Genomic DNA, 144179 nt, shown 5'->3' with positions numbered 1-144179 from the left:
CGTTGGATTTCCAGGCTGACATTGTTATTGCTGTTAATGCTGGTTCCCAGGTAGACGAAATTATCTACAACTTCAAAGTTATGACTGTCAACAGTGACGTGGGGAGTATTTCGTATTGTCGTCGTTCACCACCAGACCCATACGCTTCAGACATCGCGGCATAAAGGCAGTTCCTTTTCGTGCTGTCGACAGCAGCTTTAAAGTCGTCAAAGAGATGGTGTGTGTCGATCCTATTTTCACGGGTCTTCTAGAAAAATTTGGCGCATGGTGAATCTCTGGTCTGTTGTTGATTTTCCAGGTCTAAAGCCACTGGAGGATGGAGTCATATGTAGAAGTTGACGTAAGTGAGGAAAGTTTCTGACTGTCATTCACTTGGGAGTGTCCAGAAACGATTTTTTTACATGTGGCTCAAGCAGCTCACGACTTCTGCTCTTAGACCAAGTATCCTCTGGGTAGCCAACAGACATCCGTTTGGAGGCGAGCTAAAGTGAGAAGGCGAAACCCGCTTATGCGGTTGTGTGTAGGGTTTGTGACCCACCACATAAAAACACCCCCCAATGAAAAGAACAAAACAGCCTCGGATGAGAGACCCCAATTTTGATGACGACCACTGCAAAGGTTTAAAGGACTACGATTTCAGGGCATGCACCTGGAATGTCCGGACCCTTAATTGGGAAGGTGCCTCTGCCCAGCTGGTTAATGTCGTAAGAGTAAAGGCTGACATCACCGCAATCCAAGAAATGCGATGGACGGGACAAGGACGGAAGAAGGTGGGTCCTTGTGACATCTATTACAGCGGCCATATAAAGGAGCGCAAATTCGGTGTGGGATTCGTGGTGGGAGAGAGACTCCGTCGTCGAGTCCTGGCATTCACTCCGGTGGATGACCGTCTAGCCACAATCCGCATCAAAGCGAGGTTCTTCAACATATCGCTGATTTGCGCCCACGCCCCGACGGAAGAGAAAGACGAAGTGATGAAGGATACCTTCTACTAGCGCCTAGAACGTACCTATGAGCGCTGCCCCCGCCACGATGTCAAAATCGTGCTTGGCGATTTCAACGCTAGGGTGGGTAAAGAAGGTGTCTTTGGCACAACAGTCGGAAAATTCAGCCTCCATGACGAAACATCACCAAACGGTCTGAGGCTGATCGACTTCGCCGGGGCCCGAAATATGGTCGCCTGTAGTACTAGATTCCAGCATAAGAAAATCCATCAAGCTACTTGGCTGTTCCCGGATCGAATCACTCGCAACCAGATCGATCATGTTGTGATAGATGGACGACATGTCTCCAGTGTTTTTGAAGTGCGTACGCTTCGTGGTCCCAACATCGACTCGGACCACTATCTTGTAGCAGCTAAGATACGCACCCGCCTCTGTGTAGAAAAGCGCATACGTCAACAAACACAAGGAAGGTTCGACATCGAGAAGCTGCAATCACAACCGACAGCCGAACGATTTTCTACTCGACTTGCACTCCTGCTCTCTGAGAGCACTCATCAGCATCTCGGTATAAGGGAGCTGTGGGACGGCATATCAAACTCCTTACGTACAGCTGCAACCGAAACCATTGGTTTTCGGAAAAGTCAAAAAACAGCTGGTATGATGAGAATTGTCGTCTCGCAGTGGAGAGAAAACAGACTGCCTACCTCGCAATGTTGCGATCGACCGCAACACGAGCGGGATGGGAAAGATACCGTGAGCTGAAGAGGGAAGCGAAACGCATTTGCAGACAAAAAAAGAAAGAGGCCGGAAATCCAACGCAGAATCACTCTTGCCAACAGGTGCTACTATGGACTAAGTAGGCAATTGAAAAGTAAAGTCCTCTCTCGACGAACCAAAACCAAACTCTACAGATCCTACTTTACGGTGCAGAAGCCTGGACGATGTCAACATGCGATGAGACGGCACTAAGAGTTTTCGAGAGAAAGGTTTTGCGGAAGATTTATGGTCCCTTAAACATTGGCAACGGCGAATACCGCAGACGATGGAACGATGAGCTGTATGTGTTATTCGACGACATAGACATCAAAATTCCTTTTCTATTGGCCAGATTTTTTACACATTTTACAGATTTTACACACTTTTTCATGATATACGTGTGGACACTATTATACCGGAAAGTTTGCCGGTAATTTTCCAAGTATTTTTAATTGCCAGCAGCAAATGTTACTGGTTATTTTTTATCTCACCAGCATGTTGCACGCTGGTTGCGTTGCGTTTTATTTCTTTTTACCAATAATGAAATTCACCATTTAAATGTAATCGCTTGCGATGATAGAAACACAGTTTATCGCTTGCCATTGAAAGCAAATGAACATTTTAATTCTTCTCGTTTACAAGTTAATCACCATTTCATTTGGAAGATTAATTTCAGAATTCCGACGAAATTTAACAATTTGTAGTGCAGCGAGAAGTTCTGAGAATTTTTATAGTGGATTTTTGTTAATCAGCAAGTTCTGGTGCAGTATGCGAGAAAAAACAACAAAATCATAGTTATAAAATTTTGACAGGTTGATTTTTTTTCCAACTTGTGATATTTCGAGCGCCATTTCATTTCTAAGTATTGAAATTTTGTTGTAGTTAACAGTACTATTTGCATTTGCAAATAATTCTATATAAAAAATGCAAGCAATTCCATTTGAATTTCGCTGCCTATTTGATAATTACGCAGTCGTTGTTGCATAATTTTGGTTGCGTGCTTTTTTTGTTTCATATAATATTCATTTTGGCTAAAGTTCCATCGACATCTGCTGGAATTTCATGCTGGTTAACTATGTTAGAGAGTTGCATATTTGCTTTGAAATTATTAAATATCTATTTTTGTTGTTGTTTAATATTTAGTTCTGTGAATGCATGCTGCCAGCATATAATTAGACAAGATTATAATTCAGTTGTTAAAAGAAATAATCACAGAAGTATTATCACGATTGTATATCTACCTATTTACCTCTACGAGTTTCTATGTTTTCGTGCTTTATAGTTCACCACTGTGCTTTTATCAGAAATTCGTTTTTAACACAAAAGAGCTTTGCAAATTTTCGTTCATAATCGCAAATACTGGATTACCACCAAAGTGCTTGCCTACACAAGCACAAAATTAATTTGGGGTTAATGCAACCAAAAGCCAGGCTGCATTTGAATTTGAAGTCTGCGACTATAGCACATACATACACACATACATATTGTACTTACCGGCGTTATTATTCAACATAATAAGCTTTGGATTTTCCAGCATCGGTTTTGTGTTCAATCTATGGGATTTTAATTAAGTTGATTTGCTAACAAAGCGCTACATTTGTAGGTGTGTATGCACCATATATACATAATAAGACATATTTAAAACATGAACCAATAATGCAGCGTATACATATAAAAGCATATCACATACGCACACTTAAGCGTTTTAGTGAATTCGCCGGTGATTTGGTTCATTTCGCTGATATTGCTACATACTCTGAGATAATGATTAGTGGTGAGTATGAAACGAGTTGTTGTCAAAATGATATCCGGCCGGTGTTTGCTTGAGTGACCTTGAAAGCCGACTAATTAATTTAGTTGAGGGTGTGAAGTTTTCGGATAGGTTGTGCAAACATTCGCGACATGCGCCTAATTAGTCTGAATTGCACTAAGAATGCGAGCAATGTGATAACGTAATTGATAGAAGACATAAAACATATTCATAAATATATTGCCTCGTTGCACATTTCGCGGGTTGACAAATCAAAAATGCATAGGTTCTGTCGTCCACTCACATGTTTTTTTTTTGCATAATTTACTTATTTTTTATACATATTCACAACTTGCACTCCACCATAATTTTTAAATTCGGTATAAATTAAAAAAACTGATACTTATTTTAAAGTAAAAATTAAAAATTCCACGAACGTATATATTAGAAAGCAACGCACATCGTGAGTTTAATTTAACCCATTAAGGACAGAACGCTTAAAATTTACGTAAAATATTAAAATTTGTAGGACATACTAATTTTGAGCTGCTAAATTAAAATCCGAAAAGAAAAAAACTAAATGTTCACAGCGGGCGTGCCAGGAGGCTGTGACGTATACGTCACGTTGCTCCTCATACATGTAGGCAAGGAACATAGAAGCGGACAGAAATACTGATACTAACTATTACAACCCTGACAGACTGACCGAACTTGACGAGACGCCGATACGGACACTAACACGGACGACAAAAGAAGAACTGAAAAAGAAAACGAATTCAGTCTCAGTATAACCATAGCGTAAGATAGACCTCGTTAAAAAACTAAAGATTATTTTACAACCTACTGTAACCAAAAACTTAAATTAAAATTATTAAAACTAATTTAATCTACAATTAAAAGTGTAAAATGTAATATAATAAGAAAACATTAATAAAAAACTGAATTGTTCCTACAAAATTGGTGTCAAAAGTGGATGCGAATCTATTCCTCGCGAACAGTGTATCATAAAATAATCAGTTGTTGAAATTACAAAGAAAATGTGAAACTCAAAAAACAAAAAAATAAAATAAAAATTATAATAATAATAAATAAAATACATTAACGACAATTAATTTTATTGCAAAAACTTGTGATGATGCAGCTCTACATAGTTGTGTGAAAAAACAAAAAAAAATCCAAAAATTTTTTTTTCTCCCTCGTTGATTGTGCGTTTGCGCTGCGGTGACTGAACAGTGCTCATAATATCATTGTACATACATATGTACATATTACATACGTATTCAATTTTGAAAAAACGTACAGCGTCGTTCAAAAGTTGTGACGTTGTTGTCGGTGGCGAAATAACGCTACGTACATATGTACAAATGTACATATGTGAAGACAATTTTGAAAAATTGTACAGCGTCGTTCAAAAGTTGTGAAGTTGTTGTTGTTGCTAACCAAACGTTGTTGTCGGTGGCGAAGTAATGCTACGTACATATGTACAAACGTACATATATGAAGACATTTTTGAAAAAACGGCGTCTATGCTAAGTAAGGTACAAACGCACAACGTCGGCAGATTTATGTACCTTTGAACATTGGCAGCGGCGAATACCCCAGACGATTGAGCTTCGAGCTGTACGAGATATATGCCAACATTGACATAATCCAGAGAATAAAAAGACAGCGGATACCCTGGCTAGGTAATGTTGTTCGAATGGATGAAAGTGCTCCAGCTCTGAAAGTATTCGATGCAGTACCCGCTGGTGGAAGCCGAGGAAGAGGGAGACCTTCACTCCGATGGAAGGACCAGGTGGAGAGGGACCTGGCTTCGCTTGGTATAACCAATTGGCGCCAAACTGCCAGAAGGAGGGACACTTGGCGCGCTGTATTGGACTCGGCTATAACCGCGTAAGCGGTGTCTACGCCAGTCAAGAAGAAGAAAACCACACTGATAACGTCCAATCAGTTTGTTGACCGTGGGCTTTAGTCTTTCACACAATACGCTCGACAGAACCTTATACGCGATGTTGAGGAGGCTTAATTGGCGCAAATTGTGCGGTCTCCCCTTTTGTGTATTGGGCAGAGTGCACTGGGATTCCATTCGTCAGACATGCTTTCTTCCGACCATATTCTGCTGATGCAAGCACATTATCAGCTCTTCGGAGCCGTATTTGAATAGCTCGGCCGGTAATCCATCGGCGCCCGCCGCCTTATTGTTCTTCAAGCGGGTAATTGCTATTCGAATTTCTTCACGGTCGGGCAATGGAACATCTGCTTCATCGTCGTCGATTGGGGAATCGGGTTCGCCATCTCTTGGTGTAGTACTTTCACTGCCATTCAGCAGGCTGGAGAAGTGTTCCCTCCACAAACTCAGTATACTCTGGTCATCAATAACTAGATCACCTCTGGGGGTCCTACAGGAGTGTGCTCCGGTCTTGAAACCTTTAGTTAGTCGCCGGATCTTTGCGTAAAATTTTCGAGCATTACCCCTGTCGGCCAGCTTGTCAAGCTCTTCATACTCACGCATTTCATCATACAAGCTGTTTTTTTGTCTTTTCCGAAAACCAATGGTTTCGGTTGCAGCTGTACGTAAGGAGTTTGATATGCCGTCCCACAGCTCCCTTATACCGAGATGCTGATGAGTGCTCTCAGAGAGTAGGAGTGCAAGTCGAGTAGAAAATTGATAACCTTTACTATACTTTAAAATGCCTTAATATTATTATCCCCAGCAGCTCCACAGCTATGAAATTTTAATCACTATTATTTCTGCCAGAAGTTTTTAAATATGTTTCCAATTGTAACATAATATTAAATTATGTTTTATAAATAAATATACAGGTGTTAAAAGTATGTACGTCGTACGTAACTGTAAATTAAAATAACCAGGGTAGTCCGAAGGAAGTTGCGGGTAGAATACTCAATTTAATCATCGTTCAATTCGTTTCAATCCAACTCAATAATAACTACGAACTGCGAACTATCTGAGTTTAATATTCAAAACAATAGGTTTCAAACTCGAAGCCAAGACAATATAAACCTTCTTCTTCTTGACTGGTGTAGACACCGCTTATATATATAGTAGACAATATAATCCACTCAATTGAAAATAATTAGATTTAATATATAATTTATCAAAACAGGATTACAAAGGACTTGGTACCGTCTCCTCATTACCAAAAAGAATGGGTCAAAAACTTTGGCAGTTGTAGCATAAGTAAGTGAGGAATCACTAAAGGTATTTCGATTCCGAAAGGTTTTAATAGAATACCAGTATCTTGTAGCGTTTTACACTGCCAAATTAATTGATCAATTAAAATTTTTATTGAGAAACTGTATTGCTCTTCACACTGCCGGCTACTCGATAACCAATCATTTTTGTTTTCGCTTTTCATAAGAAGTTGGAAAGTTTCATCAGCTGATTGCTATTTTAGCAGCGGCATATACCGTGGTGTAGCGTGAAGACCTACTCGCAGACAAAGAACGTATATATACAGTCGAACTTCTCTAACTCGAATCACCATAATCTACAAAAAAAACTTCGAGTTATAGAATTTTCATTAAAACATGCAATTTTTCAAAAAAGCTGTAAAATATAGATATATATACAGCTTTATTAAAAAAAAGTTTTATGTACTTACGTTAAAATTTAATTCTTTAATTTTGTTTGTAGCACTTTGCAATTGTTTGGCTCTTGACGTCTGTATCCCATACCTTTGTTTCAAGATTTATGCAATCCATAAGTACGAGTATAATATCATATTTTTGGTTAGCCTTCATACGATATAGAGATACTCTTTTAAAATTCTGCTTCGATAGTATAATTTTAAATTTTGAATTATCCACTGGACGAAAAGTTCGATTTATGGAATGAATTTGGTATGAAATTTTAATTCTATTGCCATTTAAAGAGTTCGAGTTATGGAGAATTTCGAGTTATCGAAGGAAATTTGTATGAAATTTGATTTCTAAACGCTATTGCCAATTCAAAAGTTCGAGTTATGGCGATCTTCGACTTATAGAAGATCGAGTAATGGAAGTTCCACTGTAATTACAAAGTGTTGCATTTCATTTACAAGTCGATTAAAATTCAATCAAAAATTAATGTATATTTTTATTTTGTATGTATGTATGTGATTGGCGTTGCAACCGTTTAGCCGGTTATAGCCGAATCGACGATAGTGCGCCACCTGTCTCTCTCCTTCGCAGTTCGGCGCCAGTTGGAGATCCCAAGTGTAACCAGGTCGCTCTCCACCTGGTCCCTCCAACGGAGTGGAGGCCTTCCCCTTCCTCGGCTTCCTCCGGCGGGTACTGCATCGAACACTTTCAGGGCTGGAGTGTTTTCGTCCATTCGGACAACATGACCTAGCCAGCGTAGCCGCTGTCTTTTTATTCGCTGAACTATGTCAATGTCGTCGTATAACTCGTACAGCTCATCGTTCCATCGTCTGCGGTATTCGCCGTTGCCAATCTTCTGAGGACCATAAATCTTGCGCAAAATTTTCCTCTCGAAAACTCCTAGTGTCGTCTCATCTGATGTTGACATCGTCCAAGCTTCTGCACCGTAAAGCAGGACGGGAATGATAAGCGACTTGTAGAGCTTGATTTTGGTTCGTCGAGAGAGGACTTTACTGTTCAATTGCCTACTCAGTCCAAAGTAGCACCTGTTGGCAAGAGTTATTCTGCGCTGGATTTCGAGGCTGACATTGTTCGTGTTGTTGATGCTGGTTCCCAGGTATACGAAATTATCTACGACCTCGAAGTTATGACTGTCAACAGTGACGTGGGAGCCAAGACGCGAATTTGCCGACTGTTTGTTTGATGACAGGAGATATTTCGTCTTGTCCTCATTCACCTCCAGACCCATTCGCTTCGCCTCCTTATCCATGCGGGAAAAAGCAGAACAAACGGCGCGGTTGTTGCTTCCGATGATATCAATATCATCGGCGTATGCCAGGAGCTGTACACTCTTGTAGAAGATTGTACCTTCTCGGTTTAGCTCTGCAGCTCTTATAATTTTTTCCAGCATCAGGTTAAAGAAGTCGCACGATAGTGAGTCACCTTGTCTGAAACCTCGTTTGGTATCGAACGGCTCGGAGAGGTCCTTCCCAATCATGATGGAGCTTTTGGTGTTGCTCAACGTCAATTTACACAGCCGTATTAGTTTTGCGGGGATACCAAATTCAGACATCGCGGCGTAAAGGCAGCTCCTTTTCGTGCTGTCGAAAGCAGCTTTAAAATCGACAAAAAGGTGGTGTGTGTCGATCCTCTTTTCTCGGGTCTTTTCCAAGATTTGGCGCATGGTGAATATCTGGTCAGTTGTCGATTTTCCAGGTCTAAAGCCACACTGATAAGGTCCAATCAGTTTGTTGACGGTGGGCTTTAGTCTTTCACACAATACGCTCGATAGAACCTTGTATGCGATATTTAGGAGGCTGATCCCACGGTAATTGGCGCAGATTGTGGGATCTCCCTTTTTGTGGATTGGGCAGAGCACACTGAGATTCCAATCGTCAGGCATGCTTTCTTCCGACCATATTCCGCAAAGAAGCTGATGCATGCACCTTATCAGTTCTTCGCCGCCGTATTTGAATAGTTCTGCCGGTAATCTATCGGCCCCCGCTGCTTTGTTGTTCTTCAAGCGGGTAATTGCTATTCGAATTTCTTCATGGTCGGGTAATGGAACATCTGTTCCATCGTCATCGATTGGGGGATCGGGTTCGCCATCTCCTGGTGTTGTACTCTCACTACCATTCAGCAGGTCGGAGAAGTGTTCCCTCCATAATCCCAGTATGCCCTGGACATCGGTTACCAGATTACCACCTTGGTCTCTACATGAGGATGCTCCGGTCTTGAAACCTTCGTTAAGTCGCTTCATTTTTTTATAAAATTTTCGAGCATTCCCTCTGTCTGCCAGCTTCTCAAGCTCTTCGTACTCACGCATTTCGGCCTCTTTCTTTTTTTGTCTGCAAATGCGTCTCGCTTCCCTCTTCAGCTCTCGGTATCTATCCCATCCCGCACGTGTTGTGGTCGTTTGCAATGTTGCGAGGTAGGCAGTCTGTTTTCTCTCCGCTGCGAGACGGCACTCCTCATCGTACCAGCTTGTTTTTTGTCGTTGCCGAAAACCAATTGTTTCGGCTGCAGCGGTACGCAGTGATTGCGATTGCAGCTTTTCGACGTCGAACCTTCCTTGTGTTTGTTGACGGGCATTCTTTGCTGCACAGAGGCGGGTGCGTATCTTCGCTGCGACCAGATAATGGTCCGAGTCTATATTTGGTCCTCGGAGCGTACGCACGTCTAAAACACAGGAGACATGTCTTCCGTCTATCACAACGTGATCGATTTGGTTCCGCGTGTTTCGATCAGGAGACAGCCAAGTAGCTTGATGTATTTTCTTATGCTGGAATCTGGTACTACAGACGACCATATTTCGGGCCCCAGCGAAGTCGATCAGCCTCAGGCCGTTTGGCGATGTTTCGTCATGGAGGCTGAATTTTCCGACTGTTGTGCCAAAGACACCTTCTTTACCCACCCTGGCGTTAAAATCACCAAGCACGACTTTTACATCGTGGCGGGGGCAGCGTTCATAGGTGCGTTCTAGGCGCTCATAGAAAGCATCTTTGGTCACATCGTCCTTCTCTTCCGTTGGGGCGTGGGCGCAAATCAGCGATATGTTGAAGAACCTCGCTTTGATGCGGATTTTGGCTAGACGTTCATCCACCGGGGTGAATGCCAGGACTCTGCGACGGAGTCTCTCTCCCACCACAAATCCAACACCAAATTTGCGCTCCTTTATATGGCCGCTGTAGTAGATGTCACAAGGACCCACCTTCTTCCGTCCTTGTCCCGTCCATCGCACTTCTTGGATGGCGGTGATGTCAGCCTTAAGTCGTATGAGGACATCAACCAGCTTGGCAAAGGCACCTTCCCAATTAAGGGTCCGGACATTCCAGGTGCATGCCCTTATTTCGTAGTCCTTTAAACGTTTGCAGTGGTCGTCATCAAAATTGGGGTCTCTCATCCGAGGCTGTTTTGTTCTTTTCATTGGGGGGTGTTTTTATGTGGTGGGTCCCAAACCCTACGCACAACCGCATAAGCGGGCTTCGCCTTCTCACTTTAGCTCGCCTTCAAACGGATGTCTGTTGGCTACCCAGAGGATACTTGGTCTAAAACCGGAAGTCGTGAGCTGCTTGAACCATGTGGAAAAGAATCGTTTCTGGCCACTCCCAAGTGAGTGACAATCAAAAACTTTCCTCACTTGCGTGAACTTCTACACATGATCCCATCCTCCTTTTTTGTATGGTAGATCGATATTAATCAGCGTTTTAATCGAACAGAGGCCGGTTTATTGAAGGTCTGTGTAAAAAGGTTATTAGAATCATTAAATTAAATTAAACCCTCATTAGATAAATTGTCAAACGTTTGAGAGTACCCATTATCGGGCGAGAAAATATTTGTTTAGCAAAACTCGTATGTTTCAAATGGTACTGCTAAAATAAAAAACAACCTTTTACAATTTTAAACGTATTTAAGTCCACTAGAATACATTTTAACTATTAAATACTACAACATTTTTATTTAATTTTTATTTATTTTCACGATGAGCCTCACCCACACTTTTCTTGGAATTAAAAAAGAAAAGCAAAAGTTCCCGTAAATGTCAAGAATTCGGCTCAAAAACTGACATTTTCAGTTGAAAATAAGTTTGGGATGCAAACAGATCTCTTAAAATATTTTGTTGGGTTAATGTTGACACAACTATCCAAGATCGATATAAAACAAAAATTCGATTTAATCGACCAGTGTTTGACCTCAGAGACATCTATTGGAAAACGGCGGAAGCAAAGCTGTAGACCAATACACCAAAAGAATCTAGTTTTCTGACTACCTGTTACATGGCAACTTAAAAATTCCTGCATTCATTCCATAAATGTATTTGTCCACGATTAGATTTATTCATATGTAAGTATGCGCAAACATATGTAAGTTTGTTTGTATTATTGTGAACAAGTACAAATATTTGCGAAATGTTGTTGTCCTTTCGTTGTTCGGCATTGTTTTTTGTAATCCTGTAACCACCCAACTCGGTGCTAAAGTCTACAAATACTATGTATGTTGACAATTTTTTTCATTTTCTTTCATTGTAGACATCCATACTCGTACTTTTGTGTGTTTGTTAGTATAATTCTGACATACTTACATATATATTTACACATTTCATTTTTGCTTATACAAAGTGTCTTCAATCTTTAGCTACCCAATGCTATCGTTATTGTTTTACTAATACATAGCCACCATTATTATTAAATTTATTTCCACAGCTTAAGCATTCCGTTACAAATTGTCATAAAGAGTACGAGTATGTGTGTATTACTGTGTGGCCTGCTGTTATTGTCTTTGAGTTGGTTGTCATATTTTGCTCGTAAATAATGCGTGATATCCACTCAGGCGACTGGCTGCAGCGACAACCAAACATTTCAGAAGATTTGAAGAAGAAGAGGCATAGTTGAAGGCAGAAAATTTAGATATTTGTTTGGATATTTCCCCACCCAACAAATTTGCGAATGACACTTCGAAAGCTGACGTACTGAGGCATATGTGTGTTTATACATAGATGTGTAAATACTTACTTATATATAACACACTTAAATACTCTCTTAGTGTAAGCTTCCTCTTACTGCTGTCTCGCTTTTGTTTGCTTTCAGCCTATTAGATATATTGAACTATCTATTTTCACTTCCTTCATTCCTGTATTTCTCATCTCAGTTTGTTTATCTGTTTACCAAAATACTTTCTTTAAGGAATAACAAATGTTTTGGTTAAGAAAAGTATGAGTAACAGTGCAAGAAGGTACTGGGTAAGTAGGAAAAAGTACAATATCGGGGCTTTCAAAATATTTTGTTAGAATATAAATTCAGGTGTAGAGATATACATATATATATAAGTTTAGAAAATTAATTTATAAATTAATTATTTTGAGAGTAGTGAGTCAAATAAACAAACAACTAGCATAAATCCGTTGAATTGGTATAACCAAATATATTTCCTCTTTGACTCATGACTTTACTGCTCGTTATGTTTCAGCTGTGCTCAGTTATAAATTATTGTATAAGTAATAATGAAGTTATACCATCAAAACTCTTAGGGTATATGAGTACAATAGTAATATTGCTTGGTATGTTCCCTCAAACTTTTGTGATTTATACCAATCAGTTTTTCGATTCGCCTTTGTCTAAGGTCTGTTAAATTGCAGAAGGTTACATTAATGTTAAAGAATGAATATAAATAATTAAATATATTCTTTTAAAATTAAGTATAATGGCGTTTTTAGACAGCAAAATTAATTGATCAATCAAACTTTTTATTGGGAAACCTTTTTTGCCTTTACACTACCGGGTACTAGATATCCAATCATTTTTGTTTTTGCTTTTCATAAGAAGTTGATAGGTTTCATCAGATGATTGATATTTTTAGCATAGTAGATGTCTATCTTTTTTTATCAAAAAATTTAGCGAATCGTAGGCAAAGAATGTATACCGAACGTCTTTCTCGCAGAGTAGCATTTCATTTTCAAGTCGATGAAAATTCAATTAAAAATTAATGTAGATTTTTATTTTGTATGGTAAATCCATCTTGATAAGCGTTTTAATCGAGCAGACGCCGGTTAATTGTTCAATTATCTCCTGTGTAAAAAGGCTATATCCCGAATAAATTTCTTGATGTGATTAAATATATATTTTTTTTTTCAGTATTTACAAGATTAAGCGAGTTTGAAAGCAATTTACGTTTATTGATTTTTTGCACTTTAAAGCTTTTCATCAGGAGAATTCATGAAGTGAGGTTATTTGACAGAAGTTTTCTTCTTTGTTTTTGCAGTTGGTAACAGTTAGTTCATTAAATTTAATGCATACCCTTTTAAAACATTTACCCTCCATAATTTCCAAGTAAAGCTTTAAACTTTACATTTAGGTTTTAACAGTAATACCACCAATAAATTTTATTGATATAAACAAACTATACCTTTTCTGTATGACAGCACTAACTTACGAGAGCTCTCCCATATAACTACGTATTTATTATACACATCAATGTATGTACATATGTATATACAATCTCATATATTTCAGATAACGAACGTTAAAATGTAGCCAGTCCACCTAAGTGCTACTAATTTTCATTTGTTTATCCCTGTGATTATCCTTTTTTCCTAGAATAACGGTCTTACTCTTATTATTGTTGTTGCTAGCATTGCCCCTGCTGTTTACTAACTTGCAAGCCAAAACACACCAGTTTGCCGAAAACTAAAAACAATGTGAAACTTAACAAGATATGTTTTGGTTAAGCACAACAGTGGCGAGCTGAATATGGACGTAACACAGACATATAGTACTGCATACACATCAGTATGCCATATATCTATATACTTAAGCGGTTGGGGTGTGCAAAGATTGCGGTGGCCTGCTGACAACCTTAAATTTGCTTCAATTACGATGGCGATTTCAGGCGTAAGACAGCTGCAGCAAAGATCTTCACAGCTACTGTTGCAGATTCTTTATTCTATAGTTTATTTGTTATGCTTACTTACCCACTTTCGCTTGTAGCTTTCTGATTTGCAATCACTTTCCTGTGTTGTTTGCAACATTTTGGCTGCTTGACCTCTTCGGATAATGAATGAAGTATTATGTGTTAAATGAATATACATATCTACAAATATGTTATATGAATGTGCTACGTAGCGCCACCTATCCTACATAAATACCGTAATGTGCACGTGTTTGCGCATTTCATTCATAATTGAGCACGCCTATTGCATTTTAATGAAGTTTCACGTACTATCAACAAGCTGCACGTAATCACGTAACGGCTTTGCATTAGTGAAAGTGCCTAAACATTTGGAATATTTAAGTACTAAGTGCAAACAAGCTTTTTGTTTTGAAAAAAACTTATTTTTTTAAGAAAATAAAAATTAAATTTTGTTTACAAATTTTTACTAATATGAGCTGATAATATAATAAACAACTAAAAATTGGCTTAGTTCGAAAGGAAATGGAATATTATATTAGCTGCGAAATTATTGGCATACGATTATTCATAGTACATAGTGCGCGTTTTTTAGAGTTTTGCTCACCACTATTACCATCACCGATTAAGTCTTAATTTATATAAAATTATCTCAACAAACGAAAGTTTATATTTAAATTAAAAATACAATAAAAAATACACGGTGTACACAGTCTAATAATTAATTTGCTGATGCTACGGGACGTATAAGTAACTTTTAATGGACACAAACTAAAATGAAAACTTATATACCGATTATTTCATAACTTTGCAGTTGTAGATAATTTCGTATGCCTAGGTACCGTTGATGCTGGTACGATGCTGGTCGATAGTAATGTCAGCCTTGAAATCCAACGCAGAATCACTCTTACCAACATGGGCTACTATGGACTGAGTAGGCAATTGAAAAGTAAACTCCTCTCTCTACTCTACTCTCCACTCTATCGTGCAGAAGTGTGGACGATGTCAACACCCGATGAGACGGCACTAGGAATTTTCGAGAGAAAGGTTTTGCAGAAGCATTATGGTCCCTTAAACATTGGCAACCGCGAATACCCCAGACGATGAAATGATGAGCTGTATGTGTTATTCGACGACATTAACATAGTTCTGGCAAGCTCATGTTGTTCGAATGGACGATAATGTTCCAGATCTGAAAGTATTCGATGAAGTACCCGCTGGTGGAAGCCGAGGATGAGGGAGGCCCCCACTCCGATGAAAGGACCAGGTGGAGAAGGACCTGTCTTCACTTGGTATTACCAATTGGCGCCAAACTGCCAAAAGGTGAGATGAGTGGCGCGCTGTTGTGGACCCGGCTATAACCGCGTAAGCGGTGTCTATGCCAGTCAAGAAGAATAAAGTTTATCATTATTAAGGAAATTAAATGTTATTACCCCAAATAAATTGGTTCCATAACCAGTTATTCAAAGAGAGTTGAAAACGACCCAAAAAGTATTTATCTTATCTCTATCTTCAGAGTGACATAAACAAAATATATTTAAATAGGAAATTCTATAATAATAAAGACATGTATAACAAGTAAGGAAAGGCTAAGTTCGAGTGCAACCGAACATTCTATACTCTCGCAATTTATTAACTTAATTTTATAATAATAATAATTTTCGTTTAGTTTATGACTTACAAACAACCGTTATGCGAACAAAACTATAATACTCTCTCAGCAACTTTTGTTGCGAGAGTATAATTATCAGGATGACGAGTGGAGTTGAAATCCGGATGTCTGTCCGTCCGTCCGTGCAACAGATAACTTAAGTAAAAAGTGAGATATCTTGATGAAACTTGGAACACACGTTCCTTGGCCGTGAGAGGGTTGCTTTCGAAAATGGACAAAATCGGACCACTGTCACGTTTACAAAATGGTGAAAACCGAAAACACATAAAGTGTCATAACTAAGCCATAAATAAGGTTATAAAAGTAAAATTTCGAACAAAGGATCGCACTAGGAAGGGGCATATGTGAATGTAATTTTTTTGGGAAAGTGGGCGTGGCCCCGCCCCCAAATCGGTTATTTGTATTTAACTCGCAAACTAATAATGCTATATAAACCAAACTTTCTGCGGTCAGTTCTCTTACGTACCCCACCACACACCATGAAATTAATTGAAATCGGATAATACTATATATAATAAAAATATACACCTATACATACATATAAACAAAGCAAACAAAGTAAGTTCGATGTGAGTACGTATTGTTTACTCTTTAGCTGTCAGCAGCAGTGGCGTTATACCTTCATATATGCTAAACTTTCTTGAGTGCTTCCACAGTTACGATTCCTTAACAACACTCATCGCTACTTAGTTGCATGTGATCACAGATAAATTCAACAAATAAGCCAGTGTAGATTTAGGAGCAGCAAATACGAAACTTTCCCTTTCTACCGTCAAGTTGATACTTCCAGATAAACATCTCCGTTAGGCAGCTCACACACAGATTGCCACGGTGATAAATACCGAAGGTAAACGCATAGCAACGTCAAATGGGCAGCATTTAGAAAGAATGCTCCCACGCAGCTGTTGTCTCAAGACAATATTGGCAAGGAATTGGCGACAATTTTCTGTAGTTTTTTTTGTGTTTCTTTAATTGCTTCTTAAATCTTGACTGCTTTGGTGTTAAGCGCCATTTGAAAAGTGTATTATATGGGTGTTGGCTTAGAGATGAGATATAGTTGTAGAAGAAAAATAAATAAAATTGTTTTCAAGTTGGTGTCACGTGTTGTCCTTTACTAGATATTTTTATACAACACAATAACGCGTTTACAAATTTGGCAAAGAAATTAGAAAAGTGGAAATGAAATACCGGTTTGTAGGTATCTAAAATTATATTTGCCCTTGCAACGTTCTTCCTTCAACTTCCTACCTTTTAAAGAATACATTTTTGTAATGGAACTTGGATCGTAATAACATTATATCCTCTCAAACATATACATATAAATACATATATATATAAATACATATAAACATAAACATTTAAACGATGTGTGTTTTATATTTTTAGGTAACAATGTTATACATTTTTTTATGTTATAAGACATATTTTTAAGACTTACATATATCAATCGATTTACATATAAAGAAACTATATAAGATTACAGACACTCTTAAGAAATAGAGGATTGTGATCCAAAATATGGTAAACTATTGTTCATTATTTTATAATTTCATTTTTGTAGAGAATAAATTCTGCTCTAGGAGCAAAATTATCTCATCAAAGCGTAAGGAATCACAACCTAAAAAATAGAAATAGTCGACTTCACTTCTACTGGGTTGCCAGGCCACAAGGGCGTAGAGGGTAACGAGGTAGTGGATGAGATTGTTAAAAGAGGCAAAAAATTGTCAATTGAAAGCATGATTAAGTTGTAAACGTATGCACTGCCCATATGATATATGATGATCTAGACAGAAACTTGGTAAAAATGTTCAAAGCGCGCTGGAAGAATCTACCGGGTAGCAAAACTGCTTTATGACAAATTGTCACCAACTCATCAAACGAATTTTTATCAAATATTTTGGAACTTGGATGTTTGTTATTCAACCGTGGATTACGACCTGTGCAATCACCATTAACATAATACAGAGGTTATTCCTATAGGGATTCCTATAGTGAAAAATGACGTAGAGGACAGTAGAATGAAATATAGGTGATTCTACGATAAGAGGTAACTTGAGCGGCAATCAGCTTAAAATATTATATATATCAAAACACTGTGATCATCCAAACCCTTTGGCCAATGCCTTGGTAAATTCAAGTAATGAAAACAGCTTGAAAAGAGAAGATCTACCAGCCTATTAGACAGCTACCAAAACAGATTAACAACTAATAACTTTTTTGGCGCCAAACGGGCAGATTCGATAAATAAAAATAAATATATGTTAATAAAAAAAAATTTGAAAATTATTTTGAAAGTATGGTTAGAATGTCAAAATCTAATATCTGGTTTCAAACCAATATGTTTAATCATCCCAATCTGACAGGTCATAAAAGGTTTGACTGTTTAGAAATAGACGTTTTATCTACAGCAAAGACTAAAGTTTAGATAGTGAAAGGAATGCATAAAAATGCATTTTGTGGTGAAGTATTTGTATAACCATTTTTTCTGGACTTACTGACTCTGAACCAGGAACACTTTAGTAGCCTTAGAGGTTTACATTATAGAAATTCTAACACTCAACAATGCCCAGGTTTCTAAATAATGCAGAAACACAATGCATTATGCGCCCATGAATCCCAATTACATAATCCTTAAACAAATAATGGAATTTAACAAACATTTCCGTCAGCTTACTTTGACAGCTGACAAATCAAATGAACCGCTGGAAAAGCAAAATAGCACAAATCATCAAGAGAAGAGTGGAGCTCAAATCCGATTGTCTGTCTGTCCGTCCGTACGTCCGTCCGTCCGCCTGTGCAAGCTGTAACTTGAGTATAAATTAAGATATCTTGATGAAACTTGACACACTTATTTCTTGGCACAATAGGAAGGTTGCTTTCGAAAATGGGTTAACTCACTAACGAAAAACGTCAGAAACACTAAATTTCACATAATAGCTAATAATAGCAGAAGGAAGCTGCACTCAGATTTTTTTACAAAATGGAAAACGGGCGTGGCATCTTCCACTTATGGGTCAAAAACAATATCTCAGGAACTACTCGACAGAATATTTTCCTGACACCCTGATGACACGTGTGGAATATGGATCGGTTCACAACTACGACAACTTTCCATATAACTCAATTTTGAATTCCATCTGATTCCTTCACTTTATAAGATATACATTAGGAACCAATGAAGATAGCGGAATAAAAGTTTACATAAATATTCTATTTGAGCTGTGACAACACTTGTGGAATAGTTGTTGAAATCGGACTATAACTTTTCAATTCCCCGGATATCGAATATGAAGAACTCAGTGCCTTATGATAATTTTTCACCGAAAATATCGGTAAGTCTCTCAGATATCTTAATTTAATTCAGAGGAAATCTTTTTCTTCTAATAGTGTGTCTAATCTTAGGTATAATGTATGTTGGTGTTTTGATGTAAAAGAATAATTACAAGAGTGTTCGCAATGCACAAAAAGTTTAGATATTCTATTTATCCGTTTTATCGCCTCAAACACGCACACAAACCTAACACGTTTCTTCTTAATTAGGGTCTTTTTGTCTGTGCGCTTTAGTGTATGCTTTATTAATTCCATTATTACTTGATATTTGGCATTTGCATGAATTACCCATTTTGGTCAGTCTACCGACGAAGCCACTTTGCACAATATCTTCATACTGTCACCATGTTCCTGTCCGGTTTGCCACCACAGCTTGTCAGACTGTCTGTTCGGTTGACGACCCGACTGGCCGCTGTTATTGCACAGCAGCACCAATATGTAGTTAGCTTTGGTAATTGAATTATTTAAAGTAACCGAGTTGAGCAACCGCAAGAGCGCCACTACAATATTTGCATTGGCATTGGTGGCATGAAAGCTATTTAGTTTATGTCACACAAACTCACACACATACATATATGTATATGGTATAACTGTATATGTGTTGCGCATGTATTTGTGTTGAAAGACCAAAGTACGCAATTGCATACCGTTAGATTTTAGTTCTAATAAACTTGCTTTTAATTTTATTTTGTCATACTTTTTTTCGCTGTTAAGCCCAACAAATTTTTCGTGTAGTCAACATTAATTCAATTAATTTGGAGTTTGTTAAAAGCACTCTGACCGATATGGATATAAAAATTTATTACAAATGTTAAATGTACCAATGTGATCAGGGTGACGATTGGAGTTCAAATCCGGATGTCCGTCTGTTCATCCATCCGTGCAACACATCCATCTTCTGTATCATCTTCATAATGAAATTTAAAGTTTCTGGTGTTTTACCTTACTGAATTAAAGTGTTTTTAGTAGCTTTCAACATAACCTTTGTATGGAAAGTGGGTGTGGTTATAATCCGATTTTCTTCATTTTTAAACTGTATAAGGTAGTACCTAAAAGAAACGACTCTAGAAAGTTTCCTTACTATAGAGTTTACGAGATATGTACGAAAAGCTTAGAAAGGGCGGGGCTACGCCCACTTCCCCAAAAACATTACATCCACATATGCTCCTTCATAGTGCGATCCTTCATACCAAACTTTATGTGTTTTCGGTTATCGCTATTTAGTGGGCGTGGCAGTGGTGCCAAGAAACACGTATACCAAGTTTCATCAAGATATCTCAATTTTTACTCAAGTTACAGCTTGCACGGACGGACAGACGGACGGACAGACAAGCATCCGGATTTGAATTTTATTCGTCACCCTGATCACTTTAGTATATATAACCCTATATAATATATAACTCTCTTAGCAACTTTGTTGTGAGAGTATAAAAAGTCTTTAAACTGAGCGGTTTTTAGAAAGTCTCTTAAAGAGTTCTTGGTTGAAGAATTCTTAGTATATCAAATAACTAACTTGGAGGCTCACATATACCAACAAACACATTAAAATCTCTGCGTAAATAATTTAAAATATATGTAAGAATATATATAATTCATATTAATAAAAAATATCTTAAAAATAACATCTATACAATTTTACTTAATTTACTTTCTCTTATTTTAATTATTAATAATTTTTAAACGAATTACCTACTTTTCTGCTCAAGCACAGTAATATATTACTATCCATTATGTTAATATCCCTTATTTAACAATACGCTTTAATCCACAATTGCCTGGGTATTAAACACACATTGAAATCATTCTATTGTAATTCGCCCCCATTTTCTCCGTCAAATGTGAAATATTTTTTTTATTTTGCTACTATACTATTCCGCTTAACCAAGGCGACGCGTTAACACGAATCAATCAGCATGTTCGCACACTACTTTGACAGCAGCTGCGACTACAACGCACAATGTTGCGGATACGCCCCGTAGTACACACGGCGCTCTAGTACAAATACACCGCCAGCAGGTTTCGCTTTTTTCCTACGCCGATAAGCGCTTTCAATAATACACACACCCACAAAAGAGGAGGAATAGTGATTCGTAAGCAAACTGCGTTGCTGCTCTCCTTATTTATTTTATTTTACTTTACACAAATACCACCAAATTCAAATTCACTATGGAACCGCCGCGTAAGCACTTCGACACTATAGACTTTTATTGAGCCCACTTACATAGGGTGTGTGTGTATGGATGGTGCATAAAAGCAAACAACAAAATTCAAATATACAAATTGCCAGCTTGCTGAAAGCAAAAATTTCTCTAGACTCGCGTTGTCACCTCCGTGTAGGCAACCAAACGCTTTGGAATTAACTAGAGAACTGAATTGAAAACGCACAAATGTTGTCCATCCACTTCATTCATATTGAGGAGCAAAGATACATAAGTTCCACAAACATTTTGGCACCTCCTTAGCTTTTGAGCGCGTAGATATTAAAAAGCTTTCACTACTTTCACTGAAGCGAAGCGAAGCGCAAAAGTGAGAGTTCTTTACAGTGTTGTTGTTGTAATTGTGGTATGTGTTGTAAATTATACACTCTTGTATTGTCCACAACAACATATTCATATATGCGTTTGTATGTTGTTGTGTTTAGCAACGTGATTTTGTTATTGTTTGCCAAATAAATACAAAAAGCCCACAGTGTTACGTTCCATTGTAATCAGCTGATTTTTGTTTTCATCCTTGATTTGCGAGGCGCACGAGGAAGTGAACGAAGCGCTGAACAATTTAATGGTGAAGCAGCATAACAACAACAATTGCAAAGAGCGTATATAAAGCCGAATACAGTTAGTGCTAAGGCAGGTTGTGCGTACTGCTGGCTGTGTCATTTAGGCTTTTTTTTTGTTATTTTTGTTGTTGCTTTTTGCTTTAATTTTGTGCGCATTAGTGCTGCCATTGTTGCGATTGTAATATTGTCAAGCCAAATATACATACATATTTTTCTGTGTACTGGTATGTATATGTAATTGCTTCTGCTTATCAACTGTAGTAATTTCCTAAATGGTGATTGCTAATCATATTTTCAAGCCAGCAAGCATTTGTCGATTATTTGCTACTTAAATGAGACAGTTTTTGTTATTGTTGGGAATTGTGCGATACATTTTTTGAAATTAAGGAAAAATATACATTTTTAACTAATAAGCAAGTACATTTTGTGTCTTCGATTGTCATCTTCTACATAATAAAGGCATAAAGAATTGTAATATATAAATGCTATATCAAATAATATTTATATGCAATTCTATAGTGACAAAGTGGAAGCTTACTTTGAAGCAAAGTAGTAGATTTCTACTTTATCAAAAAGTTGAGAACTTGCTGGGTTCAAAGTACCACCATGATTACTTTATCGTTTGTCTAAAAAATTGAAGCTGAGTTTTTTTGCTAAACGAAAATTACAAATCTATTAATCTTAATCTTACAAACTGAAAATTTACAAAATTCAGTAAGTTATTTCTCTCCTTCTTCTATCAAACCGTATGCTTGTAAAGTTTGATTCGCTGCATTACAAAAAATATTTAATTAAAGTAGATATTATATATATTTTTTGATATTTGCCATTTAAAGAAAAGTGAATTACTACTCGACCTTCAACATTTGTTTATTTTTTAACAAAAAAAAAAAAAATATCACTAAAATTGACTACCTGTTGTTGGGTTGATAATTCCATCTTATTTTCAAATAATATAATATACGTTTGGGAAGCCAAACATATATTATGAACCGAATTTCATTGAAATTGGTCGAGTATGGTTTTTGACCAATAAATTGGCGATGCCACGTCCATTTTCCATTTTGTAAAAAGACATTGAGTGCAGCTTCCTTCTGCTATTTCTTTAAAAATTTAGTGTTTCTGACGTTTTTCGTTAGTGAGTTAACTCACTTTTAGTAGTTTTCAACATAACCTTTGTATGGGAGGTGGGCGTGGTTATTATCCGATTTCCTCCATTTTTGAACTGTATAAGGTAGTAAAATGAAATGTTTCTAGAAAGTTTGGTTGATATAGCTCAAGTAGTTTACGAGGTATGTACAAATAACCGATTTGGGGGCGCGGCCATGCCCACTTCTTCGCAATAGGAAGGGGCATATTTGGATGTAATTTATTGGGGAAATGGGCGCGGCACCGCCTCCAAATCGGTTACTTGTATATACCTTGCAAACCAGTAGAGCTATAGAAACCAAACTTTCTGCTGTCGGTTCCCTTACGTATCCCACCACACTCCATGAAAATAGTTGAAATCGGATAATAACCACACCCACCTGCCATACAAAGGTTAGGTTGAAAATTACTAAAAGTGAGTTAACTCATTAACTAAAAACGTCAGAAACACTAAATTTTTAAAGAGATAGCAGAAGGAAGCTGTACTCAGATTTTTTCGGATGGGCGTGGCATCGCCCACTTATTGGTCAAAAACCATATCTCAGAAACTACTCGACCGATTCGAATGAAATTCGGTATATAATATTTTCTTGACACCCTGATAACGCAGATAAAAAAGGAAATGAAATGAAAATCAAAAATACGGTGGGCTTTATTCCGCATATATCGGTTAATATGTGAGAAATGTGTGTAGCGTGACAAAGAACATATACATATATAATGACAAATACGATCTTTGTAGCAGAGTTGCATTTCATTTTTAAGTCGATTAAAATTCAATTAAAAATTCATGTAGATTTTTATTTTGCATGGTAAATCGATCTTAATCAGCGTTTTAATCGAGGCCTGTTTATTGATAAACTATAAAATTTTAATTTGCATTTGTGATATGTTATGAAATTATATTTTATTTAACACCTTTTTGTGTTATGATTATAATAACCAAACAATAGAACCAACATGTTTGTGATGTCAGAAACAGTTGTGTTTAAGTATATCAATAAAGCTTGGTGAACAATTACAGACACCTCGGCGTATATGTAACACTGATTGCTGATTGGTTCACGTCAACCACATGCAGAAATAGATTTTGGTGTAAATTCCTATTTAATTTTTTAAATATTTTTTTCTAGCAAAAACATATGTATTTTAAACAAATGTTTAAACAAATTTGTATAAATTTTGAGTAATTTATTTCAATATTTTAATATAAAGTACTACTTATTCATCAAACAATTAAAAGCAAATAAATAAATAAAAAAATCTAAACATGTGAATGAAAACAGTATTTTTTCGAACTGCCTTTCGAAATCTTAAAAAAGCACCGTTTTCAATATGTTTTCGCTTGATTCTGTTTCGGTTAACTTCTCAACTAATTTCCGTAAGCTTTTCACCAAACGTTTTTGTATAAGAGACAAAGTGCTATGAATTTACCATAATAATAAAGTTGCTATCAGAGCTAAAAGCTTTCAAGGTGTATGCATTCAATATATCTCTTAGCATATCCTGAAACACATTATAAATTTAGGGAAAATTCCAAGCTTTAACATTTTTAACTAAAAAGCTCTTGGTATCAAATTTGAAAGCTGCAGTTGCCATTTGCTTAACGTCTGTTTGTATATATATACATATAATTATACTCTTGCAACAAATGTTGCTAAGAGAGTATCATAGTTTTGTTCACATAACGGTTGTTTGTAACACCCAAAATTAAACGAGTATATACAGGGTTATATACAAAAGAGTAAAAATTAAGATATCTTGATAAAACTTGGCACCATAGGAAGGTTGAAGATGAGCAAAATCGAACCACCCCCACGCCCACAAAATGACGTAAACCGAAAATACATAAAGTGCCATAACTAAGCCATAAATATAGCTATGGAAATAAAATTTGATACAAAGGATTGTTCTAGGATGGGGCATATGTGGATGTAATTTTTTTTGAAAAGTGGGCATGGCCTTGCCCCTAATAAGTTTTTTGTACATATCTCGAAAACTACTAAAGCTATATCAACGAAATTCTCAGGAGCCGTTTTTCAGGCATTTCCTTACATAATCCAAAAATGGAGGATGTCGGGTTATAACCACGCCCACCTCCCATATGTTGAAAACGTAACGGAACACACCAGAAACCTTAAATTTCATTATAAATAAGGAACAGAAGGGCTACACCCAAATTGGTATACAAAATTTTAATTGGGTGTGGCTCGGCCCACTAATGGGTCAAAAACCATATCTCCGAAACTCGACCAATATCAATGAAATTTGGTTTGTAATATTTTCCTTGTATCCCAATGACATTTTGTGAAAATAGGCCAAATCGCTTCTCAACCACGAATACTTCCTATATACCAGAACTTTGAAGACGATCTGAATATTTTACTTTACAATATGTAAAGTAAGCACTAGTGAAGGTATCCTAACAGAACTTTGCATAAATTCTGCATTTATAGTTTGGTAGCCCCTTTCTAAAAATCGCCGAAATCGGACTATAGGTTTTCAAGGCCCCATATATCGGACCTCGGTGCTTCTAACCTAATATTATGGTTTCCATCTTTCAATGGACTTTATACTATATATATGACGAATATGTGGGTCAAATTGTTTATTATATAGTATTAAATAAATAAATTGGTAGAGTATAAAATGTTCGGTCACAACCGAACTTAGCCCTAACTTACTTGTTTAATATACACTTATTTACATAGTTTAAGCAAGACAAGTAAACAATAATATTGAACTCGTATTACAAATTAATTAAGAATTGTTTGATGTAACCATTTAGCAATATTATGCCGGGTATTATCTGGTTCCTACAGATATAAATTTGATTTTTTATGTTGATGGACAGAACGTGATTTAAAAGTTCTAAAATATACCATTTCAAATAAATTCTAGAATATTAATAAATAAAAACTGTCTGGAACAAATAAAGATTTGCTGAATTTCATAATTCATTTTCTCAAAGAATAACATAATATATATAATAATATATACCAATAACGTCAGAACACAATGCAGATATTCGTGAATTTGAGAGGCGAGCTTGTGAAGCGATCGATAAATGCGAACCTGTTCCCTTAACCGCCATATTCAACAACTCATCTGATGATTTCTCTACTAGTTTCTTTCAGCTTGCAAAGTCATCTCTCAGCCTTTTAATAAATAATGAGATAATTACGCCATGCTTTTAAAAGGTAAATTTAACCCTTTTTCAAATTCAATAAAAGCAGCATGTATTAAAATTAATATATTTTATCTGTAGCATTTATCGATGCAGGCATTCCCAACCCGATTACTCATTCCTCTGCAAATCTGCTACGGTTATCACGTACAAAATCGAAAGGTGCATGATAAATAAGTTGTTTTTGTGTGTGCTAATACATAATAAGTAAGTGCATTTGACTTAATTTAGCACTAAAAGTTTTATAAAGTGATTTTTAAGCGTGCAAACATTTGAATTTGATGAACAATATAAATGCAAATTAAGCAAAATTAAGTAACAAAATTTTGATTTTTATACTCTCGCAACGAAAGTTGCTAAAGAGAGTATTATAGTTTTGTTCACATAACGGTTGTTTGTAAGTCATAAAACTAAACGAGTTAGATATAGGGTTATATATATCAAAATGATCAGGGTGACGAGACGAGTCAAAATCCGAATGTCCGTCCGTCCGTCCGTGCAACGGATAACTTAAGTAAAAATTGAGATATCTTGATAAAACTTGGACAAACGTTCCTTGGGACCGTGAGAGGGTTGCTTTCGAAAATGGGCAAAATCGGACCGCTGCCACGCCCACAAAATGGCGAAAACCGAAAACACATAAAGTGTCATAACTAAGCCACAAATAAAGTTATAAAAGTAAAATTTGGAATAGAGGATCGTACTAGGAAGGAGCATATTTGGATGTAAATTTTTTGGGAAAGTGGGCGTGTCCCCGCCCCCAAATCGGTTATTTTTATATAACTCGCAAACCAATAAAGCTATATAAACCAAACTTTCTGCATTCAGTTCTCTTACGTACCCCACCACACACCATGAAAATAGTTTAAATCGGATAATAATCACGCCCACCTCCCATACAATGGTTAGGTTGAAACTTACTAAAAGTGAGTTAACTCAGTAAGGAAAAACGCTAGAAACACTACATTTCACATAAGAAATAACAGATAGAATCTGCACTCAGATTTTTTTACAAAATGGAAAATGGGCGTGGCATCGCCCACTTATGGGTCAAAAACCATACCTCAGGAACTACTCGACCGATTTCAATGAAACTTGGTTTGTAATAGTTTTCTTACATCCCAATGTTATGTTGTGAAAATACGCCAAATCGCTTCACAACCACGCATACTTCCTATATACCAGAACTTTGAAGACGATCTGAATCGTTAACTTTACAATATATAAAGGTAGCACTAGTGAAGATATCGATGCAGAACTTTGCACAAATACTACCTTTATAGTGTGGAAGACCCATTCTAAAATTCTTCGCCGAAATCGGACCATAGGTTTTCAAGGCCCCATGTATCGAACATGAGGACCAACTTTCAATGGACTTTATACAATATATATGATGAATATGTGGGTCAAATTGTGTATTATATAATATAAATAAAGTTAGATAAATAAATTGCGAGAGTATAAAATGTTCGGTTACACCCGAACTTAGCCTTTTCTTACTTGTTTTTTGTTGAACAATTTTAACATATTTTTTTTTATATACAAAAAATATTTTATTTTATTTTGCTTTTCATATAAGTGAGCCACTCTAATTTTTATACTCTCGCAACAAAAGTTGCTAAGAGAGTATTATAGTTTTGTTCACATAACGGTTGTTTGTAACACCTAAAACTAAACGAGTTAGATATAGGGTTATTTATATCAAAATGATCAGGGTAACGAGACGAGTCAAAATCCGAATGTCTGTCTGTCCGTCCGTCCGTGCAACGGATAACTTGAGTAAAAATTGAGATATCTTGATGAAACTTTGAACACATGTTCCTTGAGACCGTGAAATGGGCAAAATCGAACCACTGCCACGCCCACAAAATGGCAAAAACCAAAAACACATAAAGTGTCATAACTAAGCTATAAATAACGCTATAAAAGTAAAATTTGGAATAAAGGATCGCACTAAGAAGAGGCATATTTGGATGTAAAAATCAGTTATTTGTATATATCTTGCAAACCAACAAAGTTTTATAAACCAAACTTCCTGCAGTCTTTTCTTTTAGCCATTTCCTTATACAGTCCAAAAATGAAAGAAATCGGATAATAACCACGCCTACCTCCCATACAAAGGTTAGGTTGAGAATTACTAAAAAAGCGTTAACGCACTAGCGAAACATGTCAGAAACACTGAATTTTACATAAGAAGTGACAGATGGAAGCTGCACTCAGACTTTTTTACGAAATGGAAAATGGGCGTGGCATCGCCCACTTATGGGTCAAAAACCACATCTCAGGAACTACTCGACAGATTTCAATGAAATTCGGTATATAATATTTTCTTGACACCCTGATGACACGTGTGGAAAATGGATGAAATCGGTTCACAACCACGACAACTTCCCATGTAACTCAATTCTGAACTCCATCTTATTCCTTCACTTTATAATATATATGTATATAAGGAACCAATGAAGATAACGGAAAAAACTTTGCATAAATACTGTATATGATCTGTGGCACTACTTGTGAAAATATTGCCGAAATCGGTCCATAATTTTTCAATGCCATGGATATCGAATATGAAGAATTCATTGCCCCATGGTGACTTTTCACAGAAAATTTCGGTAAATCTCTCAGGTATCTTAATTTAATTTAGAGGAAATATTTTTCTTCTAATAGTGTATCTTACCCTAGCTCTCACATTCCTAATTATAGGATTTTCAAATTGGGTCAAATTGTGTGTTATCTTAATAAAAATATATTAATAAATTCCGAGAGCATAAAATGTTCGGTTGCACCCGAACTTAGCTTTTCCTTACTTGTTATTTCAAAAACTGTGCTTGTTGTAACCTCTGCACGTGTGAGTAGCAGGTTTGTAGTAACATCTCCATTAAATTGAAATTTCGACTTCAGTAGTTGGGTCGAAAATAAAATCAAATAATTTTCCAACCAACAACCCTTCGTTGCACGTATTTCTAACCCTTTGCTCCTCTCCAAATGTGCGGTTTGAAAGCCTTGAAAGACACGATTATTATCTTAACTGAACAAAAGGCAGCCAACAACCCAACTGGTGGCAACACCTATAAGCTTACATTTGTCAATGTACTCGTATATGCAAATTATCAAAGAACAGTAGCAAACCGCTAACGAGGAGTTGACGTCGCTTCCAAGTGATACCTGTATTGGTGTTATAGCTGAATGTTGGCTGTTGTTGTTCACACTGATAATATTGTCTCATTGTTCAACAAAGGCAGCCTACGGTACCATACATCTGCGCAGGCAAAGCACACCTTTGATGGAGCGGCGGATTTCAAAGCAGCGCCAGCAGCTGTGGAGCTAAAGGCATTTTTCGTTGCTGGCGGCTGATAACGTTCGGAATTTGTTTCAAAAAATTGTTTATGTATATGTGTTTATACATATATATGTACATACATGTGGATATATACATGGAAATTACATCAACACATACAGAAGCCCAAAAAGAAACGCTTGTTGCGCAAATAACTTTCAATTTTCATGGCATTGTTCGGCTTTCGGATTCTTTGTTGCTTTGTATGTGTTAAAAAATTCATGTAATGAAAGTGTTGCCGCTTTATATTAATTGTTTTCAATTAATTCATTGTTGACTTTTTTACACTGTTATTTTCTGAATTATGTAATTTTTAGTTTCTGCAGGTGCTTTATAAAAGGGTTGTTAATTGATTTTATAATATTTATGTACATAAATAGGAAAGGATATAAGCAGATATCCTTTTAAGGGATGAAGAAAACATATTTTTTTGCAAAAGCTTTGCAACTAGTAATTGAATTTGATTTTATTCAAACTAAATACACTTTATTATTCGAATTTCCGAAAGCTTGTCGTTGCTTTTGGTTTTAACTTTAATAATCCTTATATTTGCTTTGGGGGTCAAGATTTTACAAGAAGCCACAGAGTATAGATAAACAAGGTTCACTGGCAGTTGAGAGATTATTTAATAGCGTTTTTAGACAGCCAAAATAATTGATAAATTAAATTTTTTATTGAGAAGTCCTTTTTTGCCTTATATACTGTCGGCTACTCGATAACCGATCAGCTGTTATACATTATTGTTTTTGCTTTTCATAAGAAGCTGGTAAGTTTCATCAGCTGATTAATATTTTTTTAACAGTGACATCTACCGTAGTTTTTATTATCAAAAAATTCAGCCAATCGCAGAGAAAGAGTATATATCGTACGTCTTTGTCGCAGTGTTGCATTTGATTTTCAGGTCGATTAAAATTCAATTAAAAATAAATGTAGATTTCGTTTTGTATGGCAAATCGATCTTAATAAGCGTTTTAATAGAGCAGAGGCCGGTTAATTAATCAATTAGCTCCTGTCTAAAAACGCTATAACGTACTCTATTAACCAGAAGTTCGATAATTTCACTCAAACTATTTTTTTCTGGGAAACGACTAGTAACTATTAATAATTAGCTGTACTACGATTCCCTTTCTCATTAGAAGTGTAAAATCAAATATAGTACTCAAAATTAAGTTCACGCTCTCAATACGTACAATAATAAGTCTTGCTTTACAACGTTGTTTAACAAGTGCATTACTACGTTTCAGTCTCTCTACTTGCCAACTTAATAAACATTGAGATAAGTCTTTGTATTCAGTTTGTTGAATTTCACTAATTTGTGTAAGCGGCAAATTGTTGTTGCTAATTAATTTGGATTTCTTATTGATGGTCACTGAGTTGTGCACTTATTGACCATTTATATGCGTACGCAACAATTATTATTGATAACTGGAAAAGTTTTTAATGTGACTGACCAGATTTGGACGCACTTTTGTTTGCCTTTGACTTTTGCAGCTTCATTCTGTCGGTTCATTGAATCTTTGGTAACATTTTAGTTCAAGTAAAACGCGCAGTTTATGCGAAATATAATTCGGTGATTAACAAAGCTCAACATATGAACAATTTTATATATGGGTGATTCTACGATAAGATGTAACTTGTGCGGCAATCACATTAAAATATTATTTTTGTCCTCTATGTTGCTATTTTTTAAATGAGTCACATCATATTAATGTAGTGTATTAAATAACATTACAATTTACTGCATAATTAAAACAATTTTTTCTGAAATGCCTTACAAAGTCTAAAAAGTATCTCCCCTGGCTTGTCCCCTTGCTACTTTTTATTTAACTTTCGGACAAAACATATATTTATACTCTTGCAACAAAAGTTGCTAAGAGAGTATTATAGTTTTGTTCACATAACGGTTGTTTGTAAGTCATAAAACTAAACGAGTTAGATATAAGGTTATACAAAATGATCAGGGTGACGAGATAAGTCAAAATCCGAATGTCTGTCTATCCGTCCGTCCGTCCGCCTGTCCGTGTAATGGATAACTTGAGTAAAAATTGAGATATCTTAATGAAACTTGGAACACATGTTCCTTGGGACCGAAAATGATCGGACCACTGCCACTCCTACAAAATGGCGAAAACCGAAAACAGATAAAGTGTCATAACTTAGCCATAAATAAAGTTATAAAATTTGGAACAAAGGATCGCACTAGGAAGAGGTATATTTGGATGTAATTTTTCTGGGGAAGTGGGAGTGGCCCCGCCCTCAAATCGGTTATTTGTATATATCTCGCAAATCATTGAAGCTATATAAACCAAACTTTCTCCAGTCGGTTCTCTTTCGTGCCCTACCACACACTATGAATATAGTTGAAATCGGATAATAACCACGCCCACGTCCCATACAAAGCTTAGGTTGAAAATTACTAAAAGTGAGTTAACTCACTAACGAAAAACGTCAGAATCAATAAATAAATCTTATCGTAGAATCACCCATATACCAAATATATAGCAGGAATACGTAATCTTGTAATAAAAAAGAAAAGAAATAAATGTTTAATTTAGTTAATAGTTTTTTCTTGAATCAAAACGTAAACAAAGAAAATGTAATTTATCATGATAGATATGTATTTACTAGATTCACATAAAATTTTAATTATTTTCATCTTCAGCTTCAAGCGAAATTTCAAACAAAGATCACACCTAACATATCAACCAATTCGAATTACTAGAATTGCAATATATCAAATTATATTTTATATTTAAAAATTAGTAACTATTTCCTTATTTTCAATTTTCTACAAAAAGTGTTACGCCAATCATACTAAAATGTAATGACTTCTTAAAATCATGTCAAAGCTTACATTACAGAATTCAATTGAACTGAAATCGATCCAACACACGCGCATATGTGTCAATTAATTCAGTATGAAACTAATAATTTGAAACTCATTGAGTTGTAGGGAAATAATTGGCGCATAATACAAATATCTTAATCAATTGAAATCCCTTTAACCTAATATTGCAATCATGATCGATATATTAAATTTAGAAATACAATTGCTTTAAACACAACTATATACAACCAAAACTATATTCTGATAAAAGTATATGTGTACTTATATAATATGTACATACATACATATATTTGATTTTGTAACCAAAACTTGTATCAATTAACCCGCATACAAATACATCTAGTGCCAAGGTGAAGATATGCAAATCTGCGAAATGCAAATATCAAATGTTGCACATAATTGGATTTTGTACTAATATCATACGCTTATTCAGTTACAATATGAGTATCCAATTATTATTAATCTGGTTACCACTGTTATAACCCTAGAGCGGAATGAGTACCTGGAAACAATTGTAATAAACAAGAGTGGGAATAGGAATAATGGCTGATAGTGTTTTTGCCGTAAATATTAGCTGATATATGTGTATTTACTCTAAATATATGAATACTGCTATTATATGACAACGAATGCATATCAAAGCTGTTACATGAAGTCGTACTCCGACTTTAAGGATGTACACGTATAGCTAATTACTTTTTTTGCTCCGTAAGTATGGATGAAGTATGGATCGATTAAAAATATGAAAGACAAGTAAGGAAAGGCTAATTTCGAGTGCAACCGAACATTTTATACTCGCGCAATTTGTTGAAGACACTTTATTAAGATAACATAATTTTACCCATTTATTCAGCCAATAGAATAACGAAAATCATCATCAATAGTATATAAAGTTAATCCAGAACCGATTTCACTCATTTTCACCATCAAGTTAAATTATATGCAAGGCTATATGCTCTCTTAATTTGTCTAAGGTATTTTACATATTAAACGATATATGTGGTATAAAGTTTGATAATCCGAATATAAGGTATATGGGAGCTAGGGGAAGCTATGACCCGATTTTAATAATTATTGGTACAGACACACTATTAGAAGAAAAAGATTCTCTCTGAATACAATTAAAATATCTGAGAGATTTACCGATATTATAGGTGAGAAATTGCCCTAGGCATTGAGTTCTTCATGTTCGATATTCGGGGCTTGAAAAGTTATACTCCGATTTCGACAATTTTTCTACAAGTGATGCCACAGCTCTAATACAGTATTTTTGTAAAGATTTATTCCACTATCATCATTGGTTCCTAATGTATATATTATAAAGTGATCATAATTGAGTTATATGGGAAGTAGGCGTGGTTGTGAACCGACTCCAATTTTTCATCCATGTTTTCAGGGTGTCAAGCAAATATTATATACTTCCTGAGATATGGTTTTTAAACGATAAGTGGGTGACGCCACGCCCATTTGCATTTTTTTAATAAGAACAAACGCATCTTGAGTCTTTTACAAACTATTGACACAGTTAATATCTTCAGGGAGGACCATGTCGTAGTAGTATTTTGTACGAAGTTATAATTAATTCAGAGTCAGTTAAATTTGGAGTTACACTGCCAACCGATATCAGGTTCTAAATTGCCAAAGAAGAAATAGATAGCTATGCTATATGTACTTAAATATGTACATTGCGAATGATATATTGTGTTTCTTTATATTGATTGTGGTTGTAAAGTGGATTTGTCGACCATATGTACATTACCTTCCTCATAGATACTATACACAATAGCACCTTTTAAGTGTACATTCTGCACAATAAAGTTTTATTGCTGTGCACGTGCCCTTGTAATCCTTAAACCATAATAGAAGCAGCTGAATAGCGAAGTATACAATGGGAGTGGGAGCAGCTATTTGATTAATTGAAAAAAAATTAGAAAATAATTTCCAATAACAATGTAAAGACCGCCGTTCGATTTAAGCCAATGACTTTTGCTTTATATCAAGTTTATACCATTGACTTTTAGGCTTCTACACAGCCATTGATAGTTAAAATGGGCACGACAAAATTGTTAGCGCAAAGTATAAGTGAAGCGGAGAGTTAACTGAACCTTTAAAAGCTCATCTAAATTTTTTTTATTTACTTTAAGTCTAGTTCACAGCAGTTTTTTGCTGATTAACCTGCATCTATGCTAAGGTAGTTCCACATTTTGTTCGTTGATCCCGTAATGTGCGCATATTAATTATGTGCTTCAAGCAACTCACTTGCCACACGCTCAGCAAATTTCATCTCCAATTAACGCAAAGCAAATAAAGGCGACAATTTTCACTTTCATCATGCAGGTGTGTCACATAATATTGGCCCGCATACACATGTATGTATTATGTGCACACATAAAAGTTGTTGAAAATCTGCACATGTCAGCAGAGCCACGCATTTTCCATAATAAATATTGACATTTGTACGTGTTAATCTTTTGAATTGCTTAGCTCTAGAAGCGGACGCACTTACTCATACACACATTTAACACCTATGCATGTGTTATCTACTTTCGAAGGTGCTTTACTTAGATGCACACCTGCAAATTGCGGCTGACATTGACAGCAGATAATGGACAAGAATTTAGTCAGCAGAATTAAAATTAGGCGTTACTTTAAGTGACGGGGTCTAGAATAGAAAATGTATACTAACTGCACTTACCAGAATGTGTTTACATATGTGTAGAAACTGTTTAACGTTGATATCGAATGAATCGTTTACTTTACAATATGTATGTAAGTTAAGCGCTAGTGAAGATATCGGAACAGAATTTTGCACAAATACTGAATTTAAAGAGTGGGATAGCATTTCTAAAAATCGTCGAAATTAGATAATAAAATGTCAAAACCCCATATAGCGACCATGAGGACCTCAGAGCTTTTAATAATTTTTTTGGTAAGTCTCTCAGATATTTTAAAGAAATTCAGAGCGAATATTTATATATATCGGGTCATAACTTCCCCTAGATCCCATATACCTAAGGTTAGAGTTTCAAACTTTAAATGAACTTTATATCATATATACTAATACAATTAAATAAAAAATTGTGAGGGTATAAAATGTTCGATTACACCCGAACTTAGCTGCGAGAAATTGTGCTCTAAGCAATTAAGCAATAAAATGAGAAAAATCTGTTTGCCTTGAATATTATAAAGCAGCCAAAATAAATGTGAAAAAAAACTTAAAGAATAAAAAATTATAAGTGGAAGCTAGCAAAACCAAAAACAAAAATCTCTTCAATGGAGTGATCAACAGTTGGTTACCATATCTCCATATATTAGTTTGGATTATGTTAAGTAAATATTGTACACATGTTTGTCTATAAATAAAGGGTGATTTTTTAAGAGCTTGATAACTTTAAAAAAAAAAAAACGCATAAAATTTGCAAAATCTCATCGGTTCTTTATTTGAAACGTTAGATTGGTTCATGACATTTACTTTTTGAAGATAATTTCATTTAAATGTTGACCGCGGCTGCGTCTTAGGTGGTCCATTCGGAAAGTCCAATTTTGGGCAACTTTTTCGAGCATTTCGGCCGGAATAGCCCGAATTTCTTCGGAAATGTTGTCTTCCAAAGCTGGAATAGTTGCTGGCTTATTTCTGTAGACTTTAGACTTGACGTAGCCCCACAAAAAATAGTCTAAAGGCGTTAAATCGCATGATCTTGGTGGCCAACTTACGGGTCCATTTCTTGAGATGAATTGTTCTCCGAAGTTTTCCCTCAAAATGGCCATAGAATCGCGAGCTGTGTGGCATGTAGCGCCATCTTGTTGAAACCACATGTCAACCAAGTTCAGTTCTTCCATTTTTGGCAACAAAAAGTTTGTTAGCATCGAACGATAGCGATCGCCATTCACCGTAACGTTGCGTCCAACAGCATCTTTGAAAAAATACGGTCCAATGATTCCACCAGCGTACAAACCACACCAAACAGTGCATTTTTCGGGATGCATGGGCAGTTCTTGAACGGCTTCTGGTTGCTCTTCACCCCAAATGCGGCAATTTTGCTTATTTACGTAGCCATTCAACCAGAAATGAGCCTCATCGCTGAACAAAATTTGTCGATAAAAAAGCGGATTTTCTGCCAACTTTTCTAGGGCCCATTCACTGAAAATTCGACGTTGTGGCAGATCGTTCGGCTTCAGTTCTTGCACGAGCTGTATTTTATACGGTTTTACACCAAGATCTTTGCGTAAAATCTTCCATGTGGTCGAATAACACAAACCCAATTGCTGCGAACGGCGACGAATCGACATTTCACGGTCTTCAGCCACACTCTCAGAAACAGACGCAATATTCTCTTCTGTACGCACTGTACGCATTCGTGTGGTTGGTTTAATGTCCAATAAAGTAAACTGAGTGCGAAACTTGGTCACAATCGCATTAATTGTTTGCTCACTTGGTCGATTATGTAGACCATAAATCGGACGTAAAGCGCGAAACACATTTCGAACCGAACACTGATTTTGGTAATAAAATTCAATGATTTGCAAGCGTTGCTCGTTAGTAAGTCTATTCATGATGAAATGTCAAAGCATACTGAGCATCTTTCTCTTTGACACCATGTCTGAAATCCCACGTGATCTGTCAAATACTAATGCATGAAAATCCTAACCTCAAAAAAATCACCCGTTATATATAAATACTACTGTATATATTAAGTTGGCATACTCTTTAATTTTCCAGCTGCGTATAATAACAATACAAAAATGCAAATGTGAGGTCTCTACTCACGCTTAAAACTAAATCTAAATAAATCATATTCAACAAAAATATGCTCTCAAATTAAAATAGCTATGAATATACACATAGTGAATTGCATTACCTTTTAATTGGTGGGCAATAATTTAAATTGTGCAGAAATGATGTCAGTGTGCATTTATAGAACAAAATCATATACATATTTACAATAAACAAATGGGTATATGCGATGAAAAAAACAAAAAAAAAAATGTTTACCAACTGTGTTGGCTATTTACTCTAAAACTCATCATTTACTGTTGTTAACTTGTGTATCCGTTTCCTTTTCAGCTTTTCATAGGCATATGCTTACTTAATATGCTTAGCATTCGAAATACCAAAAGTTCGTTAACAGAAGAGTTTATATACGGAAACACTGCCGGATAAGCAAGTCTATACTTGACATCTGTTGATTGCAGTAGCACATGATAATAGAAAGAAATACTCTTCCGTCTCTAATTGCCACCGTATAATCGAAAATTCATTTGCAATAAAAGATTTGTTGAGCATATTTATGTATTTTCCATTTGCTTATTTACTTTGGTTTATAGTTTTCACATACCAATAATGGGAAAACATCACCGTAAAAACGCAAAAAAAAAAATATAAAAAGAAATACGATTATATTTTAACCAAAACAATGGGTTTCATGAATGAATAGCAATGTGCTTGCAGCTTGTTGGCTATCAACAGAACTTTCAAGTATACAAAAAACAATCAACACATGATTGATATACACATCTTCACAAATAAAACTGGTAAAACATAAACAATTGAATGAAAATATATTAAAAAATAAGCAAACGGAGAAAAAAAATAAATTTTCGAACTAGAAAATTGGTTTGATTTGTTGAATATCGAAGATTTATTTCACTCACTTTACACTTGATTCTTTTTTTGTGTTAGAAAATGTTGCCACCTGGATTAGAATAATATTCATTTTGTATATTATATAAAATTAAAGGCGTATATTAATTAATAGCAACAGTTTAGCAGAAATTATAAGAAAAACACGACAATAACAAACCGCAAGCTAACATGTCTACCCATCTTCAGTTTCAAACAACAAACTGTAATTCCATGGAAACCAGTATGAAATATAATTGAACGAATGCTTGTGGTTTCGCACATGCCAACAGATAAACAAACATGCACACACTGGCACACGAACTCACCGCCCCAATTGGGGTTGATGGATTGACATGGCGTATACGCGATTTATTTTCTTAATTTAGTTTAATACCGCGAAATAATTATTCTTGGCTAATATGAACTAATTAAAGCTACTTGTGGTAAACATTGACAACTTCTTAAGAAAACCCACAAGCAAAGCTGTGAAAATTCAATTAGTTTTCACACATTCACACCGATATACACACACATACTTATGTATGCATTTGTATATAACAGAATATTTTGAGAGAGAGTAACTGTCGAATGCTTTAGGCTATAACAGTGGTCTTTCAAAAGGCGGCGAACTGGTAGAATTTATCTTCTAATACTTCTAACGGTTGTTTGCCATAAAACTAAACGAGTATAATGTGAGGTTATATATATCCAAATGATCAGGATGACGAGTTAAAATCCGCATATCTGTCTGTCCGTTCGTGCAGCGGGTAAATGGGCGAAATCGGACGGCCACAAAATGGCGAAAACTGAAAAAACTAAACATATGGTCGTAAAAGTAAAATTGGGCATTGGGTGTAATTTTTTTCTTTTTGGGAAGTGGGCGTGCCCCTTCCCAGTGCGATCCTTTATTCCAATTTTTACTTTTATAACTTTATTTATAGCTTAGTTATGACACTTTATAAGTTTTAGATTTTCGCCATTTTGTGGGCGTGACAATGTTCTGATTTTGCCCATTTTCGAAAGCATTCCTCTCACAAGGTCCCAAGGAACATGTGTTCCAGGTTTCATCAAGATATCTCAATTTTTACTCATGTTATCGCTTGCACGGGCGGACGGACGGACCGACATCCGGATTTCAACTCCACTCGTCATCCTGATCATTTATATATATATATAACCCCATATCTAACTCTCTTATTTCTTGGTGACACAAATAACCGTTATGTGAACAAAACTATAATACTCTGTGCAACATATTGAGAGAGTATAAAAATTCGTGCTTTACAACATAAATCAGCTTAATTTTGTAACGGTACATATTTCTATTGTAATACACTGCGGTGAATTATGTTATTTTATAATGACAATTTTTTCGCTATCTCATTTCATATAAATGAATGTATGTATGGGTTAATATGATGAAAAGAATTAGTTACATTTGGTTAACAACGGGCACAACGCCTAAAGCTGACAGACAAGCTGAAGAAAAGCATGCCCCTAATGTGCCACATATATTTATATACGTATATTTAGTATATAATTTTTTCTTTGCATTCATGACATTATCTTTGACTACAAGCAGGTATGTATTATAAGTGCCTGTGTGTGGGGTTGTAAAGTAGTCGCATTATGCTGTTAATGTAAATTACAATAAAATGTGATATTTATTATGATGCCAGATTACTTTTTTTTAATAATGTGCGCAGACACAATACAATTATATACCGGGGACAGGTGTAATCTGTTTAGAATCAGATTACTTTTATATGAAGTAAATTGAATATGCATTAAATGCATATAAATTTAATTTACAAACAGCTGCATGAATAAATGAAAATAATGGTGTTTTTATGACTTTTTTTAGTTTGAAGTATTTAATATGGACACACGTACGTACATACAGCCATGGTAATAGCACAAAGAATGCGACAACTGAATTTAAAATTTATTAATTTTATTTAATTATTGCTTTTTTATTGAATTGTTCGCGGAGAATGGATTATAATCCCCTTAATATTATAAACATCGACGAGTTCTATTTGAATAAATTTGAATAAAAACATAAAAAAACACAATAACCGCGAAAAACAATAATTTCTGAAAAGCTAAGGTCGATCCATTTAAGTCTGGAGAACAAAAGTCTGGAGAACAAAAAATTAATGAAATTAATTAATAATATGGGCTAAATATAATATATAGCCCATAACGTTTTAGAAGAGTGAGTAGAAAAATGCTACGCCTGCCCAAAATGCACATCCAATATCGTGTACACTTCACGAGGGGACATAAGGATCAGGACCTAATTTTTTGGAAAAAAAAGTGCTATGAATTGTGATAGATAATGTATTGTTCATCATCCTAAAGGTCAATTATTGATTCCTATATACTATACACAAAAACGACAGTAAAAAATTCAGACAGAAATGTTATGTAATTGGGTGCTCTTTCCAGGCACAGAGTTAGTCCAATTTTACGAATAAATGAGAGAATCGATTGGTTTTAATATTTAGACATATAAAGAAACGAAATGGAATCATTTGTTTTTAATTGATTGCCACTCCGATGGACTTCTCTGCATGATGACGACCTTAAGCACACAATAAAGGACACAAAGTATTGGTTTGTGACAAAATAAATAATTGTTTTGGATTGATCCGTGCATAGCTCTGACCTTAATCCCATAGAAAACTTATGGAGCGATGTGCTGGAATGACAAGAATTTTGAGGATTTATGATGATGTGTTAAGTGGATGCCAATCAAGGACGTTTGTAGAAAATATAATATAATATAATATTTGAAAATTGAGGGTCAAGTATCAAGTACTCAAAACGTATTTTTATTGTGACACCAAATAATTACATATTTCTTAGATCTACATTTTTTTCGAATTCTTGTAAATTGTGCTGTATGTATGTCGCATGCGTTCGAGGAAGTTTAAGCTTTTTAACTAATATAAAAAAATAGTAATTTTCTTATATTTTTCTACTTAAATAGATGAACTAATAACTAAGTAATAACTATTTAAGTAATAACAATGGCGTTCAACAAGTTAAGTGATATAACTGATTTAAAAGGTGTCTGACTAGGAACTGAGGACAAAAAGTTGTATGCACTCCAAACAACTACAAATAGAGAAGTTGGGTACACGACAGCTAAAACAGTTTGTGTGCATCCCTCCAAAGCTGCCCTTTTAAGAAAAAAATGTTCAAAGCACCTCGTGTTTAAATAAAGTGGCGCTCAACAATTCAACATCATCAGCTGAATTGCCGAGCAATCACATTCTCCACCTGTTGATGAATATAAAGCTCCTCTTCAAAGAAAAAGAAATGCGAAGGGTTCAACAAAAGCAGCAGTGACAATGGTAACAACAGCACCAAAAATGCCGCTAAAATATGCAATGAATTGTCCAAAGAAGGAATAAATATAGCAACACCAACACAAGCAGGTATTCACAAAGCGAAGATTAAAGCAGCTCTGAACTTGGAAAAAAATTATAAGAATTCCTTAAGAGATGACATTTAGTGCATTCATTTCGACGGCAAGAAATTTGGGAAGAGAGAAGTGCAGGCCGTGGTGTTAACAAATGAAGATAAGGAAGTAAGAGTAGCGGCAATGGTTCTTGAAAACGGGAAAAGTTTGTCAATTTTGGAAGGTTTATATTTAATAATATATTTTTAGAGCATTAATTAACTTTCTATAACTTTTTTAAGGAATAAGGAATGTATTGGATAAATTTAACCTTTGGAATTCCATTAAAATGATTGTTAGTGACACAACAAACATTAATACAGGGGTTAAAAGTGGAGTTGTTCGTTTACTGCAGAATTGTTTTCAGGAAAAACATTTGTCTCCACCGCAGTATATTGGATGCCAACATCATGTATTAGATTTAATTTTGAAGCATGTAATGAATGAAGTACTAGGTGGAAAATCGACATCGCCAAACATCAGTTAATACATATTTACCGAATTGATTATGAACTACGAAAACCTAAAACAAAACTACAAACAAAACGAAGAAAAGTTGATCTTAAGATCTATTAAATGGCGTGATGACATGCAATTTTTATATGAACTAGGGCAATATTTTAAATATTATGAAGTAAACAACAAGTTCACATACATAAAATTTGGAGTTTTACCAGCGCACAGCAACGTTCGATGGAATTCTAGAGCTATATTAGCGATTTTAACGTGCATACTAATACCGAAACACAGAATACAACTTTTGCCAATTTGCCAATTCATATGCAGCGCATGGTATGATGCTTGGTTCTCGGATCACCGTTTTCATAACAATGATTTTGAAATATTGGAAAAATCCGTCAAGCAATTCGAAACTGCACATAAGTGTTTTCTTAAACACTGGGTAAAGGAAGATTCTGCCATTCTGAATTTAAAAAGATCTAATATTTGCGCTGAAAGAGCCATCAAAGTTATTCAGGAAATTTACTCTTTTTGTAAACCTGAATATAGTTTAAATCTTAAGCTTATCTCAAATAATATCAAAATGAATTAAATAATGAAGTAAAACGTATATTTACTATAAAAATGTATTTGTCTTGTACTTAAATTAGTCTTATTGCTTCTAAATCAAAATTTGTCTTCTTCTTCTTCGCGTTAAACATATGAATTTTTTCAATTCAAATTCTGCGTGAAGTTTTGAAATAAATCGAAAAACTAAAACCGCAGTTATCATTTTTTTACTATTCCTCATCGCGTTATGGCATGTAAAGTAGACGTTACAAAAATAGACTACACCAATAAATATAATAATAAATTGACTTTTTAATCACTTAGGGTTTAAAACTAATCCGGATTCAGGTATTTTGCACTGTAACAAAAATTACCATAGAATTCTTATCTCTATAATAAACAAGTAAGGGAAGGCTAAGTTCGGGTGTAACCGAACATTTTATACTCTCGCAATTTATTGAAGAAATTTTATTAAAATAACGCACAAATTTACCCATAAATTCGGCATAAAGTTTAATAGAATAAAGAAATTCGTCATATATGAATATGAGGTCTGAGGTAATTCCCGAACCGATTTCATTAAATTTCACCAGCAAGGTACACTTTATCCAATACTATACGATCACTTAATTTTGCTAAGATATATCACATATTAACCAATACATATATGCGGAATAAAGCCCCACGAATTTTTGAAAAACCTATAATTAGGTATATGGGAGCTAGGAGATGTTATGACCCGATTTTAATAATTTTTGGAACAGAGACACACTATTGGAAGAAAACAATTTCCTCTGAATTACATTAAATTATCTGAGAGATTTACCCATATTTTCGGTTAAAATTTACCCTTAGATCCTAAGTTCACAAGTTCGATATCTGGGGCCTTCAAAAGTTATAGTCCGTTTTCGACAATTCTTTCACAAGTGATGCCACAGATCATATACTGTATTTGTGTAAAGTTTTATGTCTTCATTGGTTCCTAATGAATATATTATAAAGTGAAGGATACAGATGGAATTCAAGATTGAGTTATAAGGAAAGTAGTCGTGGTTGTGAACCGATTTCGCTCATTTTTATACTCTCGCAACAAATGTTGCTAAAGAGAGTATTATAGTTACTATTAAGTGGGCGTGGCCCCGCCCCCTACTAAGTTTTTTATACATATCTCGCAAACCAATGGAGCTATTTAAACCAAACTTTCTGCAGTCGTTTTTTTAGCCACTTCCTAATACAGCCCAAAAATTACAGAAATCGGATAATAACCACGCCCCCCTCCCATATAAACGTTAGGTTGAAAATTACTAAAAGTGGGTTAACTCAGTAACCAAAAACGTCAGAAACACTAAATTTCCCATAGGAAATGGCAGATGGAAGCTACACTCAGATTTTTTTACAAAATGGAAAATGGACGTGGCGTCGCCCACTTATGGGTCAAAAACCATATCTCAGGAACTACTCGACCGATTTCAATGAATAGTTTCCTTACATCCCAATGATATGTTGTAAAAATAGGCCAAATCGCTTCACAACCATGCCTACTTCCTATATACCAGAACTTTGAAGACAATCTGAATCGTTTACTTTACAATATATAAAGGTAGCACTAGTGAAGATATCGATGCAGAACTTTGCACAAATACTACCTTTATAGTGTGGAAGCCCCATTCTAAAAATCGCCGAAATCGGACCATAGGTTTTTAAGGCCCCATCGAACACGAGGACCAAAACCTAATATTATGGTTTCCAACTTTCAATGGACTTTATACCATATATATGAAGAATATGTGGGTCAAATTGTGTATTATATAATATAAATAAAGTTAAATAAATAAATTGCGAGAGTATAAAATGTTCGGTTACACCCGAACTTAGCCCTTCCTTACTTGTTTAACCGTGTTGTCAGGGTGTCAAGAAAATATTATACCGATTTTCATTGAAATCTGTCGAGTAGTTCTTGAGATATGCTTTTTGAACCATAAGTGGATGATGCCACGCCCATTTTTCATTTTGTTAAAAAATCTGAGTTAAGCTTCCTTCTGCTATTTCTTCTGTAAAATTTGGTGTATCTGACGTTTTTCGTTAGTGAGTTAACCCACTTTAAGTAATTTTCGACCTAACTTTCGTATGGGAGGTGGGCGTGGTTATTATCCGATTTCATTCACTTTTGGACAGTATAAGACAGTGCAGAAAGTTTGGTTTATATAGCTTTATTGGTTTGCAAGTTATATACAAAAAACCTATTTGGGGCGGGGTCACGCCCTCTTTTCAAAAACAATTACATCAAAATGTGCCCCTTTCTAATGCGATCCTATGTTCCAAATTTTATTTTTATAACTTTATTTATGACTTAGTTATGAAACTGTATAGGTTTTCGGTTTTCGCCATTTTGTGGGCGTGGCAGTGGACCGATTTTGCCCATCTTCGAAAGCAACCTCCTCAGGTTTCATTAAGATATCTTAATTTTTACTCAAGTTATGGCTTGCACGGACAGACGGACGGACAGACATCCGGATTTCAAATCCATTCGTCTTCCTGATCATTTATATATATATAACCCCATATCTAGCTCTTTTATTTCTTGGTGACACAAACAACCGTTATGTGAACAAAACTATTATTCTCTGTGCAACATGTTGCGAGAGTATAAAAATCGTATATCAACTTGAAGAATTTGGTTTTTATTAAATTTCTTTTTCTATTTTCCTCCGAACCGACTTTGCCTTTTATGTTTATACCAGTAAAAGTGAAGAATTTTAATTTTTCTCATTTTTTTTTACTAATTTAGGCTTATTTAAATGTAAATATATCTTTAATATTTCAACATTCGCGTTCAATTTAACAAATCCGAGAAACTTTCTCAACTCGCTAACAGCTGGTGTTATTTATTATTCGTGTTGTTAGTATGCTTGTGTTATAAAATCGCTTAAAAGTGGGTGCACCCTTGCGTATACGCAACATTTAATCTGACAATTTCAATAATAAGCAAATGCAAAAATTTCAAAAAGTTTCTAGCTGCCGCATTTCAATATTGCACACACATATGTATACACTGGCAATTCACTAGAGATATTTTAGTGCCCAACCAGCAAGATTTTATGTAAGTCTGTAAGTGCGTATACTTAGAACGGACATGGAAATGAGATACACCTCAGGATGTAGGATATTAATATATATACAGAGAATGGTGTTAGCTTGGAATGATGTTTATATACGCCCGCCGGCATAGTCATCTTCAGTTACCCATCATAACCATATGCATATCTAGCAACGCTTCAAGTTTTTACTGTGTGCTATTTACCTGCGAGCTGTTCGTGCTTCACAGCTAAAGTTACGCTTACTGCATACCGTTAATTTTATTTATCTCAAGTTAATAAGGCAGCGGTTGTTTGTAAGTAAGAAGTGTTTTTGTTAGCAAGTTAATTTTATGAAAATACGATAGATGTTTGCACAGATTTAAGTATTTGTTGTAAATTTACAAGTGTGAACTTACTTTTACTCGGCAATTTTAAGAAGTCAGGCGTCAATGCAAATACTACTGAGCGAATAAAAAGAATATTAAATTGCATAATAACGTTCTCAAATTTAACACAAGCTGGTATTTGCACATTTCTAGCGAAATCTCAGCCGCTATTTTACCTAAACTGTGTAAATATTTTGCAAAAACTTTTGTACTTTTTCTAGCAATCGACCGCAGACCCTCGCATTGTTTTACCGCAATGCATGTACTGTTTGCCAGCAAATTTTATTAAAATTTCTCTTTGGTTTGCTGCGAAGCCTAATATATTTTTTTGGACTATAGATTAAAATTTATTTGGGGCGTCAGCCGACAGCAAAAATATTTACCTGCCTTATATAAATGGAGTTCACTATCGCCGATATTCGCTCTATTTTTAAGTTTTACTTCGTTATAGGCAAATCCGCTAGAAAAACGTTCCGTGAGATTAACGGTGTTTTGGGGGATGGTACTCTATCACTTTGAACTGCGGAGGAATGGTTTAGACGATTCAGAGCGGGTGAAAACGATACCATGGATAAGACAGCCGGCGGAAGACCTATAAGCAAACGCCTGCCGATATGCTGCTAAAACAAACGAATTCGACCCATTTTTGAAACGGATGGTGACTGCTGACGAAAAATGGATCACTTACGACAATATCAAGCGAAAATGGTAGTGGTCGAAGGGCGATGAAACGTACCTAACAGTGGTCAAGCCGGGATTGACGGAGGGGATGGTTTTACTGTGTGTTTGATGGGATTGGAAGAGAATCATCCCTATGAGCTGCTCCCATATGGCAAGACGCTTAATTCTACCAATTCAAGAATCTAGAACAGCTTATCGGTTATCGAATAGCCGGCAGTGTGAAGGGAAAAATTGGTTTCTCAATCAAGTATTTAACTGATCAATTAATTTGGCTGTGTGAAAATACTATTAGGCGAAAGGAATGATCATCAGCTAAGTTGCTTAAGATCTAGGCTGTTATTAGGTTTAAGTTCTGGTCGCAGAACAAAAACATGGACATGGATGTCGGGAGAGAAACTGAATAAATATGATTTTCATAAATATGATTTTGATTGAAAATAGGGGAAAAACTAATGGGTGAAATTGTGAACTGAAGAGAGATAAATGAAAGGCAACACTGAGGTCTGCAATGACGAAGCTTTTTGGTAAGAATTAGCGGAATAAATAAATAAAAAAATTTAATAAATCATGCATTGCAACATAAACTCCCACTGAAATAAACCTATAAATTCGACAATTTCACGATACCAAATTTAAACTGATTTTCATTTTCCGCGAAATAAGCATTCTTAATTAGAATTTCATTAGTATAAAATCAACATTGTATTGTTCACTTACCGCTCGCAATTGCATTTTAGTAGCCGTATGAAAGCCGCACGAAATATTCGATTGAAAATTGTATAGATAATGGGATTAATGGTTGATGAAACATAACCAAGCCAGAGGCATGTGTCCACAACATGTTCGGGCACTTGACAGGTGGGGCAAGCGGCGAAAATTATGTTCAAAATGAAAAACGGCGACCAGCAAAGAACGAATGTGAAGAAGACTAGACCGAGCACTTTGGTCGCTTTCTGTTCGGTGGCTACTGCATTAGCGGATAAGCTATTGCGTTTGTTGCGATTATTCAGGAAGCTACACAACGGCAAAGAGAGAGGAAATTATAAATTGAATTAAGGTCGTGCAATACAATTAGAGGCGCGACGCAAAAGCGCCTGCCTATGCGACTAACGCGTAGGCGTATGCATGTATGCATGGTACTCACCGCAAATTCAACGCTGGCGTCGTAACATTATTCAGTGAGAATTTAAATGCTTTTAGCTTGTGGCGTCCTGTCTCACGCATTATGGACTCGGGTGTTTGGGTGCTCTGCTCACAGGTGCCGCCGTGCTGCTTCGCTAGCATTGCACTGCCACTGCCATTGTTGTTGGCCGTACTGCCGCTGATGCTGCTAATGACATCCTTTCGTAGACTACTCTTGTTTCCGCCACCGCTGTTGATCAGCGCACCTCCCGCACTGCCACCGTTGCTAGAATAGCCCAATTGCGGTTGTGAAGCGCTCACACGCACCGGGCCACGTCGATTGGGATGACTGTAAAGGCAATAAAATTCAATATATAAAGAGGATATAAATTAGATTAGGGAATGAAAAAGGCTTGTAAATGTATTTATTAAAATTCGTTGAATTGCAAGGCCACTGATTGACGCGATGTTGGTTAGGTGCTTAGTTGGTTGCAAGGCATTTTCTTGTGGCGTAGTTATGCAGTGATCATATTACCGTTATAATGTTCCCTTTTATCACTTTAAAAATCTTTAATCTACTACCAAGAATTTGCATTTAGAGACTCTTAAAAATAACTCAACTCGGAATCTTGAGTCATTGGATCAGTTGTTGTTATACAGGCGAAATATTTGGGGCAATTATTTGAGAAATGCATATTAGGTTGGCAAATATCTCCCTTCGACTTTTTTGTCTTTTGAATTTCGCGGTTATGTATATAGCGCTGCAGAGCTATCAAATAAATAATGCTAATACAAAAACCACAGCTACAGAGCTCGTATCTGTCTATACTATACACCTTTGAAAGCTTTTGACATAACCTACAAAACGACGCTATCTTTGATAAGTTTGGATATTGCGTTCAACAGTTATAGACGTGTATATATTCACTAACGCCGAAATTCGCGCTATTTTAAAGTTTTCCTTTGTTAAAGGCAAATCCGCTAGAGAAACGTTCCATGAGATTAACGGTGGTTTGCGGGATGGTATTCTATCACTTCGAACTGCGGAGGAATGGTTTCAACGATTCAGAGCGGGTGAAAACGACGCCATGGATAAGCCAGCCGGCGGAATACCTGTGACGACTAATACCGATCAAATCATGGAAAACATCGAGTTAGACCGGCATGTGGCATCTCATGGCATCGCTCAGGATGGAAGTTAGTCACCAAACCATTTTAAACCATCTACAGAAGGCTGGATACGCAAAAAAGCTTGATTTTTAGGTGCCGCAAAAAAAACCTTCTAGACCGAATCAATATGCTGCTGAAACGGAACGAACTCGACCCATTTTTGAAGTGGATGGTGACAGGCGACGAAAAATGAATATCAAGTTAAAACGGTCGTGATCGAAGGTCGGTGAATTGTCCCAAACAGTGGCCAAGCGGGGATTTACGGCCAGAAAGGGTTTGCTGTGTGTTTGGTGGGATTGGAAGCGAATCATCCACTATGAGCTGCTCCCATATGGCCAGGCGCTTAGTTTCACCATACCATCTACTGCGAAAAACTGAACCGCTTGAAGCAGGCGATCGACCAGAAGCGTCCAGAATTGGCCAACAAGAAGGTTGTAGTGTTCCACCAGGACAACGATGACTCGACAGAAGCTACGAGAGCTCGGATGGAAGGTTTTATCGCGGACACCATATAGCCCGGACATAGCGCCAAGTGATTACCACTTGTCCCTGTCCCTGTCCATGGTGGTGTAAAGTTGAACTCAAAAGAGGCTTGTGAAAAGTGGCTGTCCGAGTTCTTCGCAAATAAGGATAGGGGTTTCTGCGAGGTGGGTATTATGAAGTTGTCGTCTAGATGGAACCAGATTATCGAACGAAACGGAGCATATTTGAACTCAATCCGATCTCTGTAAAACTTTTTTTATAAAGCATTGAATAAAGAGCAAAAATGCGGAAGGGAGATATTTGCCAACATAATTTTTGTAATTAAATTTCAATCGCTGGAAATCTATACACGACCCTCAATAAATATGCATATCCAATTCAATAAAACATGCAAAATGATTTTCTGAATCGAGATAAGCAGTAAAATGATAGAAGCGAGTTTTTTTATACTCTCGCAACAACAAAGTTGCTAGAGAGAATTATAGTTTTGTTCCCCTAACGGTTGTTTGTAACACCTAAAACTAAATGAGTTAGATATAGAGTCATATATACCAAAGTGATCAGGGTGACGAGTGGATTTGAAATCCGGATGTCTGTCCGTCTGTCCGTCTGTGCAAGCTGTAACTTGAGGAAAAATTAAGATATCTTGACGAAACTTGGCACAAATATTCCTTGGCACCATAAGAAGATCAAGTTCGAAAACGGGCGGAATCGGACCATTGCCACGCCCACAAAATGGCGAAAACCAAAAACACATAAAGTGTCATAACTAAGCCATAAATGAAGATATAAAAGTAAAATTTGGAATAAAGCACTATCGCACTAGGAGGGGGCATATTTAGATGTAATTTTTTTTGGGGAAGTGGGCGTGGCCCCGCCCACAAATCGGTTATTTGTATTCAACTCGCAAACTAATAAAGCTATATAAACCAAACTTTCTGCAGTCGGTTCTCTTACATACCCCACCACACACCATGAAAATAGTTGAAATCGGATAATAACCACGCCCACCTCCCATACAAAGGTTAGGTTGAAAATTACTAAAAGTGGGTTAACTCATTAACGAAAAACGTCAGAAACACTAAATTTTGCAGAAGAAATAGCAGAAGGGAGCTGTACTCAGATTTTTTTACAAAATGGAAAATGGGCGTGGCATCGCCCACTTATGGGTCAAAACCCATATCTCAGGAACTACTCGACCGATTGGAATGAAATTCGGTATATAATATTTTCTTGACACCCTGATGACACGTGTGGAAAATAGATGAATTCGGTTCACAACCACGACAACTTCCCATGTAACTCAATTTTGAAATCCATCTTATACCTTCATTTTATAATGTAAACATAAGGAACCAATGAAGATAACGGAATAAAACTTTACACAATTAGTGCATATCATCTCTGGCTTCACTTGTGAAAAAATTGTCGAAAACGGACCATAACTTTTCAAGGCCCCAGATATCGAACATGTTGAACTCAGCGCCTAAGAATAAATTTTAATCGAAAATATGGGTAAATCTCTCAGATATCTCAATTTAATTCAGAGGAAATTGTTTTCTTCTAATAGTGTGTCCCTGTTCCAAAAATTATTAAAATCGGTTTATAACATTTCCATATACCTAATTATAGGTTTTTCAAAAATACGGTGAGCTTTATTTCGCATATTGGTTAAATTTCTTCAATAAATTGCGAGAGTATAAAATGTTCGGTTGCACCCGAACTTAGCCTTTCCTTACTTGTTCTGAATATTTTAAGCAATTGGCAATACTCTTCTAAATTGAATCCGAAACATGTACAACTGAAGACATTCACTATAGTCCCAACTAATAGCTGCAGCGAAACTAAAATACCTTCTCTGTGTTGGAAAGAAGTTGACGCCAACGAAGAATCGCTAACGCTCTAATGTGAACTAAGTGAAACTCGCATAGGTGTTTACAAAACCCAATGAGTAAGAAGACAATAGCCAATATTCAAACATAAATGATAACGCTAATTTACATTAAAATCTATTTTGGGAAGGCATTGCTAAGGAGACCCCATATACAACGTTAGCCTTCTTTAATCTACACCAAATTATTTTCACGAACTTTGTAATTAAATCTAAATCAAAAGCTATTAATTTCTGCTTAACAACTTTTGTAGTAGCTACGCCAAAGTTCATTTCATTGATTTAAAGATATTTTAAAGATATTTATATCTATATACATATATCTCTTTATATTTATAAACAGATCAAGCGAACATCAATAGTATAAATACATAAATATGATTAAATTATCGCACATCAATTATGCTCACTTAAGATAAATTTAATATGCCACGTGGCAGACTTATACGCTTACAAACATTGCACACAGCTTTAGACGCACACACAAACACACCCACACAGATATTAGAAGAATTTGCTATTTTGTACATCGGTTAAAATATTCTAATTTAATCGCTTGTAAGCATAAATTCCTCAAGTTGATTTTGATGAAATAATAGTTGCAATTTCACACTGAGTAATTTGGTAATTATTTAGCCAAATGGCTAAAATAAATGAACACACACACAACAATAACTACGAAAATGGGAGTGGTATTTAAAACTAGAGATGAAAGGGGAGAATGCTCACAATTTACTTGCCACAAATTTATTTGAGTTTTAAATGCTGAAAAACATATGCAAATTTTATGCAGAATTTTACTGGTTCGTTTGCTTATTTAATACATGCTGTTATTTTTAGGATTACGTATTAGTATGCTGATGAACACAATGGTTCGTTGAATTGTTGGTAAGAGTAGTTTAGAAAAGACCAAACCGGAATACCGGAAATACAAAAGTCCTTTATAAAGCTTTTCATATTCTTGTGGAGCTATTGAAGCATGAGGTTAACAAAATATTTCCCCAAATTTTTACTCGGCAGTATTTTTTGTAGATATCTTTTCTGTGAGAGTTATATCAATCTTTAACTACACTGACTGTTTTGAGATCTCTAACAAAATTGGCAAATACCTAAGGGTCTATTGTAACGCATTGAATGTTTTTTTGTAATTTTAGAACTTTACTTTGTTTATACTTTGAATAGCCGATGAAATTCAAATACACTCTGTCAAATAAGTACCCGGAAATTTGAAATAAAACACAAATAACTTATCAATCATCTAAATTTATTATATCCCCTTCAAAATATGCCCCTTTTGAGACAATACACTCATTCCAACGATCATCCAATCCAATCATAGAAACACTTTTTAAAGCTATATTCCGGAATGACCTTCAGTTCTCGTTGCGAATTAGTTTTGATGTCTTCAATGCTGTCAAAACGGGTCCCACGAAGTGGTAATTTGAGTTTTGGAAACATGAAAAAGTCGCAAGGGGCCATTTCGATGATATTTGTTGAATTTTTGTTCAAAAACTCGTCCACAATGATCGCTTTGTGCGCTGGTGCATTATCGTGAAGCAAAATCCAACTTTTGTTCCGCCACAAATCGGATTTTGGTCAATCAAAATATGACGAGCGTTCTCATGAGACATGTCCATTATTTGGGCTATCTCTCGCAATTTTATCGTTTAAGTTGTCGACGTTTTCTTCAGTTGAAGAGGTCGAAGGCCGTCCTGAACGTGGCAAATCGTTCACTTTTTCTCGCCCCTCTTTGAACGATTTATATCAATTGTAAACTTGAGTTTTCGACATGGTTGAATCACCAAATGTTTTTTCAACATTTCCAACGTTTTGATAGAAGAAATTTCGTTTGAAATACAAAATTTCACACAAACTCTTTGTTTAACATTTTTATCTCTAGTAAAAATCGCAACGCACACAAAAGGTTGATCTAAATGACATATAGCAACAAAAATTGAATTTTTGAAATATTCTCAGCGGGAAAATTTAAAATGAGTATTTCCGGATAATTATTTGACAGAATGTAAATACCATTAACATTACTAATAGATTGGTATTTGAAAATTCACAAATACATTACCTGACTGCTTACAATTATGTTGGAGCGGAGCACATAGTATTAAAATTTTATAAGGAGTGGATAGTAAGAGAGTAATAAATACATTATACGCAGTTAAAGGAATTAATATTAATATAAACAAGTAAGGAAGGGCTAGGTTCCGAACATTTTGCAATTTATTGAAGAAATTTTATTTACATAACACGCAAATTTACCCATAAATTCGGCATAAAGTCCAATAGAATAATAAAAATATATATATGAGGGCTGATGTAATTCCTAAACCGTTTTCATTCATTTTCACCAGCAAGGTGCACTATATCCAAGACTATAAGCTCACTTAATTTTGCTAAGATATCTCACATATTAACCAATACATATATGCGGAATAAAGCCCACCGTATTTTTGAAAAACCTATAAAACCTATAATTAGGTATATGGGAGCTAGGAGAAGTTATGACCCGATTTTAATAATTTTTGGAACAGAACACTATTAGAAGAAAACAATTTCCTATGAATTATATTAAATTATCTAAGAGCTTTTCCCATATTTTCGGTTAAAATTTACCCTTACGCGCTGAGTTCAACATATTCGACATCCGGGACTTTGAAAAGTTATAGTCCGATTTCGACAACTTTTTCACAAGATCATATACAGCATTTGTGTAAAGTTTTATTTCGCTGTCTTCATTGGTCCCTTATGTATATATTATAAAGTGAAGGAATCAGATGAAATTCAAAATTGAGTTATGTGGGAAGTTGCTGTGGTTGTGAACCGATTTTATCCATTTTCCATACGTGTCATCAGGGTGACAAGAAAATATTATATACCGAGTTTCATTGAAATCTGTCGAGTACTTCCTGAGATATGGGTTTTGACCCATAAGTGGGCGATGCCACGCCCATGATGATTGCAGCTTCCTTCTGCTATTTCTTCTGTAAACTTTAGTGTTTCTGACGTTTTTCGTTAAAGAGTTAACCCACTTTTAGTAATTTTCAACCTAACCTTTGTATGGGAGATGGGAGTGGTTATTATCCGATTTCAAATATTTTCTAGTGTGTGGTGGGTTACGTAAGAGACTCGACTGCAGAAAGTTTGATATATATTGTTGATATATATAAGTTTGATATTCATTCGTTTACGAGATATATACAAATAACCGATACAAATAACCACGCCCACTTTTCGAAAAAAATTACATCCAAATATGCCCCTTTCTAATGCGATCCTTTATTCCAAATTTTACTTTTATAACTTAATTTATGGCTTAGTTATGACACTTTATGTGTTTTTGCTTTTCGCCATTTCGTAGGCGTGGCAATGTTCCGATTTCGCCCATGTTCGAAAGCAACCCTCTCACTGCCCCAAGGAACATGTGTTCCAGGTTTCATTAAGATATTTTAATTTTTACTCAAATTACAGCTTGCACAGACGGACTTCAACTCCACTCATCATCCTGATCATTTATATACATATATATAACCCCATATCTAACTCTTTTATTTCTTGGTGACACAAACAACCGTTATGTGAACAAAACTATAATATTATCTTAGCAACTTTTGTTGCGAGAGTATTAATATAGTTCAAAATATATACCTTTTCGTCGAACAATTTTTATTGAGCAGGATCCAAAACGATCTTTGTTTCAACCACTTCGTGTTTGAGTGTTTTAATTTAAAAGTTAAATAACATCAAAACAGAAAAGTAAACTCCGAATGCGTTTCAAATTCGTGAATATAAAACTAACTTAAATTAGTTCCCCACCATATAGTTGACCACTGGGTAACTGTTTATACTCGCATACTCTAATGCATGTACACATATTGCTAATGAAGTTAATTACAAAGAAAATATTCTATGTTTAACATTAAACTTTTGTGTACTAACAAGAACATATTATTCTGCATAATTTGACACATCTATTTAAGAACATAACAAACAATTAATTTTACAATAAATACCCATGCCAAAAGATCTCTAAACAGAGGGTGAAATTTCTTTAAAAAAGAAATCAGAACGGAAGTATTCTTTTATAATTGTTGATTATATATGTATATATATTAAGTTGGCAAATAGATCCCTTACGCTTTTTTGCTCTTTATTCAATGCTTTATAAAAAGTGTTACAGTGATCGGATTTAGTTAAAATATGCGCCGTTTCGTTCGATAATATGTTTCCATCTAGACGACAACTTCATTATACCCGCTCGTAGAAGCCTCCCTCCTTATTTGCGAGGAACTCGGACAGCCACTTTTCACAAGCCTCTTTTGAGTTCAACACCACCAAGGACGTTTGCCATGGACAGGGACAAGTGGTAATCACTTGGCGCTATGTCCGGGCTATATGGTGTCCGCGATAAAACCTTCCATCCGAGCTCTCGTAGCTTCTGTCGAGTCATCGTTGTCCTGGTGGAACAATACAACCTTCTTGTTGGCCAATTCTGGACGCTTCTGGTCGATCGCCTGCTTCAAGCGGCCCAGTTGTTCGCAGTAGATGGTAGAATTAAGCGTCTTGCCATATGGGAGCAGCTCATAGGGATGATTCCCTTCCAATCCCACCAAACACACAGTAAAACCATCCCCGCCGTCAATCCCGGCTTGACCACTGTTAGCTACGTTTCACCGCCCTTCGACCACGACCGTTTTCGCTTGATATTGTCGTATATGATCCATTTATTGTCGCCAGTCACCAACCGCTTCAAAAATGGGTAGAGTTCGTTCCGTTTCAACAGCATATCGCAGGCAGTTGATTTGGTCCAGAAGGTTTTTTTGCGTCAAATCATGCTGCAACCAAACATCAAGCCCTTCTGTGTATCCAGCCTTCTGCAGATGGTTTAAAATGGTTTGGTGACTAACTCCCGTTTTCTGGGCGATGACACGAGATGCCACATGTCGGGAATTGCCTTTAATGAAGGAAAACTTTAAAATAACGCGAATTTCGGCGTTAGTGAACTCCATGTTTACACGTCCATAACTCTTGAACGCAATACCCAAATTAATCATACATAGCATCGTTTTGTCGGTTATGTCAAGACCTTTTAAAGATGTATAATATTGCTAGATACAAGATCTGTTGCGCTTTATACATAGCCGCGAAATTCAAAAGACAAAAAATGCGGAAGGGAGATATTTACCAACCTAATATATATTTTATTATTTTATACTCTTGTAACACCCAAAACTAAATGAGTTAGATATACTAAAGTGATCAGGATGATGAGTGGAGTTCAAATCTGTATACCTGCACGTCGGTCCGTACGTCCGTGCAAACGATAACTTGATTAAAACGTGAGATAGCTTGATGAAGCTTACATTGCTAGTGTGACATCGGCCGTCTAAAAATCGACGAAATCGGGCTATAACTTTTCAGTGCCCCAAATGTCGAAGATGAGGACCTCAGAGCTTGAGGTTTTTACCAATAATATATTTAAATTTCTCAGATATTTTGTCGAAATTTTGAGGGACTGTTTTTCTTTTAATAGCGGGCTCTATACAATAAATGGGTATCTTGAAACAAGTGCATTTCACCAGAGTAATACTCTTTAAGCGACGGCTGACACTCACTGCTCACTGCAAGTATAACATACATACCTGTAATACTTAAATATTTGTCTGTCCGATGTACAAATGTTCATAACCCCCTGGTGTACCTAATTAAAGATAATCTCATAAACCGTGTTCGAGAAATGACGAAAATCGACCGTTGACATTTATGTCGGAATTAGATATTTTTGAGAAAGAAAGGTCTTTCAAGTCATTCGACACAAATTGGATTGATGATAGCAGTATTCCTGATATAGTGTATTCCAATAGAGTAATTGTTGTAAAAGTTTTTAAACAAGGAAGCTATACCTTATCTATTAAAGTCAACCAACTTTGAGAAGAGACTTGTGAGCTTGTCTGCTTTTAACGCTATTCATAAAAAAGACGACTGAATACTGTATTATTACTGCGTTGTTCAACAAATTGGTTAATATTTCACTGCCTTCAACAGTACTAATTATAATAACAGTTATCAGTTAATGATAAGTAAGACAGTAGTAGTCGAAATGCGCAATTCGATGACGCCCAATAATTTCCCGCCTTTTCTGTCATTCATAATTGACCGCCACCGCCACCGAAATCATTGAGCGCCAGCAACCATTGAATCACAAAAACACATATATACTTTCATAAAAACACATATACATATTTCTGTGAGAAGAATACCATGAATGGCAAGCCAGTAGCCCACACATAACGAAACACAACAATTACAACCAAAGCAGTGAACAGCAAAATACTCTTTCAACATTACGGCAACAACAACAACAATAGCCATGAATATTTACACTTGTAACAAATGAATGTGTAAGTATGTATGTAAGTTGGTAAGTGGTATGACCGCTTGTACGCCAAACAAGCACGTGTTCTACGAGAGCCGATTACACGCCGTCCTACCATGTACACTTGGCCCTAACCTCTGTCTTGTAGGGAAAAATTACCCAAAACAAACGATAGCGTTTTGAGAGCGCCGGGCAAATGAGAAAACACACTATTTTGTGCATTAACAGAGAGTAAATGTGTGTGAGAGAGAGTGTATGTGGGAGAAAATGAGCTTTGCTAAAGCTTCATTGGTCTTGAATATTGCTACTGTGGGCGCAGGGTGGGCTTTGCATGCTATAACATGCACTTTTCTACTGCTACCTTTTGAAGATGCTTTTACAGTCAGCTGTTTTCATTGTTGTTGCTATCGGCAATGTTGTTGTCATCGTTTCCGTTGCTGCTTGATTCGGCTGCTGCCACTGCCACTGCTACGTTGCTACACGGCATGCTGCTGCTGGACCAGTTGGAAAATCGCATAGTCAGTTTGTTTTGAAATTTGCCGCGAGACGTTTGGTAAGCGCGGACAAAAAGCAATTAAAGTGGCTGAGGCAAATATTCTATCATATTAATAACAAAGAATTGCCAAATAATTCCAATTGATTGATCATCGTCGCGAGTTGTGCATAGTTGTTTAAAAGCCAAAACGTTTAAAAGCATTGTTGTTGTTATTAAAAATAAAATATTAAAAGTATAAATATACAAATATTTACATATATAAGCAACAATTGTGTGTACAGTGTTACGAAAAGGAAAAATAAATAGAATTGTGATTTTGTGTATTTATTCATGTGCACCAGTAATAGCAATTGAGCCACAAATCGGGTTTCAGTTGAAACAAACATAAAAACATACATACATAGATATGTGTGTACAGAATCGCCAAAAATTCAATTGTTTAAACTGCTAAGTTCGATAAAGAAACAAAAACAAAAGAAAAATTTCAAGTGGACAATCAACAACTTAAATTGAATTGAGTAGCAGCGTAAAGAGTTAAAAAGCTGCAAATAAACAAAAAAAAATAAACATCTAAAAATATTAAATATTTTATCTGTTAATACTCTACTTCATTCTCTGTACACCATAACTTGAGTAATATTTTGTGTTATATAAAAAAAATTAATGTACTTAAAACCGTATAAACTTTGAACAATTAAATGTGTAAATGATTTGTTATTACCAGATCGTTATATAATAATATATAAAACAATATTTATTAAGTAAGAGCCGCAAGTTTTGTCATAGAAATTATAACTCAGATTTATTTTACACTTAAACCTTGAACTGATTTTCCAAGTAATTTAAAATATTTTAGAGAAAAGTGTGCGACATTACAATGCAATAACCTATTCTTTAATGTAATTTATTTTGATAATTTTTCAGAAACTAATTGTGTCTATAATAAAAAATATTAAAAGTAATAGAAAATTATAACTTATAAAAGTTACACATGAGTTGAAAAACAAATTATAAGAGTATGAAGCTAAATCAAAATAATTAAATCGAATAATTATTATTTGTATACTCTCGCAACAAAGTTGCTCCCATACAAAGGTTATGTTGAAAACCACTAAAAATGCTTTAATTCAGTAAGGGAAAACAGCAGAAACCATAAATTTTATTATAAAGATGGTACAGAAGAGCTGCACTCAAAATGAAATACAAAATTTTAAATGGGCGTGGTTCCTCCCACTTATGGGTCAAAAACCATCATCAATTTCCGAAACTACTCGACCAATTTCAGTGAAATTCGGTTTATAATATCTTCCTAGCTTCCCAATGATATGTTGTGAAAATAGTTCAATAACTAACAATAACTTTGAAGACGATCTGAATAGTTTACTTTACAATACATAAAGTAAGTACTAGTGAAGATATCGGAACAGCACTTTGCAAACATACTGCATTTAAAGAGTGGCATCGCCCTTCTAAAAATCGTCGAAATCGGTCCATAAGTTTTCAAGACCCTATATATCGAATATGAGGACCTCAGCGACTCTAAAAAATGTTTACCTAAAATATAGGTAAGTCTCTCAGATATTTGGAAGAAATTCAGAGGGAATATGTTTCTTCTAATAATATGTCTCCGTGCCAAAAATAACTTCCCCTATCTCCCACACACTTAATATTAGTGTTTTCAAACTTTCAATGGACTTTATACCATATACATATATGCCGAATATGTGAGTCAAATTGTTTGTTATATAATATTAATAAAATTAATTAAATAAATTACAAGAGTATAAAATGTTCGGTGACACCCGAACTTAGCCCTTCCTTCCTTCCACAGGGACAGAAACAGTCTTCTCATTTGAATTTCTTTAGATTATCTAAGAGATTTACAATATTTCCGGTCCTACTACACCCTCATATTCGGCGGATTAACGGCGATTTTTAGACGGGGATGCCACACTATAAATACAGTGTATAAATGCCCTACTTGTATAAAGTTATGTTTAGATATCTTCACTGATGCTGAATTTATATATTGTAAAGTGAACGATTCAAATATACTTCAAGATTGTGGTACTAGGAAAGTAAGTGTGGTTATGAATCGATTTTGCAGATTTTCAAAATATCTTTAAGGTATGCCAAACAAATGTTCTGAACAAGTCTTGCGAATTTCGTTAAAATTGTAACAGTTGTTCCTAAGATATGGTTTTTCATAAGTATCCACAAGTGGGCGGCACCATAGAATTTTATGCTTCTTCTGTTTTTCCTTTGAACGGTTGGTAGGCGTGGTTATGAACCTGATTTCATAAAAAAAGTAAATAACAAAATTCCATCAAGAAATCAATTATCTTGGAATACTTTATGTTGCAACATCATTTGCCTTATCAATATATCTTCTAACGAAATTGAATTAAATATGTTGAATACCTAAGGATGTACTATAAAAAGTGATGAGTTTTACTGTATTATGTAAGCATATTACAATGGCTTCACATTGATAAACTTGCATGATTACATTACATTCTAATAATATAATCATAAGCATAAGTACATACATATGTATATATTTATGAAAACTATATGTAATGACAATATACATATGTATTTTAATACCTAAAGAAACCTGGATACTCAATGTTATACAAATGTGCATAAGTAAAACCTACATTACTGAGCATTCAAGGTCAACATTTAGCTTTCCCTCGTACTAAATATTAGGCAATCTCCAACAATTGGTATATATATTATACATACATATAAGACCGAACACTGCACTTTCAAGTATTTTTCACATATCAAATTAATGCATTTTACAGAATTCCATAGTTGCTGATAAAAATAATCGATGGATGAAAGAAAAAATTTAGTAACAGATTAATCCAATGAAATCACTGAAAGCTTTCACCAAGCAGACAGTGAAAAAGCCCAAAACAATACAAAAAGAGTTAATTAAATGTTTATGTGAGTGAATAACAAAAGAACAAGTGCAAGTGACCAGTGACCAGTGGTCATACTTGTAATAGTGTTCTTGTATACTTACATTTTGCAAAATACAAAAAGAAAAATATTTTATTGTAGTATTAAAATTAAATAAACGTGTTTTAAAACTAAATTATAAAAAGTTGTGAAAAATAATAATAAAAAAATAATTTAATTAATTAGTCGAAGCAAAGATTTGAAAACATAAAAAAATGTATAAAAAAATTTAGTGAATCTAACATACCAATTACTCAGTGCACTACCACACCGTACAGTAGCCACAGCAAAAAAAAAAAAAAAAAATATAAACAACATAATGCAACAAGAAGATTTGGGAGAATACAAAAAGTATTTCATCACCTGAATATTATATTTAAAAGAAATGCATTAAAAGCAAAAGTGTTACAACAATTGAATTGTAATAATAGAAGAATAACAACTGTCACGCATATCAAAATGCTACAAAATGCACAATAATAAAAATAACAATTATGTATAGAAAAAAAATATACGCACAGTCATTGAATATACAGTAGTCTGCTTCAATAGACGCGCATTACAAACAAGCAAACAAAAAATAGAAAAAAAAAATAAAAATATAGTGTGTAAGCAGAAATTTAAGCTAAGTCAAACAAATACACAACTTTAAGCAAAATGCCGACAAGTAAACGCGCCAAAGTAGCTGCTTGAGGCGCGCGGCCGGTTAACGAACTCTGCACGGGCGAACGCATCGCATCGTCAGCGTTTGGCAAAAATAACGCTTAAACAAAAAAACAAGCAAAAAGCGATTAAGAGATTTAGCAGGAAACTTTCAAAAATTCTGTGAAAAAATCGAAAAGAAAAATTGTATCAATGAATTTGCGAGCAGATAAGCCAACCTGCTGACTGCTCCTCATTGTGGCGAACAAATTGTGTAACAAAACAAATGAAACTTTCAATTAAGTGTGTTTTCATGTGTAACATTTTCAAATAAAATATGAAAGTAATGCATGTATAAGTTTTAATTGAATTAAATAAACAAGTCAAGTGTGTTTAAATTCGGTGTTCTTTTCAATGTATTTAATCCGTTGTAAAAACAATAAAAATACCAAACAAACATTATAGAGTGCAGCAGCCTCATTGGATTTATAGTTCACTACGTGAGTAACTTAACTTAGAATAGAATAATTTAGAATATAATAAAAAAGACCGCATACATATGTATAACTTCCTCGATTCACCACATCTTTCCTTGACTGCTCTCATATAAAAAATAAAAACAGCGAACGGCAAACACTTTATCTCTATATATCTACTTTTTGAAGGATTTTTAGTATAAATTATTTTTTAATTGCAAACTCTATTTACTAATTTGTAATTACATTACTTTCGGTAAAGATTTTTACAACGCCGTCCATATTGTACAATTATTTGTTAATTGTTTAGCTGTAGTATTAATAATACATGGCAACTCTATTGCAATATAATTCCTAATTAATAACCTAAAGATTACTTTTCATTTTGACTTACTAGCCATTTAACTTATACTATGTTTACATATAACGAGATTATCTCCATTTACGAGCTTAACTCGATAATCTGTAATTAAGAAACGATATTTACCATACAAAATTCATCTCTTGATTATACGAGATTATAACATTATCTTGTTTTATATAACTAGATTTTCGGTGTTATATCTAGTTTTATCGATAATTTTGCGAAAAGAGGAGAGATGTCAAACGAAAATGTAAACAAAAATGGCCGACAGCCCTAGAAATGTGTGTCATACAACAACAAATACAACACATTTGTCAATTGTTAATCTTATTTGGCTATATGTAAACGGTTAGATTATTTAAGGAGCTTAGAACAAAATTATTTTCATATGTTTTTCATTCTATTACTCTGGAATCACAATTTACAAAAGTTTCTCGATGATTTAGGAAAAAAATTATGACAAACAAGAAGAAATTTCCCATAAAAATTTGGACACTGTCAAGGCCTTATATTGAGAGCTTTGGAAATCAGATTGTCATTTATTCGGCATAAGGTCCGCTAGAATAACGAAAATCATTATATATAATATATGGGGCAGGGAAAATACCAGAAATATTGCAAAGATATATCTGTGTCTGAGATAGGTTTTGACCGATAAGTAGGCGAAGCCAAGAACATTTTAATTTTTTTATACAATAATATACAAATCTATGCGTGCCTTCTCTATCATCTTTGCAATGAGGTTTCTGGTATTTTCCTTAATGATGTAAAGCATTTTGAGTAGTTTTCAACATAACCTTTGTATAGGAGGTAGGCTTGGTTATAATCCGATTTTTTCTATTTTTATTATTTTGTTCCACTATTTATTTTTTTGCGACACTTCAACACGATGACAAACTCACTTAATCGACTTAATCGGTTAGGATACTGAGGTATTTAATAGGATATCGAATATTTGAGGAATAGTCTTGAAAGTTTTATAAGCCATATACATACTTATATAGCATGCTGCGAACCTATTTTTGTATTAATATTATCTTATCTTCAAATAATATCAAACACCTGTCTGATATTTGCTGTCAGGGAATTTAAGGATTATCTTGAAGTCAAACGCTGCAGCACAAATAGCAGCGCTTTTTGATATGCCCAGTTACAGTGTTTTACAGTCTGCACACCAGAATAACGGCAAAGTCGGCCCGCCATATTTCGTTAGATAGTGTCAGCACGTAACGATGTGTCGCCTTATTGCCAGACGAATTTTGTATGCTAATGATTGGGATTATTGTCGCTTAAGTCGACATTCGTTTGGTTGGTTACGAAAGTGTCTACCGTTGATAGGTGTGGCGGTCAGGCGGGAAGCAGCCAATAATAGTGAATATATAGTTGCCTCGGCAATTTGACTGTGTGCTAAGCGCTAGCAATAAATATGCGCTGACTTACAGATTGCTTGTGATCGAAGCGAATAAAAAGTTAGTGTATTTTGTGAGCATAAAGTTTTTTATGGACTCGCATTGCAAGTTAACTCCTTTAAAGCATTTAAGTAATTTTATAAATATATTAAAAGTAGATTTGAAAAGAAGAGATTGCCAAACAAGTTTTCGAAATATGCATATGTATGTGAGCAGTGAACTTGAACTTTAATTTATGTCAGTGATTTTTTTTTCTTCTGACAACCTGTGTAAAACTTTAATTTCCCTTATGGCACCCCCATTAACCATCAATTAACTAACTTTACATATTCTGAATGGCACTAAAGCTAAAAGTTGCATAAGCATATAGAAATATATATGTATGTGTACAAGAAGGAAGAGAAAGTGCTGGTAATAAATAAATAAAAAGTAAAACTCTTAGTTTTGTTGTAAAAAACTTATATTTTTTCTATCATGGTATGTTCTCTTGTACGTTGTAAAAGTTCCCTTATAATTAAAAAAAAATCTAGACGATTTATTGCAGCTAAAGCAATCACGTGCAAGACTTTTTCAGGGAATTTATTATGAAGTTGCCGTCTAGATGAAAACAGAATATCGGACGAAACGGCGCATATTTGAACTAAATCTGATCACTGTAACACTTTTTATAAAGCATTGAATAAAAAGCAAAAAAGCGCAAGGTCGATATTTGCCAACCAATATAATACTACTCACATAATTTAATGAACATAAATTTAAAATGGTATTATATGTTTTTAGGTATTTAAACTATTAAAGTTAGATTTCTAGAAATAATAAATACTCATATTTTAAAAACACCTTGCACTGTAGTGAGTTTAAATAAAAGCAGAAAGAAACTTGCAAAAATTCTTAATTTACATTTCGCATTTGTTTCGCTTATCAGCGGTCCCTAAACGAAAATATTTCTACTTAGACCCAAGCCAACAAAATGCCTTTCATTTTATCACTACATTAAAGCAGCACATAAACTCATATAAATACTTATATATTACCTTCATTTACCTACCACTGGCACCGTCTAAGCTAAATTTATGTGTGTTCATTCTTAACTAAATTTCACTATACTTGGCTGCTTTGTTTACTTATTTTTCGACGCTTCCGCTCGGTTGCTTGTTGGCAGGCTTTAAATATTTACCTTTTGTATTTGTGCCACTTTGCCACGCTATGTTGTTGGTAATTGTGCAGCCTTTCAAGACAAATTTACACATGCTTTTCCAGCAGACAGTCTGTCATCTAAAGCACAAACGAACACAACAACATATATTAATTTTTCTTACTTAGTATAAGTGAGTAAGTATGGGTGTTGCCACTTTATTTAGCCAATTTCCTACCTGCGATAAAATTGCAGTGGAAGTGGAGTTTGCATAAAAGTGGCGCATTTGTCAATTACTGCATGACGCACACTCAGTCGAGTCGCCACACTGAAAATCATATTCAAAGCTAAATTCAATTTTCTAAATTTCCGCCTTTTTGTTGGCGGGTCCATAATTACATTTGAGTGTACTTATATTTTATGTATGCAAAAATATATATTTTATTTAAGTGTTCTATTTTAGTGTTAGGGTTGTATGCTTACCTATTGTTCTCCCTTGAGAACGGTTGTTTTTCAGCATTTCCAAAAATTTCTTTTAAACAAGTTTAATATTATTATCAATAATAAATAATATTTAAATTCAATATAAACTGTATTTCTGCAGTTTATATACTTCCAAAGCGACAGAGATACCATAATAGTTTGTTCCAATCGCTTGCAATCGAAATCGATCGTGTAAAATATAAATATAAACTAGAGCTCTTGGTATTCGACTAATTGACTAACCGAATTAACCACATAGGGCATTTTGGGGATTTGCAGTATCCGGATACTCGTAAGTTGCCGACTCATTTCCGACTATCCGATTAACCGTTCGTTGTCGACTATTCAAATAGTGCAATTTCATTAAATTTCTATTTTTGGTGAAAAAAGTGAAACTCTCGAAAAAAGCGCACAAAAAATAAAAACAAACAAAAATAAAAGGCTGCTTGGATTTTAAACAATTTTCATTTATTCAAATACTCGCTTCAGGTATCTAGGGACCCTACTGTACGATAAGTTGGAGGAGATACCGTCAGTGAGGCCTGATAATCTATTAAAATTCGCCTCAAGCGCTGGCATCCTAACCGATGACTACTACTTAAGGAATACTTCCATCTGGTATCGCTAAGGACCACAACTAGTCTATGCGAGCCCACCAGGCAAACATAACCTAACCTATTCAAGTACTCGCAACAGTGCAACTTATCGAATAGTCGCAGCAGAATAATCGCATTTCAAGTTATTCGAATAATTTTAAGAGCCTTAATATAAACGCTTTAGTGAAATGTAAAAATGAAAGAGTTTTTGCTTTGCATAAATTTAGATCTTCTCTTTGCTTGAGAAAGATTCCAAAATATTATATTTTACTTATCTCTCTTTTTGTACATTCAACTTTTTACGGAAGTGATCTCATTAAAAATGGCAAAGAAATTGGAAGGAATATGCATGTTACACAGATTCAGTTTATTTAAATGGCGGCATTTGCAGTACAGTGAAGATTTGGCACCACATTAAAATTCAGCTTCAGTTTCAGTGTTTCTACACCTGCTGAAAAAACAAATAGAAAACAAGTAAGTAAAGGCTAAGTTTCGGTGCAAACGAACATTTTATACTCTCGCAATATATTGATGTAATTTTATAAACATAACACAATTCGACCCATAAGTATATTCGGCATAAAGAACAATAGATAAGGAAAATCATCATAATATTATATGGGGACTGAGGTAATTCCTGAACCGATTTCACTTATTTTCACCACCAAGATACAATATATCGAAGACTATACGCTCACTTAATTTTATATTACCTATAATTAGGCATATGGGATCTAGGGGAAGATATGACCCGATTCAACCAGAGACAAACTGTTATAAGAAAAAAATTCCCTCTGAATTACATTAAAATATCTGAGAGATTTACCTATATTTTCGGTGTAAAATTACCGTTAGTAACTGAGTTCTTCATATATGGGCGACGCCACCCCCATTTCCCATTTTGTAAAAAAATATGAATGCAGCTTCCATCTGTCTATTCATATGTCAAATTTAGTGTTTCTGAGTTTTTTCGTTAGTGAGTTAACTCAACACCTGGGATGGTTATTATCCGCTTTCTTTTATTTTTGGACTGTATAAGGAAATGGATAAAAGAAACGACTGCAGAAAGTTTGGTTTATACAGATTTTTTGGTTTGCAAGATATATACACAAAACCTATTTGTGGGCGGATTCACGCCCACTTTTCCTTAAAAATTACACCTAAATGTGCACCTCCCTAATGCGATCCCCTGTACCAAATTTTATGACACTGCATAGGTTTTCGGTTTCAGGGTGCTAAGGAATATGTGTTACAAGTTTCATTAAGATATCTCAATTTTTACTCAAGTTATCGCTAGCACGGGCAGACGGACGGACAGCATCCAAATTTCAACTCCACTCGTCATCCTCATCATTTATATATATATAACCCCATATCTAACTCTTTTATTTCTTGGTGACACAGACAACCGTTATGTGAACAAAACCACAATACTCTCTTTAGAAACTTTGTTGCGAGAGTATAAAAAATATTTGTGTTATAAAGACATGTGAGCTGAGAAGGCACCGCTACATAATGACATATACTTATTCAAGTCAACGAAACTTAATGGTGGGCTTATCCTGGAAAATTAAACTAAATCTCTTTTAACTAGATAACAGCCTTAAAAATTAAATTAATATGATGAAGAATTAGGCGATTATTCAAACAAAAACAAAAAATTTAAAACAGGTGGCAATCCTCATAAAACAAACTCGATAAAGATGTAAGCGCTCTAATTTTTGTATAGCAGTGCACTACAAAACCATATTTTGAAGCTTATTCTCAACAACAACATTTAAAGTTCGTGCACTTTAAACCGCAACGTTATATATATACATTTGGCGTAGGAACCGCTTTAAGCGATTATAGCCGAATCCACCAGAGCGCGCCACTCATTCCTCCTTTTTGCTTTTTGGCGCCAATTGGAAACACCAAGTGAAGCCAGGTCACTTTGCACTTGGTCTTTCCACCGGAGTGGAGGTCGTCCTCTTCCGCGGCTTCCTCCAGCGGGTACTGCATCGAATACTTTCAGAGCTGGAGTGTTTTCTTCCATCCGTACAACATGACCTAGCCAGCGTAGCCGCTGTCTTTTTATTCGCTGAACTATGTCAATGTCGTCGTATAAATCGTACAGCTCATCGTTCCATAGCCTGCGGTATTCGCCGTTGCCAATGTTTAGAGGACCAAAAATCTTGCGCAAAACCTTTCTCTCGAAAACCCCAAGAGTCGTCTCATCGGATGTTGTCATCGTCCACGCTTCAGCGCCATACATCAGGACGGGAATAATGAGCGACTTATAGAGTTTGATTTTGGTTCGTCGAGAGAGGACTTTACTTTTCAATTGCCTACTCAGTCCAAAGTAGCACCTGTTGGCAAGAGTGATTCTGCGTTGGATTTCAAGGCTGACATTGTTGGTGTTGTTAATGCTGGTTCCCAGATAAACGAAATTATCTACAACTTCAAAGTTATGACTGTCAACAGTGACGTGGGAGCTAAGACGCGAGTGCGCCGACTGTTTGTTTGATGACAGGAGATATTTCGTCTTGTCCTCATTCACCACCAGACCCATACGCTTCGCTTCTTTATCTAGTCTGGAAAACGCAGAACAAACGGCGCGGTTGTTGCTTCCGATGATATCAATATCATCGGCATACGCCAGGAGCTGTACACTCTTGTAGAAGATTGTACCCTCTCTATTTAGTTCTGCAGCTCGTATTATTTTTTCCAGCAATAGATTGAAGAAGTCGCACGATAGTGAGTCACCCTGTCTGAAGCCTCGTTTGGTATCGAACGGCTCGGAGAGGTCCTTCCCGATCCTGACGGAGCTTTTGGTGTTGCTCAACGTCAGCTTACATAGCCGTATTAGTTTTGCAGGGATACCAAATTCAGACATCGCGGCATAAAGGCAGCTCCTTTTCGTGCTATCGAAGGCAGCTTTAAAATCGATAAAAAGATGGTGAGTATCGATTCTTCTCTCTCGGGTCTTTTCCAAGATTTGGCGCATGGTGAATATCTGGTCCATTGTGGATTTTCCAGGTCTAAAGCCACACTGATAAGGTCCAATCAGTTCGTTGACGGTGGGCTTTAGTCTTTCACACAATACGCTCGACAAAACCTTATATGCGATATTGAGGAGACTTATACCACGGTAGTTGGCGCAGATTGTGGGGTCTCCCTTCTTATGGATTGGGCAGAGCACACTAAGATTCCAATCGTCAGGCATGCTTTCTTCCGACCATATTCTACAAAGAAGCTGATGCATGCACCTTATCAGTTCTTCGCCGCCGTATTTGAATAGCTCGGCCGGTAATCCATCGGCCCCCGCCGCTTTGTTGTTCTTCAAGCGGGTAATTGCTATTCGAATTTCTTCATGGTCGGGTAATGGAACATCTATTCCATCGTCATCGATTGGGGAATCGGGTTCGCCATCTCCTGGTGTTGTACTTTCACTGCCATTGAGCAGGTCGGAGAAGTGTTCCCTCCATAATCCCAGTGTGCTCTGGACATCCGCTACCAGATTACCTTCTCGGTCCCTACATGATAATGCTCCGGTCTTGAAACCTTCTGTTAATCGCCTCATCTTTTCATAAAATTTTCGAGCATTACCCATGTCGGCCAGCTTTTCAAGCTTTTCATACTCACGCATTTCGGCCTCTTTCTTTTTACGTCTGCAAATGCGTCTCGCTTCCCTCTTCAGTTCTCGATATCTATCCCACCCCGAACGTGTTGTGGTCGATCGCAACGTTGCGAGGTAGGCAGTCTGTTTTCTCTCCACTGCGGAACGACAATTCTCATCGTACCAACTGGTTTTTTGGCGTTGCCGTAGACCAATTGTTTCGGCTGCAGCGGTATGCAATGAGTTTGAGATGCCGTTCCACAGCTCCCTTATATCGAGATGCTGATGAGTGCTCTCAGAGAGCAGGAGTGCAAGTCGAGTAGAAAATCGTTCGGCTGTCGGTTGTGATTGCAGCTTTTCGACGGCGAACCTTCCTTGTGTTTGTTGACGGGCGTTCTTTGCTGCACAGAGGCGAGTGCGTATCTTTGCTGCTACTAGATAATGGTCCGAGTCAATGTTTGGTCCTCGGAGCGTACGCACGTCTAAAACACTGGAGACATGTCTTCCGTCTATCACAACGTGATCGATTTGGTTGCGCGTGTTTCGATCAGGGGACAGCCACGTTGCTTGATGAATTTTTTTATGCTGGAATCTGGTACTACAGACAACCATATTTCGGGCCCCAGCGAAGTCGATCAGCCTCAGGCCGTTTGGCGATGTTTCGTCATGGAGGCTGAATTTTCCGACTGTTGTGCCAAAGACACCTTCTTTACCCACCCTGGCGTTAAAATCGCCAAGCACGATTTTGACATCGTGGCGGGGGCAGCGCTCATAGGTGCGTTCTAGGCGCTCATAGAAAGCGTCTTTGGTCACATCGTCCTTCTCTTCCGTTGGGGCGTGGGCGCAAATCAGCGATATGTTGAAGAACCTCGCTTTTATGCGGATTGTGGCTAGACGTTCATCCACCGGGGTGAATGCCAGGACTCGGCGACGGAGTCTCTCTCCCACCACAAATCCAACACCAAATTTGCGCTCCTTTATATGGCCGCTGTAGTAGATGTCACAAGGACCCACCTTCTTCCGTCCTTGTCCCGTCCATCGCACTTCTTGGACGGCGGTGATGTCAGCCTTTAGTTGTATGAGGACATCAACCAGCTGGGCAGAGGCACCTTCCCAATTAAGAGTCCGGACATTCCAGGTGCATGCCCTCAAATCATGATCCTTAGTACGTTTGCAGGGGTCGTCATCAAAAGGGGGGTTTCTCATCCGAGGCTCGGTGTTTGTTTTCATTGGGGAGATTTTTTTATGTGGTGGGTCCCAAGCCCTACGCACAACCGCACAAGCGGGCTTCGCCTTTTCACTTTAGCTCGCCTCCAAACGGATGTCTGTTAGCTACCCAGGGGATACTTGGTCTAAAACCGGAAGTCGTGAGCTGCTTGAGTCATATGCAAAAGAATCGTTCCTGGCCACTCCCAAGTGAATGGCAATCAGAAACTTTCCTCACTTGCGTGAACTTCTACATATGACCCCATCCCCCAACGTTGCAATTAGAAAAAATATTTTATTATATTTGGCTAACAAAACGAAAACCTCACATTTTCACCAGCTGAAAGCTGAACAATAGAAACAATTTACCTATTACAACCAAAAATACACGCGCACGTGGTTTTACTTAACGGTCCAGTCGCACACACACACACTACATAGAGTTCAAGTTCAATGCGCGCCAACAACAGCGCTTGGCTGACGGAAGTGTGTCAGTGTCGAGGAGATGGCAGATATTTAGCTGCACAAAAGCGCCACAATTGCGTTGCTTTCAACAAAATCTACACATTTACCGTTACGGGCAGACATCAGCGTATTTGTTACGCTATTCAAGTGTAACGGTATTTCGTCCATTAGTCACTGTACTACTACGCTTTTATTCACTTATTTACTTACAATTTTGAATTTATGTTGTTGTTAGAACTTTTGCTTTGCTTATTTTGCTAATTTTTTAGTTGTGTGGAAATAAAATTATTAGAACTAACAAATTTTAAAATATTAAAGCATTTTCACGCTTATTAAATTTTTGAGAAGAAATAACAGGAAAAGGAAAGCATAAAGTGCTCGAAATTGAGATGAAATGTACACTTGTAACGATAAAGGTGTGAAATTTGGACGGCGCTGTCCGTTACGACAGTTGTTTGTTTATAAATGTGAAATATGTAAATAAATATTCGTGTGTGTATTTATTTACATGCAAAATTTCATTGGCGCCAAGTCAACAAGCACATAGAAGCTTTAATTTAACATATCGTTTCCAACTTACATATACATATGTATACATTTTTACATACAAAAGAGCTTACATACAAAGGTGTGTATGTTCATGCACATTAAACAAATTTTTAAGCTTGTTTATTGACAGTTGCTTTCTTCGCGTGGAAAACTGAAATTATGTGTAATTCATACGATTTGTGAGCCGATCAATCAATCCGCTGCTGCACTTAATCAAATTGTTTATTTTCTCATACATTGCATTGTAAATGTTAGCTTATTTTTGTTTATTATAAAATATATAAATTTCAATTAGTGTTGTGTTTTTAAATTTATTTCATTTTTCATCAAAATCGTAAAATATTTCAAAAAATTTATAAATTTAACATTAAGCAGTACAGTGTTGCCTCGATACTTTAGTTATGGAAAACAAATAGATAATCGAAAAGATCTGTATAACTTAAATAGTGGAGGGAGGAAGAGTTTGGTTCGAAAGAAACTGTTAAATAAAATATCTACATGTATATATGTACATATATATCTGCTAAAATTACAACAAAAAACAAGTAAGGAAGGGCTAAGTTGGGGTGCCACCGAACATTTTATTCTCTCGCAACTTATTTATTTAAATTTATTAATATAACAAACGATTTGACTCACATATTCGGCATATATATGATATACATTGAAAGTTTGAAAACCCTAATATTAAGTATATGGGAAATAGATTAAGTTATGACCCGATTTCACTCATTTTTGGCACTTAGACATATTATTAGAAGAAACATATTCCCTCAAAATTTCTTCAAAATATCTGAGAGACTTAACTATAATTTCGGTAAAAAATTTGTTAGAAGTACTGAGGTCCTCATATTCGATATATAGGGTCTTGAAAACTTATGGACCGATTTGGACGATTTTTAGAAGTGCATTATTTGAGCAAAGTTCTGTTCCGATATCTTCACTAGTACTAACTTTATATATTGTAAAGTAAACTATTCAGACCGACTTCTAAGTTCTGTTATATGGGAAATAGGCGTGGTAGTAAGATATTCTGAACCGAATTTCATTGAAATTGGTTGAATAGTTTCGGAGATATGGTTTTTGACCCATAAGTAGGCGGAGCCACGCTCATTTAAAATTTTGTATACCATTTCGAGTGCAGCACTTCTGTACCATCTTTATAATGAGATTTAAGGCTTCTGATGGTTTTCCTTACTCACTTAAAGCATTTTTAGTAGTTTTCAACATAACCTTTGTATGGGAGGTGGGCGTGGTTATAATCCGATTTCCTCCATTACCTAAAAGAAACGACTCTAGTAAGTTTCATTGATTTAGCTTTAGTAGTTTATGCCCACTTCCTCAAAAAAATTACATTCACGTATGCCTTAGTTATAGCTTTTTAAGTATTTTCGGTTATTACCATTTTGTGGGCGTGGCAGTGGTCCGATTACGGCCAAGTTTCATCAAGATATCTCAATTTTTATTCAAGTTACAGCTTGCACGGACGGACGGACAGACGGGCGGACATCCGGATTTGAACTTTACTCGTCACCCTGCCCATTTTGATATATATATCCCTATATCTAACTCGCTTAGTTTTATTATGTCGCTAACAACCAACCGTTATGTGGCCAAAACTATAATACTCTCGTAGCAACTTTGTTGCGATTTTATATAGATATCCCTCATTGTGAATCAAAAATATAGTTGTAATAAGGTGTGGAAGTTGTATGAGTCCCAGATTATTTTACCTGCTGTGAGTCTGTTGTGGAGCTTCCATAAATTTTTAAGGGGCTATACCGGTGTGGCATTTTCAAAAAATCGATTTTTTTATTTTTGGCTTATTCGATAGTCAATACTTTCAAAAATATCCTGTGAAAGCGGTAAGGTCGTATCTTGAATAGTTTTTGAATGACAGCGTTGTAAAAAGCGACCGCTCGCTGCCATAAGCCAAAACAAACGCCTAATTTTTCATGGGTTACACTGGTATAGCCCCTAAAGCAATTCCTAATAATAATCACATAAAAATTTTCTTGCGGTGGTTTTAATATACCTTGATTTGACCATAAATTCATATACAATAAGTTCTTCTTCTTCTTAACTGGCGTAGAAACCGCTTACGCGGTTATAGCCGAGTCCACAACAGTGCGCCACGCATCTCTGCTTTTGGCGGTTTGGCGCCAATTGGTAATACCAAGTGAAGACAGGTCCTTCTCCACCTGGTCCTTCCACCGGAGTGGAGGTCTCCCTCTTCCTCGGCTTCCACCAGCGGGTACTGCATCGAAAACTTTCAGAGCTGGGGCACTTTCATCCATTCGAACAACATGACCCAGCCAGCGTAGCCGCTGTCTTTTTATTCGCTGGACTATGTCTATGTCGTCGAACAACACATACAGCTCATCATTCCATCTTCTGCGGTATTCGCCGTTGCCAATGTTTAAGGGACCGTAAATCTTCCGCAAAACCTTTCTCTCGAAAACTCCTAGTGCCGTCTCATCGGATGTTGACACCGTCCACGCTTCTGCACCATAAAGTAGGACGGGAATGATGAGGGACTTGTAGAGTTTAGTTTTTGTTCGTCGAGAGAGGACTTTACTTTTCAATTGCCTACTCAGTCCATAGTAGCACCTGTTGGCAAGAGTGATTCTGCGTTGGATTTCAAGGCTGACATTATTATCGGTGTTAATGTTGGTTCCTAGGTATACGAAATTATCTACAACTTCAAAGTTATGACTGTCAACAGTGACGTGGGAGCCAAGACGCGAATGCGCTGACTGTTTGTTTGATGACAGGAGATATTTCGTCTTGTCCTCGTTCACCACCAGACCCATTCGCTTCGCTTCCTTATCCAGGCGGGAAAAAGCAGAACTAACGGCGCGGGTGTTGTTTCCGATGATATCAATATCATCGGCGTACGCCAGGAGCTGTACACTCTTGTAGAAGATTGTACCCTCTCTATTTAGTTCTGCAGCTCGTATTATTTTTTCCAGCAATAGATTGAAGAAGTCGCACGATAGTGAGTCACCTTGTCTGAAACCTCGTTTGGTATCGAACGGCTCGGAGAGGTCCTTCCCGATCCTGACGGAGCTTTTGGTGTTGCTCAACGTCAACTTACACAGCCGTATTAGTTTTGCGGGGATACCAAATTCAGACATCGCGGCATAAAGGCAGCTCCTTTTCGTGCTGTCGAAAGCAGCTTTAAAGTCGACAAATAGATGGTGTGTGTCGATCCTTTTTTCACGGGTCTTCTCCAAGATTTGGCGCATGGTGAATATCTGGTCAGTTGTTGATTTTCCAGGTCTAAAGCCACACTGATAAGGTCCAATCAGTTTGTTGACGGTGGGCTTTAGTCTTTCACACAGTACGCTCGATAGAACCTTATAAGCGATGTTAAGGAGGCTTATCCCACGATAGTTGGCGCAGATTGTGGGGTCTCCCTTTTTGTGGATTGGGCAGAGTACACTGAGATTCCAATCGTCGGGCATGCTTTCTTCCGACCATATTTCGCAAAGAAGCTGATGCATGCACCTTATCAGCTCTTCGCCGCCGTATTTGAATAGCTCGGCCGGCAATCCATCGGCCCCCGCCGCCTTGTTGTTCTTCAAGCGGGTAATTGCTATTCTAATTTCTTCACGGTCGGGCAATGGAACATCTGTTCCATCGTCGTCGATTGGGGAATCGGGTTCGCCATCTCCTGGTGTTGTACTTTCACTGCCATTCAGCAGGCTGGAGAAGTGTTCCCTCCACAAACACAGTATACTCTGGTCATCAACCACTAGATCACCGCTGGGGGTCCTACAGGAGTGTGCTCCGGTCTTGAAACCTTCAGTTAGTCGCCGGATCTTTTCGTAAAATTTTCGAGCATTACCCCTGTCGGCCAGCTTGTCAAGCTCTTCATACTCACGCATTTCTGCCTCTTTCTTTCTTTTTCTGCAAATGCGTCTCGCTTCCCTCTTCAGCTCTCGGTATCTTTCCCATCCCGCTCGTGTTGCGGTCGATCGCAACATTGCGAGGTAGGCAGTCTGTTTTCTCTCCACTGCGAGACGACAATCCTCATCATACCAGCTGTTTTTTTGGCTTTTCCGAAAGCCAATGGTTTCGGTTGCAGCTGTACGTAAGGAGTTTGATATGCCGTCCCACAGCTCCCTTATACCGAGATGCTGATGAGTGCTCTCAGAGAGCAGGAGTGCAAGTCGAGTAGAAAATCGTTCGGCTGTCGGTTGTGATTGCAGCATAAGTTGTATATGTAAATTAAACTCTAATGCGTGGTTTTCAATATGACAAATTTAATGACACTAAATTGACAATAGTACAATTTTGTTAGCATATATTTCCTCAGCATCGATGATATTATTTATTTGTAAATTTCAATTTCGGTTTCAAAATAATAACGTTTGTCATATTTTGTAATTATTTGCTGAGAAAGTAAAATAGTAATATTTTTCATTTTAGTCATTTTGTCAGCGACTTTCATTGAATTTGACGCAGTGAAAACGACACATTTTAAACAGACTACAATACTCTACGGAGATCTTAAGTGCACATATGTAAATATATGTGTATTTAATGTTACTCCTTAAAAGAAAGGAGAAAGAAAGCTTTACTGTAATAAAGGCACAAATATGACACGACTTCGTCAAACAACTCAAATATTATTTTATTTGTTTTTTAAGTTCATTTTTCGTTTGGCTAAGCGAAGTCTCAGATATTTCTATAATATTATACCTCATTTTGAGATTAAGCATAAACATTTTTGCACTTAATAATATAATTTCTATATATTAGCATTTGAACTCACATTTTTTATAAATTTTTAATACTATTAGTAATTGTTTAATGAAGCATAATATTTGATTGGAAATATACATACATTATTAAATATGATTAGGTTCTTAATCATTTACATGTTAATACCTAAAATACTGCAATATTCAAAGCGCACAAAATATTTCCATTTAGCATTCAGGTTCGGAAAATAAACATCTATGTCAACTTCATTTGATTTGATGATCAATTGCATTGATATGTCAACAATTTTGTACAAAAAGTGGCATCAGTATTTGCTTTTCAGAGTAAACATGGTACCCAATTATTAGAAGAAGAAATATTTTAATTTAAAATAGGAGCTAAAAGATTTACTTTTTGAAAACAATATATTTTTTTTTTAAATTAGAATATTTATTTTTTATTTGATTAAGTATATAAATTCCTCAAGTAAGATTGATAAATGTAATTTAAATTTGAGTTTGGTGGCACCTTGTATAAGCTCATATGAATATTATAAACTTAACTCAAAATGTACACACTTTTTTATTTTTTCCAAACAGCACACATGCATAAGACATTTTTGTTGTTTAATTAATGTATATAAATTATGCAAACACATATGTTTACACAATAATAAAGAAAAAATATATGGATAACCGCAAATAATTGACATGCTGTTGACCACTCGAATGCATCAGTGCCAATTATTTTTTGTCAAATTCACCGCAGCAATGTCAAACAGTTGCAACAGCGTTAATACGCGCGTTAATTCCAATATTTTGTTTTTTATTTGCCAATTATTGACATCGATATTGACGGTGGTTAGTGGTTAGCATTGGTCACATCGCGGTTATATGTGGTTGTAGCTATATACATACATACATATATGAATACATTCGAAAAATTTCTTATTTTTTATAATTGACAGTGGTTTTCCACATAAGCATAGTATGTTTGAGCGAATAGGGGAGAAATGAATATTGGAGAAAATCAAGCCACCGTTTTCAAGTGGAAATGTTAATAGTGAAATCTACTCAGTTAAAGTATTGTTAAACTCATATCGATCACGATCACATCTTGTATGATATTGATACAAAAAAGTAGTATAAACCAACAAATCACAGTTCATTACTAGTTTGACTAGTTTTTAGATCTATCAATTTCGAATATAATGTTATTAACGAGTCAGATGCATCGCAATTTTTTAAATTGATTAAATTTGAGAAACAGTCTTGATAAGGCTACTAAGACTTCAAGGATAATAGAAATCAACTACCTAAATTTTATTGGTGTTTTGGTCCAATCTAACCTCTCTTGAGGAGATTAAATATCTGTCACTTCAAAACACAACACAGACCCGAAGATAATTGCTAATAAGACTTGTGCTTCTTTAATTTGAGAAAATTCTTAAAATAGTAACAACTTGTTTGTTAAATATTTGAAATCTCTCAGTAACCTAAATAACTTTGCAAAGTTAAAAATAACTTGTCTGTCGAGCGCGAACGAAAATCCCATTGGTTAATAAGAAATGTTTAAGTAACTTAAAATAAATATAACTTTAAGCTACGCCATTTAAACTAATTTGATAAGGTCAAACGTGAAATTGTAGACTCATGTATATATACAAGTACATGTGTACTTGCATATAGAATATGTATATGTACTACAAAACAGCAACACAAGTTTCAAGTAAATTTAAAAACTGCAGACTTCTAAGAGAATTAAGTGGCTCAGCTGATCGGCAGTAAGGCAGTGAGTGGGCGATTTTGCTACTTGATTTTGTGTTGTGCTTTTGCGCTCTTAGTATTGTTACTTAAACTGTTGAAAACTGTTGTTTTCGAGTTTTATCTAAGTGAGTGGCGTATTCGACTGGCAATAAGTTTTTAAATCATGTAGCTGTTTGCTAATAGTGCTGGTAAATTACGATTGAAATAGAGCATGTAATTAAATAAAATCATAATGTAGTACTTCGGTAGACGCTTTCGAGTAAATCTTTGAAACGCATAGGAGATACCAAATTAGAAATAGACTGTACTAAAATGAATAAGAATAAAAATTGCGGAAATACTTTTTCTATTTCTTTATATTCTGAAGTACTTGCATATTTAAGCAAATGTATAGATAAACTTGTTTAAAACAGTAACGATTGTTCTCACAAAATACCTAATACATTCACAAGGAACCATTTGGCAGACGAAGTAATAACACCTTGTGCAGGGCGAAAGTATAATCCTTGTAATATACAATTTTGAGAGAGCGTGAGGAATTGAGGGTCTCTGAAACTGCAAGGGTAATTGTTTCAACGTTCTTAAAACCTCCTTTGAACAGTTACGCTTACCACAGTAAAATACATTTTATCATTGTAAAATGATAAGCTTAAACTTTAACAAAAAAGCTTAAAACAAAAAACAATTCTCTTTTGAGTTGAATAAAAATTCCAAATAAATGAAGTAACACGCATTACAGATAAACGACAATTAGTCGCTATTGACGATTAGATCCAAAGCTACAAAGGGATCAAATGTAAATATACATATACGTCATATATATATATATATATAGCCATATGTGCTTTTTTACAGCGCAAATTATTGTTCAGCTTATTGCACTATTTATTTGTTGTTGTTTTTATACTCTCGCAACAAAAGTTGCTAAAGAGAGTATTATAGTTTTGTTCGCATAACGGTTGTTTGTAACACCCAAAACTAAACGAGTTAGATATAGGGTTATATATACCAAAGTGAACAGGGTGACAAGTAGATTTGAAATCCGGATGTCTGTCCGTCCGTCCGTCCGTCCGTCCGTCTGTCCGTCTGTCCGTCTGTGCAAGCTGTAACTTGAGTAAAAATTAAAATATCTTGACGAAACTTGGCACAAATATTCCTTGGCACCATAAGAAGATCAAGTACGAAAATGGGCAAAATCGGACCATTGCCACGCCCACAAAATGGCGAAAACCATAAACACATAAAGTGTCATAACTAAGCCATAAATGAAGATATAAAAGTAAAATTTGGAATGAAGGATCGCACTAGGAGGGGCATATTTGGATGTAATTTTTTTGGGGAAGTACCCCACCACACACCATGAAAATAGTTGAAATCAGATAATAACCACGTCCACCTCCCATACAAAGGTTAGGTTGAAAATGACTAAAAGTGGTCAGAAACACTAAATTTTGCAGAAGAAATAGCAGAAGGGAGCTGTACTGAGATTTTATTACAAAATGGAAAATGGGCGTGGCATCGCCCACTTATGGGTCAAAAACCATATCTCAGGAACTACTTGACCAATTCGAATGAAATTCCATACACCCTGATAACACGGACAAAAACTGAGATAAATCGGTTCACAACCACTACTACTATGCTTATAACTCAGTTTTGAAATTCATCTTATTCCTTCACTTTATAATGTAAACATAAGGAACCAATGAAGATAACGGAATAAAACTTTACACAAATAGTGCATACCATCTCTGGCTTCACTTGTGAAAAAATTGTCGAAAACAGACCATAACTTTTCAAGGCCCCAGATATCGAACATGTTGAACTCAGCGCCTAAGGATAAATTTTAACCGAAAATATGGGTAAATCTCTCAGATATGTCAATTTAATTCAGAGGAAATTGTTTTCTTCTAATAGTGTGTCTCTGTTCCAAAAATTATTTAAAACGGGTCTTAACATTTCCATATACCTCATTGTAGGTTTTTCAAAAGTATCTTCTCCTAGCTCCCATAAACCTAATTATAGGTTTTTCAAAAATATGGTTAAATTTCTTCAATAAATTCCGAGAGTATAAAATGTTCGGTTGCACCCGAACTTAGCCTTTCCTTACGTGTTTTTGTTTTTGTTTATTACTCAAAGTTTTTAATTGAAATGAGTTTTTCTTCAATTGTAAAAATTACATGAAACAGTTGGATTGACATGTGGTGTATTGGGGAACCTGAATATCTGAATATCTGAATAGGAAGCAACGTAGTTTTCCGTCTACAACACATTGTATTCAATTCTAAGACAGCTGCTTCTCTGTTGAGTGCCAATGTCACACAAACTCGATTTAGCTCATTACAGTAAATGAAAATTTCAAACTATTATTAATGGAAATCCAGCGCAAAAGCTAAGAAAAAACACGCGTTATTATTTATAGCAGGAAAGTGGGGGTTGAGAAGATGTAACATTGTTGAAAACAAAAAAAGTAAATTTATTAAATATTAAATTAACATAACAATTTAAGTATTATTAATAATGTATGTGATTGGCGTTGCAACCGTTTAGCCGGTTATAGCCAAATCGACGATAGTGCGCCACTTCTCTCTCCTTCGCAGTTCGGCGCCAGTTGGATATCCAAGTGTAACCAGGTCGCTCTCCACTTGGTTCCTCCAACGGAGGATGTTGACATCGTCCAAGCTTCTGCATTATAAAGCAGGACGGGAATGACAAGCGACTTGTAGAGTTTCTACTTAGTCCAAAGTAGCACCTGTTGGCAAGAGTGATTCGGCGCTGGATTTCAAGGCTCACATTGTTCGTGTTGTTGATGCTGGTTCACAGGTATACGAAATTATCTACGACTTCGAAGTTATGACTGTCAACAGTGACGTATTTATTTTTCCAGCATCAAGTTAAAGAAGTCACACAATGGCGAGTCACCTTGTTTGCAACCTCGTTTGGTATCGAACGAGAGGTCCTTCCCAATCATGACGGAGCTTTTGGTGTTGCTCAACGTCAACTTACACAGCCGTATTAGTTTTGCGGGAATACCAAATTCAGACATCGCGGCATAAAGGCAGCTCCTTTTCGTGCTGTCGAAAGCAGCCTTAAAAGCGACAAAAAGGTGGTGTGTGTCGATCCTCTTTTAACGGGTCTTCTCCAAGATTTGGCGCATGGTGAATATCTGGTCAGTTGTGGATTTTCCAGGTCTAAAGCCACACTGATAAGGTCCAATCAGTTTGTTAACGGTGGGCTTTAGTCTTTCACACAGTATGCTGTACTTGTGTTCCCTCCATTTGGCGATGTTACCTCATGGAGGCTGAATTTTCCGATTGTGCCAAAGACACCTTCTTTACCCACCTTAGCGTTGAAATCGCCAAGCACGATTTTGACATCGTGGCGGGATCAGCGCTCGTACGTGCGTTCTAGGCGCTCATAGAAAGTATCTTTGGTCACATCGTCCTTCTCTTCCATTGGGGCATGAGCGGAAATAAGCGATATGAAGAACCTCGCTTTTATGCGGATTGTAGCTAAACGTTCATACACCGGGGTGAATGCCAGGACTCGGCGACGGAGTCTCTCTCCCACCACAAATCCAACACCGAATTTGCGCACCTTTATATGGCCGCTGTAGTAGATGCCACAAGGACCCACCTTCTTCCGTCCTTCTCCCGTCCATCATACTTCTTGAATGAAGGTGATGTCAGTCTTTATTCGTATGAGGACATCAACTAGCTGGGCAGAGGCACTTTCCCAATTAAGGGTCCGGACATTCCAAGTGCATGCCCTTAAATCATTATCCCTAAAACGTTTGCAGGGGTCGTCATCAAAAGGGGGGTGTCTCATCAGAGGCTTTCTTCGATTTTTCATTGATACTTCGTTTTTATGTGGTGGGCTCTCCATGTGGAGAAGAATCGTTTCTGGCCACTCCCAAGTGAATGACAATCAAAAACTTTCCTCACTTGCGTGAACATGATGCCATCCTCCATAATAAAACTTCTTATTTAAATCAACCCTCTTCATTTCACTTTTCTTACAGACACTTATGAGTCTTTATCTTGACCTGATGATCTTTCTTTAACATGATCAGTATGAATCGCACGTAATGGTATGAATCTTTTAAAGTTAGTTATGATATGAATTAAAATTTTAAAGTCTTCAGATTTAAGGCACCTTAACCAGTTCTGAATATCTACGTTATATGAACTTTATATTTTTCAGTTCAAAACTTAGCTTTTCAATGAAGAATCTTCCGAGTTGAAGGTGAGGGCTTTGGACGAAATGGGCTTAGTATATAAAGTTTTTTAGTGTCAAAAATCTCAACTGAAAATCGAAGTGATTAGATTGGCTGAAAACGATTTGTTCGCTTTGCCCTTAACTTATTATTATCGTATAAGTCAGTCACCAATAATCAATCATAAGATGAGGCATTCCAGAAAAGGTGCTGAGACATCTCTCTAATACACACACTTAGAATATTCCTGCAATTGTTTGACGTCATCCTCTTAAGAGAAGAACACACACAAGCCAAGTCTGAAACTTCGAGAAACTAAAGGTAAACGGTAGCTTAACCAACAACGAGCCTTTTCGGGTCTTAGACTTTGCATTGGAATCAGAATTAAAAGTCAAACAAATGACTTCATTTTGACAGCTGCTTTGACAGCTATCACTCTAGGAAATCCGCTGCCGCTAAAAAACTACATGCCAACAAAGAACCCGTAAAATATTTCAATTCCACAAGAGTAGATTTATTAGTTCGGTGCATGTGAGAGAGTTAGTCAAATTTATTGATACATCATTGTTGTTTTCGAAAGAGCAGCACGCAATGCCCACATCAATCAATTTTCGACATGCGGGTAAATGGGATTTGTTTCAACATTGTGAGCATAAAAGAGTACTCACGTCTCTGGTGGCTAATTAAAGTTCAATGCAATTTCTACACAATTTATATACATTGGTATTTAGGGGAAATTGCGATACATAAAGTATAATAATTGTTGTTGTTATTGTACACAGTTGACAAACAAACAACTTGTGATGTTCCATTCAAGCCAAACATTTATTTAATTACAAATTAACATTCAACTGAGTATATCAACTGCATACTCATTAATTACTAGTTGTAATTGGACTTGATTACGCAAAATCAAGTTTAATTAGTTTGTTGTGTAGTATGTGTTTGTGGATTTAAATTTAAAATGCTTGCAAATACCGTTACATGGATTTTCCGCAGCAAAAAACTAAATTCATCAGAAATTTAAAGTGACGTTGGCTTCAAACTTCGAAGAACTTCAATACTCACAGAAATTGGAACAAAATTTTAAGCGCTGGATCAAGCTTGCTCTATACTATTGGTTATTCGAAAAAACACAGCAATTTTATACCAACAAAGATTAGGTCTCTACTATCCAATAGAATCACAAAAAATCCTTATCAACAACGAACACTTCCTGTATATTTGCCAATACAATGTGGGATCACTAAAGTCAATGCGAGGCTGAAAAACAATACCTCTAAAGCAATTAGCCACTATTCGCACCAAACAGAAATGATGCTGTGGCAAAAAAAAAAACATTTTTTTATTCGTCGCATAAAGACTGGCTCATATACACACGTATGCGGCTGGAATATTTACTCATTCAGCATTTACTCGTTGCACGTATAACAAGTAAGGAAAGACTAAGTTCGGGTGCAACCGAACATTTTATACTCTCGCAATTTATTGAAGAAATTTTATTTACATAACACACAAATTTACCCATAAATTCGGCATAAAGTTTAAAAGAATAACGAAAATCACCATATATAATATATGAGGGCTGAGGTAACTCCATTCATTTTCACCTGCAAGGTACACTATATACAATATACGCTCACTTAATTTTGCTAAGATATCTCACATATTAACCAATACATATATGCGGAGATTATTATATATTTATATATTTATATATATATATATATATTATATATTTGAAAAACCTATAATTAGGTATATAGGAGTTACGAGATGTTATGACCCGATTTTAATAATTTTTGGAACAGAGATACACTATTAGAAGAAAACAATTTCCTCTGAATTACAATAAATTATCTGAGATTTATGTATTTACCGATATTTTCGGTTAAAATTTACCCTTAGGCGCTGAGTTCTTCATGTTCGATATCTGGGGCCTTGAAAAGTTATAGTCCGTTTTCGACAATTTTTACACAAGTGAATCCAGAGATGATATGCACTCAAGCCAAGGCCCCGGATATCTACATGAAGAACTAAGGGTAATTTTTCTCCGAAAATATCGGCAAATCTTTCAGATATTTTAATTTAATTCAGAGAAAATTATTTTCTCCTAATTGTGTTTCTCTGTTCGAAAAATTATAAAAACCGGATCAGAACTTCCCCTAGCTCCCATATACCAATTAATGGCTTTATTCCGCATATATCGGTTAATATATGAGATATCTTAGCAAAATTAAGTGAGCATATAGTCTTGTATATAGTGTAGCTTGGTGGGAAAAATTAGTGAAATCGTATACTCATATACAATATATGACGATTTTCGTTATTCTATTGCACTTTATGCCGAATTTATGAGTCAAATTGTGTGTTATCTTAATAAAATTACATCAATAAACTACGAGAGTATAAAATGTTCGGTCCCACCCGAACTTAGCCTTATCTTACTTGTTTTTATTCTTTATTTTTATTAAACAGTAGAAAACATTCGTCAAATAATTTTTATGAATACTACTGGGCCAACTGTTCTAGGCCACATACGCATTCGGGTCCGTTCCGCTTACGATAATTAGACTGTGAAGGAAACAAAGAAATCTTATTATTGAATTCGTTTCGGCGTTGAAAATCAATGCTTCACTATACGGAGCATCTACAAATCCCAGAAAAAACAACAAATAAACCACAAACAATAAAAACCGCCTCGTCCCAATTGAAACCTCCTGTAGTTATGTGCGTATTCAATTCTCAATCACTTTCAGTATCAAACTCCGAATTTATTAACACAATAGACACTTTGTGCATTTTAGATTTGCATTTTTTCGGTGCCTTAACTCGGTTATCGGTCGCAGGCAGAATTCATTTCGACATTCAATTGCTTTGAAGTTGTTATTTTGTTTAAAATATGTACGAGTATACGTATCGTACAAAGCATATGCCAGGCGTTTTTATAAGTTCACGGTTATTTATAACTGAAATGTTTGTATTTGTTGCAAACGCCACAACAATGGTCTTCAAAGTCGAAACACCGTTCAAATAGCTAAAGCAGAAATGGTATCATAACAACAAATATACACACAACTATGAAATCTCATATGTATGTATTAATGTAAGAATACCGCTATTTAATAGTAGATATGTCTTCGCTTTAACTTTCCATGGTACAAATTAAATGTAGATGCTCTTGAGTAACTTCAAAAAGGAATGCCTTTTCAAAGCAACTGTAGATGCGAGGGTAACTTTTATTAGAAATAATTGTGTTCAAAATATTAGTTGAATTATTCTCAATGTGATCAAACGTTACTGTTAAAGTGATTAAACGCTTGAGAAACATGTGTTAGAATAGTAGAGGTAGAGAGTTTCTTCCATTAGACTAAATGCAATTTGATCTGCAATAATGATTAATGATATTTAACCGAAAAAAAGATTTAACCGACACTTTCCGTTTCCAAAGTCGGCTTCAGTATAGATCAGACATTGAAGAACATTCGGTTCCAAAGTACCGTAGTGTTTCAAAGATAACATAAAGAATGTAAGAATAGGAGTCAATGAAGGCAACAATTAAATGATTATAAACTAGCAAACCGCTCCGACTTCGCACGGGTTTAAACAAACATTTCAAAAGTTATAAGTTTTTACAAACTTATACCGCTGCACACGCGCGTACTAGGGAGGTTTTGAAATTTTGTTCGGCAATCAGCTGCGAACGCTCATTACTCGACTCTTTGGCGCACGATTGCGATGCGAAGAGAATGACTTGCAAGGCGATTTTCAGTTTCAGATAAAGATTCTCCATCACTGAGTCTTTTTGACACCCTCTCCTGGGAACTATTTCCAGAATGTTGAGATTCTAGCAATGAATATAGTCTATGTTACAAGGGGTGAATGTAGCTTTCCAATGGTGAATTTTTGAAATCGGCACAGTAGTTTTTGAGTTTATTCATTACAAACATATGTACATACAAATCTTTCTTTATAATAATAGTATAGAGGAGGAGGATGGAGTCATATGTAGAAGTTCACGTAAGTGAGGAAAGTTTCTGACTGTCATTCACTTGGGAGTGGCCAGGAACGATTCTTTTACATGTGGCTCAAGCAGCTCACGACTTCCGGTCTTAGACCAAGTATCCTCTGGGTAGCCAACAGACATCCGTTTGGAGGCGAGCTAAAATGAGAAGGCGAAACCCGCCTATGCCGTTGTGCGTAGGGTTTGGGACCCACCATATAAAAACACCCCCCAATGAAAAAGAAAAAACAGCCTCGGATGAGAGACCCCAATTTTGATGACGACCACTGCAAACGTTTAAAGGACTACGAAATAAGGGCATGCACCTGGAATGTCCGGACCCTTAATTGGGAAGGTGCCTCTGCCCAGCTGGTTGATGTCTTCGTAAGAGTAAAGGCTGACATCACCGCAATCCAAGAAATGCGATGGACGGGACAAGGACGGAAGAAGGTGGGTCCTTGTGACATCTACTACAGCGGCCATATAAAGGAGGAAGTATCCCCGCAAAACTAATACGGCTGTGTAAGCTGACGTTGAGCAACACCAAAAACTCCGTCAGGATCGGGAAGGACCTTTCCGAGCCGTTCGATACCAAACGAGGTTTCAGACAAGGTGACTCACTCTCGTGTGATTTCTTTAACCTGATGCTGGAGAAAATAATACGAGCTGCAGAGCTAAATGGAGAAGGTACAATCTTCTACAAGAGTGTACAGCTACTGGCGTACGCCGATGACATTGATATCAGCGGTAGTAACAACCGCGCCGTTTGTTCTGCTTTTTCCAGGCTAGATAAAGAAGCGAAGCGTATGGGTCTAGTGGTGAATGGGGACAAGACGAAATATCTCCTGTCATCAAACAAACAGTTTCGTCTACTTGGGATCCAGCGTTAACAACACCAACAATGTCAGCCTTGAAATCCAACGCAGAATCACTCTTGCCAACAGGTGTTACTTTGGACTGAGTAGGCAATTGCAAAGTAAAGTCCTCGATCCTCCTCGATCGATATGGTGAGTATCGATTCCTCTCTCTCGGGTCTTTTCCAAGATTTGGCGCATGGTGAATATCTGGTCCATTGTCGATTTTCCAGGTCTAAAGCCACACTGATAAGGTCCAATCAGTTCGTTGACGGTGAGCTTTGGTCTTTCACACAATACGCTCGACAAAACCTTATATGCGATATTGAGGATACTTATACCACGGTAATTTACGCAGATTGTGGAGTCTCCCTTTTTATGGATTGGGCAGAGCACACTGAGATTCCAATCGTCGGGCATGCTTTCTTCCGACCATATTCTACAAAGAAGCTGATGCATGCACTTTATCAGTACTTCGCCGCCGTATTTGAATAGCTCGGCCGGTAGTCCATCGGCTCCCGCCGCTTTGTTGTTCTTCAAGCGGGTAATTGCTATTCGAATTTCTTCATGGTCGGGTAATGGAACATCTATTCCATCGTCATCGATTGGGGAATCGGGTTCGCCATCTCCTGGTGTTGTACTTTCACTGCCATTGAGCAGGTCGGAGAAGTGTTCCCTCCGTAATCCCAGTATGCTCTGAAACCTTCTGTAAATCGTCTCATCTTTTCATAAAATTTTCGAGCATTACCCATGTCGGCCAGCTTTTCAAGCTTTTCATACTCACACATTTCGGCCTCTTTCTTTTTACGTTGTTGTGGTCGATCGCAACGTTGCGAGGTAGGCAGTCTGTTTTCTCTCCACTGCGGAACGACAATTCTCATCGTACCAACTGGTTTTTTGACATTGCCGGAGACCAATTGTTTCGGCTGCAGCGGTATCCAATGAGTTTGAGATGCCGTTCCATAGCTCCCTTATATCGAGATGCTGATGAGTGCTCTCAGAGAACAGGAGTGCAAGTCGAGTAGAAAATCGTTCGGCTGTCGGTTGTGATTGCAGCTTTTCGACGTCGAACCTTCCTTGTGTTTGTTGACGGGCGCTCTTTGCTGCACAGAGGCGAGTGCGTATCTTTGCTGCTACTAGTTAATGGTCCGAGTCAATGTTTGGTCCTCGGAGCGTACGAACGTCTAAAACACTGGAGACATGTCTTCCGTCTATCACAACGTGATCGATTTGATTGCGCGTGTTTCGATCAGGGGACAGCCACGTTGCTTGATGATTTTTTTTATGCTGGAATCTGGTGCTACAGACAACCATATTTCGGGCCCCAGCGAAGTCGATCAGCCTCAGGCCGTTTGGCGATGTTTCGTCATGGAGGCTGAATTTTCCGACTGTTGTGCCAAAGACACCTTCTTTACCCACCCTGGCGTTAAAATCGCCAAGCACGATTTTGACATCGTGGCGGGGGCAGCGCTCATAGGTGCATTCTAGGCGCTCATAGAAAATTACACATGCATAACTATATTATATACAAATTCAAATAAAACCCAGTAGCACCATTTAGTGGTTATACAATATGAATAAAACACACAGCTGACACCAGAAACCTACAGTGCATATGAAATAACATCTCTAAATACACATATGTAACTATTTTTTCTTGGACTCGTATGAGTATGCAATTGAATAAAATATTAAATTTCCATTATTATGAACCAATGTGTACAAAGGTACAAATGAATCCGATATAGCTGCGAAATTTGTAGACAACAAAGCCGCAAATGTGCACAACTACAAGCAGTTGCACAGCTGTTGACATGACAAGATTTCAGCTGGCTGGTGATATGAGCAGCTTAACCGGTGCGAGAATGTACGGACTTTAAGGCGATGTAGCAAAGTTAAATCCAGATTTAACCACAAATATGTAACATTATGTAATCGCCCTAATACCAATGGAGAAAGATTTACTAACCGCATGTTTACATAAATACACAGAATATATAAATACATTTGTACATAACTGTATGGATGTTCGTAGCTACGTATAACAATATTACCTGTTGGTTGGCAGTCTGAACATATTCGTGTCTGATGCGCTCAAATAAGCTAGAAAATGGCGTAAAGGCTATTTGAAGTGTAGTAGCCACATAACCACAGAATAGCTGAACAAGCAGACTGTAGTGAAAGTTACTACTTTGGAAATAGTTCGGGTATTAAGTTTATTTATTAATCTCACGATTTACATTGGATGACTTTAGATACATAACAAGTGATAATTAACAACACTCTCTGACGGTAAGACTTTTGTAAAGATTGTAGTTAATAATATTATATCTTGAGACTTGGACATGAAAAAATCGAGTTATTCTAAATTTATTCCAAAACATTTAGAAATCTCTTCCAAATTTAATATTCTAGAGTGCTTTTGCAATCTTAAGAATCATTTGGTAAAAAATTACTCAACTAAATATCTCAGGGAGCAATTTCAGTTTTCTTAAAAATCACAAATGCGCTACTAGTTATACTGCCAGTTCTCATGCAGACTATATGTATATGCAATCCAAAAGCGTCTGTATTTCTACATATGTGCTAAAATTTGTTTGTTTATGTTCATAAATGTCTCATATTTCTTATTAAATATAATACTACAACTGGATGGTGTAGCAAAGCAAAATATTTTTCTTTACGTATGTACATATGTGTATATACATGCTTAGCTTTAGTTTAACGTAGAAAATTGTTGTTGTAGAAAAAATATCAAATTTGATTGGCATTACAATTAGAAGTGGCTGTTGAGAATCGTGTTTGAAGAGCTGCGAATGCTGCTGATGCTGTTACTGATGTTAAGTCTACATATTGTTGATGCCATTGTTTTAGATGCCATTGACAGCAGCAACATCTGCCGCCCTCGTCGCAAGTATGCATGAGTACCAACTTCCTTTACTACGAAACGCTCCATATATGGTCAGCTAAGCACGCCAAATACCAATTAAAACTGCTTTATAAGTGTATAAGTTTTTGATGAATATTTTTGAGATATTTCAGTTTACATATTTAAATGGGTTGTTGAGTAAATGTACAAACTTTAATAAATATATACATACAGTATGCAAAATCCGTATTCGTACACCCTATTTTTTCAGTGAAAATAGACAAAATAACCAACAGAAACTAGCAGCTCTGATGCGATCAGCTGACGTTATTTTCTGCTAGTTTTTTGGTTTAAGAAACGTTTTTCCAGCAGAAACTTGGCTAGCTTTCACTAGCTAGAAATTGAGAAACACACTTATTAATTCTTTTGTTAGATCATACAAATTTCGCCGGGTCAGCTGTTTGTAATTAAAGCAACTACAAGCTTCCTAATTCAAGAAGTTTATTGCATATTCTAAATGTTATAATATAAGGTGGTCAAATATCTCCCCTCCGCCATTTTGGTTTTGAAATTCGCGGCTATGTATAAAGGGCTACGTATCTGGCAATGATACTCTATCACTTCGAACTGTGGAGGAATGGTTTCGACGATCGGGTGAAAACCGTTGGAAAACATTGAGTTAGACCGGCATGTGGCATCTCGTGACATCGCCCAGGAGATTGGAGTTAGTCACCAAACCACTTTAAACCATCTGCAGAAGCCTGGCTACACAAAAAAGCTTGATGTTTGGGTGACTCATGATTTGACGCAAAAAAACCTTCTGGACCAAATCAACGCATGCGATATGCTGCTGAATCGGAACGAACTCGATCCATTTTTGAACTGGATGGCGACTGGCAACGAAAAATGGATCACATATGGTCGTGGTCGAATGCCGATGAATCGTCCCAAACAATGTACAATACGGGATTAATGGCCAGGAAGGATTTGCTGTGATTGGAAGGGAATCATCCACTATGAGTTGCTCCCATATGGCCAGACGCTTAATTCTACTATCTACTGTGAACAACAGGACCGCTTGAAGTAGGCGATCGACAAGAAGCGTCCAGAATTAGCCAACAGGAAGGTTGTAGTTTTCCACCAGGACAACGCCAGACCACACATTTCGTTGATGACTCGTTAGAAGCTACGCATTTTTCATACAGTATAGTTATAAACTTTTATTCGGCATTCAGATACAGTTTGCCATAATGTCTGTGATAAATATCTATTACACACTGATTCCGAATATTAAATACTTAATTGAGAAAGGAACATAAAGGCGGTAATGTGATTTCATATAATTGTTCTATTACCCACAACAATAACAACAACAAATTGCTTTTAGCATACATAAACATGAATAAAAATTTCATACTGTCGAACATAAAATTAGTGATGTTTTTAGCCATTTATCCACATTTATTGTCGACACAATTACTTTCAAACTATATATCTAAGAGCACACAAGTATAATGGCTTTGTTAGTTATATAGGAGTATATTATATGAACATAATACTAATGCATATATGCACATATAATATTTAATAACAAGCCAATCTCCTGCATGGCAATGCCAATGTGGAAATGTTGGCAGGAATATAATGACATTAGAGGAGATATGAATACCAAATTCGTTCCACAACTATAACTGCACATATTGTTTTTATAAGTTTTCATACATGAGCACTTAAGTGAGCGTATGCAGTTCTCAGTGTAAATGTCACTCAGTGGCTTGGCATTCGAATAATGTTCACATTATCTTATGCTATTCTGTATCTCTGTGCTATTAGCTACTTCATTACAAATTGAATTGAATGCCTTATTAATACAATTACATTTTTAAAATTTGTTGGTTTGTTAATTAATTCAATTAAACTTTTGAAATTTTGTTGGTTTTGTTGACTTTGTTAAACATTTATTTAATTTCAAAATATTCTACTGTAATGTAATTGGTATATTGGTCTGGTGGCCAATAATCGACAAGAAGTACGCAGTAAAGAGCATGGGTAGTCTACAAAGAGCGGCACGTATATGTATCAGCGGAGCTTTCAGAACAACGCCGAGCCAGGCGTTAGAGGCTATTCTGCACTTATTGCCTATAGACATATTCTGTAAGCAACAGGCGGCGAAATCGGCACTTAGACTGAGAGAATCTTCACTACTGCAAACCTGCAACAGAGGACATTCTAGTATACTCGGCAAGTTCCCATTTCTACCAAATAGGACGGATTTTCGCAATCCTATTGAAATGAATCTAAAATCTGAACTACATATATCATTCCCCTCTAGAGAGGAGTGGGATATGGGAAAAGTAGACAAAGATTCAGCGATAAGTATCTACACGGACGGGTCAAAACTAGACAAACGAGTTGGAGGTGGGGTATTCTCGGAAAAACTAGATACCAGAATCGCAGATGAACTAGCCAGACTAGGCACCACACTGCCGTTGGAGGCCGATAAAGATGCAATCTTTATACCTCTGGCAACCTGCAAATACTTAATCGATAAACATGCAGTAGATACGGCTGAATCACAATGGAAACAAGTAACGACTTGCTCCGTAAGCAGACAAACGTGGACAGAGTGGAATAAGAGCCGTATTTGTCGCTTATTGAAATTTAAGAGGAGTGAAACAAGAACCCTTGTAGGGGTGTTAAGCGGACACTGTCTGTCCAGCAGACTAGGCCTACCTTTCAATGATTACTGCAGGAGCTGCCAAGAAGAAGAAGAAGAAGAAACGATTACACACCTTCTTTGTGGATGCAAGGCTCTGTACAGAAAAGTAATCGCAACTATTGGACGCGGTTTTCTCGAGGATGTGGGCGAAGTTGCTAATGTCAAATTGTGTGAACTTTTTCACTTCATTAGGACCACAGGGTGGTTTAATGATGACTCGATAGTGTGAGGGATCTCAGTCCCAGTGGTATCACAATGGGCCTCCCGAAGGCCTAGGTGCGCCGTTTGGCAGCCACTCTACCTAACCTAACCTAATGTAATTGCCAACATTTTGATGTCACAAAAATATCACAATTCCTAAATTAACTCTCTCGTACTCATTTGAATAGCAATTAATAAGGGGCATCTAACAGAAAGAGCATAAAATATTAGAAATACCTGTTTATAAATAAACTTTCAATAAATTGAACATACTCTATATGTATAGTAAAGTGGCTGATTTAACTGTTAAATAATGATGTTCTAATACCAGAAGTAATGGTTAGTAACAGAATATTTAAAAATCGTTCTGAATCCGTGTAAGAATGTAATGAAGCCAAAATATGTCTCAAATTATCTACCGATCATGAAGCAGTGTGAATAGAATATAAACAGTAGTTTAGAAAAAATAGCATTTCAAAATTCGAAGTTCTATCGACTAAGCAAGAACTGTGGCGACTATTGACAAAGAGTAGTCTTAAATAAAGCATACGGACAGAAAAAAAAATAATAAATAGCAAAATTTCCAAAAAAAAAGAAGCCAATCCAAAATCCAGCTTATATACTCTCGCAACATAGTTGCTAGAGAGTATTACAGTTTTGTTCACATAACGGTTGTTTGTAACACCCAAAACTTAACGAGTTAGATATAGGGTTATATATACCCAAGTGATCAGGGTGGAGTTCAAATCGGAATGTCTGTCTGTCTGTCCGTCCGTCCGTCCGTCTGTGCAAGCTGTAACTTGAGTAAAAATTAAGATGTATGTATGTGCTTGGCGTTGCAACCGTTTAGCCGGTTATAGCCGAATCGACGATAGTGCGCCACCTCTCTCTCTCTCCTTCGCAGTTCGGCGCCAGTTGGAGATCCCAAGTTTAACCAGGTCGCTCTCAACCTGGTCCCTCCAACGGAGTGGAGGCCTTCCCCTTCCTCGGCTTCCCCCGGCGGGTACTGCATCGAACACTTTCAGTGCTGGAGTGTTTTCGTCCATTCGGACAACATGACCTAGCCAGCGTAGCCGCTGTCTTTTTATTCGCTGAACTATGTCAATGTCGTCGTATAACTCGTACAGCTCATCGTTCCATCGTCTGCGGTATTCGCCGTTGCCAATGTTCTGAGGACCATAAATCTTACGCAAAATTTTCCTCTCGAAAACTCCTAGTGTCGTCTCATCTGATGTTGACATCGTCCAAGCTTCTGCACCGTAGAGCAGGACGGGAATGATAAGCGACTTGTAGAGTTTGATTTTGGTTCGTCGAGAGAGGACTTTACTGTTCAATTGCCTACTCAGTCCAAAGTAGCACCTGTTGGCAAGAGTTATTCTGCGCTGGATTTCGAGGCTGACATTGTTCGTGTTGTTGATGCTGGTTCCCAGGTATACGAAATTATCTACGACCTCGAAGTTATGACTGTCAACAGTGACGTGGGAGCCAAGACGCGAAAGCGCCGACTGTTTGCTTGATGACAGGAGATATTTCGTCTTGTCCTCATTCACCTCCAGACTCCTTATCCATGCGAGAAAAAGCAGAACAAACGGCGCGGTTGTTGCTTCCGATGATATGAATATCATCGGCGTACGCCAGGAGCTGTACACTCTTGTAGAAGATTGTACCTTCTCGGTTTAGCTCTGCAGCTCTTATAATTTTTTCCAGCATCAGGTTAAAGAAGTCGCACCATAGTTAGTCACCTTGTCTGAAACCTCGTTTGGTATCGAACGGCTCGGAGAGGTCCTTCCCAATCATGACGGAGCTTTTGGTGTTGCTCAGCGTCAATTTACACAGATTAAGATATCTTGATGAAACTTGGCACACTTATTTCTTGGCACCATAGGAAGGTTGATTTCGAAAATGAGCAAAATCGGACCACTGCCACGCCCACAAAATGGCCGACCGAAAACACATAAAGTGCCATAACTAAGTCATAAATAAAGCTATGGAAATAAAATTTTATATAATAATAGGTTTTTTGTACATATCTCGGAAACCAATAGAGCTATATAAGCCAAACTTGCTGCAGTCGACTTTTTTAGCCACTTCTTAATACAGTCCAAATGAAAGAAATTGGATAATAACCACGCCCACCTCCCATACAAAGGTTAGGTTGAATATTACTAAAAGTGAGTTAAAGGAGGATGGAGGCATATGTAGAAGTTCACGTAAGTGAGGAAAGTTTCTGACTGTCATTCACTTGGGAGTGGCCAGGAACGATTCTTTTACATGTGGCTCAAGCAGCTCACGACTTCCGGTCTTAGACCAAGTATCCTCTGGGTAGCCAACAGACATCCGTTTGGAGGCGAGCTAAAGTGAGAAGGCGAACCCCGCCTATGCCGTTGTGCGTAGGGTTTGGGACCCACCACATAAAAACACCCCCCAATGAAAAGAACAAAACAGCCTCGGATGAGAGACCCCAATTTTGATGACGACCACCGCAAACGTTTAAAGGATTACGATTTAAGGGCATGCACCTGGAATGTCCGGAAGGAATTGGGAAGGTGCCTCTGCCCAGCTGGTTGATGTCCTCGTTAGAGTAAAGGCTGACATCACCGCAATCCAAGAAATGCGATGGACGGGACAAGGACGGAAGAAGGTGGGTCCTTGTGTCATCTACTACAGCGGCCATATAAAGGAGCGCAAATTCGGTGTGGGATTCGTGGTGGGAGAGAGACTCCGTCGTCGAGTCCTGGCATTCACTCCGGTTGATGAACGTCTAGCCACAATCCGCGTCAAATCGAGGTTCTTCAACATATCGCTGATTTGCGCCCACGCCCCGGCGGAAGAACGAAGTGATCAAAGATACCTTCTATGAACGCCTAGAACGTTCCTATGAGCGCTGCCCCGCCACGATGTCAAAATCGTGCTTGGCGATTTCAACGCTAGGGTGGGTAAAGAAGGTGTCTTTGGCACAACAGTCGGAAAATTCAGCCTCCATGACGAAACATCACCAAACGGTCTGAGGCTGATCGACTTCGCCGAGGCCCGAAATATGGTCGTCTGTAGTACTAGATTCCAGCATTAGAAAATCCATCAAGCTACTTGGCTGTCCCCGGATCGAATCACTCACAACCAGATCGATCATGTTGTGATAGATGGCCGACATGTCTCCAGTGTTTCTGATGTCCGTACGCTTCGTGGTCCCAACATCGACTCAGACCACTATCTTGTAGCAGCTAAAATACGCCTCTGTGTAGAAAAGCGCACACGTCAACAAACACAAGGAAGGTTCGACATCGAGAAGCTGCAATCACAACCGACACCCGAACGATTTTCTACTCGACTTGCACTCCTGCTCTATGAGAGCACTCATCAGCATCTCGGTATAAGGGAGCTGTGGGACGGCACATCAAACTCCTTACGTACAGCTGCAACCGAAACAATGGTTTTCGGAAAAACCAAAAAAAAACAGCTGGTATGATGAGGATTGTTATCTCGCAGTGGAGAGAAAACAGACTGCCTACCTCGCAATGTTGCGATCGATCGCAACACGAGCGGGATGGGAAAGATACCGAGAGCTGAATAGGGTAGCGAGACGCATTTGCAGACAAAAAAAGAAAGAGGCCGAAATACGTGAGTATGAAGAGCTTGACAAGCTGGCCGACAGGGGTAATGCTCGAAAATTTTACGAAAAGATCCGGCGACTGAAGGTTTCAAGACCCGAGCACACTCCTGTAGGACCCCCAGAGGTGATCTAGTTATTGATGACCAGAGTATACTGAATTTGTGGAGGGAACACTTCTCCAGCCTGCTGAATGGCAGTGAAAGTACAACAACAGGAGTTGGCGAACCCGATTCCCCAATCGAGGACGATGGAGCAGATATTTCATTGCCCGACCGTGAAGAAATTCAAATAGCAATTACCCGCTTGAAGAACAATAAGGCGGCGGGGGCCAATGGATTACCGGCCGAGCTATTCAAATACGGCGGCGAAGAGCTGATAAGGTGCTTGCATCAGCTTCTTTGCAGAATATGGTCGGAAGAAAGCATGCCTGACGATTGGAATCTCAGTGTACTCTGCCCAATACACAAAAAGGGAGACCCCACAATTTGCGCCAATTACCGTGGGATAAGCCTCTTCAACATCGCGTATAAGATTCTGTCGAGCGTATTGTGTGAAAGACTAAAGCCCACCGTCAACAAACTGATTGGACCTTATCAGTGTGGCTTTAGACCTGGAAAATCAACAACAGACCAGATATTCACCATGCGTAAAATTTTGGAAAAGACCCGTGAAAATAGGAGCTGCCTTTACGCCGCGATGTCTGAATTTGTTATCCCCGCAAAACTAATACGGCTGTGTAAGCTGACGTTGAGCAACACCAAAAGCTCCGTTAGGATCGGGAAGGACCTCTCCGAGCCGTTCGATACCAGACGAGGTTTCAGACAAGGTGACTCACTATCGTGTGACTTCTTTAACTTGATGCTGGAAAAAATTATAAGAGCTGCAGAGCTAAACCGAGAAGGTACAATCTTCTACAAGAGTGTACAGCTACTGCCGTACGCCGATGATATTGATATCATCGGAAGCAACAACCGCGCCGTTTGTTCTGCTTTTTCCCTCATGAATAAGGAGGCGAACCGAATGGGTCTGGAGGTGAATGAGGATAAGACGAAATATCTCCTGTCATCAAGCAAACAGTCGGCGCACTCGCGTCTTGGCTCCCACGTCACTGTTGACAGTCATACCGTTGAAGTTGTAGATAATTTCGTATACCTGGGAACCAGTATCAAAAACACCAGCAATGTCAGCCTCGAAATCCAACGCAGAATCACTCTTGCCAACAGGTGCTACTTTGGACTGAGTAGGCAATTGAACAGTAAAGTCCTCTCTCGACGAACCAAAATCAAACTCTAGAAGTCTCTTATCATTCCCGTCCTGCTTTATTGTGCAGAAGCTTGGACGATGTCAACATCAGATGAGACGACACTAGGAGTTTTCGAGAGGAAAATTTTGCGCAAGATTTATGGTCCTCAGAACATTGGCAACGGCGAATACCGCAGACGATGGAACGATGAGCTGTACGAGTTATACGACGACATGGACATAGTTCAGCGAATAAAAAGACAGCGGCTACGCTGGCTAGGTCATGTTGTCCAAATGGACGAAAACACTCCAGCTCTGAAAGTGTTCGATGCAGTACCCGCCGGAGGAAGCCGAGGAAGGGGAACGCCTCCACTCCTTTGGAGGGACCAGGTGGAGAGCGACCTGGTTACACTAGGAATCTCTAACTGGCGTCGAACTGCGAAGGAAAGAGAGGAGTGGCGCGCTCTCATCGATTCGGCTATAACCGGCTAAACGGTTGAACGCCAATCACATACATACATACATCTAGGAATACATTATATATAAATATATTTAGCATATATTATTAATGATTTTAATTACAGCAATAATATTATATTTTTTAATTTCTCTAATTTTCTTGCAGACTGGAATTACAAGGCACTAATTTCTGCGCAATGACGACCCCCACAACCACACTTCACACGGAGACAGTGAGACAGTGAGAGCTGACGTCATTTAACGCACTTTTACTGCTTTAGAATGAAATGGATGTGCAACAAATATTTGGTCATAGACCAAGAAGAACATTACCGGCAACTACAGCAACAAATGCGAATATCACACAACCATACAGTTGTCGACTTACAAATGCGCCCAGGACGCAACACTGGGAAGCAGACATCTGGTGTCAGCCGCAAACAAATCTCAACGACAATGTCAACCTCAACAGCAACGTGGGCGATGACAACGCAGAAACAACACCGAATGCGTATACAACTAAAACAACAGCTGCGACCGCAAATGAAGCTAACAACACCGACGCAACAACAACAGCGGCATCAGCGCTCAATCAGTCCTACCGCTGTATGCTCGAGCAATTCGATGCGGCAGTGCAGAGAGCACGCTACAAATGTCAACCAATTCCGAAGTACACGACGGCAGGGGCTAATGGGATGGCGGAGAATGACCTTGGTGAAGAATTTGTGGCGACAATGGCCGAGGAGACCTTGCCTGACGGTTTCGGCGCGGACGCAGTCAATTGCGCAATAAATACCGAAGTAGTAGTGCAACAGCTGCGGCAACCAGTGGTCAATTTTAATTTGGCACTAGCGCAGCACCAACCATTACAGGGTGATCAGCATATTAGTCATTTAGTTAATAGTAGTAATATTAGTGACACAGCAAATGCACAATGTAAAGTAGTACAAAGACAGTTACTATACTGTGATGAGTCGACAGCAGCGAATGGCATTTTCGATGATAACGGTATACGATTAGCGCACACAGATGTTGCCACGGCGGCCACAACAGAAAATGTAAATGGCGGCGGTAATGCGTCCATAGTAGACGATTTCATTTGTTACCTGCGCATACAATACGAGGACCTAACCGCCTCACTCTCACCACCACCCGCCCAACAAGCAACGCCGACCACCGCGGCATTAGACGGTTTGTTGCAACATAATTTGACTGATAGCTTAAGCGCCAGCGCTGGTGGTATCGGTGGTAATCCACTGAATAACGCTTGGCAGCATTTTATTAACAGCAACCGTAGTAGATGGAGTGCCAGTGATTTGTTACCACAACTCGGCGCTCAGTTAGTCAATTCAACAGCAATGCAAGCGAACTACAGTTGGTTGGCGGGCGCTTATGATGATGCGTTCTGGTCGTGGAATGCCTTTGATGAGCTCAACGCTGACAATGCGTCCGCGCCGGTTAGTGATATCAGCAGCAGCATCGGTGACAGCACAACCAGCGACAGTGGCAGCACATCACTATCGTCGCTGTGGGGTCCACGTAAACTCAGCAATGACTATTCATGGGGTAATAAGCTAACGCGCCAACATGATTATAAGTGGATATTTCTTTGTGTCATATTCTTCATATTCGCCGGTGGTCTTGGCAATATACTAGTCTGTTTGGCGGTGGCACGCGATAAGAAATTACAAAATGTCACCAACTATTTCCTTTTCTCGCTAGCAATAGCCGATTTGTTGGTCAGCTTGTTTGTGATGCCGTTGGGTGCGATACCGGCATTTTTGGGTAAGTAGTTTTAGGATAATAAATAACAAAAAATGTGAATAATTCTTTCGGGTTCGGAATTTGATTCTCATTATTCATTAATGTTGCCATTCAGTAATTAGGAGATTATTCATATTAGCTGCCAGGATGTCAGCTATTGAGTCTTCGCGCTTACTATAACAGCAATCTGTGCAGAAACTCTTATCGTTTTGTTAAAACTCTCCCTCCTTTTGCCTGTCATCCCGAATTTTCGCTATTATTTGCGATCCACAGCGATCTTTCATCTGGTCAAGTTTTTGGTTTCACTGATATCCAAAAACAAGTTGTTGAAAAGGCCTCTGTATGAGGCGTCACAAATGAAAGTGCAACTCTCTCAAATGAAAAAGGCGTATACTCCTGTCCTGAAAGTGTTCGATGCAGAACCCGCCGGAGGAAGCCGAGGAAGGGGAAGGCCTCCGCTCCGTTGGAGGGACCAAGTGGAGAGCGACCTGGTAAAACTTGGGATCTCCAACTGGCGCCGAACTGCAAAGGAAAGAGAGGATTGGCGCGCTCTCATCGATTCGGCTATAACCGGCTAAACGGTTCCTACACCAATCACGTACATATATACACCTGTTGTTGTAATTAAAAACTCTGAAGCTGAAAACTCTGATTGTCGCTTTGCATCATACATATGTATGTATAGTCATGTATACTCGTAAGTCTGTTTTTGTCCATATGCACCTCAAAAAATTCGAGTAAAAACTTCAATGGACATTTTCAAATTAACCTTAATTTACAGAACTGCCAATAGCACTCTTTTCCAACCAGTGGCTGCCAATCCGTTTATTTCTATGGTTTCTGACTAGCCAAAAGCATTTTATTTTTCTACTTTGATTTTTTATTTTCATACAATACAATACAAATCCCTGACTATATGACTAAAAAAGCGTAAATCGAGGTAAGACTCAGCAGGCGTTTACGCACACTCAATTCCGCTATGAAAATGTACAACTTTGAGCTTTTATTTCGCAACTATTGAGATAAATTTAATGTTAAAGACAACAAATAATGAAGCATTTCAGTAAGAGTACAAGAATTAAAGCTTTAAGCGAAATTACTTAAAATCAACTTAAGCTGTTTTCCCTTGAGCCCGAAGATTTCGTACTTTAGTATGCCCTTTTGGCCCATAATACCCTTTTTGTTCATAAAAATCTTTAGCAAACAGTTAACAAACAGTCTTTTATTTATTTTACTATAATCAATATGCTTAAAAGCAAAAAACGAAAGTAAAAGTGGGAAAACTAAGTAATGTTTGGGGCGAAAAACATAGAAAAACGACGAAAAGTGGCACATTTTTTGGTGTTGTTTGTGTTTGTTGTTTTGTTCTCTGCCAAGTTTGTAAGCAAAGTGTTTTACTTACTTAAGTAGTCAGAATTAAAAGTTTATCGAAAACACAACAAACAATGTGATTTTGCACTGAAGTGTATCAAAGCTTATATAGTATATTTAAAAGCAGTTGAACCTTAATTTTATTTGGTTATACACACACACCCTATACATTAAAGCTTTAAGAAGCCAATACAGATAAAAAACGTTTTCGACATTCTTAATGGATTGGCAGACGAAGTGACTGGCCAAACTTACAAAAACAATATTGTTTTTTAGGTTTCCATGCACAAAGTAACTTTTTGGCATTATTTTGCTATATAAAATTACGTTATATTATAAATTTAGCGCTTGCAGGTGGAGGGGATACACATTAAAAAAACTATACAAATAAAATTAGAGCTTTATTTAAGGATTTATTTTTGGATTTGTGCTAACGTGACCTCAGGAAACTATCAACGCTTCATCTCTAACAGTTAATATCCACCAAAATGTCAAGCAAATGTTAGATCAACCCTAAATAATTTCACAAACCCTGAGGAGCTCAACGCAGATCTAGATTTATGTTAGCATAACTGTCTTATAAATTAGTCACCATCGACGAGATGTCGGCGAAGTAGCTGCAACTAAGCAGTAATATTCTTAACATGTAATCCAAACCAAGAGATACTAAATGAGATATTTCCAAACTTTTTAACAACATTTCCTGCCAAGGTGGGAAATTTATAACCGATGCCGTGTTCGCTTATTGCCCTGGTGTGTGAGGCCACATCACTCATTACTCAGGTCATCGACTCTTAGTGGCATTAAGCCATTCCCTACCATTGTACTCACAAAAAAATCAATGATTTTTTTAACAGAGTACAAAGGGATCGAATGGGTTTTCTGTACACAAGCGAGTACAATGGGAAGGAATGGTTTAAGTAGCAACTCAACAAATAGAAGAAAGATAAACTGTCTTCTACAGAACCCAATCTGACGTAAATTCAACATTTATAGAAGATATTTCTGACAAAATATGGGAGCAGACAGAGAAAAGAGGGTTGGAGAACTTCACTGGAACCGGAACTGAAAAACTTATTCCGCAACAAGATACCACAAATTCAAGCAAACTCTTCTCCAAGAGTTCATATTATCTAGTCGCAACAAGCTCAAGAAAACTTTCGTGAATATTTAGACAATCAACAACAAAAAAATATAAACATATTTTGTCGAAAATGTCAGTGGTTTAACGAATGCTCCTTGTTTATTTGAGATTCGCATCACAACACACTGAACACGTATCAATGTAAAATTTATGTAACCACTTACTCAATTGCTGTTGGCATTGAAAAACGATATTCATATTTTGACTATGTCTGATACTAGAGATGATTTTTTGCAAAAACACACAGAACCATTACACCAGCAACACACAGAAGAGTAATATTATCGCAATTCTAGAAGAGCAAACATGCATCCATATAAGTATGCCATTTTATTGGCGGTTGGCCAATTAAAATGGTTGAAATTTCCAATATTATTTGGTTATGTTTTCATTACATTTAATTTTTTTTTTTTTGGCGCGCAACTGTATTACATGAAATCGCATTGAAGCGGTTATAAAAGTAAAGTGTACACAATCGAGCGGAAATAAAATATAGTGTAGACTGTAGACTTGGCAGCATACACAGTTCACTTTTCACATCACTGTATGCTCGCCAGTTGTCGTTTGCATGTAATTTACACCGAGAGGAGCATATGTTTTAATCATGAATGTGCATTCGATATTTGTTGTTAGTTGATTACATATTTTTCTTTCACACAAATAGTACTTTATTCACAATATATAAATTTGTATATAAGAAATCTTGCCAAATTGGATTCTAAGAACTAGACTTGATTTGTAAAACAAATGGCTGCAGTATATAGTGTTGGCTGGCACATCTCGCTCAACGAAATCAAACCAAATAGACTGTAATCAAAATCGAATTCGACAAACATCCAATAAAAATTCAATTACCAGGCGATTCGCTCCATAAAATCAGCAAGGATTGGCAATAGCAAGTAAATATTTGTGTTTGCTTTGCCAAACAGGGAAATGCACCAGTAAATATAAACAGATATGGAAATCAAAATGAAATAAGTAAGGAAGTGTTAAGTTCGTGTGTAACCAAACATTATATACTATCGCAATTCGCCCCATATATTCGGCATAAAGTCACTAGAATAACGAATGTCATTATATATAGTATATAATGGAATAATTTGGGGCAAAAAACTGTCAAATAGGTGGGATTCCTTCAATTAATACATCAATTAAGGTATATATATATATAGGGCCAGCACAGAGATGTTTCTAGAAAATGTGTATAGACTTTTACTAGATAAACCTACAATATTTATCAGTTACTGAAACCAAATGGAGATTGTCTTATGGAATGGATTCAAGTGCACTGTGTCAAAAATGGTGATATATATGTTTGCCGCCTATAGAAGTATATAAACTCAAGTTAAAATCAATTACCGTTAAAATCAAATACAAATTAGTTCCGTTTTCATGTGGCACATTTCTAGGAGCATATCAAACATTTAAAATTAATATTTATTATTTAATTTTATGCATATAAAAATTTATTTATGTTCTATTGTCAAATTTATACTCACCACTAAAAAGAAATCATTTACATTAAAATCAACTCTTTCTCTATGAATTTAACACCAGCACATGCAGTGTGATTTTTCGGTCCAACACACAAGCAAATGAGACACATGAAGATAAAATCTAACAGACCATCACGAATTGGACATAAATCACAAAATCAGTTTGGTAAAGCAAAAAAGAAATTGCAAGAGAACAGAAAAGGAGTAAAAGCAAAAGCAATAAAAATAACTCACTTTAAAACCACAAAACGGGACACACGAAACCCAAGTCGATGTCCAACCAAACTCTGAAGTGCTCCAACAATAACTAATTCAGCTATTTATTACTGTATCTAGAATCTGTAGAAACTTATGTTTTTATTCGCACGCCATAAGTGCGACACAGCAGGTTAATGGTCAGCACAAAAAAGGATGCCAAACAACCAACAACATATTTGAGCCAATTAATGAATGATAAACATTCATCACCGCTAACGGTATACACCGCAAACAGACGGTCAGCCAATCGATTTGTGGCTATGGATATTACTACAATTTCTACACGTAACTGTACAAGTATCTACATAGCAAAATGATATTTTATGTGTAAAAGCGCAAGCATAAGCGTTTTAAATGAATTATGGCAACATGAAGAGGCAGCCATTTTGAAGCGATAAAAGTAAATTTGATTTTAAGCATTCAAACTGTAGCTCAAGATTCAAGCATGATAATTATAAATGGGTTTAATATTAGGTGGAGTAGAGCATTGTTGGAAGTATGCGTTAAATATTTATCATTGCAATATTAATGTTGTTCAAAACTGTTCCGAACAAAAACCTACAATTAAGGCAATTTTGCATATTTATACACTTTTTGTTAATTTTTGTTTCTCCATGTAAACGCGACTTATTGAAGCTATCAATCACCTGATACCAGCATATAACATTTTCTTAGGTGCTCAGTTTCTAGCGAAATTTTACTGTAAAAGTCCGGCAACATTATGTGTAGTCATTTATTTTCCACAAGCATATAATTACCGTATCCCAATTGGCTACAAATAAATAATCGCCAAGGGTCAGCAGCTCGGAGCTGCAATAATTGCTTTCACAGGACCACTTCAATGCACTTACAGAGATAATTACTCGCATGCGCAACGACCGACACATAGCATAGCAGTGTTTCATATCTGCACACATACAGGGTGGTACGTAAACTGATTTGGTTTTGGAATTTAAGATATGAACGAGCCTCAGGTTACGAGGTATGGTATTGAACCAAACGTTTCTAACTCTGGCTTTATGGTCATGGCTCTATATGTATATACATACATACCATACATATATAAAACAGCAATCGTCGAACGTCTGCGTAGATAATACATGGGGGACACCTCTATAATAAATATCTTGAAATCCTTTAGCAGTTCGTTGAAAACCTAAAATTGACATCCAGTAAAATGTGTGACTGGCATCTCCAGTTATCTAGTCGTAACCAAGGATTGGCATAAACCGATAATTCACTTAGAACATAATACCGTTTTCTAGACCTAAATTAGGGATGTTTTACACTGTTTTGCTCAATAATCGCCTTAACTCTCTAAATAGTTTGAAGATTGCAGCAAGTAACTTTTGGAATGGAGTTGAATAGCTTAATCATAATTTTTGTAGATCCTAAAGAAACATCATATTTTCTAAAGAAATAATTAGTTGAAACCATGAGCTTTTTCCGTTGTCAGTCCCAATAAACCCGATCTACTTTAACGACTGTATCATACCACCTTTCTTGAAGCATATAATTTTAAACGCTCTTCGGGACCCAGTAATTATTTACTGACCAACACATACTTTCACCGTCGAGTTGTCATTTCATAAAATTTACGAGTACACACTTAAGTGTTAACTAAGCTACTTCTGTGAAGCGTAAGTGTACAAGTATGTATACATGTGCGCGTAAATATTTCATGCGAAATTTCATTAATCTTGCTCGCCAAATCTGGAACAACAAACGCAGGCTTGTTACTAATCAAAACCGGCTCTTGAAATTAGCCACTCGATTAATCTCGTGTGCACATACAGACTGTCATATATTATTAAGATCGCCATATCTAATCTCATTTTGACCAAATAATTCTTACTAATAACGTTAAATATTTGTTTACAGTAAACGTAACTTTTACCTAACTAACTTACTTCGGAAAAGACGTGTCTAGCCTCTTCGCACAGCCACATTAATTAATCAATTAAAATTGTAATTGAGAAATCAGTTTTTGCCCTTCGCACTGTCGGTTATTCGATAATCGATCAGCTAGTATACATATTTATTTTTGCTTTTCTTAAGAAGTTGGTAAGTTTCAACACCTGATTGCTGTTTTCTCCATAAGCACATTATTTCCAACAGCGACATCTACCTCGATTGAAAGCTAATGTAAAACAAGAAAGGAAGGGCTAAGTTCGGTTGTGACCGAACATTTTATACTCTCGCAATTTATTTGTTCAATTTTATTAATATTATATAATACACAATTTTACCCACATATTCGTCATATATATGGAATAAAGTCCATTGAAAGTTGGAAACCATAATATTAGGTTAACTGCACCGAGGTCCACATGTACGATATATAGGGGTCTTCAAAACCTATGGTCCGATTTCGGCGGTTTTTAGAAAGGGGCTGCTACACTATAAATGCAGTATTTATGCAAAGTTCTGTTCCGATATCTCCACTGGTACTAACTTTATATATTGTAAAGTAAACTATTCAGACCGACTTCAGAGTTCTAGTATATGGGTAGTAGTGCTTTAATTCAGTAAGGAAAACCATCAGAAAATGGTATACCGCACACCTACACCCTCAAACCAATTTTGCAAATGCAACTCAGCTCTTACACTCTCACAGAGCGCATAGGGTTTTAATAGTAATGCAAAAGCAAATGTGCTTGTTTTATTTGCCCTTTCAGCTGTTACGCGTAAAATCTAACCTTTTACGGCGAAATATTTTTAACATTTTAATGTATTCGCCAACAACACCTACAACAACAACATGTAAAGTAACATATGCGCTTCAGAAATCCGATACCCCTTTTTCGCACTAAGCAAAAATGATACATTAATCCTTTTCGGAATGCGTTTACCCGATTTTTTTACATAGGCATCTTAATTCAAAACCACACACCTACACGTATGCACCTTCGACCGACTTAAGTGTGATGTAACCGTTACCAAAGTTTATGATGTAGATTAATTGCTGACGTTCAACTTGATGGCTGGCGCTTCAATAGCGTACGACCTTTTCACCTCACGCAAAATCCGATATTTTATAGTTGTACTCTTTAGAGTACTGGTCGAGAGAGAAGCAAAAGTTAGAACGATTTGGATTTGTTGCACTTTAATATCTGTCTTAAAGACTTTGTAGATTTCATAAATCTTTCATTCTTCTATTTAAAGTTGAAAGCTCAAAAGCTATTAATGACTAATTCTATTCTAATTCACAACATTTTATTCAAGAAAGACAGAAGAGTAACACTATCCAGAAAGGATCAAAACTACTACAGCGATATCTTTCAAGAATGAAAAAGCTCACCTAAGAAAAGCTTTTTTGAATTGAAAAGAATTTCTTAGACTTTATGCAGTCGAAGTTTCGGTTCGGTTTGAGGTTCTTTAGAGACTCTAGTCGATAGGAAATCAGGACAATATGTGTTTAAGAAGCGACGTAGCGTCGCTAGAACGTCATTTCCTTAAGCTGTCCTTAAATTTGGCACCATGAGGAGGTTGCTTTCGAAAATGGGCAAAATCGGACCATTGCCACGCCCACAGAATGGCGAAAACCAAAAACCTATAAAGTGGCATAACTAAGCCATAAATAAATATATAAAAGTAAGAAGGAGCATATTTGGATATAATTTTTTTGGGGAAGTGGGCGTGGCCCCGCCCCCAAATCGGTTATTTGTATATATCTCGCATATAACTAACGAAAAACGTCAGAAACACTAAATTTTACAGAAGAAATAGCAGAAGGAAGCTGCATTCAGATTTCTTTACAAAATTAAAAATGGGCGTTGCATCGCCCACTTATGGGTCAAAAACCATATCTCAGAAACTACTCCACAGATTTCTATGGAATTCGGTATATAATATTTTCTTGACACCCTAATAACACCCGTGGAAAATGGGCGAAATCGGTTCACAACCACGACTACTTTCCTTATAACTCAATTTTGAATTCCATACGATTCCTTGACTTTATAATGTATACATAAGGAACCAATGAAGATAGCGGAATAAAACTTTACACTAATAGTGCATATCTTCTCTGACTTCACTTGTAAAAAATTGTCGAAAACGGAGTATAACTTTTCAAGGCCCCAGATATCGAACATGTTGAACTCAGTGCCTAAGGGTAAATTTTAACCGAAAATATGGGTAAATCTCTCAGATAATTTAATGAAATTCAGAGGAAATCGTTTTCTTCTAATAGTGTGTCTCTCTTCCAAAAATTATTAAAATCGGTTAACACATCTCCTAGCTCCCATATACCTAATTATAGGTCTTTAAAAAGTAAGGTGGGCTTTATTCCGCATATACTATGTATGTATTGATTAATATGTGAGATGTCTTAGCAAAATTAAGTGAGCGTATAGTCTTGGATATAGTGTCCTTGTAGGTGAAAATGAATGAAATCGGTTCAGGAATTGCCTCAGCCCTCATATCTACATATGACGATTTTCGTTATTCTATTAAACTTTATGCCGAATTTATAGGTAAATTTGTGTGTAATCTTAATACAATTTCTATAAATTGCGAGAGTATAAAATGTTCGGTTGCACCCGAACTTAGCCTTTCCTTACTTGTTTTAAATTTCATTCGAAGCTGTAATTATTCAAGAATGTTACTTTAAAATTTCAAGTGAAAGTTTCAAAAACTCATGAAGATATAGCCGATTTATGGTGGAAGGGTGAGGCGACGGCGAAAGCGCCTGAAAAGTTTTAACGCGTTTAACTCGAAACAATGTTATTACGACTGGTGCATGAGTTTACTCAAAATGGTATGAACTACGATAAATCAAATCGGTGAAGATCTTCTTAACTTTTCAACTTGATTTGTGACTGAAAAAATGCAATTTTCAAAAAAAAAAAAATTCAAAGGTCCACCATTTTGTTAGTTTTCGTGCGAAAGTAATAATCCTAGTTCAACTCAAAAAACCTCAAGTTAGCTTAATATTATATATATATATATTTGGCGTAGGAACCGCTTTAAGCGATTATAGCCGAATCCACCAGAGCGCGCCACTCATTCCTCCTTTTTGCTTTTTGGCGCCAACTGGAAACACCAAGTGAAGCCAGGTCACTTTGCACTTGGTCTTTCCACCGGAGTGGAGGTCGTCCTCTTCCGCGGCTTCCTCCAGCGGGTACTGCATCGAATACTTTCAGTGCTAGCCAGCGTAGCCGCTGTGTTTTTATTCGCCGAACTATGTCAATGTCGTCGTATAAATCGTACAGCTCATCGTTCCATCGTCTGCGGTATTCGCCGTTGCCAATGTTTAGAGCCATAAATCTTGCGCAAAACCTTTCTCTCGAAAATCCCAAGAGTCGTCTCATCGGATGTTGTCATCGTCCACGCTTCAGCGCCATACATCAGGACGGGAATAATGAGCGACTTATTGAGTTTGATTTTGGCTCGTCGAGAGAGGACTTTCCTTTCTATTGCCTACTCTGTCCAAAGTAGCACCTGTTGGCAAGAGTGATTCTGCGTTGGATTTCAAGGCTGACATTGTTGGTGTTGTTAATGCTGGTTCCCAGATAAACGAAATTATCTACAATTTCAAAGTTATGACTGTCAACAGTGACGTGGGAGCCAAGACGCGAGTGCGCTGACTGTTTGTTTGATGACAGGAGGTATTTCGTACTTTCTCTATTTAGCTCTGCAGCTCGTATTATTTTTCCCGATCCTGACGGAGCTTTTGGTGATGCTCAACGTCAGCTTACATAGCCGTATTAGTTTTGCAGGGATACCAAATTCAGACATCGCGGCATAAAGGCAGCTCCTTTTCGTGCTATCGAAGGCAGCTTTAAAATCGATAAAAAATGGTGAGTATCGATTCTTCTCTACTTCGCAACTTTTACAACTAAGCAAAGTAGCTGAAAAAATATTCGACTCAAAACAATTTCATTGGATTTGCCTTCTATCATTTGCAACGGTAGTTCAGTGTGCTACTCAGTCACCAAACTAACGCAAAACCAGCTGGTTCAACAATTTTACTTTTCAACTCAACCGACCGAGATAAATAATTCCATTTAATTTTCAATTAACTCGACTATACTGGTTTGTGGCGTCTTTGGCGTCATTCCCTTTGCCATGCTGTTACTTTCCCCACAATTTTGTTCTATTTCTGTGTTTCTATGCTCGCTTTAGCATAACCTTGAACTTTTTCACCCAGACAGGGGTGTTCTTCAACTGTGACCATTAATTATTTCATTGACAATAGCAACTACAACCTATTGACCTCATTTCGACTCAGTTGCTTTGCTGCTCACTCTTCTAATATCTAACTCTCCCCCATGCGTTTGCGCTCATTTACTTCCGCTCTATGAATTGCAAGTGTCTCTGCTCACTTAACTTGTTTTTGTTCTTTAATAATAAAATGGCTAAATATTTAACACAATATTTCCCTTTATTTTATTGTTTGCTTTCAAGGTTACTGGCCACTGGGCTTCGTTTGGTGTAATATTTATGTGACATGCGATGTGCTGGCCTGTTCCTCGAGTATTCTGCATATGTGTTTCATTAGTCTGGGACGTTATTTAGGCATACGAAATCCATTGGGATCACGGCATCGTTCGACTAAGCGTTTGGCAGGCATAAAGATCGCCATTGTGTGGGTTATGGCAATGATAGTATCCAGCTCGATAACAGTTTTGGGTAAGCATTGGAAAGCATGTGGTTGCAACTTATTTCAAGTTTCGTTCGATTTTCCATTAAATACCATTTCTCTTATTATTCCATTCCTGCAGGCCTCGTCAACAAGCATAATATCATGCCGGCTCCTAATATTTGCGTCATAAATAATCGCGCTTTCTTCGTATTCGGCTCGCTTGTGGCGTTCTACATTCCTATGCTAATAATGCTAACATCATATGCTCTGACTATACCGTTGCTCCGGAAGAAAGCTCGCTTTGCAGTTGAGCATCCAGAAAGTGAACTCTTTCGACGGTAAGTACAACTCTATACATCTCTAAAAGGATAAATTAGCTCTTCCTAAAGACGCTTGTCTTAAGTTTACTTCTTTTGGTTCTCTAAATCTTCAGACGTCGAATCATATCCTGAAATATTCCTACAATTTCAAATATATTTTAGAAACGCTTAAATTGAGAAATAAATCTGCAATATTATTCGAGTATAGCGCTAAAACTTTCCAAGCAGAAATTTAGTATTTTCATTATCAAATTTCTGCCATAATAGTAGGCAGCTCGTCATTGTAAATATAATTTCATGTTAATAAGTATTTCCACAGAGTTTCTGCTTCAAAATTAATAATAGTTGTAGAATGCATCTGTAAAGATTGTGCATTTTCATGAAACGTTCTTATACTTCTTCTTTCTCCAGCTTGGGTGGCCGTTTCACTATACGACCACAGCATAACCAACAGCAACAGCAACTGCAACTGCCCAACAACAGCAGCTTTCGTCGTAGCATCAACAGTCATACCAGCAACAGCAAATATTGTGGCGGCGATAGCAATCGCAATTTCAGCACCAGCAATGAGCGAGACATTACAGCTTACAAAGCGATCGATGTGGCCGGTGGCGGTAGTGGCGCTGGCAACAACTTTGGCGGCGGTACGCTCTTCAAGTGCCGCACAACCTTTGGACGCAGCACCATACGTCACACGTCAACGACATCGGTGTGCATTAAGTCACCAACACGCGAAATTAGTGGCATGGAACGACTGACTCAATCACAATCGGCACAGCAGAGCATCTACTGGCGCACGCACGGCAATCCGAACATCATGGACAGGTAAGTGCACTGTCAGGCAAGTGGCGGTTTGCAGGTCGATAAACATCAATAGGACTGCACATAGGTTCTTAGCTCAAGGGGCAAACTTAAATCGCATAAAGTCATTTAGTTTTAGCGTAGAAGGTTTTGAAAATCAACAAGGGTATAATGTCTGTCAGTACTTTGATGAGTCTTTACTAAATTATGTCATATATATATATGTATATAGTCAATGTGTTGTTCATTTCAGAATCCATTAATAAAATCAAATCAGCTTACGTACGGTTACGTCTTAAGGTTAGATTGCCTTGTCTGGAATCACGACCGTTAGCCTTTTTTAAATCAACCCGAAACTTGTCGGGTTTCGCAGCGTTTTTATGGTTTTTCCCTAGATATTTCGATGTACAAAATTCTTCTACATGTTAAAGCGGGTCGACCTTTCCTTCGAATATTTTCTTAATTTGATAATTTAATGCCTTATATGTATATTCTTTACATAGTTTCTCCAAAAAATGTTAAAAACCAACTGTTCGTTTCATATTTTAGTAGAGAGAATTTGAGACTTTAATTATTCGTTTGAAGTCCAACAGAAGATTGGTCTTCAAAAACTTCTAGAATCGGAGCAAAATCTATAATAAATTATAAGTAATCCATTTAGAAAGTACTTTAGTGATGAACTGAACTACCCTAAAGTGAGAACAATATTTTATGGAGTTAAAAAATAATAATGAAGATTTCATCTCGTAGCGTAGTGTTTGCAAATATTGAATATAAAATTACATATAAAACTTTATGTTGTGTAAATATGTACTGGTACATATTTTTTAAACAAATAAATAAGCTTTTAAATGATACACTCTCTTTTGTGGCAATAAAAAGTTATTTTTTCACAATATTTTAATACACTTTTTATGTGTATGTATATATGATTGTGTGCTCTCAATTCTAATAAAAATAAAGTTATTACTTAAAAAGTACTTTTAGTGCAATTTGTATGAAATATGGCAAGTGCGGACAACACACTTTCTTTATTACCTTTAAATAGGCAATAACTTTTTTCTTGAAGCAATGGACTTGCCATGAAATGCTCATACCTACATGCATTTACAAACAAATATAAAAATATATACATATGTATGTAGGTACAAATGCATAACTGTAGTGTAAAACCAGCACAGCGTTGCGGCGGAAAACTTCAATTCCCGCGAAGCGTATAAATAAACACAGAAGCAGCTGCAAGTACTTGAACAACAATGCAACAAACGCAACAGAAACAGTTATAAAACGCTTGTATAAGGTGTACATGCAAGCACATGTATATATTTATATGTGTGCATCTGTACTTGTACCTTTATAACAGCAAGCAGTTGCATGCAATCACCATTTTTTATTGTAATCGTATGATTTGGCTTGTTGCAATTTTCCAGCTAAATCGCTTTACACTACAAAGGAGTTAAATCCTATATGTGTGTGTGGATGTGTTTGTGGTGAGCTAACTGTGCATTTAGAGAATTTCCATATGCATGTTTACACATCAACGTCTGTTATGGTATATAGTAAAAACAGCTTGAACTTTAGTCTTAAAAAAAAAGTAATTGACTCAATGGTGCTTTGAAATCGCTATGTGTCTTTTCCAGATTTACTCTGAAGCACCTTGGTTTTCCACCTAAAAACATTACTAAGCAACATGTCAGATTTAAAGCAGTAGTCAAATCTGGATGTCTGTCCGTCCGTGCAAGCTGTAACTTGAGTCAAAATTGAGATATCTTAATGAAAATTAGAACACGTATTCCTAGGCACCATAAGAAGGTTAAGTTCGTTGGGTTAAGTTGGGCGGAATCGGACCACCGCCACGCCCACAAAATTGCGATAACCAAAAACACATAAAGAGCTATAACTAAGCCATAAATAAAGTTATGAAAATAAAATTTGGAACATAGGATCGCATTAGCGAGGGGCACATTCGAATGTAATTTTTTTGGAAAAGTGGGTGTGACCCCGCCCCCAAATAGGTTTTTTGTATATATCTTGCAAACCAATTAAGATAAATAAACCAAACTTTCTGTAGTCGTTTCTTTTAGCCGTTTCCTTATACATTCCAATAATGAAAGAAATCGGATAACAACCACGCCTACCTCCCATACAAAGGTTAGGTTGAAAATGACTAAAAGTGCGTTAACTCACTAACGAGAAACGTCAGAAACACCAAATTTTACATAAGAAATGGCACAAGGAAGCTGCACTGAGATTTTTTTACAAAATAGAAAATGGGCGTGGCGTCGCCCACTTATGGGTCAAAAACCATATGTCAGGAACTACTCTACCGATTTCAATGAAATTGAAAATCGGTTATGAAAATTATAACACGTTCTTGACGTCATCAGGGTGGAATATGAGCGAAATCGGTTCACAACTACGCCTACTTCCCATATAACTTAATTTTGAATCCTTCTGCATGAGGAACCGATAAAGATAGCGAAATAAAACTGTACACAAATACTGTATTTGAGCTGTGAGATCACCTGTGGAAAAGTTGTCCAAATCGGACCATGACTTTTCTAGGCCCCTGATATCAAACATGAAGAACTCAGTGCCTAAGGGTAATTTTTCACCGAAAATATAGGTAAATCTCTAAATAAATTCCGAGAGTACAAAATGTTCGGTTGCACCTGAACTTAACCTTTCCTTACTTGTTTAATAATTAATATTGTTATTTAAGCCTTAAATATAGTACACTATCGTTTACTGCAATCATTTCCTTCCCTTTAAAAAAAAATTGCTAAAAAAAGCCATTAGATTTCAGTTTTTACTCGCTACTTCAAATTAATATATTCAGTTCTGTTGAATATGTCAGTTTATCGGATACGCAATGCATTCGCGTTCACTTTAGCTATAGAATTTTCGGAGTGTTTGAAATAAGCCAAGAGTCAATAAACATATCAAAGTTTGCTTAAATTTCATCAATCCAAACTTTTCGATTCACCATTTCTTTACTGATTTTTCTAAACAGAAATGTCATGGAAGGTAACAACCAAATAATCGAGTTGAATGCGCTACAAAAGGTATAAACACTTGCTGTCCTATCTACCCTTATTTGATTATGGCAGTTTATATTATTTATACCAGTTGTTTGTTCGATTTGTCAGCATGAAACCTTCATACAAATACATATATTTACTTTTACAAAATACAGTGGAACTTCCATAACTTGAACTTTTGAGTTAGCAATAGCGTTTTGAAACCAATCTTCGTAGAAATTTCCTTCCATAACTTGAACTTCTATAACTCGAAGTTCGCCTTAACTAGAATTCTTGAAGTGGCAATAGAAGGCAAATTTCATACAATTTTCCTTCCACAAATCGAACTTTTCGACCAGAGCATAATACAAAATTTAAACTTTTCCACTGTATGATAACAATAATTAAAAATATTACCGAAAGTTATATTTTTAATTATAATTTATATTATGGAGTCTTAAATATAATGGACTGCTCACAGCCTATATAATTTTTGTTATTTAAACGCATCAATATCCACTGACCCAATTCCACCCTATCGAATACTTTTCCGCCAATTTTGAAATGCCTCACTGCACTTTTAATTATTTTCAAGCATTTTCTAATATTTTGCCAACATAAATCGCCAACCGGTGCCATCCACTTCACCATTGCGGCCAAACATAAGGCTTGTGGCTAGCCACCCTGCAGCACCCATAACACTTTAAGTTAACTCGGCCACAATTTCATAGCAACAACAAGATGTGCACATTAAGACGCAGGCCCTTCTGGCCGATTCAAGTATCTGCGCCAGCTGAGCGACTGGTACATTTGCTGCAACTCGGAAATTTGCGCTACCCCCATTTGGCACTTGCATTTTGCACTTCCTTTCCCAAGCGCTTTACAACAAACTCATATAAATTTTTGTAAACAATTCATGACTATGCTTTGCACATCACGTCTTGCTTGCTCTCACTACTTGTGGCCTTTCTCCGAGATTTTATTTGCTTTCAGTTCTACTTGCATTTTCCCTTTGTGTTGAAACTTTTGCCTTTGCGGCAAGTGTTAAACAAAAAAAACTGCTAAAGCACTTATAATTGTTTTTATACTCTCGCAACAAAAGTTGCTAAGAGAGTATTAATGTTTTGTTCACCTAACGGTTGTTTGTAAGTCATAAAACTAAACGAGTTAGATATAGGGTTATATAAATCAAAATGATCAGGGTGACGAGACGAGTCAAAATCCGAATGTCTGTCTGTCCGTGCAACGGATAACTTGAGTAAAAATTGAGATATCTTAACGAAACTTGGAACACGTATTCCTAGGCACCCTGAGGAGGTTGCTTTCAAAATCGGACCATTGCCACGCCCACAAAATGGCAAAACCAAAAACTTATAAAATGTCATAACTAAGCCATAAATAAAGTTATGAAAATAAAATTTGAAACATAGGATTGTAATAGGGAGGGGCACATTTGGATGTAATTTAATATAGTAATTTGGAAAAGTGGGCGTAACCCCGCCCTCAAATAGGTTTTTTATATATATATAACTCGCAAACCAATAAAGCTATATACACCAAACTTTCTTCAGTCGACCGATTTCAATGAAATTCGGTGCATAATATTTTCTTGAAATCCTGATGACACATGTGAAAATTGGATGAAATCGGTTCATAACCACTACAACTTCCCATATAACACAATTTTGAATTCCATCTGATTCCTTCACTTTATAATGTATACATAAGGAACCAATGAAGATAGCGGAATAAAACTTTACACAAATAGTACATATCATCTCTGGCTTCACTTGAAAAAAAATTGTCGAAAACGGACTATAACTTTTCAAGGCCCCTGTTATCGAACATGTTGAACTCCGCGCCTAAAGGTAAATTTTAACCGAAAATATGGATAAATCTCTCTGTTAATTTAATGTAATTCAGAGGAAATTGTTTATTCTAATAGTGTGTCTCGGTTCCAAAAATTTTTATAGATATAGTGTACCTTGCTGGTGAAAATGAATGAAATCGGTTCAGGAATTTCCTCAGCCCTCATACACTATATAGGACGATTTTCGTTATTCTATTAAACTTTGTGCCGAATTTATAGGAAAATTTGGGTGTTATATTAATAAAATTTCTTCAATAAATTGCGAGAGTATAAAATGTTCGGTTGCACCCGAACTTAGCCTTTCCTTACTTGTTTTTTGTCACTTTTCTCTCGAAACTTTTGTTGTTTTTTAATTTTAACTTCAACACGAAAGCACTAAATGAGTCGTTTGTGTTTTTATGGCTTTATTTTCACTTTTGTATGGCGCCACAGAGTCGAGAGGACTTCACAGCTTTTAAGTATTGTAGCCACCATTTTTTACTTTAATGTCAAATTTCTATTATAAATATACATACATACATGTATAAGCTGAATTAATTTATTATATATGTATGTACAAATAACAACACATTTGATATGATCTACAATCTAACAATCGTTTAATTTTCAGTAAGAAAAAGAATCAAATCTCATCATCGCCATCTACCAAGAAAGAATTATATTATATCTACAAGAAAAGTAAAGTTTTAAAAGAAATATTCATTTAAAAATGTCAACTTTAATTTCAAAAAGACATTCTTACTTACAGAAACAGATTTTATCTTAACTCTCATAAACTGATATAAACTAGCATAAAAAACCTCTGCAATGTTACTCATACGCACTGTAAGTCCATGAGTAAGTACACGTGCACACTTTACATGATATATATGTATACATATGCGGGCACTCACTCGAACCTTACTAAAGTGCGCATTATGCCAGCATAGAGCTAGAGCAAACCACACTTGCATACATTATATAACATTCCGCAGGCAAAACTTGATTTCACATAATCTCATTTAGCTATTGCTGACACTAAACTTGTGTGTGTATAGATTCTATATATATATACTATAGAATGTAAGTGTTGCTTTAAACACATTCAAATTTCATCACTCAACACTGCCGGCAAAATTACTCATGCCAAAAATATCACTTTAATCTTTGTAAACTTGTATTAATTGACAACGCTGCTTTCCGCACGAGGAAAAATAATTCAATCGCACTCTGTAAATTAGCCATAAAATTAATTAAGTATATGAGTTCATAGAACGAGTAGCAAAGTATGAAACTACCGTTAACAAGTGCATAGCAAAGGCATGTTGCTGACATAACATGGTGCTTGTGCAAAAGAGCATGTTGCTAACTAATAAATCTGATTAGACTTATGTGCTTACGGTTTTTGGAGAATATTATAAAGTAGCAAGTGTTTACAGACATGCTTTTGAATATTTCATAATATTTTCTAAATTTAGCAAAACAAATATTTTTAGAACAATCATAGTTGCCAAGGGTTATTTGAAGTCACTGGAATGCGAAATTCTGAACGAACTCGAAAGTATATCCGCTCAGGAAGTAGAAATAAATAAAGCCTCCCTCCTTATTTTCGAAGAACTCGGACAGCCACTTTTCACAAGCCTCTTTTGAGTTCAACTTTACACTATGTTTCGCCACGGACAGCAACAGGTAGTAATCACTTGGCGCTATGTCCGGGCTATATGATTGATGCGATAAAACCTCCCAACCGAGCTCCCGTAGCTTCTGACGAGTCATCAACGAGTGTGGTCTGGCGTTGTCCTGGTGGAACACTACACCCTTCCTGTTGGCCAATTCTGGATGCTTCTGGTCGATCGCCTGCTTCAAGCGGTTCAGTTTTTCGCAGTAGATGATATGGTGAAACTAAGCGCCTGGCCATATGGGAGCAGCTCATAGTGGATGATTCGCTTCCAATCCCACCAAACACACAGCAAACCCTTTCTGGCCGTCAATCCCCGCTTGGCCACTGTTTGGGACAATTCACCGACCTTCGATCACGACCGTTTTAACTTGATATTCATTTTTCGTCGCCTGTCACCATCCACTTCAAAAATGGGTCGAGTTCGTTCCGTTTCAGCAGCATATTGATTCGGTCTAGAAGATTTTTTTTGCGGCACCTAAACATCAAGCTTTTTTGCGTATCCAGCCTTCTGCAGATGGTTTAAAATGGTTTGGTGACTAACTCCCATCCTGAGTGATGCCATGAGATGCCACATGCCGGTCTAACTCGATGTTTTCCATGATTTGATCGGTATTAGTCGTCACAGGTATTCCGCCGGCTGGCTTCTCCATGGCGTCGTTTTCACCCGCTCTGAATCGTTGAAACCATTCCTCCGCAGTTCGAAGTGATAGAATACCATCCCGCAAACCACCGTTAATCTCATGGAACGTTTCTCTAGCGGATTTGCCTTTAACAAAGGAAAACTTTAAAATAGCGCGAATTTCGGCGTTAGTGAATATATACACGTCTATAACTGTTGAACGCAATATCCAAACTTATCAAAGATAGCGTCGTTTTGTAGGTTATGTCAAAAGCTTTCAAAGGTGTATAGTATAGCCAGATACGAGCTCTGTAGCTGTGGTTTTTGTATTAGCATTATTTATTTGATAGCTCTGCAGCGCTATATACATAACCGCGAAATTCAAAAGACAAAAAAGTCGAAGGGAGATATTTGCCAACCTAATATGCATTTCTCAAATAATTGCCCCAAATATTTCGCCTGTATAAGAACAACTGATCCAATGACTCAAGATTCCGAGTTGAGTTATTTTTAAGAGTCTCTAAATGCAAATTCTTGGTAGTAGATTAAAGATTTTTAAAGTGAAAAAAGGGAACATTATAACGGTAATATGATCACTGCATAACTACGCCACAGAAAAATGCCTTGCAACCAACTAAGCACCTAACCAACATCGCGTCAATCAGTGGCCTTGCAATTCAACAAATTTTAATAAATACATTTACAAGCCTTTTTCATTTCCTAATCTAATTTATATCCTCTTTATATATTGAATTTATTGCCTTTACAGTCATCCCAATCGACGTGGCCCGGTGCGTGTGAGCACTTCACAACCGCAATTGGGTTATTCTAGCAACGGTGGCAGTGCGGGAGGTGCGCTGATCAACAGCGGTGGCGGAAACGAGAGTAGTCTACGAAAGGATGTCATTAGCAGCATCAGCGGCAGTACGGCCAACAACAATGGCAGTGGCAGTGCAATGCTAGCGAAGCAGCACGGCGGCACCTGTGAGCAGAGCACCCAAACACCCGAGTCCATAATGCGTGAGACACGACGCCACAAGCTAAAAGCATTTAAATTCTCACTGAATAATGTTACGACGCCAGCGTTGAATTTGCGGTGAGTACCATGCATACATGCATACGCCTACGCGTTAGTCGCATAGGCAGGCGCTTTTGCGTCGCGCCTCTAATTGTATTGCACGACCTTAATTCAATTTATAATTCCCTCTCTCTTTGCCGTTGTGTAGCTTCCTGAATAATCGCAACAAACGCAATAGCTTATCCGCTAATGCAGTAGCCACCGAACAGAAAGCGACCAAAGTGCTCGGTCTAGTCTTCTTCACATTCGTTCTTTGCTGGTCGCCGTTTTTCATTTTGAACATAATTTTCGCCGCTTGCCCCACCTGTCAAGTGCCCGAACATGTTGTGGACACATGCCTCTGGCTTGGTTATGTTTCATCAACCATTAATCCCATTATCTATACAATTTTCAATCGAATATTTCGTGCGGCTTTCATACGGCTACTAAAATGCAATTGCGAGCGGTAAGTGAACAATACAATGTTGATTTTATACTAATTAAATTCTAATTAAGAATGCTTATTTCGCGAAAAATGAAAATCAGTTTAAATTGGGTATCGTGAAATTGTCGAATTTATGGGTTTATTTCAGTGGGAGTTTATGTTGCAATGCATGATTTATTAAATTTTTTTATTTATTTATTCCGCTAATTTTTACCAAAAAGCTTCGTCGTTGCAGACCTCAGTGTTGCCTTTCATTTATCTCTCTTTAGTTCACAATTTCACCCATTAGTTTTTCCCCTATTTTCAATCAAAATCATATTTATGAAAATCATATTTATTCAGTTTCTCTCCCGAAATCCATGTCCATGTTTTTGTTCTGCGACCAGAATTTAAACCTAATAACAGCCTAGATCTTAAGCAACTTAGCTGATGATCATTCCTTTCGCCTAATAGTATTTTCACACAGCCAAATTAATTGATCAGTTAAATACTTGAATGAGAAACCAATTTTTCCCTTCACACTGCCGGCTATTCGATAACCGATCATCTGTTCTACATTCTTGTTTTTACTTTTCATAAAAAGTTGGTAAGTTTCATCAGCTGATTACTATTTTCAGCAATGACATCTACCGTCGTGTAGCGTGAAAAACAACTCGCAGACAAAGAACGTATATATAATTACAAATGCGGTCTTTGTCGCAAAGTTGCATTTCAGTCGATTAAAATTCAATTTAAAATGAATGTAGATTTTTATTTTGTATGGTAAATAGATCTAAATCAGCTTATACATATTTTCACAACTTTAAATAACATTTATTAAACTAGATGAATAAATTACATTAAATTGTTAAAGAATTTACAGTTGTGAAACCATTATATATGCATTGCACATTTGTTTTATATAAGGAAATACATTTAATTTCAATTAACTGATTTCACTATTCATTCCTTCTCCCTATTTCTCTCTCACCACAGCTCCGGTCGGCCATCACGCTATCGTTCCGTCACCGAAGGGCGCGGCGCATTAAATCTGTGCGCGCCATCCGCCCTACCGTTGGCCATTTCATTTCAAAGTGCACCTCTGATGACACCATCAACCACAAATGCGACGCCGTTAAGCGATTTTCGTGGCAGCTACACCATCACAGATGACGAGTGTTAAAATGGAGTTGCATTCGCATTGGCGGCTGCAAGTAGACATGGCAACATGGCAATTATTTTTCTGACTGAAAATTACAACATAAATTTACAAATGCTATACAAAGCGCAGAACTTTGGCGAAACGACGAAACGAGCAAAATAGTAACTATTGTTACCTTTACATATAAATATTTGAGTAACGGAATGAATGTGTTGGACTTTGGTGAATGTACATAGATATCCATATGTAAATATTAGGTACGAATGATGGAGTGTGCTCACATGGCGTAATATTTATTCAGATGTGGTTGCCATATGGCGCTAAACATACATACACACATATATACTTTACAGACAAAGTACATTGACAGAAGTTTATTATAAGTTTCCACATACAGTACCAGCGTCCAGCAGCAGACAATTGAAAAAGTTGGTCAATTCGAGCGGAGATATTAAGCAAAGGCTACGGCGAACTTCAGCAATAAATATGTTCGTGTTTCGAAAGCATTTATTTTAGCAGAGAAGTTTGCTCCAAAAAAGACATAGTTTTGTTTCCTAAGCAGGCAGAGGGAAGTGGTGGAAGACAGTGGTGGCAAAGCCCACTCCACTACTTTTCTACATATAAGAAATAACAAAAAACTTTTGTAATTTACCTACAGACAGTGCAATTTAGGATTATTTTTAGACATCCAAGTAGGTGGTTTTGTTTTATTTAGATACAAAAATACGAAGCTTTGTAGCACAATCCTACATTATATGTTAGCAAGAATGCATTCACATACATATGTATATCAACAGACTACTCTATTAGCAATTAACAGTTGTCATTGTTTCGTTTAAACTGTTATTCTCATTAGTGAAATCAAAACAAACAACAGCTGATTGTGAAGCAAAAGCAAATTTAACAAAGGTGTTTCTTTGTTATAACATACGTAAGCAATTAAATATGGTACTAATTACGCAATTTAAATCGGAATATTTACAACTAACTGAACTGAAGCCTTAATTGAAAAAAATTGTAAAACGTGTGCACGTTGTCATAAAAATTCTAGAAAAAATGTATTTTATATTTGATGCCCAAACAATTGTTAATTGCGCATATAACAACATTAATTACAACCATAAAAATACAATTAACGACTTAATTGATACCAAATTACTAAATTTCGATTTATATGCTAAATTTATTTCACTTATCGAAAGAGAACTGAAAAAAGTCTAAACTATCTGCATAATTTCGCTTAGTTTTGGAACGCCCTTTAATAAAATTCACACTAAAATATATATTGTACAATTTTAAGATAAAACGTGCTTAATTATATCTCAATGTAGCCTTTTCACACAGCCAAATTAATTGATCAATTCAAATTTTTATTGAGAAATTAGTTTTTGCCCATCACACTGCCGGCTACTCGATAACTGATCAGCTGTTATACATTTTTGTTTTTGCCTTTCATAAGAAGTTGATACGTTTCATCAGCTGTTTGCTATTTTTAGCAGCGACATCTACCGTGAACAACAACTCACTGACAAAGAATGCATATATAATTACAAATATGGTCTTTGACGCAGAGTTGCATTTTATTTTCAAGTCGATGAAAATTCAATCAAAAATTAATGGAAATTTTTATTTTGGATGGTAAATCGATCTTAGCGTTTTAATCGAACGGAGGCCGGTTATTTGATCAATTAGCTCCTGTGTGAAAAAACTATAAAGTTTTATTTTTATTTTTTTAATTTTGTATTAACAATTCCATTTAATTAAGGCAAATCTTTATTCAATTCATCTATAAACATGCAATGATTTCAATTAATTAATTAATTACTTTACAAACAAGCAAAAGCAAATGCTTGTGCAATTATATCAAATATTTACCATTTTTTATTGTCAATAATAGCATGCGCAACTGTTACTATTCTTCCAAAGAGCTATTAATATAAAAAATGCCACACATTTGATTAAATTAGCAGTGAAAAGCTTAATAGCTGGACTCGCACTACTTAATTGACGTTGAATGAATTATGTTCTTACTGAAATTGACAGGGAAAAACAATCCAAATAACAACGTGTGCACGTTGGCATTTCGAAAGGCGCATGCATTGCACAACAAAGGTGTGCATGATTTGTAATCGAAACAATTAACAAGTGTGTACGTTAACAGCTAGAAATTTACTCGTAACTCAGTCAGAATACTAATTACGTAAAACAGTGTACATATGTATATAAAACGATACTTCATAGAATGATTGTGCCAACATTGCACTTATTTATCGCTTGGGTGATACTAAAATTTGCTGAATGATTTTAATAAGAACTCAAACAGAAGAAGATACCCAATTATAACATAAAAACAGTCAAGGAGCGACAACTTTGGTTGTGAAGCATAAGCTCTTTCCTTATGGAAAATTATATGGCTATTTGATGCTGCTAATATAATACTAGGTCTGAGGTCAAATTGTTGCGACCAACTTGGATCATAGCGAAGGTTGTTAACTGGGTTATTTGTGATATGGAAAGTGATGTTAAGTAAAACTTCAATAGAATCCTAAAACGGCATCTGGAACACAAGGGGTCTCATGAAGAAACTGAATTTAGCAAGTGTATCGAAAGGTGATTTTACACACCCAGTACCGTTGGTAAAAAAAAATTCCTGGCTCTAAGCCTTAGTAATCATCATAATCATTTTGTAATCATTCCTCAGAAGATCGGATAAGAAGCTTAGAGAAGAATTCATTTATATACAGAAAACAGCAAACTGCTTAAAAGATATACCTGAAAACCAAACTAGCTTTGTGAATTATGTTAATCACATAAATTTCACTGATTTCAATACAGCAACATTTCAACCGAGTTCATCCCGTACTCATTCCAGTATAATTAATTACTTGTTTGATTTCACAACCGTCGCTTAATTAAAAATCACACAACTAATATGCAGACGGAAACATAATGCAGACGAAGCCATTAAAACATTTACCTTTCACTGAAACTCACTATTAATTACAAAAACAATTTGACCAAACATGAAACTTCAACTTTCACGCCGTCTCTGCCACAACTACGTGGACAAACTCATTAGTAGTAAGTATAACGGCAGTCAAAAGTTTAATAACTGCGCAGAGATAAAGTTAATGTCAGAGAAGGAAAACGGAGTCAATATAATAAACATAATTGTTAACAGACACAGCAAATCTTTAGGTTGTAGGTTATTTGGTATTCTTGAATTTCCTAAGCAAAATGTTATTGTTGTATGTTTGTATGTCTTTATGTGTATATTTTTATGTGTGTTTATAGGCGGTTAAATGAGCTATTAAGCAGAAACGTAAAGAAATAGTTTCTGCTAAACTTACCCTATCTTCTACTTCAGCTAATTACATGGAAAATAATTTTATGAAATACATAGTGCAAAATCAAAAACCTAGAAACAAAAACTGTCACTCAAATCAAACAAAAAAAAGTGTATCAAGTGAGTAAGCTTCATAGTTTTCTTACAAAATAGCTGACTAAATAGCTGAAAATAATAAATAATTATTGTACAATTTATGGAAATTTTTACTACACACCCACACGCACACTCATGTGTACCTGTATGTATGAATGTGAAATCACAATTTAATATGTGTAAATGTACCTATCGATTTGCTATAAATACAAATATATTAAATGTGTGTATATGTAGTGTTTAGTGTTAATAAAGGTGTCCAACAAAGATTGTTGTAGCTCTAAGCAAATTTACTGACTTCCCTAAATAAAAGCGTGAGCAGAACGTTTTTTTTCGCTCAGCATTAACGTTGATGCGCCATGCCTAAATAAAAGCGGCAACTTTACGTCAAATATCAAAATGTTTACTTGAATTGTTGTTGTGAAATTTTATTGAACAGAGAAGCTTCGTTTTTCGCAGCCAACTTAACTTCGGAACGCTATGTCAAAATAGAAAATTTCATCCGCTCAGCGTCGCCATCGCGTTATTTAGGTATGCGCCATGCAAATTGTATGGGCATGAGAATTTTTTGAAAGCCATTTGCAGCTGCCGTTTTTATTTAGGGAAGGCAGTGAGTCTAAATATTTATAGTTGTTTAAATGTAAAAACATTGAATATTAATTTGTTGTAATTTTTTAAGTAAAAATGAAATTAAAATTTTAGCAAAAGTTTATATTAATTTGTAGACATAAGTTGTATTAAAATGTTTCAACAGCCCGATTTATTATGTCTGCTTCCCAGTAAAGTTAGTTAGGTTATTTTATTATTGAACAAGTAAGGAAAGACTAAGTTCGGCTGCAACCGAACATTTTATACTCTCGCAATTTAATGCAGAAATTTTATTAAGATAACACCCAAATTTACCTATAAATTCGGCACAAAGTTTAATAGAATAACGAAAATCGTCCTATACAGTGTATGAGGGCTGAGGAAGTTCCTGAACCGATTTCATTCATTTTCACCAGCAGGGTACACTATATCCAAGACTATACACTCACTTAATTTCGCTAAGATATCTCACATATTAATCAATACATATATGCAGATTAAAGCCCACCGTATTTTTGAAAAACCTATAATTAGGTACATATATGGGAGGTAGGAAATGTTATTATCCGATTTTAATAATTTTTGGAACCGAGACACACTATTAGAATAAACAATTTTCTCTGAATTACATTAAATTATCTAAGAGTTTTACCCATAATTTCGGTTAAAATTTACCCTTAGGCGCGGAGTTCAACATGTTCGATAACAGGGGCCTTGAAAAGTTATAGTCCGTTTTCGAAAATTTTTTCTCAAATGAAGCCAGAAAGGATATGTACTATTTGTGTAAAGTTTTATTCCGCTATCTTCATTTGTTCCTAATGTATATATGTATTATAAAGTGAACGAATCAAAAGAATTCAAAATTGAGTTATATGGGAAGTAGACGTAGTTGTAAACCGATTTCGCCCATATTCCATCAGTGTCATCAGGGTGTCAAGAAAGTATTATTTACCGAATTTCATTGAAATCGGTCGAGTAGTTCCTTAAATATGGTTTTTGACCCATAAGTGGGAGATGCCACGCCCATTTTTCATTTTGTAAAAAAATCTGAGTGCAGCTTCCTTCTGCTATTTCTTCTGTAAAATTTAATGTTTTTGACGTTTCTCGTTAGTGAGTTAACCCACTTTTAGTCATTTTCAACTTAACCTTTGTATGGGAGGTGGGCGTGGTTATTGTCCGATTTCTTTCATTTTTGGACTGTATGAGGAAGGTATGAGTTTGGTTTATATAGCTTTATGGGTTTGCGAGTTATATACAACTTTGCGAGTTATACAGCAACTTTTGTTGCGAGAGTATAAAAACTATTCTAATGATCAAATAATTGCTACAAATTGTGCATTTCAAAACATAATTTTAGCAAATATAATTTCTGCTGATTTTTTCGAAATTTTCGCAAATCAAGTTAAGCTGCTATGTATGGAGACGATTAATTTATGTATTTATATTTTAATTATATATATGTATATACATTTTATTATAAGCGCTGTTTTCAGTTCAAAATATTTTAAATATATTAATTAATTATACTTTTTTTCTACGGTTAATAGAAGCAATATTATTATAATATAACACTAATTTTTATACTCTGGCAACAAAGTTGCTAAGAGAGTATAATAGTTTTGTTCGCATAACGGTTGTTTGTAACACCTAAAACTGAACGAATTAGATATACGTTATATATACCAAAGTAATCAGTATGAAGGGTGGAGTTCAAATCCGGATATCCGTCTGTCCGTCCGTCCGTCTGTGCAAGCTGTAACTTGATAATAAATTAAGATATCGTGATGCAACATGGTGCAAGTGTTTCTTTGCAGCCTGGTAAGGTTGCTTTCGAAGATGGGCAAAATCGGATCATTGCCACGCCCACAAAATGGCGATATCCGAAAACACATAATGTGTCATAACTAAGACATAAATAGAGCTATGTAAGTAAAATACGGTACAAAGGATCGCACTATGAAGAGCGAGCACTATGTAAATTTTTTGGAGAAGTGGGCATTGCCCCGCTCCTACTAAGTTTTTTGTACATATTTCGTAAACTACTAAAGCTATATCAACCAAACTTTATAGAGTCGTTTTTTAGGTACTACCTTATGCTCCCTTCCATACAAAGGTTATGTTGAAAACTACCAAAAATGCTTTAATTCAGTAAGGGAAAACATTGGAAACCTTAAATTTCATTACAAAGAAGGTACGGAAGAGCTCACTCAAATTGGTATAAAAAATTTTAGATGGGTGTGGCTCCGCCTACTTATGCGTTCAAATCCATATCTCCGAAACTCGATCATTATCAATGAAATTTTGTTTATGAAATTTTCCTTGCATACCAATGGTATGTTGTGAAAAAAGGCCAAATCGGTTCACAACCACACCTGCTTCCTATATACCAGAACTTTGAAGTCGATCTAAATCGTTTTCTTTACAATATATAAAGTAAGCCCCAGTGAACATTTCAGAACAGAACTTTGCATAAAAACTGCATTTAGAATGTGACATCGCTCTTCTAAAAATCGTTGAAATCGGAATAAATTTTCAAGGCCCCATATATTGAACATGAGGACCTCAGTGCTGATATTTTTTTTACTTAAAATATAAGTAAGTCTCTCAGATATTCAGAGGGAATATCTTTCTTTTAATAATATGTCTCCGTGCCTAAAATGCGTGAAATCGGGACAAAATTTCACCTAACTCCCATAAACCTAATATTAGGGTTTTACTCTTTCAATGTACTTTATACCATATATATATATATGACGAATATGTGGGTCAAATTGTGTGTTATATTAATAAAATTAAAATTGCGAGAGTATAAAATGTTCGGTTACACCCGAACTTAGCCCTTCCTTACTTGTTAAATATACTTTATTTTTAAATATATATTATCTTTTAATAACAAATATTATCAAATGTATATATTATTTAATTCAATGCAATAAATGTAATAATTAAACTATTTTTTAAATTAAAATAAATGTCCATAAAATTAAAATTTTATTGTTTTTTTTATAAGCTATATTTATATTATTTTTTATTTTATTTTTATTTTTTCTTTCTTTTTTTTTATTCAATTATACTCAATTTTTGCCATGTAATCTATACCTGTTATTTAAAAATCCAAAAGCATCCCTGGTCATCATTGTTATGTTGGTTGAATACTTGACTAACAGTTCGTGTGTTCTAAATCTATTAGAATTAAAACTTAAAAAAAAAGAAATATTACTGTTTTATAAATAAGGTTCTTTATCATTATGACTTGAAAAAATCAGTTAATAAACAGCTTAAATGTTTTCCACGTTATCCACAATATTAAATTGTATTCTGAATATAAAAAAAGTAAAATTTTGATTTGCTATTAAAATGCAAGTGGTTAAATGCTGTACCTCTCAACTACAATTCAAGATAGATGCATTTTTGCTGCTTGAACTTGACAGCGAGTTTCCAGAAGTGAATTTTCTGCAAATAGAAAAGTTTTTGAAGTCACGAACTGTCTACTAAATAACATAGATTTTGTTTTTCAAATTGGTGGAAAAATTATATTCGATGTATATTCATAAATGAAAAATAAAAATATATGTTAAATAAAAAAAAGCATAATAATGCTTCTGCACTAACTGAAGTAATTGCACTGAATTTTTATAGTCGTATAAGCTTGTGAGTAGGTCTTTTTATATTACTCCGTGAATGAGTATACTTGGTGATTAATACTAAACCAAAAATTTACAATGGAATTTGAATAAGCAATACAGAGATGGCTTTGTTAAATTTTACATAACAATATTTTTTCATAATATTGAATCAGCTGATGGGTAATATTTAACCCCTGAGATCACTTTTTCAAGTTTGTGAGAAATTGTACTGCAAATCATATCCTAATACTTTCATGATTTCTAAATTAAGTCAAATATATATATTTTGAAACCGTTAAAGTTCCCTTGACATTCTATACTATACAAATGTTTGGCAGACTTACCTGACAGCCAAACTTTCACATTGAGAAAAGTGCTGTAAAGAAGGAAAAAAGAATGCAGATTAATAGATTGATAATAGTAATATATTGAATAAAAGCAAAATTTATTTCGCAACCATTTATGATACAGATGGCATTACTAAGTTCAATCAGAGATATGATAATATCCAGAGCATTTGTTTATTATAAATATATATGTGTATATGGTATTATATGTTCAAAGAACTATTGTGAATTACAATGATTCAGTTACCGTTATACGTAGTTATGTACCTAAAATGAGTATGTGTAATTAAGGGGGGGTAAGGTTTGACAACTTTTTCTTTCCATTTTTTTATATTTTTTTTCTGAACCAGCAACATCTCAAGAATATTGTGTCAAAGTTTTAGTCATTGGGAGAAAAACTAACGAAGTTACAGCACGCTGAAAAACGGTACCTCTAACTTAGGTTTGCGCGCCTTCCAGCTACCTGCGCTGAGTGTACAAAACTTTGAATCGATTTTCCCAAATATGTCATTTTTAAAGTCGGTGACCAGCCTACAGAAAAAACTACTGCATCGATCGTTTTGAAATTTTGTACAAATATTCTACATATATAGCTCTCGAATGACGTCGAATTTTAATTACTAACAATTTTACAATAACAATTAGGTCGATTGTTTCGTCTAAAATCGTGATTTTGGCTTAAAAATGGTATCAAAAATTGAAAAAAAACTCGACGTCAATTAAAAGATAAACTAATAAACCAAAGAAAGCATTTTGATTTTTTGGTTTCAGATGATCCAGTGATGCTGTAGGCTGGTTACCGCACAAAAACTTCTTTTCGAGGTGCCTGCAGAGATCAACGATAAATCCGTTATTCCTCGCTATTTTTCGATAAAACTTTTTTTAAGTATCCTTCAAAGGTTGTACTTTCATATAATAATAAGTAAAATAAACCTACAGCAATAAATCTAAAATAAAAAAAAAAAATTAAATCTAAAAAAATTTATGAAAACATGTATTTTTTCGACGAAACAAACCTTACCCCTCTTAAGAAAACTCTTAAATGAATAGAGTGTATCAGTTTAAAACTCCTGTGTATACATGGATATGTGTGTACTATATGTAGCTCAATTACTATGAAGCAAAAATACAAAATAATAAAAGAGAAATATATCTATATGTATATTGGTGAAAAAAGATTTTGGGTATTTTTATTTGAATTAAAATTGAAAATTTGGAAATCAAATGTAGCTAATAGCAGATCAAGCTTAAAAGGTGCGAATAATGCCTCTAAAATATATTACATTTGAGACTATACATGTCGTTCAGCTGAATACAACAGTACAGATTTAAAGATTATTCAGGTCAAAGCAATGGTACCTTACTTATGGGGTTAGGGGTGGTCAGAGACACGAAAAAATGAGAATTTTCAGAATGTTTTTTTTTTGTTATTAAATCTTGTTATTTTACAAAATTTATAACATTAAAAAATATTTTGACTTGAAGTCACGGAAATTTAAAAAAATATATAATTTCCACAGTTATAGCTGTTTGTGTTCACACAAGTTCAGAAAAAAATATATTTGCGGTGGCTACCACAAGTCCTTGGCGATATATCTAAAATCAGAAAAATTAGTTTTATAAATAGATAATCCTTGGCTTGATCAAAAAAAAATTTTTTTTTTAATTTAACATAATAGCGGCCTCAGGAAATTTTTTTCCAGATTTTAGGGAAAAAATCAACAGTTAATTGGTCCTAACAAATCGATATTTTATATTATTTAAAAAAAAAATCATTCGATCAGGCCTGAGTGGTTTTCGAGTTACAGTTGTCAGCAGTGCAAAACGAAAGGTAATTAACTGATCATCGTCAAATTCTTAAATTATTACACTTCACGAAATGCAAAATAAAATTATTTTTTAAATCCTTACTAACCCCTTATTGTTCTTAGAAATTACTCCCTCTTTCAGGGTTGATGACAATTCTTATTAGAAATCACCACACAAATTTAAAATTTGGGTTCTATTCATCATAGTTGGATTTGTTCTGTTCGGCCATGTTCACAAGCAAAGAATACTTCTCACTCACGCAAAATTCAAAGGTTCACTGACTTAACAAATCACGTATTTTTTAACTAACATTCTGTTTAATGTGAAGCCATTACATAACCTTACAAAATACAAAATGTACCATACTTACATATATAACTGGAATTTAAGGCGCATTTTATTTACAGCCCAATTCATATTAAGATAAGTCTTATTAGCACTTCAGTACGCACCCATTTTTTGGTAGCTTTTCCAAAGAAACAGGAAGAATCACCTCTAAACAAAATGGCACCGCTAGGGGTCAGGATATGTGCCCCCACGGTATTCAAAACGTGGTTTGTGAGTTACGGCAGCTTACGACACTTTGCCATATAATTTTATTACGCAGTCATTAGCTATTGAACTGCTTCGAGTATTTAACTGTTGTTGTCGCAACCCTCACAATCAACAGCTATTTAATGAAATATTAGTGTATGTATATGCTTGTATATATGCATGTATAACAAATCACTCACCCTAACAAATATTACACCCACTTCGATATTATATTATATACATATATACTCGTATATAAAAGCTGCCTCATTAACTGTCAAGTATCAGCGCCACACTTCGAGTTTGGTCAGTTGCACAAATAATCATTTTTGTTTATAACGCAATGCTCGATGGAGCCGTTCAAGTGACATTGAAAATATCCCCAAGGCGTCACAAACACAATTGCTACTACATACATACATTCATACATTTCTTGGTATGTGCATCTTCGCGTTGGAACTATTGTCAGCGGGAGCACAGAGATCTACTTGCTCGTGTATATTAAGGAAAATGATATGAAACAATCATTAAAAACACTTTAGTCTCGGTTGTTTGCCTGTAGCTATGAACTTTACATTGGCACTTTCGGACGACAATAATAACAACAGTAAAACATGGCCTAGGATATAAATGTAAGTAGAACAGACAACGATAAAGGGAAGAGAAAGCTAAGCAACAAAAACGAAAACGAGAATAAGTTCGAACGAAATTAAATTTAAGGTACTCGCAGCATTTTGGGTAAGATTTGTATATACATGGTAGACAAATATCCCTTCCGTTTTTTTGCTCTTTATTCAATGCTCAAACTCATTGCATACCGTTGCAGCCGAAACAATTGGTCTCCGGCAACGCCAAAAAACCAGTTGGTACGATGAGAATTGTCGTTCCGCAGTGGAGAGAAAACAGACTGCCTACCTCGCAACGTTGCGATCGACCACAACACGTTCGGGGTGGGATAGATATCGAGAACTGAAGAGGGAAGCGAGACGCATTTGCAGACGTAAAAAGAAAGAGGCCGAAATGCGTGAGTATGAAAAGCTTGAAAAGCTGGCCGACATGGGTAATGCTCGAAAATTTTATGAAAAGATGAGACGATTTACAGAAGGTTTCAAGACCGGAGCATTATCATGTAGGGACCGAGGAGGTAATCTGGTAACGGATGCCCAGAGCATACTGGGATTATGGAGGGAAGACTTCTCCGACCTGCTCAATGGCAGTGAAAGTACAACACCAGGAGATGGCGAACCCGATTCCCCAATCGATGACGATGGAATAGATGTTCTATTACCCGACCATGAAGAAATTCGAATAGCAATTACCCGCTTGAAGAACAACAAAGCGGGGGGGGGGGGCGATGGATTACCGGCCGAGCTATTCAAATACGGCGGCGAAGAACTGATAAGGTGCATGCATCAGCTTCTTTGTAGAATATGATCGGAAGAAAGCATGCCTGACGATTGTAATCTTAGTGTGCCTGCCCAATCCATAAGAAGGGAGACCCCACAATCTGCACCAACTACCGTGGTATAAGTCTCCTCAATATCGCATATAAGGTTTTGTCGAGCGTATTGTGTGAAAAACTAAAGCCCACCGTCAACGAACTGATTGGACCTTATCAGTGTGGCTTTAGACCTGGAAAATCTACAAAGGACCAGATATTCACCATGCGCCAAATCTTGGAAAAGACCCGAGAGAGAAGAATCGATACTCACCACATTTTTATCGATTTTAAAGCTGCCTTCGATAGCACGAAAAGGAGCTGCCTTTATGCCGCGATGTCTGAATTTGGTATCCCTGCAAAACTAATACTGCTATGTAAACTGACGTTGAGCAACACCAAAAGCTCCGTCAGGATCGGGAAGGACCTCTCCGAGCCGTTCGATACCAAACGAGGCTTCAGACAGGGTGACTCACTTTCGTGCGACTTCTTCAATCTATTGCTGGAAAAAATAATACGAGCTGCAGAGCTAAATAGAGAGGGTACAATCTTCTACAAGAGTGTACAGCTCCTGTTGTATGCCGATGATATTGATATGATCGGAAGCAACAACCGCGTCGTTTGTTCTGCATTTTCCAGACTAGATAAAGAAGCGAAGCGTATGGGTCTGGTGGTGAATGAGGACAAGACGAAATATCTCCTGTCATCAAACAAACAGTCAGCGCACTCGCGTCTTAGCTCCCACGTCACTGTTGACAGTCATAACTTTGAAGTTGTAGATAATTTCGTTTATCTGGGAACCAGCATTAACAACACCAACAATGTCAGCCTTGAAATATAACGCAGAATCACTCTTGCCAACAGGTGCTACTTTGGACTGAGTAGGCAATAGAAAAGTAAAGTCCTCTCTCGACGAACCAAAATCAAACTCAATAAGTCGCTCATTATTCCCGTCCTGATGTATGGCGCTGAAGAGTGGACGATGACAACATCCGATGAGACGACTCTTGGGGTTTTCGAGAGAAAGGTTTTGCGCAAGATTTATGGTCCTCTAAGCATTGGCAACGACGAATACCGCAGACGATGGAACGATGATCTGTACGATTTATACGACGACATTGACATAGTTCAGCGAATCAAAAGACAGCGGCTACGCTGGCTAGGTCATGTTGTACGGATGGAAGAAAACACTTCAGCTCTGAAAGTATTCGATGCAGTACCCGCTGGAGGAAGCCGCGGAAGAGGACGACCTCCATTCCGGTGGAAAGACCAAGTGCAAAGTGACCTGGCTTCTCTTGGTGTTTCCAGTTGGCGCCAAAAAGCAAAAAGGAGGAATGAGTGGCGCGCTCTGGTGGATTCGGCTATAATCGCTTAAAGCGGTTCCTACTCCAAATATATATATATATATTCAATGCTTTATAAAAAGATTTGCAGTGATCGTATTTAGTTCTAATATGCGCGAATCATCAACGAAGTGTATGGTCTGGCGTTGTCCTGGTGGAACACTACAGCCTTCTTGTTGGCCAATTCCGGACGCTTCTGGTCGATCGCCTGCTTTAAGCGGTCCAGTTGTCCCACCAAACACACAGCAAAACCTTGCTGGCCGTCAATCCACGCTTGGCCACTGTTTGGGTCGATTCACCGGCCTTCGACCAGGACCACCATCTGCTTCAAAATTCCTTCCGTTTCAGCAGCATATCGCATGCGTTGATTCGTTCTAGAAAGTTTTTTTTTGCGTCAAATCATGCGGCACCCAAACATCAAGCTTTTTTGGGTATCCAGCTTTCTGCAGTTTAAAATGGTTTGGTGACTAACTCCCATCTCCTGGGCCATGTCACGAGATGCCATATACCGATCTAACTCAATGTTTTGGATGATTTGATCTGTATTTGTCGTCACAGGTCTTCCAAGTCTGTAATATCCACGACAGTCAGCAGACAACACCCGTAATCAAAACTTTCAAAAACATTCAATAACAATTTTTGACTTCTCGATCATAAAAGTAAAAGTGGAAATAAGATAACTAATGATTGTAATGAATATAAAGCAGAAGTTTAAGTTTCCAGAAAACTGAACACCGGACCAAGCGAATTAAATTTCTTTCTTAAATTTAATAAAGTGTCACACAAAATTGGTAAATCACATAAGATATGTGAGCCAGATATAACTAGATCACAATCAATCAATCGGAAGTAGTACTCATTTAAGGAGTAGCATTGTGACTAAAAGAAAGTTTAAATTTTGGCTTTAAAGAAAACGAACGGTTCTACACATATATTATAGTTATATACTTATATGTATAAACTTACCAAAATGAACTTGAGCTATATGAACTTGTATAAATTACAAAAAATTGTAAAAGTTATAAAAATTCAAAGTAAAAACCACTAGCACCCTCTTCAAAGGCAATATGTGCACTCAACTGTATACTTCATTCAAACCGTTATACAGCTGATTTCACTCAATTTACTCACTCACACTTATTACGAAAACTTCCGACTACTTTTTGTTTTTTCTTCCGCATGCCGCTCGTTTTGCATATTTACTTATTATTGATGACTTTGAATTTATGCAGAATTGTCAGCTGTATCCATTACGAAATTGCAAATATTTTGTTTTCAGAGATTTTGGATTTCTACTTAATTCAGTTTGGGTTAATTCAATCATACTTGATTCGTTATGATTTTATTTTACTCTTGAATGGATTTTTGGCGGTTCATGTGGCAGTGTGACTGAATAATGTAAGTACTGTAGCAGTGTGACTGAGTACCTAGTAAAAAATCGGATGATCCAAAGATTAATCTTAGGTCGCTCCTTTGCGAATAATGGATTCCTTACGAAGGATCACTCCTTTTGAGCTCCTAATGGAGCGCAAACCTAGCATTCTTTTGAGCTCTCTTTGACCTTCGAAACGAGAGCAGGAGGAGTGATTTTCTTTATCTCCAGAAACAGTACAAAAGGAGTAATGATTTTGGAATGGAAGAGCACAAAAAGAGTAATGATTTTTGCCTCCAGAAAGAGCACAAAAAAGAGTAATGTTATTTACATCCAAAAAGAGCAGAGAAAAATATAAACAGTTTTTTAAATAATTTAATTCAATGTTTTAATTTTCAAAATATAAGAATTAGTAATTCACATAAATTATATACACTGTTATAATAATTTAAAATCAAGTTAATAGCTACTTTAATATTTAGGAATACTTCTGAGACGAAGCAGATATTAATCGCTTTTTCAAAATCGCCATAAGACGAATATTTTTTATTTAACTGATTCTGCAAAAGATGAAAAAATAGATAACATATACATATGTATAAGTTACTTAAGATAAAATATAAAAGCTCAGATCTTACCAATTTTTTTTATGTGCAATTATTATAAATTATGATTTGAAGTTCATTATATAAATGTGTTAATATCAAATCCTTTGCTTTCGACGCCACTTCACAAGAAGTAGAACGATTCTTGGTAGAACATTTTTGAATTATTCTTTTCATTAATCGCCTTAGGTGACGCTTGGAATAAATATTTTCACACATTTTTTTAAATTAATTACATACATACATGTTTCTTATAGTTAATCACTTTTTACTCGTATCCTCGTTCAGTTCACTTTTTCCACGATTATATTCGCGATACTTCAATAATGATCACGCGTTGATTACAAATTTCAAACTATTTTAAAGTGACAAAATACGCGTTTATTGCAAACAAAAAAATCCGCAAAAATGAACAGTTATAATTGGCCGTTATGGTTAATCCTTTATTAATACATTTTGGAATAATAAACGAGCAATAGAAGTATATATATATATATATATTTGGCGTAGGAACCGCTTTAAGCGATAATAGCCGAATCCACCAGAGCGCGCCACTCATTCCTCCTTTTTGCTTTTTGGCGCCAACTGGAAACACCAAGTGAAGCCAGGTCACTTTGCACTTGGTCTTTCCACCGGAGTGGAGGTCGTCCTCTTCCGCGGCTTCCTCCAGCGGGTACTGCATCGAATACTTTCAGAGCTGGAGTGTTTTCTTCCATCCGTACAACATGACCTAGCCAGCGTAGCCGCTGTCTTTTTATTCGCTGAACTATGTCAATGTCGTCGTATAAATCGTACAGCTCATCGTTCCATCGTCTGCGGTATTCGCCGTTGCCAATATTTAGAGGACCATAAATCTTGCGCAAAACCTTTCTCTCGAAAACCCCAAGAGTCGTCTCATCGGATGTTGTCATCGTCCACGCTTCAGCGCCATACATCAGGACGGGAATAATGAGCGACTTATAGAGTTTGATTTTGGTTCGTCGAGAGAGGACTTTACTTTTCAATTGCCTACTCAGTCCAAAGTAGCACCTGTTGGCAAGAGTGATTCTGCGTTGGATTTCAAGGCTGACATTGTTGGTGTTGTTAATGCTGGTTCCCAGATAAACGAAATTATCTACAACTTCAAAGTTATGACTGTCAACAGTGACGTGGGAGCTAAGACGCGAGTGCGCTGACTGTTTGTTTGATGACAGGAGATATTTCGTCTTGTCCTCATTCACCACCAGACCCATACGCTTCGCTTCTTTATCTAGTCTGGAAAACGCAGAACAAACGACGCGGTTGTTGCTTCCGATGATATCAATATCATCGGCATACGCCAGGAGCTGTACACTCTTGTAGAAGATTGTACCCTCTCTATTTAGTTCTGCAGCTCGTATTATTTTTCCAGCAATAGATTGAAGAAGTCGCACGATAGTGAGTCACCCTGTCTGAAGCCTCGTTTGGTATCGAACGGCTCGGAGAGGTCCTTCCCGATCCTGACGGAGCTTTTGGTGTTGCTCAACGTCAGCTTACATAGCCGTATTAGTTTTGCAGGGATACCAAATTCAGACATCGCGGCATAAAGGCAGCTCCTTTTCGTGCTATCGAAGGCAGCTTTAAAATCGATAAAAAGATGGTGGGTATCGATTCTTCTCTCTCGGGTCTTTTCCAAGATTTGGCGCATGGTGAATATCTGGTCCATTGTAGATTTTCCAGGTCTAAAGCCACACTGATAAGGCCCAATCAGTTCGTTGACGGTGGGCTTTAGTCTTTCACACAATACGCTCGACAAAACCTTATATGCGATATTGAGGAGACTTATACCACGGTAGTTGGCGCAGATTGTGGGGTCTCCCTTCTTATGGATTGGGCAGAGCACACTAAGATTCCAATCGTCAGGCATGCTTTCTTCCGACCATATTCTACAAAGAAGCTGATGCATGCACCTTATCAGTTCTTCGCCGCCGTATTTGAATAGCTCGGCCGGTAATCCATCGGCCCCCGCCGCTTTGTTGTTCTTCAAGCGGGTAATTGCTATTCGAATTTCTTCATGGTCGGGTAATGGAACATCTATTCCATCGTCATCGATTGGGGAATCGGGTTCGCCATCTCCTGGTGTTGTACTTTCACTGCCATTGAGCAGGTCGGAGAAGTGTTCCCTCCATAATCCCAGTGTGCTCTGGACATCCGTTACCAGATTACCTTCTCGGTCCCTACATGATAATGCTCCGGTCTTGAAACCTTCTGTTAATCGCCTCATCTTTTCATAAAATTTTCGAGCATTACCCATGTCGGCCAGCTTTTCAAGCTTTTCATACTCACGCATTTCGGCCTCTTTCTTTTTACGTCTGCAAATGCGTCTCGCTTCCCTCTTCAGTTCTCGATATCTATCCCACCCCGAACGTGTTGTGGTCGATCGCAACGTTGCGAGGTAGGCAGTCTGTTTTCTCTCCACTGCGGAACGACAATTCTCATCGTACCAACTGGTTTTTTGGCGTTGCCGGAGACCAATTGTTTCGGCTGCAGCGGTATGCAATGAGTTTGAGATGCCGTTCCACAGCTCCCTTATATCGAGATGCTGATGAGTGCTCTCCGAGAGCAGGAGTGCAAGTCGAGTAGAAAATCGTTCGGCTGTCGGTTGTGATTGCAGCTTTTCGACGTCGAACCTTCCTTGTGTTTGTTGACGGGCGTTCTTTGCTGCACAGAGGCGAGTGCGTATCTTTGCTGCTACTAGATAATGGTCCGAGTCAATGTTTGGTCCTCGGAGCGTACGCACGTCTAAAACACTGGAGACATGTCTTCCGTCTATCACAACGTGATCGATTTGATTGCGCGTGTTTCGATCAGGGGACAGCCACGTTGCTTGATGAATTTTTTTTATGCTGGAATCTGGTACTACAGACAACCATATTTCGGGCCCCAGCGAAGTCGATCAGCCTCAGGCCGTTTGGCGATGTTTCGTCATGGAGGCTGAATTTTCCGACTGTTGTGCCAAAGACACCTTCTTTACCCACCCTGGCGTTAAAATCGCCAAGCACGATTTTGACATCGTGGCGGGGGCAGCGCTCATAGATGCGTTCTAGGCGCTCATAGAAAGCATCTTTGGTCGCATCGTCCTTCTCTTCCGTTGGGGCGTGGGCGCAAATCAGCGATATGTTGAAGAACCTCGCTTTGATGCGGATTGTGGCAAGACGTTCATCCACCGGGGTGAATGCCAGGACTCGGCGACGTAGTCTCTCTCCCACCACAAATCCAACACCGAATTTGCGCTCCTTTATATGGCCGCTGTAGTAGATGTCACAAGGACCCACCTTCTTCCGTCCTTGTCCCGTCCATCGCACTTCTTGGACGGCGGTGATGTCAGCCTTTAGTTGTATGAGGACATCAACCAGCTGGGCAGAGGCACCTTCCCAATTAAGAGTCCGGACATTCCAGGTGCATGCCCTCAAATCATAGTCCTTTATACGTTTGCCGTGGTCGTCATCAAAAGGGGGGTTTCTCATCCGAGGCCTGTGTTTCTTATTCACTGGTTATTCGTTTTTATGTGGTGGGTCCCAAGCCCTACGCACAACCGCACAAGCGGGCTTCGCCTTCTCACTTTAGCTCGCCTCCAAACGGATGTCTGCTAGCTACCCAGGGGATACTTGGTCTAAAACCGGAAGTCGTGAGCTGCTTGAGTCATATGCAAAAGAATCGTTCCTGGCCACTCCCAAGTGAATGGCAATCAGAAACTTTCCTCACTTGCGTGAACTTCTACATATGACCCCATCCCCCAATTACTACTCCAAAATGTATCAATAAGCGAGAAAACAAACAGTTTTCGTAAAAACTGACGAAAATGCCTTTATTACTCACTTAATGCTCGAAATGGATGAACAAGTCATTACTCCTTTATTACTCGATTTTGGTATTAATCCAAATATTTTTTACTGGGTAATGTCACTGGGTACTGGGTTGAAGAATAATTCGGTACATGAATACTTTATTATTTATTTAAGATGATGGATTCTTATAACGGGTGATTTTTTTGAGGTTAGGATTTTCATGCATTAGTATTTGACAGATCACGTGGGATTTCAGACATGGTGTCAAAGAGAAAGATGCTCAGTATGCTTTGACATTTCATCATGAATAGACTTACTAACGAGCAACGCTTGCAAATCATTGAATTTTATTACCAAAATCAGTGTTCGGTTCGAAATGTGTTTCGCGCTTTACGTCCGATTTATGGTCTACATAATCGACCAAGTGAGCAAACAATTAATGCGATTGTGACCAAGTTTCGCACTCAGTTTACTTTATTGGACATTAAACCAACCACACGAATGCGTACAGTGCGTACAGAAGAGAATATTGCGTCTGTTTCTGAGAGTGTGGCTGAAGACCGTGAAATGTCGATTCGTCGCCGTTCGCAGCAATTGGGTTTGTGTTATTCGACCACATGGAAGATTTTACGCAAAGATCTTGGTGTAAAACCGTATAAAATACAGCTCGTGCAAGAACTGAAGCCGAACGATCTGCCACAACGTCGAATTTTCAGTGAATGGGCCCTAGAAAAGTTGGCAGAAAATCCGCTTTTTTATCGACAAATTTTGTTCAGCGATGAGGCTCATTTCTGGTTGAATGGCTACGTAAATAAGCAAAATTGCCGCATTTGGGGTGAAGAGCAACCAGAAGCCGTTCAAGAACTGCCCATGCATCCCGAAAAATGCACTGTTTGGTGTGGTTTGTACGCTGGTGGAATCATTGGACCGTATTTTTTCAAAGATGCTGTTGGACGCAACGTTACGGTGAATGGCGATCGCTATCGTTCGATGCTAACAAACTTTTTGTTGCCAAAAATGGAAGAACTGAACTTGGTTGACATGTGGTTTCAACAAGATGGCGCTACATGCCACACAGCTCGCGATTCTATGGCCATTTTGAGGGAAAACTTCGGAGAACAATTCATCTCAAGAAATGGACCCGTAAGTTTTTTTAAAAAAAGTTATCAAGCTCTTAAAAAATCACCCTTTATGTGCAGTAAAAATGTTAAACTAGACCGAAGAGCGCCTGTACAGCATTTTCAGGAAGCAAAATGTCACTGGGAACATCTTTCATGTCGAGAAAATAACACTTTACGTTACTATGTAGGCTTTCTAATGATTTTAACATGGTATAGGGAAAAAATGGTAATTTTATGAAAAAATGAAGCGACTTAACGAAGGTTTCAAGACCGGAGCATCCTCATGTAGAGACCAAGGTGGTAATCTGGTAACCGATGTCCAGGGCATACTGGGATTATGGAGGGAACACTTCTCCGACCTGCTGAATGGCAGTGAGAGTACAACAACAGGAGATGGCGAACACGATCCCCCAATCGATGACGATGGAACAGATGTTCCATTACCCGACCATGAAGAAATTCGAATAGCAATTACCCGCTTGAAGAACAACAAAGCATCGGGGGCCGATAGATTGCCGGCAGAACTATTCAAATACGGCGGCGAAGAACTGATAAGGTGCATGCATCAGCTTCTTTGCAGAATATGGTCGGAAGAAAGCATGCCTGACGATTGGAATCTCAGTGTGCTCTGCCCAATCCATAAAAAGGGATATCCCACAATCTGCGCCAATTACCGTGTGATCAGCCTCCTAAATATCGCATACAAGGTTCTATCGAGCGTACTGTGTGAAAAACTAAAGCCCACCGTCAACGAACTGATTGGACCTTATCAGTGTGGCTTTAGACCTGGAAAATCGACAACTGACCAGATATTCACCATGCGCCAAATCTTGGAGAAGACCCGTGAAAAGAGGATCAAAACACACCACCTTTTTGTCGATTTTAAAGCTGTTTTCGACAGCACGAAAAGGAGTTGCCTTTACGCCGCGATGTCTGAATTTGGTATCCCCGCAAAACTAATACGGCTGTGTAAATTGACGTTGAGCAACACCAAAAGCTCCTCTCCGAGCCGTTCGATACCAAACGAGGTTTCAGACAAGGTGAATCACTATCGTGCGACTTCTTTAACCTGATGCTGGAAAAAATTATAAGAGCTGCAGAGCTAAACCGAGAAGGTGCAATCTTCTACAAGAGTGTACAGCTCCTGGCGTACGCCGATGATATTTATATCATCGGAAGCAACAACCGCGCCGTTTGTTCTGCTTTTTCCCGCATGGATAAGGAGGCGAAGCGAATGGGTCTGGAGGTGAATGAGGACAAGACGAAATATCTCCTGTCATCAAACAAACAGTCGGCGCATTCGCGTCTTGGCGCCCACGTCACTGTTGACAGTCATAACTTCGAGGTCGTAGATAATTTCGTATACCTGGGAACCAGCATCAACAACACGAACAATGTCAGCCTCGAAATCCAGCGCAGAATAACTCTTGCCAACAGGTGCTACTTTGGACTGAGTAGGCAATTGAACAGTAAAGTCCTCTCTCGACGAACCAAAATCAAGCTCTACAAGTCGCTTATCATTCCCGTCCTGCTTTATGGTGCAGAAGCTTGGACGATGTCAACATGAGATGAGACGACACTAGGAGTTTTCGAGAGGAAAATTTTGCGTAAGATTTATGGTCCTCAGAACATTGGCAACGGCGAATACCGCAGACGATGGAACGATGAGCTGTACGAGTTATACGACGACATTGACATAGTTCAGCGAATAAAAAGACAGCGGCTACGCTGGCTAGGTCATGTTGTCCAAATGGACGAAAACACTCCAGCTCTGAAAGTGTTCGATGCAGTACCCGCCGGAGGAAGCCGAGGAAGGGGAAGGCCTCCACTCCGTTGGAGGGACCAGGTGGAGAGCGACCTGGTTACACTTGGGATCTCCAACTGGCGCCGAACTGCGAAGGAGAGAGAGAGGTGGCGCACTATCGTCGATTCGGCTATAACCGGCTAAACGGTTGCAACGCCAATCACATACATAGGGAGTAAAGCATTGAACCACTCGAAT

The 144179-nt window shown here is 36.8% G+C and overlaps 2 protein-coding genes across 3 annotated transcripts; one reads left to right on the top strand and one right to left on the bottom strand.

Moving 5' to 3' along the window:
• Positions 1 to 47011: 47011 nt before the first annotated feature.
• Positions 47012 to 49354, bottom strand: LOC105220533 (5-hydroxytryptamine receptor 2B-like). Its single transcript, XM_054225388.1, has 3 exons — positions 49332 to 49354; positions 47644 to 47970; positions 47012 to 47513 (listed from the first exon to the last, which is right to left on the bottom strand). Exons 1-3 carry the CDS (start codon positions 49352 to 49354, stop codon positions 47213 to 47215), a joined length of 651 nt encoding a protein of 216 aa, XP_054081363.1. The 3' UTR covers positions 47012 to 47212.
• Positions 49355 to 60029: 10675 nt separating this feature from the next.
• On the top strand, positions 60030 to 127931 carry LOC105220349 (5-hydroxytryptamine receptor 2A-like). Of its 2 annotated transcripts, XM_054230653.1 has the most exons (8): positions 60030 to 62161; positions 98758 to 100376; positions 111036 to 111260; positions 111353 to 111551; positions 111945 to 112358; positions 120273 to 120599; positions 120730 to 121026; positions 121981 to 127931. In XM_054230653.1, the coding sequence occupies exons 2-8, from the start codon at positions 98879 to 98881 to the stop codon at positions 122165 to 122167; spliced, it is 3147 nt and encodes a 1048-aa protein (XP_054086628.1). In that variant the 5' UTR covers positions 60030 to 62161; positions 98758 to 98878; the 3' UTR covers positions 122168 to 127931. The 2 variants fall into 2 exon arrangements, with proteins under 2 accessions (XP_054086628.1, XP_054086631.1); XM_054230656.1 differs by lacking the exon at positions 120730 to 121026.
• Positions 127932 to 144179: the final 16248 nt, after the last annotated feature.

The sequence above is a fragment of the Zeugodacus cucurbitae genome, chromosome 2, assembly GCF_028554725.1.
Source record: "Zeugodacus cucurbitae isolate PBARC_wt_2022May chromosome 2, idZeuCucr1.2, whole genome shotgun sequence".
NCBI classification, from domain to species: Eukaryota; Metazoa; Arthropoda; class Insecta; order Diptera; family Tephritidae; genus Zeugodacus; species Zeugodacus cucurbitae.
Note: the sequence above shows the minus strand (reverse complement) of the source record. Positions and strands in the feature narration are given on the sequence as shown.

What these genes read in the sequence shown, in the direction of transcription:
- LOC105220533 (XM_054225388.1), bottom strand. Translation starts at nt 49,354, where the DNA reads ATGGACAGGGACAGGGACAAGTG. An exon ending in GACAGGGACAGGGACAAGTG is followed by an intron (nt 47,971 to 49,331) that starts GTAATCACTTGG and finishes TTGCCTTTACAG; the next exon opens with TCATCCCAATCGACGTGGCC. An exon ending in ACGCCAGCGTTGAATTTGCG is followed by an intron (nt 47,514 to 47,643) that starts GTGAGTACCATG and finishes GCCGTTGTGTAG; the next exon opens with CTTCCTGAATAATCGCAACA.
- LOC105220349 (XM_054230653.1), top strand. Translation starts at nt 98,879, where the DNA reads ATGGATGTGCAACAAATATTTGGTCATAGACCAAGAAGAACATTACCG. An exon ending in GAAAGTGAACTCTTTCGACG is followed by an intron (nt 111,552 to 111,944) that starts GTAAGTACAACT and finishes TTCTTTCTCCAG; the next exon opens with CTTGGGTGGCCGTTTCACTA. An exon ending in AATCCGAACATCATGGACAG is followed by an intron (nt 112,359 to 120,272) that starts GTAAGTGCACTG and finishes TTGCCTTTACAG; the next exon opens with TCATCCCAATCGACGTGGCC.